General features: G+C 36.9%; 1 protein-coding gene across 3 annotated transcripts; it reads right to left on the reverse strand.

The window, feature by feature from the left end:
* Nucleotides 1–65,716: 65,716 nt before the first annotated feature.
* On the reverse strand, nucleotides 65,717–121,156 carry HGF (hepatocyte growth factor). Of its 3 annotated transcripts, none has more exons than XM_063155618.1 (18): nucleotides 120,915–121,156; nucleotides 108,954–109,119; nucleotides 104,173–104,285; nucleotides 103,442–103,556; nucleotides 99,616–99,743; nucleotides 97,661–97,781; nucleotides 92,725–92,843; nucleotides 83,963–84,137; nucleotides 82,394–82,521; nucleotides 80,893–80,995; nucleotides 79,100–79,239; nucleotides 77,044–77,082; nucleotides 76,484–76,580; nucleotides 73,754–73,828; nucleotides 73,014–73,160; nucleotides 72,223–72,329; nucleotides 70,201–70,346; nucleotides 65,717–68,092 (listed from the first exon to the last, which is right to left on the reverse strand). In XM_063155618.1, the coding sequence occupies exons 1-18, from the start codon at nucleotides 120,988–120,990 to the stop codon at nucleotides 67,922–67,924; spliced, it is 2,166 nt and encodes a 721-aa protein (XP_063011688.1). In that variant the 5' UTR covers nucleotides 120,991–121,156; the 3' UTR covers nucleotides 65,717–67,921. The 3 variants fall into 3 exon arrangements, with proteins under 3 accessions (XP_063011688.1, XP_063011687.1, XP_063011689.1); XM_063155617.1 differs by having other exon boundaries at nucleotides 99,616–99,758; XM_063155619.1 differs by lacking the exon at nucleotides 65,717–68,092 and having other exon boundaries at nucleotides 70,266–70,346; nucleotides 72,159–72,329; nucleotides 99,616–99,758.
* Between the last annotated feature and the right edge of the window lie 23,023 nt (nucleotides 121,157–144,179).

Raw genomic sequence — 144,179 nt, forward strand, 5'->3', positions numbered from 1 at the left:
ACAAGTCTTTGTTTTGCTGAGCTCACCAGAGGGAAGTAAACATCTGGAAGCCTCAAACTAAAGCAAACATTTATGATGGTGAATCATAACTCAGCAAGCAAAGAAGAGCATAAAATAAATTCTAGTCTTCATTCTGCCATCTTTGTTATTTTTAAGGAGTAAACTTTTAATTGAAATAAGAAGATCAGAGACTTTTAGCAAGAGATGCAAGTTAGGAATATATAAACATCTCCAGATAGTGGAACCTACTAGTTCCACTATTAAGAACTATACTGGCAGAGGTTTCTGTCATTCCTAATGATTTCTATAAGTACACATCAGCATTGCTGTACAGTCACATTATCAGTCACACATTCCACTCCATAGCAGCTTTTTGTGGTTTTAGGGTATTTGTATTTTATTTTCCAGACAAATCTGCTCTGTGCCCAAGACAGTGACACCACATTTCTACAGCTCTGTGATTCAAACACGGACTGGATCTTGTTAGAGGATGGTGTTATAAACTGAAACATGCAGGACAATAAGCACTGCTTTGGTAGTGATTTGCAAATGCCATTGTGCAACCACAGTCTATTAATATTATTAGTTAAGTGAACAAGATTGAAGAGAGATGAGAGAAGAGAAGAGAATACCCACAATAATTTAAATGATCAGAAGCAGTGATAAAAAGAGAGCTTCATACAACTCATCTTTTTCTTTCACTTCTGCAGGACTCTTATCTGACTCTCCATTGCAGGATATATTTTATTTAATGTAGATATTTGCAGGTCAGCTTCTTCTCCAAGTTTCTTCAACAATCTAACATTTCTAGGTAGTTGCGTGCTTAGAACTTTATTTCCTTTTTGAAAACCCTAGAAATGTATCCATTCATTCCATGGATAGGATTTTTTTTTTAAAAAATCAAGTCTTTCAATATATATCTCTAAAGCAATTTTTCTCTGTCAGTCTACAGACCCTATCTTCTTTGAAGTTTAGATTTGCAGTAGATTCAAAGCATTCCCAGAGTGCTAAGAAAGATTTTATAAGGCAATACCATGAGGACATATTAAATATGGGTCTGGAGAGGAGAGAGGGAGGAGCAGAAGAGCTGGTAATGAATATGAGCCCCTTTTTTAGAAAAAAAAATTCTCATTTTTTATTGTATAATTTCTTACTTTGGGCAAATGGGACAGAAATGGAAGGAGTCAAACCAGCAGGTTGAATGCTTATATGAGCTAAGAAATGCTTTGTGCCTATAGCACCTCAGCACTTTCAGGATGAAAGAATTAGAGCCTCCATGTGGAGCCAGTAATTATCAATACATCTTGTACACAGGAATTAAACTAGATAAAAGACAGGTGAGCACCAAGGCAGGAACACTGAATGGAAATGTTTACCCTGTAAGATAAGAAAAAATTAAATACAGAATGTATTTACAGAAAAAATTAAAATTTTTTCTGTAAATTACAGAATGCATATATGGTATACATTCTGTAAATTACAGAATGTATAATGTATTTAATTTTTTCTGTAAAAAATTACAGAAAAAATTAAATACATTATATTTAAGAGTATTCTTGTTTAATAGTATATGGAAATATTAAGCTAAAGGGAAGTAGCTTACAGCAGCAGGAAGTTTCACTTCAAAACTCAGTAAATGGCAAAAAAGGTTTTCCTTTATGGAATTAAACCAAACAAATCATAAGCAGCAATCAAAAGTAAGAAGAGTGTTAACTATTTAAGCACAAAGCTTAATTTGTTGCATATCAAATAAATTGGTACTTGTGCTTAATTTTATGGGGTGAAGCCTCTGTTATAGTTATTTAAATTTTAAAAAAGATGTATAAGCAATACTGAACCATCAAAAATCATAAAAGATTCAGATTAGAATGAACTGGCCTTCATGAACAGTTTCACTGCAATTTTGCCAGGGACTCTCCTTGTCCTTACAGATATGAGCAATACATTTTCTTTTTCTGTTTCCATAGGCTTAAAAAACAAACCTTCTGCACCACCCACCTGTGGACCCTCATGGTCTGCTCTTTACAGCTCACAAGCCATTATTTTGCCTTTAGCATCCTTCACCAATGGAAATCAAACCAAATCAAGCTTTGGACTTCCCAATTCCAGCCCTGCGTGATCCTTCTACACTCCTTATGGGCAGACCCTCCCTGCTTCTGCCCTCTCCACATTTTCTTTTTGCCTTTCCTCTGTCATCCTCCATTCAGCCAAGCTGGCATCCTGCTGTTCTTCACAGGGGGTTTCTCGTAAATAAACAGTTCTATATTACAATAGACTGTTTTTCACAGCCTTCAGTCACAGGGGCAGATACTGACATCAGTTAAGCCGCTTAAATCCACCGAGTTGAGTGAAGGTACTCAGCTTGTGCCAGCTCCAAATCTGGGTCATTCACAGAGTTTTAATCAATTACCATTTACAGTGTGAAATTATGTTGTTCATGAAATAGTGTGCAAAATGTATTTAAAATGTTTTTCATACAGTACTTTGGTATAAGAGTTGATACACTGAAGCATCAAAGTAAGAATACAGGGTTCTGTGAAATACATGACTGCATTTTGCAATATATTCCCTAGGCTTCATTTTTGTGTGTGTGTTAGAGCATTTATTAGAATTATTTATTAGCATAAAAATTAGAATTAATTATAAGAATTGTTATTTCTATTTTAGTTTGGAAATAAATTTTTAGTTTGTTTTATAGTCATGGTATAAAAATCTATAAATCTACAAATCTATACATGGTATATAAATATATCCTTAACATGTATACATGTGATACATCCTTGTTTGTAGTGTGTCTGCATATTTCTGCAGGCACAGATATGAAATGATCTCCTCTGAATCCTCAAAAAATGGAAGATATTTACATATCCTCCACAAAACTTTTTCAGTCCATGGCATAATATCATATTACTGCACTTGTGGTTTTCACACACATAGTTCTCCATTTGAACAAAACAATAATGGTCTGCAGAATTTTGCAATAGTAAAATTAAGTATTCAATGGCATATAATGGATCTTTATGTGTGAGAAAAAAATCAGTGTCTCTCCCTATTATGTTGCTCTATAGCTAAAAAATTTGTTTCTGTTCCTTAACAAAACCATGGAAATACAGAACTTGAGGAGATCATATTCATACTCACCATGTCTAATTGCAATGTTGCACTGTACTAGTTCTACTTCTGTAAAAGATTTAAAATTATTATTATTATTATCCACCTATTAGTTGACATCAGAAGGTTGATTGTGTTGACAGCAAAGATGGCCGTGTCTGATGGAATCAGATTTATTAAAAATACTCCAATCTACACCTTCAGCTGTGAGAGATGACTGAGAATCATTTTTGATTTCCAGTGTAATTATTATTATTTCTATATACCTGGCACCATAAAAAAATAGTATATTTTTTACCGATTTTAATTATTGAGTAGAATTTTTAAAATGGGCTAATTTAACTTTAAAATAACTATAATGTGCAACTTTGAATAAACTTATTTTACCATTTCTTTCTATAATTAGATAATAAGTTTACACTATCAAATGAAGCTGTACAGATTTTTAAAAATGGATATTGTCTGTATATCTGGTTCTATAAAATTTAAAGTTTTCTCAATTTCCACCAGTAGCAGTTCAGCTTATAAAAGCTGGCCACTTCTAATATCCAAATATGAGTCTCCCAAACAGGGAGTCTGTGCAGCTCTTGTCAAGACCATGAAAACACAGGCAGCCTGTTCATTAACAAAAATCTCTTACAAATAACTGTGTCAGTACCTGAAAAACAATGGTATGTTCTCCTTCAGAAGAAAATAATGATGGACATTTGCTTTCAATATTGGGAGCATCATAACAAAAAATAATGTGGAAACCAAGTCAATTTATGACATTAGGATTATGCATATTGGGAGACAGCTCAATGCAAAACATGGGAAAAAATCTGTGGGATCTCAGCACCTCAGGACTGAGGTGCAGAGTGACCGAGACCACCCTTGGGGGGCTCGGGAGTCCTGGAATGTTGCCAGAAGTGTCTGGTGGCTGGACTTTGATCCTGCAAGGGAGACAACACCTGTATGAGGATGGGAGGATTTCACTGGGTGAATGGTGAAGGGATAAGTTAATTAGAGAGTGAAACACAGGGTTTAAGATTTCTGTACAGGGGGGTCTAGAGAAGTAAGATGGAGGAATTGGGGCGTGTCCTGTCCTTCTTCTTCTTCTTCTTGGCCTCCATCTTCTGTGGTGATGTTGGCACTTTGGGATTGGTTACTACTAGAAGTGCACTGATCAATAAGGGTAAAAGGTATTGGGGAAAAATTATAAATATTGTATACGTAACTTCGAGTATAAAGATAAGTGACCGCCCCGGGGGCTCGCAGTGTGCTCATGGCTGGCTGCTGTGCAGACCTCTGTCGGGCCAAGAGAAAATCTTTTAGATAAACAATTAATAAACACCGAGACCGAGAAAAGATCAGAAGTCTCTTCTCGTCCTTTGAAGCGCGGGCTGTCCAAGGCCACCTAAACAGCCGAGAAACAGACAAAAATCTGACAAAAATTGATTGGTCGGCAAATAAAGGAATAGTAACGATAAAAAGAGCAATGATAGCAATAATTTTTAAAGTTGCCTTTGCACCTTCTCGGCAGCCCTGAGAGGAGAGCAGTTGTTTATCTCCTGCCTGGCCTGCTCCCAGGTGTGCCTTCAGGCATTTCTCTGCACACATCACACCTGCAGCCCTGACAGTGGGGGCTCCGCAGGGAGGGATGGAGCAGGGCAGCCGCGGAGCCTGCTCGGCCTCAGCCGGGGCTGCACAGCCCTCCCTGTGTGGGACACACCATCCCAACGAGAGTAACGCCGCCAGAGCTTCGGCAGCTCCACCTTAACACTGCAGCCTCTCAGCCTGCACTCCTCGTCACAAAAAAAAAAGGACCCCAAAGTGCCCTAAATTCTTTAACAACCGCCCTGTGTCCAGATCCGTCTAGCTCGTTTAAATCAAAGCAATCCCCACTTAGAAATACGCCACGCTAAACTAACTAAGGGATGCTTTGCTCCTTATAAAAATTAAAAGTACATTCCCATTATTAATAATCTGCAAAAAGGTATATCAGCAATTTCCATGTTCACTAGCAGGCGGTACTACAAAATACATTAATAATTTTATTGATCCCTGATGTTTGCCTTTTACTTTTGCTTTTTGGAATATTTGCCTCAATTGTCACAAACTGTCTTCTGTGGCTTGGGGAAATGTGGGTGGGGGTGAGGGTGGGGAAATAATGCCCTTACACATAAGGCACTGTTGGGAGGAATATGGGAGTAGGAAGAATGCAAAATAATTGAGGTAATGACTTGACTCAAAGACAATTAATTTAAACCACGAATTTAAAGAATTCACGATTTTTATAGATGATGCACATGAGAATATTATGCCTAATTTGTGAGTTTTCTTTTCATCTTGCTTCCCCACCAGCATAAGAATTCTTTGGGGTTTCTGGAGTTGTAAGTCAACGGCTGCCACTCTTTAATTTTACAGAAAGGTGCAATGAACAAACCTATTCCCACCTACATTTTTGGAATCAACCTGCTTGGCTTCAGCAATGTCTGAAATTCCAGACAAGATGCAAACTTTGTTTTCCTCTTTAAAGTAAGTGGAGTTAAAGACACTTTTACTATTTAAAAGCCTTGTATTGCAATCATCTGGTACAGCTCATCTGTGAGTAGATGGTGCATGGAAATGTGTATCAGGAAAATGGAACTTTCTACTTTACTGACAGGTTTTAGAGAAAAGTACATTTAGACAAGTTAACAAAGAGGCTCTGGTATGAAATATAAAAGGCTTTTTTGAGGGGGAGAATGAGTTGGTTTTCTTGATTTTTTTTCATAATTAATTTTTTTTCATCATTAATTCATAATTTTCACAATGGGAAAACATTGCATGACCATTTCCACTTTGCACTTAAATATATTTCAGCTGCAAGGTGGGAGAATTTGTATCCTCTAATAATTTCCAAGGCTTGAAATTTACTCTTTTGTTTGTAATGGGATCCTTCCATCAGATACATAAATCATCAGTGTGTGCTTGAACTGCATCAAAAGTGTCTGAATTGCAATTTAAATCTTTAGACTAGATTTATAGCAATAATTAAATCAAATTAATTTGTTTTTCAGGCCCTTAGTTCTAGCAGATTATTGTGAATAGAATTTGTACTGGACTTTGAGCTGGGTTAAATACTGATATTTGAAAAACAATTGGAAGAGTCTCCTCCTTCCATCTAAGTTTTATCAGCCGTGACTGTAGAATGATCCTACTCCTATTTGAATTTCTGTTCTGTGAAACTGAAATGCTTTCACCTCTAATACACACAGTCAGGTCCTTTCTTCTACAAAGACAGATATGCACATGCTTTATTTTGCACAAATGTGCTTAAATGTGCATCATTAGAATCATCTGGACTATTTAAACACCATAACTTTAGAAAAACATATCATTCTTTGCTGGGCTGTGGCTTAACCATATACATAAGTCTGTAATTCATCACAGCTTTATAAAGTTCCACTTTAATAGAGTTGCCTGTAACACTTAAAATATAAAAAGAGACAGAAAGCAAAGAAAGGAAAATCCTTCAGACTTAAGCAGATGCTTGGCAGGGGCAAGTTGCAGCAAACTCTTGAAGTCTGGCAAAATTATAATAGGATGACAAAAGTTCCCAAACTTTCAAGTATTTGCCAATGTTAAATGGATTTTCCTGCTGTCATAATGATAATTAGTAGGTGGAATAGGTCACCAAAAATCAGTAAGATTTATATTATATTATTATTTCCCCACTTCCACAGTTACAGAAACACATTTTTTATTAATGATAATGCTTTTAATTTAATTGACTATTTTGGAGTGAGTGCAAAAGTTATGGACACTTAGGAAATAATCAGTTTGTAATTCCATATGCTTAATATTAAAGTGCCTCACATTGGTACTCTGGTAGATGTCACTTCACAGTGAATTAAAATTGCTTTAGACCTCAAGAATCAAAGAAGAATTGAAAATTATTCAGCTATATAGTCACACTCACGGATATAATTAAAGGTCTGTCAGCACTTTCATTACATAAAGCCATTTTTAAGCAGTTGGCCATGACATTTTGCTTAAAGTTGGAAATGGGCTGTGAATTTCCTGGCTGGAAGTGAAGCTTTGTTTCTTATGAATGTAATTAGAATCAGATTATTTTCCTGTGTTTCTTACCCATGACAAAGGGGTTAAAGATTATTGTCTGTTTTTTATGTTCCTCACACACATTCAAAATAGCTCTGCACTTCAATTAAGCACCTTGCAGATAATGAGGCTCCATCAATATATAGGCAAATAAAACTCATCCAGGGCACAGGCTAGATCACTGACCCACTGACATGCACTGTTTAATGTGCAGCCCTGGAAGGGGTTTCTCCCACCTCAGCTGAGGCTTTCCCAATGTTCAAAAGCCAAAACTACTTTTTGTTAAGGTAGTTTTGATGTAGCCATGCACTTTTGGAGGTTTGGGGGAAAGATTTAGATGCCTGTGATGTGAACTATGACAAGACATTTGGCCTTAGGGCCAGAGAAGAACCATTTTGTTTGCATTTTTGTAGATATAAAGTAGATAAGCTGTTTTATTCACCAGTGTGGACATATCTTTAAAATACTTTTCAGAGACACACTGGGCCAAGGTGTTTCCAATTTGGCACATTCTCACCATGCTGGCTGGTACCTGCAAGTCTAGGACCAATTTAGATACCAATTTGGTTTGATCTTAATTATAAATAATAAAGAATCAATTTCCATGGAAGGTTTAAAACACAGAATAAAATTGCAGGATATATCCAAAATGCATGATTATTCAGGCGGAGTGTCAAGAGAATCAAAGTCTGACATTATGACAGGATTATTTGAAGTGGGACAGTTCACAGATATGCTGCTTAATTGACTGCTGTGAGCTCTGGAGGTCAAAGTCAAGATGGATATATGCACAGTCACTGCCAAGGAATCCATTGAAAGGAAAGTGCTTGCTCATTCCCAAGAGAAATCACAAGATTATTGAAGAGGTTAAAAGAGCTCAGCATGCCCATCCTCCATCCAGACAAATCTTTCTCAGTGTATGGAGTATTTCCATCATTTCTCTCATCACCTTGAATTGCATCCCAAGTGGATCACTACTTGTTCTCCTGACTGAAAGATAAGAAGTACTGACTCTATTTATTTATGTGAAAGTGTCATCACAAATCAGGAAGTATGACTGAAAAGTTTTAATTTCATTAGAAGTCAGAGCAATTTTTTAATCATAAAACTCACAAAGAATTAAATCTTTGGTGAGAAGGTTACCATAGCCTGTTCCATCTCTACAGCTGGTTGAGAAGGTAACCAGGAGTTCTCTGAGAGAAACTGTGTTGGGAAGGTCAACAAAAAAATCTTAAATAAGACATTCCAAAAGCTATCAACAGCATAAGATTTGTCAATGTTTTAAACATATGCACAGCAATATGTTTACTTTTTTACTTTTACTTTTACTTTTACACTTTTACCAAGAAAATAATAATACTAATATGATCCTACCAGTTTACCTAAGATGGAAGGAAATTATCTGCTTGCACTGAGAATGAATTTCTGTAAATGAATTCAGTTTCTGAAGAAGGTAAAGTCCAGATATAAAAGTATCACTATTACTATCAGAAAAAAGAACAACAAAAACCAAAAAATCTCAAACAAAACAAAAAAACCACCCCAAAACAAACAACAATAACAAAGCACAAACCAACAGAAACAAACCAAAGAAAAATAATTGTACATTCTCCTTCAGAAGAAAATAATGATGGACATTTGCTTTCAATATTGGGAGCATCATAACAAAAAATAATCTAACAACAAAATGCCAAACTAAAAAGAAAGAAATCAACAGAAAGAAAAAACCCACATGCTCAAGGATCCCTGGAAATGGAGTCCTTCCAGAGTTTCTTTACACTCAAGGCTTTTGATAGGTATTAGGACTGAGGAGGACTGAGTAAGAACTAGCTGGATAACAAAATGTTTTGCCTTCAAAAAGACCACCTCAAGCTGCACCTACCCTTTCTGAGCAGTGGTGATGGCCTGGAGGAGCCAGCAGCAGGGCTCAAAAGTAAAATTCTCCATTGTGGGATGCTTTGCCAGTGACACTAAGTAGACAATTAAAGAAATATGAAGATTTGGCTTAAGACTGTCACTTCAAGTTACTGGAAACCTCAGATCAAGTGAATTATGAGTTCCATCTGCTGTGATTGATTTGCAGTGAGCTGCAAGGAAATAAAATCTTTCAGTTTTATGCAGATAAACCATTTCTTGCTTTTTTCTCAATGCTCACAAAAATGCTTAATGCAAAATGTGGTGATCATCTTTGACTGACATTTCAATTCACTGTGCAGTGACACAACATAGGAGATTTCTGAAATGGAAGGGGAAGATTATTGTCTACATCCTTTGAAATAAAAGGAACTTCTGCAGTGAGAAGATGCATTCTGTGGCTCTCACTGCCTCACAGGGCTGAAGTCCTCTGGTGAGGAGCAGCAAGGTCATCATAGCTCAGGGTGACTGTGGCCTAATGGTACCTCAGTGAAAGGTATTTTGAAAATAAAAATAAACAATTAGATAAACCAGAAAGGACATTATGAAAAGTTTACGTGAGGTATCTTGTACAGAGCCAAAAAAGAAAGTAGAACACTCGGCTCAAGGAACAATTGAAATGGGAACAGAGATATCTTGCCATTTTTGAATTCCTTGAGATGCATTTCTGGAAATAGAAAAAAAAGTTACAAAGTACATCTGAGATCTGGTCCTGGGAGTAATTAGGTGTGAAGGATCCATGCAAACTGGCCTTTAGATTTTAGAAACAAACTGACACTGGAGGAAGCTTAGGCATAGCATGGCTTCACCTCCACATGGCCCAACACTCCCAGAAAACTTCCCAACTGAGAGAGTCCAAGCAGGCTGATACTGCTGGAAACAATTTCATTTCTTCCTTTACTCTAAAAAGGAGTTAGCAAAGAGCTGTTCTGCACATGGGCAGCTATTTTGAGTTCACATCGTTGTGCTCATTGAGGACCAGAAGAGAAAGGAGAAGAAAAAAGTACACAAAAGACATCATAATGTTAGTTGAATTTTATATTCAATCTTTCTGTATAAATGCATGCATTTTCACAAAAAAGAACATTATTGACTCCAGGAACTGCTCTTGGTTTTTTCGAATTTACACTTGGAAGTTTAAACTGATGGGGGTTTTAGAGCACAGTCTCAACCAGCATGTACTAGTCAATAGAAGTAACGTATGGACTAAGGAATAATTTATTTCTCCATTTAGGTTATTATGAGGCTAACACTTTCATGAATTTATGATGGATTTTTAGGCCCCATCCACAGTGACTTTGAGGGTCATACGTGCACTGTCACTGTACTGTGAAAGAACTTCTTTTAAAGTGTGCAAATTTTGATCCTGAAACAAATGGTTTGAATCCTTCCTTTGGGAACATATATTTTTATTACTTCACCAGTTCTAATATTCTAAGAATATTAAACAGTACTTAAATAATTGATTTTATAACACAGTTTATAGATAATAAACTTTCAGTCTCTTGGAAATGTTTATCTCATGAAACAGCTCAGTAAAATGAAAAGGCATGTTTTGACTCTGTTACATATTCCCCCTGTGAGATTGCACAATGTTTTCCTTTTAAGTCTCTGTAAAATTATCCCAGGTATGGTATAATGAATACTACCATCTGAAAGAAAATGAAACTTCAGCTTAAGCTTCATGATGGTGTATTCCAAAATAAATGTTGTATTGCATATTCTTTCTTAAAATAAAGTAGGTCAAGCTACTATAAAAGTAATACCCCTTTATTACTGTAGATAACCAATGACTGTCTTCCCCACTCCTTAGCCAGTTCAAAGCTATTTTCTTATTTTTAGGCCAACTGGCTGATTGGCAAGAAAACCACACAGCTGCAAGGCCTGCTGTTTTCAGCTTAAACTCTGAGTGTTCAGCTCTTCTGAAAATCAGGTCAGATAGCTGAGGAAGAGTCTGGGCTGCTATCAGTTCCCTACCTTCCTGGTTTGCACTGTGGTAAAGAAAAACTCAGACTGGCCGATTGAAGAAGTCTCTTCTGGTTTTCAATTTTTTACAATTACTGCTAACAGGTAGTTATGTTTCAGTTTCATTTTGTTTTGTTCTTTTTTTCAAAATACAAAGACACAACTGACTTTTTTCAAGGTGGAAATAAGTGTAAATAAAAACAGCATTCTGACTTAATACTCTGGTTTACATTTTTCTGGTTCATGTAATTGATATTGACCCTGAGGTCATTATTATTGCAAACAACTGGTCAGAATGACTCTGTCAGAACATCTTTGAGTAAGGGAAGATTGTTCTGCTTGAACTGAAAATTCTTCATTTTCTTGATTTTTTTTTTTTTTTTTTTTTTTTTTGTGAAAAAGATATTTCTGAAACAAAGTGTTTTCACTTGGAAAATGGGAAAATTGATTTTTTTTTCATTTGTTTCTTGGAGTACTTTACTTGATTAGGCAGACAGAAGTACAGGGGAAAAAAATAGAAGTATAGACATGAAAAGTTTCTCACAGTCTGCAAATTTATCCAAAAGCAAAACAAACCATGCAGAATTTTCAGTCAGAAAATCTAATATTTTTCAGGAAACACAAAATTTTGCAAAGCAGAAATTATAAATTCCAGCTGTTCTGCTCAAGTTCCAAACTTTTCCCAGCTCACGAGCTAAGTGTTTTATTGAGTTACCATCCAGTTTTCTGCCCCTCTAGTTCTTATTTCAAAATTCTGCTTTCATTAAAAATACAACATTATTGTGCAGATGCACAGCATTACAGGAGACACCTTGTTGTATTTATCTTCAAAGTATGCTAAGAGGGGGGGATTTATATTAGAAAAAGTCTGTATAATTTCTCTTTAAACCTGTCTACTTTTTGAAAACTGGATACTTCTTGTCTAGCTAAGTTAGAAAAGTTGCTCAAAAACTTGAAGGAATAACAGACTGGTTAACTCTGTGTATGGGGCTATTCCATTTAGTTTGAAGAAATATAGTAAATAAGGTCTTTATACTGAGCTACCTACCAAGAAAAAGCTGCAGTCATTGTGGTTAAATTGCAGGTCACACACACTCAGGTTTGGATTTGCAATGAATGTGTTCATTTTCCTAGTCCAGGTTTTCCATACCCTAAAAATAAATTGGAATAAGTAGAGCATTATCCACTTGAGATCTACTCTTCTGTTTTGTGTTGTAAGCAACATTATTTACCACAATGCAGCACAACACATTAGCTCTGATTAGATAATTCACTTTTTCTTCAGAAATTGCTCTCCATGTTAAATGCATACACATACAATCTTTAGAGCATTTTCATAATGCAGTTTTTGTATGGGATTCTAATCTCTGTTGTATAAGTGAAATTCCAGATATAGATCTACATCTGCATGTTTGCCTGAGCTAATCAGAAGAGAAAATAATTCTATTTTTTACTAGTCTTAACAGCTTGAAAAGCACCCCTTTAAAACCAGATAGCATCTTAGACCATGAAACAAAAGGGGAGGTTGTTGAAGGCAAAATAATAGGTCCAAAAGAGTGTTTTTGAGGCAGTCATTGAAAATAACATTGAGATTATATTTCATCTGTCTATTGGAAAGAACCCCTCAGGCACTAGGAAAACCAGACTTTATCATTTGATTTTCACTCCTGAACTCCAGAATCATGATCAGCACTTAAAATGTCACCTCTAATAATTTTTAACTTCTGTATTAGTGTTTAATTATGAATAAGTCTTCATATTTTTAAATATTCTTGGCCTATGTAGTGATAGGTTGAACTTGACTGACCTGTTTCTTATTGATTCATTTTTGTTGCCTGTCCCAGTCCTGACCATCTGATCTGCTTTATTCACTCCTGAGATTGGCCTTATTAGCACTGCTTGCAGCTCTGCTATGCATATCACTGGCCAGCACATTGGAATTAATTATGTTTTTCTGAAGAAGAAATGGGACAAGAAACTAGGCCAATTATTCACTGTTAACCAACAGAAAACATTCACACTAGTGGTCCCAAATGTTCCCAGCGCCTCTGTTTAAAATTAATCCATCAGAAAATCACAGAGAGGATGCTCAAGACCCCCCTCCAATTATTTAAAATCATGTCATTAAATCAGACAAATGCTGGCACTGCAGCTCAGCAGGCGTTAATTTAACCCATATGCTTTGGGTCTGTTCCTACATCCTTTTGTCTTAGCCAGAATTTATGAAAGAGTTATTTTTTTTCCCCTATAAAATAAAATTGTGTTATAAGATCATCAAATAATTTTAAGCCCAATGGGTTCTAAATAGAAGCTGGATAAATATGAAAAAAACTTTAGCTCAGCAAAACACATAATGACTTCTTGGAGACAAATATTATAGAAAGGAAGATCCACAAAAAGTGCCAAAAATCTGAAGATTGGAATCCAAGCGTGGAAGTCCAGCCACCATGGAATTATGTTCTATAATGAAAATAATCAAGATATATTCCTACAGATATATGAAAATATTCTGAAATACCCTAGTAAAAATTTTTAATTTGTACTTCCGTCTCAGGCTCATAATCACCTTACTTGTTTTTCTGCTGTTCTTTCTTTCCTTTTTTCATTCTGTTTTTTTCTTCATTTTTTCACGCTTTGTCACTTTTTTAATATCTTCACATATTTCTCTTCTGTTTATCTCTCAGATTATTTCTCATTCTTTCCCATGTTTAGTTACTTTCCTTTAAAATCTGTGTGTGAAAAAAGGACAAAAAAAAGCTTAACATCATTTGGATTTGGTTAAAATGATATTGTTATTATTCATTATAGGTAGCCTATACATCAGCTTTTCATACTGTGCTCATTGCAAAATAAATGGTGATTTAATTATATTTATTTGTACATGATTTATAAGGGAAACTGTGATTTTTGGTATTTGAAAAGTCACAATAATGGTTAAAAAGCACTAAAATTCTGTATTTACTACAACACCAATTAGGAGAAGAAGAAGAAATGAGCTTTTCCAATGTAGGAGAAGAAGAAGAAATGTGCTTTTCCAATGTAGTCACAGCAGTGTCACCACTCCACTGGCATTTACTGTGTGAGTAAGTGTGTTTCAGTGCAGTAATTCCAAGAGATTATGAGGGAAGCACTTACCTGAATTGGGAAAAAAAAAAAATTCTCGTTATTTATTTCTTTCATTGATGTTGTGATTTTGCCAGTTTATCATATAAAAATTTGATATGTGTATCTTTTTGGTTTTGTGTCGGTCACAGCAACTTACCATCTGGAAATGCTAAAAGTGCATAAAAGAAATAGGATTTATATGCAGAAACAATAACTCCTTCAAACTTTCTTCAATCTGGGCTATGCTTTTGAATACAAGTTGCCCTTTTCAACTGTCATTTGCTTTTTGTTTTTGTAACTGGTCATCACCATGAAACTAGTCTATAAATCCCTGAACACTTCTGTGTATAAAAGAGTGCTTCAATTGATTAAAGAATAGCCCTTTTCACAGGAAACTCAAGGGATGCAGGCAGTTCAGACTGAAATATTTTCTTTCATTTTTGTAAGCATATTGGGAATTGCTAGGAACTTTTATTCAAGAAAAATCAAAATGCACTATTACCAAAGCAACCTCATGCCTTGGACTTTGCAATTTTCTATGAATCTGACATTCTTATCAGTGCCATACAACTGAAAACGACCGTGAACTTGATAAATCTTGGTTACAAAATAGGATGTTTGGGTTCAGAATCTTCCTGCCACAAGGCGAAGTTCCTTCAGGCACAGACTTTGGAATCTCATCTGAGGATGGTCTGTTGAGCTGAAAGGGTTTTGAAGCTCTTGCAGCCTATTTGCCAGCAGAGTTCTTGAAGCCTTAACTGGCAAAATCTCCCCCTGCTGCCTTTTCAAACTGTGAGGTGATCATCAATCTCCTCTTACCCTGATCAGTCATGCCCTTGCTGGCGGACACACAGGCACAAAAGGCAATGGCAGAGGAAACTGCACTTAAATGAAGTAATTGATCTGTGTTTGCAGCCATTTCCATAGGAAATTCCCAGGGGTGAACTGGCTGAACCAACAGCACGAGAAGCTGAGGGATGGAGGCTTTACAGAAGTGGCAGGGGCAGCAGAGGAAACTTCACAGGAGTGGAAACTTGGGGGCTAAAAGGGCACAGCCTGTGTGAGTGACACGTGCTGGTGGGTGGATGGATGGATTTGCAGAGTTCCCAGGAAACATCAGCCAGAGCAGAGAACACCTTTGACTGGAGATCTGCAGCAATGTTTGTTTAATGATTCTTTTTTTCCCTCCACTTTGACTCACAGATGAACAGGATGTTTGGTGTGATCTTCCCAAGGTATTGGCTCGACAAGATGTGTTCCTGCTCAGTTTTTCTGCTCGATTATCCAAGTGTGGTATGACTAAAAGAGCTGTGAAGTCAGGAGTCTCTGCATACGGACCAGCACTGAAATTGTCCCTAAGCCAGTCCTGCTGTGATAACTTGAAAGTTACAGATTGCTTTCAAGAGAAGATGCTAGAAAAACAAATAATCCAGATCTCAGTCAGGACAGCTCTAAACTGCTATCAGATGCCCATTTTCCTTCACAAACTCAGGGAACATGTATGTCTAAAGAATTCCCCTGCATAGCTGATTCCCCAGGGTAGAAATGAAAAATAAAAAATGCACTGAACATTTTGTTTCTGTTAGTTAAATCATGACTGAATTGTGCATATCTACCAGAGTAATTAATGTTGAAGCCAGAAGAACCCATACAAGCCAGAATAGCAAAGCCATATGATAATTTATACAGTTTTTCTGAAAATATTTACATTTTCCCCCTCTTTTGCCCCCTCCCCTCGGAGCAGCTGTAAACCATTCTTTCATTCCCTTCCTGTGCCTAGTGAGATGCAGGAGGTAAAGCATCCTCAGCTCTGCCTCAGGGGACACATGGCAAGACACACTTGTGTGACAGGCATATGCTGGCATGCGTGCCTCCATGAAGATTAGTATTTATTATCTAGTCAAAAAAGCTCCTTTTAGAGATTAGGCACCCAAAAAATGAGATTAATGCAATAAATAGGTTATACACCTCACAGTTGTCTATTTTACTCCACTGAATATAAATAAGAATTATTAGGCTCAAAACTAAATATCTTATTATCATAAATTCAGTGACATGTTTCCAAGCATGTGTTTTCTTCTCCATGTCTGTGTTGCATTCCCCAAGATACTTTGGGTTATTTTGTTCTTGCCACAGTGAGGAGCTTCTGGTAGACAATAAATAATCATTCTAGTACTTCAGGTTCTTGACAGAATCTGATTTTAGAGGTGGTGTTAAATGTGTAATGGCTCAGTTTGAATCCCAATGAAATCAACAGAAATTCGCCCAAGTATATGCACTGGAATTGTATTTTAAATTTGTTATTCTAAGCTGTTATTTTTCCAAAAAATCTCTTCTCAATTTCAGTTTTAAGGAGCTGGTAGTGAAAAATGCATTTTAGTGTACAGTTTTGGACTGAGAACATGCTTCTATAAATATCAAATTCTCTTACTTGTTAACAGCTTAGCTGCAAAGTAAATTTCATATGTAAGACGAAGCTGTGGAAATTGTAGAAGTGAATTCTTTCTGAAGACTTGCCACTCCTATTGTCCAATTGTCTTCCCCTCTCCACAGGACTTTTATTGCTCAAAATACCTTAAAGCAAAATCAATAGAAAGTAATAGGAAGAGTTTAACAAAGAGACCATCTTTTTGGAATAAACATTGTTTACAGATCATTTTGTAGTCTTACTTTATGGTTGGTTTCATAACTCAAAGCTGGTTCAGAGGTTTTATAAATCATTCACTATCTGGATTCACTAAAAAGAATGTAGTTGTTTTAGCTAAAGAATGCATGAGAGAAAAATTAAAAACAAAATAGTTAAATGGGCAACATGATCTTTTTTCTTATGCCTTTTGAAAAAGTACTTTTAAAAATAACACACTGTGAGCTAATATTAATCATATGAGGAGTGATCACGTAAACAAAGCCTATCTAGTGATCTAGTTCCAAGCTTCAGAAGGACTGTGAATACTGTTAAATTTTCATTTTTATACATCCAAACCATTTTTATAATGTAACATTTATTTTTGATAATTCTCAGAACTATAAATCAGTTCACTTTACAGCCCTGTAGTCTTAGGATTTACGAATGCAGCACAAAATCTGTTTCCTATTTGTATCCTCCACTGTTTGGAATTACATGCTAGCTGAAGAAAATCTGCCCTTATACAAATGTGATAACACAAAAATATATGAAAGTGTCCTTGCTTAGGTATGACTAGTCAGGCTCAGCTGGGCCGATCTGGTGTGCTGTGTTACCTGAACTATATAATGATAAATAAAGTTCTTGGCTCACAAGAAGAGAAATGTTATAACAAAATACATGAGCCATGTACTTTATTCTGTTTCTGTTTTGTGCCTGTAATTCATTGTAAGACACAAAGGCTGAGGATCAAGTGTCCCAAATTTAACATAAATTTGTATCACCTTAATTCCCAGTGAGTTCCCAGTCTGGACACAATTTCTCTTATGGTGTAAATCCCTTTCTTTGGTTCAGACCGAAATTCTACTGTGCACCTAAGCTACTGTTTTCCAAAGGGAGCTCCTATGCATTCATAAAGGATTTCTCATATCAAAAAATAAAAGCATTAATCAAAAAATTCTCAGCATCCTGTAGTTGAATGCAAAGAAGCTTTCTGCTTTTTAAATACAGCACAGAAACACACAGTAAATGTACTATTTGCATCACTACAAAAATGCCTCCAAATAGAAATGGGCCTAAATTATTAAAGAGCTTCTTTTTTATCCTAATAATCTTTAAAAATATATAATTTGGAAGAAAATGTGTGTAATTTATTTAGACTTTGACAGAACTAGGTATCTAGAGCTTTACAGACAATCAACATGTTTCTGCAACCACTGAGCTCCTTTACAAATATATGTGATCTTTTACATTCTGAAAATTTCAGTCCATGAACAAAGAAGCTGCCAAATAACATCAACAGTCTCTTAGGTATCTGGCCAAGGTAATGTAGGGAAGACAAATTAATCTATGAAGAAAGTGACATACAAGAGAATGCAAGTCTCTTCATTTTACAGTCTCTTTTCCTATGGGAGTTCATAGGAAAAAATCCAGTGTGGTTACTTGAGACTTCTTTCAATAACATTTCAAGAACATACCTTTAGACTTAGACATATCAACCATCCTCCTGCTGTGAGCCAAAGCAGTTTCACAAGAGCAGTGTGAGCTCTGCTGCTCAGCCCTGGCGGACAAGGCCAAGGGAAGAAAGATGGGAACACACAACATCCAAAAGAAAACTCTCCCGGGTCAGGGTTATTTTCCTGTTTTGATGTTAGGAGAACACTGATACCAGCCAGGGATGTTGGCAGAATTTCCCAGGTGTTGACTGTACAGTGACTTCTGTAGGACAGTTTCATGTGCCTACAGAAGTCCTGCTGAAGTCCAAGAATTGCAATCAAACACAAATTTTTCCAATCAAGGCATCTTAATGGCAAAGACAATGTAAACAAAAAAAAAATGCGTATTTTTCAGAAAAGTTAAAATCATAGACATTTTAATTCATCTAATTACATATATAATTAGCTAAAAATGCATTCTCAAAGCACTCTTTACCTCTTGAAACATATGTGTTACTGTGTTCCATGCTAAATGAATGCCCTAATACTTACATTTAAATGACATTCCTCTTCAATAATCCATCTGCTCAAATAAGCCTTCGATCAGTGGATCTCAGTTCAGTCTGTCAGATCAAAACAGCTCCATCATCTTTGCAGGGATACTCCCCTTGCTGTTTTCCTCAAGGATTTAGATGGATTTCTGTTTATCTTTGGCTTTCCTCATGGAAAAGGTGGGAAAAGGTCATTCCTAGGCCATTCCTAGCCTACATAATGTGTCACATGTCCAGGAGTCCCTTCTAGAGAAGGTTCATCTCACATCAGTTTAACAACTTTTCCAGGAATTTTCAATGAGAAATCATAAAAAGGTGCATCTCTGTTGATGATGTAGGACATTTTATTCAGCAGGCTTTATAATTTATTTCAAGAGTTTCTTCAGGATATGGATCTCTTGTAAGAACTGTATAGACAGCTACTGAAATAGTACATATTTTAGGAATTAACACTGATGTGTTTAGGCCATAAAATAAAAATAAGAAAAATCACTTGGACAGAATAAAGTTTTACCAATTTTTCAAATTGTCAGATTTTATTTAAATATGAGCATGCGTTACATTAAAGTTGTCAGCACTGGCTAACTATAGTTCTTAGACAAAAGATAACATTAGTTGATTTCAACAAAGTTAACTTTTTTTTAAAAAAAGACATTGAATTTAATTAACTTCAAGCAGAAAAATTAATAATCACCCGTGCAGAGTTGCGTATTTTTGTCTGACAAAGGCCACATGATTTTTAAAATGTATCAAGAACCACTTAAGAGGCTGAGGTAAAAAGCTGGTGTTGTTCTGATTTGTATTCATTCCTGAGGTGCAGCCTTTCACTGGAATTATTTCACCTTAATGTCTCTCAGAACACAAAGACAGGAACAATAAAGGAATGAGGAGCTGGAATGGAGTTTTCAGTTGCCTATTGTACACTAGGAAATGGTTCTTTGCACACCCTTTTCTGGTTAGATAAAAGTGCATTTCTTCTGAAGACTCATCCTATATTCAGTTTTTTCCAATTATCCTTTAGATATTAATTGCTGTAGAAATTTTCCTACTGACTATCATGGTAAACTTCTTTGTTATAGTTTTTTTTCCCTGTCATTTACCATGTGTTAGTAGCCTTTTTTCTTGTCCTAGCCTGTACTCTATAGTTGAGACTGTTTTTTTGCCCTGGGACACCTGGCACACTATTATTCTGATCCACTGGCTTAAGTGCTGTTTAATATCAGGTGTTCATTAATTTTTCATTAATAAATAAACCTTCTGCCTGCCTAGCTAGATACCCAGCAGTGAAAGAGTTAGCTGAAAGTGTGCATGAAAAAACACCACATTTACCAAATGCCAAAGACAACGTGAACTGTGCAGATAAACCAGAGAGTGCCTATAGGAAGGGTTTGCATAGCATACTTGTTTTTTGCGCCCTAGAAATACTCTCCAAGCCAAATCCACATTGGCTGCTACAGAAGGTTGGCTTAATAGCTAAAAAGAGCGTCCAGGGCACTTGTTCAAACATATCCAGTACCCCTGGCTCCCAGCACAGCCTGCAGCAGAGGGAGCCAGGCTGTGTTTTGAAAAGCAGCTGTGAACGGAGGGGTTATGCAAAAGGCATGTGCTCTGACTCTCCTCTTGGCAGGGGTGATTTCCAGATCCTCAGTTCCTCTGCACCCCACCTAAACAGATTCAAGCTACTGCAAATTTATGTGACTGGACCTAATTTTTCTCAAGGCGCTGGCTGAACAGTCATGATGAAAGAGGGTAGGCATAGTAATATCAGCTTTCATTGTTTTGTTGCCATACATGCTATAGGATCTGCTCTTGGCTTGCCATATCCACCATTGACTGTGTCTACAGCATAGGCTTATTAAAAGGTTATATTTTATAAATTTTATCATCCTTGTTCAGACACTTCCAATTTTGTCACACCTATTTTCTACCAAATGTACTTTGAAGTTCAATGCTAACTCGTCTGCTGGCATAGGAAAGCTTACTTTACATTCACATTAGTCAGAAGTATCATTGGTTTGTGGAAGACATATTTCAATCCTCTCTCAGTTTTAGGGGTATGGGGTTGACTTTGGGCTTCTCAACACTGTTGAAAACAGGCTAAAGAAGCACAGCTGGATATTTGGAGTGTCTTTGTTTGCTTGTTTGTTTCATGCTTTTCTCCTTTTTTAAGAAAGGAAAATGAGCCCACCATTGATTGCTACTATCCACCATTGAAGCCCGCCATTGATTGCTACTAGCATGGCAACAATTTTAACTGTTATAAAAGACAACCTAACATTATTTATTCATTACTTATTTTAGAAATAAAATACTAGCATTGGTTTAAAATACCGTATGGAAAAAATACATCTCAGAATGTGGCTTGTAAAGAGAAGATTTAAATACAGAAATAAAACAATAGGCTTTTAGCTGTAGTCTAGTTAAAATCCAGCAAAACTGCTGAGACTAAAAGTAAAATTTATCAATAATGTTTATATGGAAAGAGAAATTTCAAGGATTGATAATGAATGTAGCAGGTCCTTGTGTTGCACAACCCAGCTTGACAACAAAGGCTCTTTCACAGTGGAGAAATTTGCAGATAGTCTGTAGTCAATGTTGCTGCTTTATATAATTTCCAGGCTCTAAGCTGGAAACTTAACTATTCTTCTTCAAAGGTTCTAGTTAGGGAGTGTTTTGTGGTGGAAATAGCCAGGGGCTATCATCCATTAATGTGTTTTTTGAAATATTTGTGAGCATAAACCCCAAACATATTCACATTACTGCCAATGTTCTCTTTGGTGAGCCTTGGTAGCATACAAGTACAAAAACAGGTGAGCAGATAAAAACAGTAGTATGAATCTCCCTTCAGTACCAAATAGTTTTTTAATGAAGTCCTTAACTGAAATCTATCTTATTAAAGCAGTAAATAATCCTCAGAACTCAAGAAATACACATTTAAAACTGAGAATGTGCTGAAAAATAATATTTTTTATCCTTGATCCAAAATCAAGATAATAATGATCCAAGGTTTCAGGATCGCAGAACTAAAAACTAAAATGCTACAGAATCTGGGATAAAAATCGAATTTATTTTGAAGATACAAAACACTGTAGTAAAATAAGATCTGAACTGGCAGAAGATTTCCAGACCAAAGGGAACATGTGAGAAGTGACGTAAGAAGCGTGAATAGCTGGATTGAAAACATATAGGATGAACAGCAGCTTATAACACTGCTTCAGAAACAGTGGAAGACATCTGGGTTTCAAAAAATCATGATGAAGAAAGGAGATAAATCTAAAATTTGATCAGAGGAGATGATATTTCAGCAACTTTCTAGGGTGGTTCCACAGCCAGAGCTCCTCCTCATATTGTTCTAATTCTGCTGATTTTCAGCAACAATAAACACCTGCCAAAATCAACCTGAAATCTATTTTGGATACAAAATATAAGATTCCCAACAGAGTTAAAAGAACAATCCCAAAAATATGCTTTTAAAATTTCAAGAACCATGATATTTTGGATTCTATCCATATGAAATGCTGGTCTTTTTCAAATATGTGAGAGCATTTACTGGTATTAAAAAGCTCTGGGAATTGTCACTGTCACGAAGGAGATTAGTGTCTTGTGCTCTCCTTATGGTATTTTCAACTTCTGAACCAGCCTGTGACTAAATTTCTATAATGAAAAACGTTTGCAGTACTGATGCTGACCTCATTTGTCTCTTAAATGCTAAATGAACTTTACCCTCATGAATCTAAAAATTTTTCTGTAGAAACAAAAATCTGATATGTAGGAATGGAAAATATTGGACTTACTAGCATCCAAGTAAAATACTGTGGAAGAGAAAATGAACAGGTGATAATATTATTTGCCTCTCTCTTGCCTTTTCTTTTAATCTTGTTAGATTCCTTCCAGCTGATTTATTTTCAGTTACATTCATAGAACACAAAGGAACAGTCTTCCCCAGGCTTTATTTACTTACTTTTGTAACTAGATAACTGAGAATTGTATGAGGTGGCATGAGGTGGCTTTAAACTTTAAATAATCTCTATTCTACATACTCTGCAGTTCTTAATCGCCATTATCAAAAAAACCCTACAATTCAGCATTCAAGACATTGAGGAAGGAAGAATAAATTCCTTAGAAGAATGAATTTATTCTAAGTGACATGAGTGGGCACAGTGGGCACAAAGAGAAGTGTAGGATGTGTTGCCTGAATTTCAGCAATCACTTTTTTACTGGGTGGGTGTCTCAGCACTGGCAGAGGTTGCCCAGGGCAGTTGTGGAGTCTTCCTTAGAAATATTCAAAAGCCTCCTGGACTTGGACAACCATTGCTAGGAGGTCCTGCTTGAGCAGGGAGGTTGGACAAAGTGACCTTCAGAGGTCTCTTCCAAACTCAACTATTCTGTGATTCTGCATCATTCTGAGGATATTGTGGCTATGGGTACTCTCAGAACAAATTTCTTTCTCTCCATTTCCACAGTACTTCCAAAAGAGTGGATAACTAATTGCATACAACATAATGAAAAGCTAAATTTCTGAAACTTAAGAGTTAAATTTCTCCCTTCATCATTTATCTGTCACCATTTTCAATATCATCAGTTCCACTGGAAAGCCTTTAGATGTAGTAAAAACTGGATAATTCTCATTAATATCTCTCTTGGCTGTAAACCAAAACCAAAACCTGGTTTAGTTTGGCTTGTTTTTCAAATTGTTCATAGGTAGTACAGTAAAATATGAACCATGCAGAAACATTTGTATCTGTCTCTTGTTTCAAATTCCTCTGAAGCTATGTTTTGAAAAATGTTTCAGAAGTTCAGTCCAAGAGGAAAGTATTTTTCAATATTCTGGTACTTATTTTAACCTTTTGCATTGGAAATCCTTTCAAATTTGACCTGGACAGATTTTACAACTGGCCAATGCCTAAGTCTAACATTTGTCTGCCTGTTTTTAACATGAAAACTTCGATTATAAACTTAGTCACTGGTGAATTTTGGCTAATGATAGCCAGCCTCACTGTATTTTTAATTTTCCAAAGAAAAGGTTTTCATTTTATGCCAATCCAAATTTACCCTTATCTAAACCTTTAAAAGAATGAACAAAAGGCTTCTTTTCCATTCAATTTTGTTTTAACTGGTTTTCATCTATCAAATTCTGTCCTGAACTCTATCCATGATAATGGGAGTTATTGACATGGTTTTCCACTGACACATGGACTATTCTAAAAAGAAACTTAATCTATACAATAACACAAACAATCTGAAGCTACTTTAACATAAATAAGTAATCCAGAAAAAGAATTAATTTATCTCAGTTTCTAAGTAGTTTTTTCCAATCCTGATGCCAGTGGAGGAGGATGTGTTTCATTATAATGAGCACTAATTGACAAAATTTTCTGACCATTCTCAAAGACAAGTCAAAATCTGGCTGCTCATGGAGTCTGAAGTTTTTCCTGTGCAGGGGAAAGGTTCCCCTGGCTTAGTTTTGAGATGTGGTAGCAGAAAGTGAGTGGGATATTTTACACTATAATTGTGTATTAATACTTCATTAGAGTTACAGATACTGCAGAATCAGCCTGAACCAAAGCCGATGACCAGATTTTCACTTCTGTTCCTTCCTCATCTTCAGTAGCACACTCCTGGCCAGTGTTTGCATGCCAAGGGAAACCCAGCTGTACTAGCTCCTAAATTTTAATTCAATATTGTCCTGTGACTGACTGAAAGCATGACAAGATGCATTCTCAGGACAGGGCCCTGAGAGTCCCTTGAAAGGATGTGATATATGGCTCTGACAAAAGGCAGGCAGGGTGACAAAAAGCAGGCAGGGTTTTTTCTTCTCTCAGAAAACCCCTGTCATTCGTATTTCACCAGTTACAGAGAAAAGGGTTTGGGAGAAAAAGCATCACCAGTAACATGCTCCTTCAATAAATTTAGAATCAGTTATAACTGGTGTTTTCAGCAAACTAGAAAATATTTATTGTGAATTGTTCTCTTTGCCCATGAAGCAATAAATCTTTCAAGTCATTAGTTCGTATCTTTTTAATACAGTTTCAGAAGTGAATGTGTTGCCATTTGTAATGACACTAGCACCTGAAAAAAAGCATAGATAAACATGCTCATGTAATTTGTATTCTTTTTTCAAGATATGAGACATGATTTTCCTTTGAAATAGTATTCTCAAGGTTTTCCCATGCATGCCTGATATTTTGACAGTTCATATTTACAAATGCAACTTCTGTGGAATGTAATTAAACAGAATAAGGCATAAGATCACTGTAATAATGAATGGAAGAATTTTGGGGCACAAATGGAAGGTAAGTTTTTTTCTTTCAGTGAAAGAGTTACATGCTGTTATTTTGAATTAATGACAAATGACATAGCGTATCATGGGTTATTCTGGATCAAATTATAATTATGAAGTGTCATTTTAACCTATCTCAGAACTCCAAGTTTTAAGAAAGTGAAAATTCATAAAGTCAAGGGTTTATAGAACAATGGCTCATTAAAAGGACTTCTTTCTACTGCTGTCTGTTCTGTTTAAATATATATAAATAGTTTCCTATATTGAACTGCATTGTGGTGGAATAGAAACATGTTTTATTTGATCATGCTTGTGGAATGTCTTTTGTAAAAGAAACTATTTTGGAAGCTACATCTATGGAATGAACACTGATTTCAAATCTGTCTCTGTCCAGTGAAATGCTAATCAGAAATGTGCTTAAGTGATTGAGCAGAAAGAAAATTGGGAAATCACTCAAGTCAGTGATAAATTCTTGCAGGTTTCCAACATCTTGGTAAGATATTTTTACTGCCAGCAACAATAGGATCATAGGTTTGGCTTACTTCTGTGGCAACAGGTTTGATCTTAGCAAGATTCACTGAGCTAGTGATAAATACAAGTTCAGCTGAGACCTTAGAAGACAAGATAAACAGAGACTGGAGCAAGTGAGCACCTTTCCAAAGGCAGAGAAAATTAATGATATCTTTGCAACATAACAAGTGAACTGGTCTTTGCTGTTAGAAGTTCTTCCCTATAGCATTACTTGAGTCTCTTTGCTGAACATCTGATTTAGGCACAGACTCCCAAAGCAGACCAAACAGCTTCGTCATCTTAAGATATAAACACCTCAAATTTCTGTTTGTTTTCTTTTGTTGGGTTTTTTTTGTTTGTTTGGTTGGTTTCTGTTTGTTTGTTTGTTTGTTTTTCTGAGAGAAGTTACGCTGTGGAACTGGGGTACTAGAAGGGAATATTCATAAACCTCAGTAGAAGGGGTGCAATTCTGTCCCTTCTAGCCTCAAATGTGCAAACACACTTTGTCACCCCTTTTCACATTATCCAGCATGGTGGAAAGGAGAAAAACTACCTCCAGCCACCAGAGCTAGACTTACCAAAAGTTTTGGTCCTGTTCTTCTTAGTGACTATTCTAAATCCCCTTATTGTTAATCCCTTTTTAATGTTCCACTTTTTCTATAGTTTCTCCTGGTACATAAGACAGCAGTCTTGATTGCAATTTTCACCATAAGGTTTCAATTTTCACAGGAAAGCACATGAGAAAGTATATTTCCAATTTGATTTATGCAGAGCAGTTCTGTCTGCTATCGCAATCAGAAAATTAATAAAGTGTTTAATTAATAATTAATGGAGTTTGTATTTTCTAGCAAACTCATTCAGCACTTTATGACTAGGGAAGAAGTTCTGATGTTCATGTCCTCTATTTTTTCCTCTGGTTCAGCTAAAAGAAGTTAAATTCCAAAAGCAAATGACTACCTAACCTCTGTCCGTAAAAGTGAAGACATACACCAGGAATTTGCAGCAGAAAGTGAACAAACTGACGCTGGTGTGCTGATGTCTCCAAGACAAGATTTTTTTATTCATTCTCAGAATATCTACACTTTCATAAACAAGATCAGTGATATGTTCTGGGCCTTGTTGCCACGGATCTAAAGCACTTGGACAAAATGAAACACATTGGGCCAGGTCCTTAGCAGAGTTTCAAGGAAACAAAACAACTTGGGCCAAATCAACATGTACTAATTCTTTTGGATGTTTTTAAACATAACTTACGGTTTTTTTTTTGGACAGATAGAAATTCTCTGCCTTCAAAGTGCAGCTAAATGATCCTATTATTATCAGGAGAACAGGAAAAAAAGAGTTTCAAAACTGTATTCAAACCTTTTCCTGAATGAGGCACAGGAACAACTCAATGAGAACTTACATTTTCTCCTGCTTCCTTTATATGAAATTGCTTAGAAACAGAGCACGCTTGAAACAAACACTTCAGTAAGCTTCTTGAAATTAACTAAAGCCAGACTTTTATTTTTTTTTTTTTTTGCTAAGGAGCTGCAAACACTTAGGTCATATTACAGTTGATAGCAGTTTGTTTTGTTTGTCTGCCATAGCTGCAGATGACAGAGATCCAAGAGCCATTGACTTGAACAGGCTTTGGATTGACTGTGGGGAAAGGATTTCCACTGTAGATAGGAATGCTCAAAGCATAATCATTTAAGGCTCAAGTTTCAGAAAAAAAATATTTCAGCCTCTGTCTTTCTTTCTCTCCTGCACATGTACACATTTGCTTAGGATCAAATTCTCTCTCTTTTGTTCATATTAGATAACCATAAAACCACCAAAGCCATTCAAAGAGCAAGGTGTAATATAGTGTGAATAAAGCTTTAAATGCTTGCCTGGAGGTGGGAATTTCCCCTCCAGGCCTTGTTGAAAAGCTGTCAGGCATGCTCTCAAAGGAGGTCAGCAGATTACTGCTCCTTTTTACGTACAGCATTGTCATCAAAAAACCCACTTGCACTAACATCATATTAATGATTGCAGCCAGTTATTCCATGGCTGGAGACTGCCAGGGCTGGTGCTGCACTTTCTTTGCCAGGGAGAGACAGCTTAGCCTCAGGCTGGCTGTGCCTTTCCAGACTATAACTCACAGGTGCAGAGTGACTGCTCCAGACAGCACTCACCAACACATGCACGTCTCAGGCTTCCTCGGAACAGCTGAAAACAGGATTAATTCGGTTACCAGGAAAAGAGGACCAAGGCAGAGCGGCCAAGTCGCTTGCTGCTATCATTTATTTTAAACTTTCAAAAGAAAAGAAATAATTTAGGAGGGCCAGGGGTGCATGAGAGAAGGAGAGTGATGGGGAGGGAGAGAAGAAAAAGGAGAAAGAAAAGGGAGCTCTGACTCAGTCAGTGAATCACTTTTTTTTTCCCTCTGAACAAAAGTTCAGGCTTATCATGAACAACTCAAGATCTTCTGAACTGATAACCCAAGTATACCAAGGGGACAAACAGTAATCTTTAGTTTAATCTTTTCCTTTTTTTTCCTGTGATAATGCAAACAGGTAATAGCCATGGGTTTCATTAAATCCACAAATTTCTGTATTAACCAGATAGTAATGTACCAAGATAGTACATAAATTAACTTGGAATGGCAAAAAAAAAAAAAAAAAAAAAAAAAAAAAAAAAAGAAGACATTACATATTTTTTTGCAAACAAAAATATGAAATTTCATGCTGAACACAAATTCTGTAATTTCAGAATTACTTTATGTAGCACAGAAACTGAAGACACACCAAGGAAATTAAGTCCTTGCAAGGTGACTTGGTGCAGCCGACAGGACTTGTTATGGATTCTGGACACTTAGGTTCTCTTCCTGGCTCTGTCATCTGCTTGTTGGATTAATATGGACAGCCCCCTTCTGTTTCTGCCAGTTTCCTAAATCCCTTTACAACGGATGGCATTACACGAGACAGGTTTCCCTCAATACTTTAAAATATCCATACCCTAAGAATCAGTAGATAAAACGGATGTTGTTGTTGGTCTTTCCAAAACCCAGCAGATTTTAAACAAGGGCAGATTTCCCTGCAGGGGCACTGACACAGGCCTGTGAAACACAGCAGGGAAACATCTGACATCTGCGGCATTTGAAGTTGAAAATCAAAATATCAAGCTTGTGGCAATCATCAGTTAAAAAGCCATAGAGTTTTAGTTTATAGAATTGAAATCATGTCTGCAAATTTTAGCTAGGACCTCAACTCAGCATCAAGCTAATTTTTTCAAGTCTGAACTTAATTCACTCATCAACTAATGATAATTATTCTCTCATTAGGTAATGGTACCAATTTAAATAAAGTTTAGAGTGGGAACAGGTCAACATTTCACAGTTTACATACTGCCATTCATAGACCTTTTCCATCATTTCAGACAGCTAATATTTCTTTTTATTCAGAAATCTTTATGAAAACTTCTTATGAAATATAATTCCCCATAGCCCTTCTTCTTAATTTCTAATTTTAATAAATATATGTCACAACATATACTCCCATTCTTATCACTTCTCTCTGTAAAATAAAGAGAATTAACCGACTTAACTTTAAATAACTTTTGTTCTTATTCTAGACATTATTTTGTGAAATTGAACACAGTTTGAACTCAAGGCTACCTAATTAAAAAATGGTGTTCTATTGTATCCTGGTGATACTTATATTGCAAAGACACATGATTTCAGTACTATGGACTACATATGAATTAAACATCTGTCTAGTATTTATTATAACATCAATGCAAAAAAAAAAAAAAAACTATTAGAGCATCAAATTATCATGTTACAAAGCTGTGAGGTTCATCCTGACTCTGGGGACATTCAGATATTAGACTGATGCAATACTTGCTCTTGGCCAAGTAAACTCTGTGCTCTTTCCTTTGTTTCATTATGTATAAATATGTACATGCATTGTTTATAGATTGTGTATACTAAGCAAGGCCAGGTCTGATGCACAGCTGTGAAATTAATCATGTTCTACGTACAGGGGATTGCAGGGAAAATTGTTTTGTATCAGTACTCTGACTCTTCACAGTGTTTCTTTTTTGTGTGGTAAATATTTAAGGCCAGGCAGTGCAACTGGTGAATTAAATCTATGATTATATAACAGGCTCAAAGAACAGAAGATTAAAAAGTAAAAGAAAAAAAAAAAAAAGAGCACAGTAACATAAAACATATTGAAACATAAACATACAGCATTCACAGCATAAATCAACAGCTTAATGTATTAACTATTTGGCATAAGAAAGACATTTACCCTTTTAACTATTTCCTCAGCAATTTCCTTCTATGATGCAAATAGCAGTGTACAACAATGTAAAGTTGGCAGTCCTGCCAGAATATGACATGAAACACGTGACAGGAGCTCAAATGGATAAAGCTCAGTGAGTACCTCTCAAAGTGTGAATCCAGATTTATTTGTAAACAGCTTCTATGCATCATAACAGCAGAAAATGCTTTTTGCTGGTTCATAGCCTGTACTGACACTCTTAGAGTTGTCCCATTGCAGGTCTTCTAAAATTACTTTGACCACGAGCGAGCACAAACCAAAGGGATTAAAATTTGTCTTTCTTTTACAATCAGTGGAATAAAACCTCCAGCATCTGAACATAACCCTCCCCCCCCAAAAAAAAAAAAAAAAAATCAAGAAAAAAAAAAAAACACAAACCCAAGCCAAAAAAGCACACACTAAAACCAGTAAAGTAATATCTGTATCTTTCAAATATGGAACAAATTCTACTTCCACATATGCAGATATGTCATGTGGTGTTATTGAGCAGGAATTCAGCAATCAGCATTGAGAGCAGTTCAAGGGCTGCTTGCACCCCATAGCACCACAGAAAATGCAATGCCACTGGACCTGATGGATTGACATTCCCCTGGAAATAAGTTATGGACTGAGCAGGGTCTCCATTGCACTGGAAATGACAATAGCCAATGAACAAAACTGAGTTCTGCACATCAGCTCTTGATTTTTGCCAAAGGGGCATTGAGAAACCTTTCCAGAGATTTCTCCAAATGTAGAAAGAGTGGATTGCAGAGCTTCTGGCAATTTGTGCAAATTGTGTTCTTTTCTCTGATTTTTCGCCTTTCTACTCAAGAAAGACTTCAGAAGTCCTCTGGGTCAGACAGTGCTATGTGAAATGGAGAAAATTGCTCCACTGACAACTATATTTAAGAAAAGAAAAAACAACAAACTGACAAAAAAACACTTTTCACCTAAACCTTAAAAAGAGTTTCAAGAACTGAACTGTAGTTTCATAGCCTTTCTTGACTGCAGTCTTGAGGTGTGTACCAAAACATTCTTGTGAAAGAATCTCAAAGACAACTGCTGCTTTGACATCTCCTATCAACTGAGGCAGTTTCCAGAGCCTGTCTGAGAGCACAGGACACAGAGCAGGGATCTGCCTACCCCCCACACTTATGGGACACAAGTTTTAGGCACTGCAGTGTTTACTTGAACCAGCCCCTAAGTCTCACCTGAAATCCAAGTACACCAAAGGAAAAAAAAATTATTCACTGAATATTGGTTTCAGAAACTCTAAACATTTTATTGGATACATTTTTTGCGTTAGTTCTCTTTTTAACACCTTTTTTTTTTTTTTTTTTTTTTTTTTTTTTTTTTTTTTTACAGGAAGATCTAGGTTCCTAGTTGCAAAATAGAGTGGAAAATATCTTAAGAAGAAGAGTAAATCATAAACTTTACTGAAATAGTTATAAGTCATTGTTCCTCCTGAAGGCATCAGCCCACATAGGCTCATGTAGGGAACAAGGCATCGTTAAAATTAATATATTTTCATTCCATTATCCATCCCAGTTTCAGGATTTTACTGTTTCAGACTTTTGAATCCAATTTGTACTGAAATGATGATGTGCCATACAAAATAGTAATTGAGACATGCTTATGTTTTTGGATCATGACAGTTAAGTAGGTGAAACCATCCTGTTTTAATTAAAAAGCAACACCCCCTCAACTGTGTTTCTTATGGTTAATGTTTTTTCCCTAATAAAATGCAAAGGATTATTATGAGAAAAACTTATGTCATTTCTTGACAAAGAAGAAATATATTTCCTGTCTACCATGTGTCTAAATACTGCTCACTTTTCTATTTCAACAATACCACTGAGTCAAAAGCAGCTTTTCATAAACCAGGATTTGACCTTTTTGGGTTTCTCCTGAAGAAGATGTTTAGGAAAAATGAGTAATATACTAAGAACAGTTAGTCTGAAGTCACAGTAGAACAAAAGTGGTTTGTCGCAGTCACTTCATGATAAAAGTATTATTTATTTTAATTAACAAAAAGTAAGATGAGCTGCTCAGAATCAGTTTATGTTCCTCATTACACTGGAAATATCCTAACAAAAAGAACTGTCCCGCATCCCACAAGTCAGGCATTCATTACATGTTCTTGATTCACACCTTTAAGTGCCAACTGATATAAAAGACATTATGTCAAGCATTTCTCATAAAAGTTGCAAAAGCTTGTATCCTGAAAGTGCCATTTCTTGGGCTCAGAAAATACGTAATTCTGCTTAGAAGTGCTGATTTCTCAAATGCCTGACTTCACAAATGCCATGGGCATTCATTCAGAAGGACATCTGTCAGAGAAGAAAGAGTTATGTTCTTTTCTTGATGTCTGTCCTTGTGCCAGAGCACATATTCAGAGGCAGGAAACTTGCTTTCAAAGCTTTTTAAAAGGGACCTCTACTACATATTTCCTCTTTCAAGAAGACAGCTTTATCTATCAACCTCTTGCCTGCTCCTCCTTATGGAACTTTTGAAAAGCCTCTGTCTAGTGTCTGAGCAAAGAAACTTCCTTTTACCCATTTATTCTTCTCCTTCCACGCTGTTCACCTAAGAAGACTCTATTCCCAGTATTATTTCTGTGTTTTACATGGTTGCTCCTTGTATAGTGAGCACAAACAACCCTGGAGAAGAAATTAAAATCTGTAAACCCTTGCTGATCTTCAGAATAGAAAATTGTACTCCTTCCTTCGCATTCAATAAATTATTGGAGATTTCCCTGAAAAATAGAATGTTAACCCTTGCAGTAGTGAAAAAACACCAAAGTAACTTTTCGTATTATATGAAACAATACATCAAATATTATTTTGTTAATGACTATTGATGGAATTATAGAATCATTTAGATTTTAAAAGAACCTGAAGATCATAGAATCCAACCATGAGTTTGCCTTAATTAATTTTGAAAAGCATATCATAAAAATCTTTTCAAGATGTGAATCCTAATCTCAAATACTGTCAAACACATGAGCATCTGTAACACAAAATCTCTTTTCCCCTCAAGTACATTATTAACAAATGTCTGCAGGTTCTGCAAGCTGCTCACAGGTGGCAAGGAAATTGTTTTAAAGCTCTGTAACAAAGGCTTAGAGTAAACTTGTACTGCCTACCCAAAGTGACCCTAACAGATCCACAGAAAAGCATCATGGAAGAATAACACAGGGTATTAGAACCAGAGAGCTTTCTTCAATAAATAGGAGATGCTTTCAAGCAAGATGGGTGGAATTAAGCATAAAGTCCATCAAGCATGGAATAATGCAGGCCAAAAATCGCTTTCTTGAATAACTGCAGGAGGGATAAAAGCTGGGACTAAACCTTTTTTCAACATACCAAAAGCAGGAACCTTGCCAGTTTGTCTTCAGGGTTGATAGTTGATATAAAAGATGAAAAAAGATAATTTCTCCAACAAGATGCAGTCTTAGAAGAAATAATAACTGAACTATTGGCATTGGTGTTTGCTATAGAGTAGAGCAGGTAAACTCTGACACTTTATGGCAGAAAAATGCAAGGAAATAAACTGAAGTTTGTTTAGAATAGTTTTAGAGTTCTGATTTTTTTTTCAGTGATAATACTAAGAAATCAAAAGATTTTTCCCTTGAAAACTCAAAATCAGATTATATTTGAGATGGTCAGAATTTCTTGAGTCATCTTGGACACTGGAAGACTGAAGATGCTGAATGAAATGGTGGGTTTTCAAAGCATCTGACAGGAGATATCCAGGAAAATACACATAAGAATTTTTAATTTTTTTTTCTTGGACCGAGTAACTGAATTGCATGATGAACAACATGAATAAATATGATTTAATGGAGAATATTCAGTATGAGTTTAGCTGGGGAAAAGTGTGCTTCACTGTGGAGTGGGAGAAAAAAAAAGAATTTTCAAAGAACATTCAAAGTTCCTAATCAAAGTTCTTACTCTAACAAGGAAGGTTTTCTCACAGACTAATGGCAAGTTAAAAGGTGGGGAACAAATAATGAGAACAAACAATCAGAAATGCTACCATTTTTAATCCATGAAGATCTGCACTTAAATGCATATGGCTGAATATAAATGAAAAGAAAAACAAAAACTGTTGATATTCATCTTTTTTAGACTTTAATGCCAGAAACTGACTTTGGAAAGTCAAATATGCTAGATTATATTGGATGGTTAAAAGGTCAAATAAAAATTAAGTGTTGATAAATATAAAAGAGTCAAAATCTAGTTACTCCTATGTCATTATGGACTTTAAATAAACTGCCCTCAGTGAGGAAAAGGATTTCTGGATCTTTGTTGTTTCTCTAGAATCACCAGTTCAGTGATCATCAACAATCAGAGAATAATTAAATGCTGTTAAAGACACAATAGGAACACTGTAAAACTCAAACACACCTGCTATGCTGCTGAAAGTGCTCCTCACCACTCTCCTCTCCAAAAAATATAGTAAAACTTGAAAAGATATAGAGAGCTATGACAAGGATGATGAGTGCAGAGGAATGTTTTCCACCTGAGAAGTTTTAAATAGTCTAGAACCATTCTCAGGAAAGGAAGAGACCAAGGGTGATTTGACAGGCTGTAAAATCATGAAGAGGCTGAGAAGGTCACTGGAGTATAATAATTTCTGTATTTTACAACACAGGGATGGGGAAAAACTAGGTAGAATTATCAGGCAGTAGGGTTGAAGGAAGCAACTGGAGTCCCTTTTCACACAACACCTCATTATATTGTGGAACTCACTGCCACAGATAATTTCCCATGCCAAAAGTGTAAATGGATTCAGAAACGCATTAAAAAAATTAAGCACTGGAAGATCCATCAAAAACTAATAAACCAGATGATGTGGAGTAATCTTCAGTCTGAGAAAGCCCCTAGAAGAGATGGCTGGAAGCTGCACAGCTGTGCAGTTACCAAAGCATTTGCTGACCACTATCAACAACATGATGTTGGCACACATGAGTTTTAAATCTGACTAAAACCAGATGGTTTTATATTCTTAACTCTTCTCACAGTTCCTAGTGAGTTCCCCTCACCCTGAGCAAAATTCCTGAGGTATATTGCCCCTGAGTTTTGTCTTTAGTGACTGTTTCCATCTGACAGCTTATTTGGGCCCACGTTTTGCACGCGCATGCCTTCATTCATCTTTAATGCTTGGACTACACCCATGAAGAGAAACCAGCGTTCATTTTATGTCAAATCAGTCCAACCAGGACCACATTTCTCCCTCTGGAAAGACATGTCCCTTTCCCTTGATCATATAAGTTTTTAAGTTAGGCATCTTAGTTCCATCATAAAAGGTAGACAGATGTGGATGGCAGAGTAGTTTAAAATTCCCTTGGCTATATTTAAATAAAAAAAAGGAAAGAAAAAGAAAAAAAAAAGAAAGAAAGAAGAGAAAAAGGACAAGAAAGGAAAAAAAAAAAAAAAAGAAAGGGGTAAGAGGAAAGATGAGAAGGTATCTCGAAACAGAGAAGAAATTATGGACACTTAGTTATGAAAGAAGCCAAACCAATGGTTTTTTATTGTTGAAAATTCAACTGGTCAATCATATCAAGATGTAGCACTTTTTAATGATGAACATATTTCCATACATGAAAACTGCAGTCCTTAATGTTATGTTTAACTAATTTTTTCCTGCATCCTCTGTTTCAATATTACAAATAAAATGCTGAAAATTATTTCTTTATTAAACCTTTTCCTTGTCACTGTACTTCAGACAAATGCCATTAGATGGGTGGAAAAATTCACAGTTTATAAAGAACTTAAATTTGAATGCATGACGAGGTTTCTTCCTTTTTTGTTTTTTTTTTGGTATTTTTTAGAGAAGAGCCTAATCATTTTCATATGTGATCAGCCCCAATTTTCCTTTTTTCCCAATTTTCCTGTCCAGACACACCACTGACCTCCTCTTGTACAAGAGCTCAGAAAAACATATGATTTTCTCCATGTATGGATTTTTCAGTGTAAAAGAGATTTCCACTTCATCATAAGGTAGTGTTTTCTAAGAATCTTCTAATTTCAACTCCAATTCATAAGAGAACTGATGATTAGTGCTTTAGAAAATGTTAATTTTCTTCACAAAGAGACCTACGCTTACATCACGGTATTGCTGTCAAAGAATGCAAGAGAGGCATCAGCTTTTGTAGAATGTACTTTTGTACTTCATAGATCATCCAAAAGAACTCACCAAGTTATTAAGTCATTTTTACAGACTGACTATTCCCAATTTACACATGGAGCCTACAGAAGTCTCTGTAGGTGGCTGAAGTCAGGTTCCAAAATCTGTCTCCCATAAAGTAGGCAATATCTTCAATTATTTAACTACTCTAATTTCAAACTGTGGTGAAAAACATTTATCTACACAAAAATTTCCTGATTGTCATAGTCCTTGTGTAATAAGCCTAAATAAAAACTGAAGACAAAGAGGGCAAGATTTCTTTGGTGGTTCTTAACACATTCAAATTACTTATGTTTAAAAATGTTAAAATGCTAACAAACTCCTTCTCTTTTTTTAGTGAGGGAGATTCTGTGAGAGATATTCTGCCTCTACTAGGACAGAGTAAAATAAAATATATGCTTTGATAATAGCCTGCCTGTCTTCTTGCTGAGATGCTATTACTTTGTGTTTGAAACAATTTGAGATTGAGGAAAGGTGTTCCCTTTCAGTACTCAAATTTCATGACACTCTGCTATTTTTTCCCCATCATATGGGAAATCCCACTCAAGGGAGAAGATATATATGACTACAACTTGCAGTTACTTTAAGATGACAAATACCATGATGAAACAGAAGAAATTTCCCATTAAAATAAACCACATGTCAGCTTTCAGCTCAGGTTCAGCTGGCTCCCAACTAAGGAAACATGCCTTAGCTGTAGATCATGGAGTAAAATACATATCTGCTGTACAGAGTGGCCCATAGAGAAACAAACAGAAATATGAGCTAACACTGACTATGAGAATGAGAAGAAAAGCCCTCCAAGAGCAGACAGTCCCATACTTTTACCAGTGCAGCTCTGAAAGAATGAGATGCACACAACTGCTTGCCTTCGGCAATGCTTAATTATTTTATATCAAAATAAGTTGTGGAATTCAAGGCCACACATTCCCAGTGAATGCTGGATCTCATGCTGCTTAAGGTACTCCCTGTCCCTGGATATAAAAAAACCTGAAGAACTGAAAGCTTACTACAAGATCCAGGAAAATATAATGAATTTCCTTTGCCATAGATAACAGATTTCTGAGAACATCTATTTATCAAATAAAACAATAGTAAAAAATAAGTCTGGGGACTAAAGGAAAAACTGGAAATAGTGAAGAAAAAGTACTAGAAAAAAATCCCAGTTACAAGTGATTCACTTTCTCCATTCTCTAATTAGGAAGAATGTGGACAGAAACTTCACGCTTAGTTTTCAGTATAACTCCCTCAAATTCCCACAAAAATCCCCACAAAAAGCAATATTGAAGTGCTTAGTAATTTTTTGATAGATTTTCTTCCCTAGTACTTCATTGCTTCAACAAAAGGCAAAGATTTTCCAAAATGTATATATTGACAAATTTTCTTTGGGCAGAATTTCATGTGTACCAGGAAGAAAGCTGAGAGCCCGAATGCTGTAACTGCTCCTACCTCTCCATTCTTTCTCTCACTCCCCCTTAATCAAACTGCATTCTCAATTTCATAAAACCTGATTTTGTCTTGACTCAGACACAATGATTGCTTTCAGGTCATCCTGCTGTGGTGTAATTCCTTAGATGCACACTGGGGAATAAAGTATTCCAGAAAAAACAGGTGAACTAACTTTCCTCATGTGAGAAAAAAAAAAAAAAAATTCTTAAAGGGCTGACAGGGTTTCAGCCCCGATATTTGAAATGTCCTGGCTCCGTGGTACCTCTTGTCCCTCTTGGACAAAAAGTCAAGATTAATATTTTTCTAAAACATTCATTTCATTGAGTTCAAGCCCTAGTCACGAGTAAATTATGCAGGACTTGCTAGGTCATCAAATGTTCTTTCTCAGCTGAAGTGGTCAAACAGATTAAAGGGAGTTCTGCTGTGAATGGGACCATCACTACCCAGCCACTTCATTGCAGAGGAATAGGGATGGGATGCTGAAGGAACTTTATTCCATATGTGGGGCTTCCATTCAGTTAAAACAAGCACAATACAGTAACAGAGATAGCAGCAATTCTATTTGTGGTCTTCTTTAGAAAAAGGACAAAAACAAGAAAAAAAAAAAAAAAAGATATGATTGCATAGGTAGTTGTATTTCACTGTAAAATTAAAAGCTAAAATAATTTTGGGTAAAATGGAGTTTGAGCAAATGTCAAAATGATATTGCATATTTCATGGATGCACAGGGATTATTCAATACTCACTGTCCTAACTGCAAAGCTGTGCCTGTGAATAGTTTGGTAATGGGGACAAGCGACCATTTTTGTTATGATATCAACTTCACATTTCTTTAAGAGATCCATTTAATAAAACTTTTACTATTTTATCAGTTTTTAGGACAAACATACACTTGCTAGCACTTGCATGTATTTATCTTTGGTTTAAGCCTAAATGTTTATTTAATTTTTGAAACATTGAGTTTATTGCATTTTAAAAGCAGACACATGCAATTACTGTTCTTTTTTGGATCGTGACCTGAGGAATATAAGAGCCAGAATAGATTTAAATATGAAATTGAAAATCAAGATGTTAAAATCATGAGCAATAATGAAACAGAGATTATTATTATTATGCATTTATTCCCTTGTAGAGATCAGCTTCAAAATTGTAGACCTTTCTGAATCCTGAACAGACCATGTGATGGCTCCTCTGCCCAGAGTGATTTTTCCTCTTGGACATTACTGCTCCCTCAAAAAAAAAAAAAAAAAGAAATTAAACTTACTCACAAAGAAAAAAAAAATTATTCTTATAATTTTTGTGTTTAGCCCGTATTATAAAGTGAAAATTTGAAAATTTCTTGCAGTTTATGGGCAATAATGTTCCAGAAGTCTTTAACTGATTTAGTGCTGACTAAAACCTGCTGAATAACGAACATAAAGAACATCTTTTCTTCCACATCTTTCAGCTTTTATTGCATCCCATGATATCTTGAATTTGTCAAATTTTATGTTATTTGGGTTTACCTCTCATAACTGTTTGAAAAATTAATATTTCACATAAATATCCTACCATAATATTTATTTCTTTTCCATGTCCTACAGACAGCAATCCACCTAACTCTCTTTATTCTCTCCCATATAATTTAACTAACTTAGTAGTTACGTAAATGCCTCCTCCCTCCTCTCTGTTTCAGTTTCAAACTACATTGTCTCCCCATAGGTCTAATTCATAACAGGTTTACTAAACCTTGGAGCAATCTGTGCCTGACTTTGAGGATTGCACAGTTTCATACCTGAAGAAGGTCTCCTGTGCTGAATATCCTGTTTATTCAAGCTATCTCAGCTGCTCTGACAAAGGCGTTCCCTCTCAGGAAGATGTCTGTCTCAGTGAGGACATGAAGTCACTAATTAAAAGAATATGAATTTTGTTATTCATTAGTCTATAATTTATTTTTAGCTCAATAATAAAAAGGAGATGTAATGAGTCTAGCAGCTAATACAGTGCTAACACCATGTGGTTAGCACAGTATGGCTGGCGACCAATCACAAAACACTCAGAGTAAATAATTAATGGCATTGAGATTAACTGCTGAACTTAAATTTATTCACAGATATAATGATTACTGGCAATTATAAGTAAAACCAGAAGTGTACAAAAGTTAGCACAAATTATTTAGAAAAGACTATCTTTTCAGTGAACAACCCATCCAGCCTGGGCTGTATGGGAAACTTGGAAGCATAATCATTAAAACTGGAGCTGTATGGCTTCACCTTTTTTGGTATTATATTTCAAAAACCCTTTGTTGAAAGAAATGGCGTGATGGAGACAGAAGTGATGAATGCATTGAAAAATTGCTTCCTGTCATAAATGACTTTATAAACCTACTGGGAAATTTTTCATGTCTACATCTGCTAGATGGTGACTAATGCAGGATAATCAAATTAGAAATCATTCAGCCAGTAGAGACTAGTGACCACACCAAGGTCCAGTGACTAAAGCGAGATTAGAAGTTGATATGTGTAAATCACAACTGATTCTAATCAGAAGCAGATGCCTGATTTCAGACAGGTCTTCATGGACAAGATGTCAGAAAAGATTAGGAATAATTGAGTAGATGGAGACAATGAAATGCAGACTCCATTATTGTACAAACAATTGGCAGAACTCTATGCAAGTGGGTAGGAATGCATAGCTTAAATGTGGTGTCCACAGAGAATTTATATTAAAAGAATAATTACTTTCTTCCTTATTTAAATTAATAATTGCTAGTGTGTACATCACATGCAAACATATTGTGAAAAGGTGAAATAATTGATTAAATTTGACATATGAGATAATATTCTCCACAGTTAGATTTAACATATAGGCATATTAAACATAACATTTGTTATTAATTTATAGGCTTTATGTATGCTTTTGAAAATAGCATGTTTATAGTTATCTTGAAACAAATCTAAACTGTAGGCTGCATTTTAAAATGTTCCTATGAGTGAATCTCAATTAAAATCATAAAATAAGTAAAAAATAAATTTGCTATTGTATTTACTATCTAATTTTTTGCTTGGTATTGTAAATTTTACTGCAACTTAGTGAAGACTTTCTCACATTACTGACATACATCTTTGTTTTTATTTCATATGTCCTATTTAGAATGGGTTTTAATGCCTGATAAAGAAAATAGGAGCTGCATAAAGAGAAGGCATGATTTTTTCTACTTTAATAATTTTAAAAATTTACTGCCATAATTTCAGAGTACTAAATATGATTGTGTGTCTCCACCAGTACACCGAAGAATAAATGCTAAACATATATCACCTCCTCTTACCTTTTCCTAATTCACAGGGGCACAGAGAACTGAATATAATGAGTTATATGTTGTATTATACTGGTTTGAAATCATGAACTGTATCTCATATAAACAATGTTCCCAACTGTACCTGGAAGGAGATGTTCTGCAATAGAAGGATTTCTGGTGCTAACAGAAGATAAAAACACACTCTCTATAAAGCCATGACAGTATTTTACCCATAATTAGCAGATCAGTGAACACTGGGAAAAAGTTTTACTTTCAAATAGCTAATAGATTTTAGAAAAGCAGTTGTGAAAAGCCAGGGCATAGGTAAATTTTACAAAATGAGTTATTTTTATGGTTCTTCAATTTTTAGTTGTTTGCTATTTTTGTTTAGGTGACTTTGATCATTAGCTCCTCAGTATGAATATTCATGTGACTCATTACACATTGTGCTTTTTGATTGGCCAGCTAAGTCTCACATGGCTCCCTCTCCTGTTTAGACAACTGTTTTACAAATTATATTTGCTGGTATTTAATCTTAATTTCCTATGTAAATCCTCCCGTGACTGAGATTTAGACAAACACACACGCAAGCACTTCACTGGCATAAATGTTCTTCAAAGCCAAAGAACAATTCAGACAGTGTAAGAACCAGAGGATGTCAGCAAAAATGTGTCAGAGGCTTTCCTGAAAACTGGATGGGTGAGTAACGTTACTGGGAAGAACTTACACTCTGAACTTACAATGAAGTTGCACCTTTACTATCACTGACTGAAAAGGGCCATCAAATCCACCAATGTCTTTCAGCTAAATGTTCTTTATTGGTTTGCATGGTAGGATTTTTAATATGGGTTTGGGAATCAGACAGAAGTTTGTTTCCACTATCACATTTATAATATGCCTGGACTCCTTGCAGGTAAAAGTGATGACATTTGAGGAACAGTCCTGCACAACTGATAACAATGTCAGTAAGAGCAGATTTTGAATGCTGGCTGCTGTTAGAGCGCATACAGTCGTGTACATTAAACACAGTGTCACTAATCCAGAGATGAAATCACACTCCACTGCAGGAAAATAGGAACTTCAACTCCCCCAGCCATGCACAATCATTTCCTAAAGATCAGGACAAATGTTTGTATTCATCTGTACAATGACTGATAGAATAAGGAAAGAGAAAGGAATTTGTCAAAGTGTATATAAGATATATTTAGAAGGATAAATTCATGACTCAAAGCACATGTACAATTAACATCTAAGTCCTTTTGAGCTTCTGAATGCAAACATCTAGAAGCAGGAGAAATTAGCAAAAGCAGCAAGTATATTACACACACTCAACAGGCAGGATTTTCAAGCAGGAAAAAAATACTCTTTTGTTAATTCTTTGAATCAACAACATATGTTGTTTACTTATTGTTGCATCTTGCAGAAAAAATAAAGTTGGCTTCAGCAAATAATGAGCAGATGAATTTTGAAGAAAGGGGACTGTGTGGCTAGAATTACGAATACCAGACAGTAATGCCATTATACTGTGGGCTTAAGGTTTTTCCACAGCAAAATAAAAGCCTGCCAGGCAGACAAACAAATTAGCTGATGATGGACCTCCCTTCCACAACTAAGCTTTAATCCAAGACAGTCAGTTTAACTAATGAGGAATCCTCCTCTTGTCCTACAATCATAATTTGAAAGTGGTGTGGAACTGATAAACTGAAAAGTCAGTCAAGCTTTTGGCCCTGCTCAGGAGTGTCTCTGACTTCAGCCGGATGAGAATGTGAGGACTCAGCCGTTTGAGGAGGTCTCCAGTGATCTAGCCCCTAGAAAGTCTCAAATAACTTCCTTAGTCATAACAGGCACTTTGGCCTGACTCACAGAACAGGCCAGCATGTAAGTTCAACTCCCACTTAAAATTGTTCGTGGTTTGAGCTCATCTCAGTCTCAACCAGCTTAAACATACGGGTCTAGTCTAAACTAGACATTTTCCAAGATCCCTTAAAACTCTTCCAGAATCTGAATTTTCTCTCTGAACTCTTTAGAATTCTGCTCTGAGACATGTGCCCAGTTTGAGAGAAATATTATAGATTAAATTGGTGGTTATCTCATATTTTGCTCCTTTTGGACTCACAAAACGGGAGATTTCCAGCCTCTGACATCTGCTGACCATCAGTTTCAGAGTATACACAAATTCTCATGTAAGTACAGGGACAAAGTGCTGTCCTTTTTCAACACAAATATTTTGCTATTTGATCATTTGGATGATGGAACATTCAGCAATTTATTTCACTGTCACATGATACAGCCTGAACTCACTTCCTTCACAATTACTATGACTAAGAACTAGTAATGTGCTAAGTAGTGACCTCTTTGGAGAGAGGGCAAAAAAAGAGACAGATTTTCTCCTGTCTTCCAATTTTTAGTTGATCTAGCTTAATTTTCACAAATGGAAATGAGTAAGCCAAGAAGAAAGTGAAGATGTTTTGTCCTGATTTCTGTAGAAATATGTGTGAAAATATATTTTAAATATAATGGAAGTCTAATCATAATTTACAAGCTACTGTAATGGAATAGACAGTGTCACATTAGTACCGACTGAAACAAATGGACAGATTTGTGGATACAAAGTAAATGTTTTGGGGCAGATGTGCTTTTTACTTTGGTTGCCACTGAGTGAAATGTTACTTCCCTTTGTAGCAGCTCTGTGAGAAGCCTTACAGTGTCAAAAAAAAAAAAAAGAAAAAAAAAGAAAAAAAATGAAAATATAAAGAAGTTTCTTTGCCTGCAATATTTAAGTCTCCATTATAAGACATACCACCAAAAAAATCCCCCAAAACAAACAAAAACAAAACAAACAAAAAAATTACCTCCACAAAAACCAACCAAACAACAACCAAAAACCACAAAACTCACCCAAAAACCCCCAACAGAGTGGTTTTTAAAATAAAGACTGTGGAATCAGAATTTTCCTTCCAGATCAGCTTTTGTGTCTTTGGCATCTAGAATTAATGGAATAGAATGAGTCCATGGCTCATTCATTTTGCTCCTGAAGATGTGTTGGATCTTCCCCAAAGAAAGTTCATATCATGTTTGATACTCAGGGAGGAGCACTGGGATAGAGCAATATTCATTTGTTTGTACAAGAGATAAACTGCTGGGATGAATTTCCAGCTCTGCTTTACATGACTTTGTTTCTAATTTCTGAAGATATGATGGTCACCCAATCCATACAGTTCTCCTTCTAATTATACTGAATCAAAGACAAAAGGGCTAGACAAGTGTCTCATGAAAAGGACAATGCTTTTGGTGCTTTTCTTAATAAAAGAAATAGAAATGTAATGAAAAACTTCTGTCATTATTGTCCTCAAGTCTTGTTATGGACTGAAAACATCATGAATCATCAGAACAAAACATACTGGCTCATGTGCTCCCCTCATTTTAAGAGTATAACATCTGAAGTGTTGTATTCTCCCTGAAATATGGAGCTTCCATAACTCCTCTTAGCCTGATGCTTCAGACTCCTTCAAATATTAATTTTTGATTAATTATGACCTGCACTTTTGTTTTCTAATCTATTAGTCAAATTTCTTTGCCTCGCGGTGCTGTTTGGGTATCAAAATTGGTGCAGGTTTTGAGATGTATTGGCAATAAATTTTCCATGAGCAAGAGGTGATGTAGAGGGAGATCTAGGTTGTGCCCTATTATCAAAATGAAGAAGAGGAAGTTAATAAAATGGCAGGACAGAGTAATAAGGGAGGAATGAGTTTTTCTTTGCTGCATTGGTGGACAGAGTCAGCACAACAGAGGGGACAATGTTCTAGAGAGCCCACATGGCCCCAGTGTGCCATCAGGATGACAGCAGGTGTCCCACTCTCCTGGAAAGAGGGAGGATGTTTTGGCTTATCACTTTAGTCTGCAACACCATCCAAAATCCTTGTGGAAGAATTAGGTGATATGTGCATTTCTCTTTCTACTTGTAGCACACTCACTTTTGATCCAGCCCTGCCTTTATACATTTTCCTATGACAATATGAAGCATGAAACAATATTTAGCTCCAGTTGCACCCACTGTTACTTCTCTAGCAGAAAAACCTTTCCTTGAACCATTGATGTTGGTTCATGGTGCCTAAATTTCCATAGAGCTGTGCTCTCTGAATCAGAGCACTGCAGAAATAGTTCTGGAATCTCATCTTTTGGCCTTTCCAATCCACTGTTCTGATTTCAGAAGAGTATTAATTAGGAGAACATATCTCCCAAACAAAGAAACCATTTAGAGTATTTTGATAGGATGTTTCAACAGAACAATTTTATTAGCAATAAACCATGAAGCCAAACCTGACTTTGCTTATGAGTTTAAAAGCTCTTTAAGACCTAAAAAATCATCTCAGCATCTTCTTGCATTGGTCAGTCTTAAAAACTGGACTTCCTGGTATTCAGCTTGTGAAACCTCAAGACTGCTCATCAGTTTCTGTGATGACAATTAGTAACACATTATTATAGTGAATGGCCACAATCTGTATCATGTTATCAGAGCAAATGGCCATAAGAAGTAACCATATAAATTTAGTCAGGCATTGCTACCTTTACACTTGGATTTTTCAACTCTAACCCCTCTTATACTGAAATTCTACAAGATTTTATGGATAATTTTAATATACTATTATGAGATGATCAGGACCCTCTCCCCAAATAGAAAATATTTATCAGCAAGGCATACTGAATATTTATTGTACGATCAGTTTTGTTACTAAATTAAGTAAAAATTAGTAAATAGCAAAAGTTAAAAGAGAATTATATGGTGGGCTCATTATGAATTGAGAGGAGGTAATCATTTAATATGCTATTTAATAATTTTCAGGAAAGTTGTATTCCCTTCCAGTATGCTCCAGAGGCACTACTTGCCCTTTAGTACTCAATGGATTTCTAGGTAGTATAAAGTGGATCAATTATGACAATAAAACAAAAATGTAGTGCAGATTTGTAATATTTTTTTAAATAAAACACCTACCCCCAAATCGAAAAGTATTTCAAATGTCAGAACAACATAGCTGTTGAAAAAATTCCTTCAAGATGTTTCAGACAAAGGCAATAGGAAATATCTGATGATGCCAAAAGATAAAATTTTTCTCCAACAATCGCAGGGATAAGTGTTTTGAATGACTGAAGGAGGGGAGGGTCTTAAGAGACAAAGATTAAAAGGTTGGTGCAGAGAGATCACAATAGTCAAAACCTGAGAAGATGATTTTGGTCTAGAATTCTCTAAAGAGCACAAGATAAACTGCAAACAAAAGAGCTTGTACTAAAAAGCAGCAAAAATATTAATAATAAATTCCTCTTTTTCAACATATATGCTTTCTTTCTGCTTATCTGGTTTTATTCAGAAAAATAAATATTTTTATTACTTTTTGATCCACTGGCCTCAGAGTTCTGAAGACGCCTGTAGATGCTGTACCCTGCTGTGTACAAATTAAGTAAATACATAAACCCAGTCAGCTTAAATCTGTCAAAAATGCTTCTAGAAACAGGCTATGCATGCAAGGACAGCAGATGGAAAAAGCTTTCAATTGTGATGAAATAATCTACTCCCAAATCATTCAATCCAGTCAGTTCTGCAGAATCATTTTTCATAAGACGCTTCAACATGGACTCATTCTACAAAGTAGTTTAGAAATGAATTAATTATTGTGGGTTTAAATGACCCTTTATAAAATGCAGATTTTTCCTTTCACATACACACATGACATCTACAGGCATCCTCTGTTCTGCTGAAACTCTGCCATTCTTACAGGCATCAGGAGTTGGCTCTTGTTGGAGGACAGATACAAATGTTTATTGTCCTCTAGACGGATAGAACATGACAAATTTTCCTTTGACCTGCCTTGGGGCATAGAAGACTTCAGTTCTCATCTTTAAAGGGCGTAATGCAAAAGTCTTGATCTGAAACAAATTGGAATTATTACAATAACTTTCTAATTACGCGGTGACGTGTATTGAGCCTTCTAGAGCAGAGAAGGTCAGAGTCCAGCAGAGGTTAAGGCCCACACCTCGCTGCATGGTCTGCCAGCGCCCCTGGGCGTTGTAAGGCCTCAGGCTGTGCTGGCTGCGGACTGGATCGCTGTTAACGATGAGAAGGAAGGAGCTGGACACTCGCTGGGGGCTAAACAGGTTTATTGGAAAGCCCACGAGATCCCAGCGAATGACCAAGCACAAAGGGCGCTTAAAGGTTTTAAAGGGAAGGGGTGGACCCGGGAGGGGTTTACAGAAGACCAATGAGGGGAGAAGAGGGGATGAACTTGAGGGACGTCGAGTTACTTGAGCGTGTCCAGAGGAGAGCAACGAAACTAATAAGGGGCTTGGAACACAAGCCATATGAAGAGCGACTGAGGGAGCTGGGGTTGTTCAGCCTGGAGAAAAGGAGACTAAGGGGTGACCTCATCACTCTCTACAACTTCCTGAAGGGTGGCTGTAGTGAGCTGGGGGTCGGCCTCTTTCTCCGGGCGACAACGGGTAGAACAAGAGGACACAGTCTCAAGTTGCGTCAAGCTAGATGTAAGTTAGAAGTAAGAAGGAAATACTTCACAGAAAGAGTGGTCAGAAACTGGAATCATTTACCCAGTGAGGTGGTAGAGGCATCATCCCTTGAAGAATTCAAAAAAAGACTGGATGTGGCACTTGCTGCCATGATCTAGTTGAACAGTTAGAACATCGGCTGGACTAGATGATCTTATAGGTCTCTTCCAGTCTTGAAAATTCTGTGAAATTCTGTGAAACTTAACACAAATGACATAGTGGACAGCCCAATAGGTACAAGGTATGGGAGGGTCCCCGGGACCACAGCCAACCACAATGCCCAAAGAGGAGAAGCTTCTGGAATACTAGGTGGAGTGGGGGGGTGATTGACTTGGCCCAGGGAGGAGAAAAAGCATACATATAAGGGCAAAAAGGGGAGGAGGAATTATATAACCTAACAGATTGACAATAGAACTGGCAGGGCTGTGGTGGGAAAACTGAGGGGGGCAGAACCATTTTACACAAAATGGGGGGGAGCAGATACATAAAATGGGGGAGGAATTAAATGAACTTAATGAACACACTACAACATAATTATATATGGCCTGAAATAAACCTCAATGTCAGTCCAGTTCAGGAAAATCTAATGAGGTCTGATGTTTACACCTATTTCTTGGCTCCAAACCAAATTAATGTTCTCATGAAATCTGATTGGCTATGGCAGGATCAAAATACCTGGCATTATAATGATACAAACGCTGAAAAGAAAGTTTTATAACTCAGTATTGTAATCCGTAATTATGTTAAAGGTCTATCTGAATTGACTGTCTTTTTTTACCCTTAACAATTTTTACCCAAATTTCAGAAATTTGGTTTCAGTCCCTTGCCAGTCTTGAAACACAAGGATGTCTTACTTCATTGGCAAATGGAGAATTGAGCAACAGGGTCAAATAAGCAATTTCTTTATGTTAGGGAAAATATAAAGTCCAGACAGCTCAGTTGTGCTCAATCATTTCTACTCATCATTTGCACCTAACTAACAATAATTGCTGCATCAGCCAACAAAAAAATTCTGATGAGAAAGGATAGAAGAAGCAGTTCTCAGATTGATCACCAGTACTACTTCTGATGAGTTGGCAGCCTTTTAAATACCACCTAAAGCTAAGTTTTAGCATCCAGTTTATGATCAACCGCATCAAAACTCTGTCTAAAATGTTCTAGAAAAACCTAGAAAGTTTTATGTTGTAATTGAAGTCAATTTTGACAAAGAGAAGATACCTGCATGTGGATTAGGTACATTTCCTAAGCTCATTGGCTGCTCCAGGCCAGTGCCTGCACAGTGACTCAGGTCAGCAGAACATGGGCTCGGGGAGGAAAACACTGTTGGGCTATAGGGTTATATCCTGAGCAGATCCTGGAACCCTGCACATATGAAATCTTAATAATTTTGCAGATTGGGAGATTTCAATTTCTGCTCAGAGGAAAGCAGTAGAATGCATCCCAAGTGAATGAAGTAGATGTTATTTTACTGTATTCTCAATAGAAAAAAGATAAGCATGTACCGTAGACTGGATTATTCTTTGGTGATACCTAGGTTACAGGGCACACAGCAGACAGTTGATTTCAGTAGCCTAAATTTCCATCTGCAGATCTTAGAAGTGGTTTTTTCCCCTTTAAAACTGATCAAGGAATGCAAGCAGTTACCTTTGTGAAACTCAAATAATCTTTCTTCCCTTTTCTGAGACCAGATATTTCAAACTGGAAAGGTACCAGAGCTTGAAAATGTTAGACTGCCCACTATTTTATAGTATTACACAAGAAATACTTACAGAAGGAATTTGGGTCTTTGGTTCAAGGTCCTTGTCTGGAAGGGAAGTTCACAATTGTGGATCAACCTGCCAAGTCCTGGCATAAGCCATGCCATGTCAAAAATAAGCATATGCATATGGAAATGGGAAAATCTGTCTGGAAATCAACTAAGTCTGAATTCATGCAAAAATATGAAGAAAGGGGTAAAGCTAATCCTCAGTTCTTCATGGGCTGCCAACTCCGTTCTCTCTGTTAGAAGAAATTATTCGGCTTCAAATTCAGAGTGTAATACAGGAGTTCAAATTTCATCTATGTATTGGTGCCTCCACAGAAAGGAACCAGAAGGAAAATTGAACTTCTACATAGTTATGATGACCCACTGGAGGATGTGGGGGGATAAACTGTGTGGAGATTACCTACTATAACCTAAAACCTCTCCTTTGCCAGCCTAACCTTTCCCACTAGATGCTCACCCCTGTCTCATAGCCAATACATAAATTCCAGAAGGGAGTCCTGACATTACCCTGTTGTTGCAAAATCAAGTGTCAGTGTAGACTGGAAGTACCAGCCTGAACAGGGGATGAGTTCCATGACTGTCCAAACTGGTTTTCAAGGGAAAATATGCTATAATCCCAGCAGAGTTGATTGAGAGTTCAGTACAGAAGTTAGTTAATTAGAAAAGCACAGAAACAAAAGAAAAATTAAACAGAACTGAGACTTCTGCAGACAGAAGGGAGGTTTTGAACTGGTGTAAGTATTTACCTCTTGCAAATCATATGTACTGTTGCCACTGTCAGTTGTAGTAGTTTGTCAGTTACAGCTTTGGTCTTGGAGATTTGGTTTTTCATATTATCAGGAGACTGGTTTGGGAAAATAGGTGCATAGTATAGACATTTGAAAAGAATTGGGGGACATAATTCACAACTACAGGAGAATTCATTCTGGACTGAATAGGTCCATACAAAATTCTGACTGCAACCATGTTTCTAAAAAAGTGAGGACACTGAATATATGCTACAAATTTAATTAGTATCTTTTCCTTATGGCAGTATTAACTAAAACACAAATTTAAATTTGCACCAGAAAACTTTATAGAAGCTTGGAAGAAACATAGTACAAAACACGGAAGGAGGCAGAATCATTGTCTTATATAATGCAATGAAATACATTGGTAGTGATTCAGAAGACACGATAGAAGACTGCACTGTCCATGTAATTCCAATATACTTAAGAATAAATAAGAAACAGACAGAATAGAATTTCTCAGTGAGGATAATTTTACTGTTCCAGACATTAAATGGAAATAATAGATCTGTAGAAGCCACAAAACATTTTCATAACTGTGAGTGAAATCTCACTTTTATACTGTTGGAACCAAACCATAGTTTTCCAAACACAGTGATCTCCAGGGATTATTTCTTCCAAGTGACTACTGTGTGTTAGCCAAACAAGATTTCTTCAAACTCTACGTGTGTTATATCACTGCATGTGTGTGTTTGTGCATGTGAGTGTCTGCATGTGTAACTTAGACTTTTTACAATAGTCTCATCTGAAAAAAAAACTCATTAATAGTACCCCAGCCACAGAACATCTTACAAATGAATGGGTATTGTTCCCTTTTGACTAACAGCTGCTTTCAGTTTAAGCAGTTTACTGTAGCTAAAAGCTCTGACAATCCAGATATTTTTTGCTATCAAGGTTTATCTCAACCTGCTAAAGTCTAGATAAGGGATTGCCAGTTTTCCTGCTTCAAAGGAGACAAGAATAATTGGAACTATAAACTGTCCCATTTATCATTCAAATGCACGTTTTTATAGGACCACAGAAAGCATCTGTATCTTTACTAAGACAGGACATGCATTAGACAGGTTTAAAGTGAGACTGCTCAATGCAGCAGATCACTTGTCTGACATTTACAGATGTAAATGTGCACACACTTATTTCAGGAGAGGAGGAAATAGCACATGCTTAATCAGAAGATTATTTCACAGAGTGAGGTACTCACCCTGAGTGGGTCTTTGCTTTAGCTGAAGCCAAGGGCTCTTAGTCCTTCACCAGAGTAACTCAGTACCTTCCAGGCCCTTTCACATTTTTCAGTACTGTCTCTCTCCCTTGTGCCTTGGCATGAAGACAGTTTTGTACAGCTAGATCCAAGACCAGTGTGATTCTGAAGATTATTATAAACAATATTCTTTGGCCAAGTGTGCCAATTTTTCATTTCCACAGTTCATTAACAAAAAGTGGAAACTACCAAGCCACTAATAGCCCCTGATTTGTATCCGATGTACATATTTAATGGTCAATTTGGTGGAATCTCCACTTCCTTTTTAATAGCTTGCAAATTCATCAAAGAGCGCAAAGTTCAAGTTAAGATTACTCCTACAGACTGCAATTCAAATTTAAAAATTCTACAGTTTTTGCAGAAGAAAAAGTTAAAAACAAATTGATTTGATTCTTTTCTCTTGTGCCCTTTTATTCTAAAATGGCTCCCTGCTGGTTTCCACTGGAACTCTGTTAAGAAGGTTGTCTGATAAGATGCCCATTAGTTTCCCCTGTAAAAGATATTTTAGTGCTATCATAAAAGAGGAGTTTGGCTAACAAATCACTGTGAGAGAAGTGTATGGAGCTCCTAACAAATCCAGAGTTCTCTGTCAAGATTTTTTCCATTTAAATGCTCTCTCTTTCTACAAGAGATGGGGTTTGCAGGACGTATGAGTAGCCTCCAGTAGGCAAAACTACTTGTTGAATGAGAATGAATAAACAAGAACCAGCTGCACAGCTGCTTTGATGATTTCATATATTCATGTTTAGATGAGTTTCCTAAGGAAACAGGAGTACAGAATCATGTATGCACAGTCCCAGCTCCCTCAGCTTCTCCTCCTAGGGCAGGTGCTCCAAGACCTGAAATGTTTTTTGTCTCTCCAGCGTGGGAGGCTGCTGGCCTGCTTGGCTTTGCTGTGCATTGCTGGCTTGTGGGCAACCCCTACCCTTCAGGTGGTCCCCAGATGGACCCCAGACCCATCTGCTGCCCTGTCCTTCTCTAACAACTTTTGAATCCTCTGATCAAACTCCCTTATATAAAAGTCAGGAGTCTCTAAAAAATTATTTTTCAGCACACACAGAGTCTAGACCACCCTCATAACTGTCCCATATTGTTTAGTTAAGCAGATTTGGTGTTGCTACAGAGCAAGATATTTAAGTGTGACACAGCCATAGGAAAGCAAACTTCTTTATTTCCCCTATTAAAAAAAATCATCTTGTTTATTGTTATTGCATGGGCTACAGACATACTGTAGCCACCCTTGATAGGTAGCTCAAGTCTACAATGGAATGACATACAAAAATAGACCCTAAAATCAGTAGGCTCCTGAAAAAGTTTAATAAAACTAGGAAACTGCTCCTAAGTTATTCTACAATTAATATTACAGTAAATAATCTTAATGAGCCCAACCCCCCCACATAACTGTATTTTTCTTACCATAAGATTCTGACAACCTTTTATGAAACTCTGCCTACCTGTCTTTATGTTAGATGTGCTAGATAGCTTTCTAATTATTTTTTAAAATATATATTTTGTTAGCCTCTTAGCTTCTTTATTAGAGGAGTCTATTTTATTTGGTTTTCTTCCTATCATCTTGTATTTGCCTGTGTGAATCTGGTTTGACCGGTTTCTATTCTAGACCCTAAATATTTTAATCATTTATATGTACTTTCCGACCAAGATTTGCAACAGTTTTTGATACTCTAACCTGAGCACTAAACTAGATTTTATTTTTGAAAAGTAATGTAAAAAATGAGGCCCTTCCATTGTTCTACAATTACTTGATACACGGACAAGGCCCTGCGTTTGCCTGGCACTTCATGCATCCAAGAGCTTGGGAGTGGCTTGTTCAAGGATACCAAAAAAATCAGTGCTGAATTTCCTCTCTTCAAAGAGCTGTTTCATGGTAGAGCTGAATGAATTAAAAAACTCATTTAAAGGTCTGGCAATATGAACAACATTGGCATATAGTTTTTCAGCAAGATGAAATATGCATGTGGAAGAATAAGGAAAAAAACCAAGATACTTGCAGTCTAATCCATTTAGCAATCTGTCTCTAATTTTAATGATGTATTTGTCATTTTATTACTCACAAAATGTCATTTATATGAAACTGTCACTACGATATTAGAGAGGAACAGCTTGTGTTAAACTGTGTAACATCCCTGCCAACTTTCAATGTTGGTTGCATTCTACCTCTTTAAAGTTTCCCTTACGCTTTCAATTCAGCTTGGGTATATTACTTCATGCACCAAGGTTTTGTACACAATGGCTGTAAAAATGTGTGCATTTTATCTTGGGGTGAATACAGCCACTGTCATGTTTAGTTACTTCAATAATAAGGAAAACATGATGAAAATTTAATGTGTAAAAATAGCCTAATGTGAAATTAAAATATTAATGTATTTGGAAATATCTATCATAATTTTTAGCATCAATATCAAACTAATATCAAATAGATGGGGTTATAGCCACTTTCAAAGAAAGAATAAAATAAAATTAAAATAAAACAGTGGTAGTATATTTTCTTTTCTCCTAAAGGTGCTTAAATTTTTTTACTTCATGTATGATAATCTCCAGTGTGGAGGAAAGGTAGGTTTATTCTTTTCATATGTATATGTATGTTTATAACAGCAACTGTGATATACAGTTTATTACAGTTAAAAGTAAAAAATTCACACCTAGTCAATAAATCCCAACTTTGTAAATATTTCTTTGGGAAGCATGAAGACACACAAAGGCAAAGCTTGTGTTTCTACACATGTAAGGGATTTAGGGGTCCTTATGTTCAGATGTGACACCTTTGAAAACTGAACCAATTTTCTCTTGTTTCTCACGTTCTGTTCAGAATTTTTGATGTAAGTATCTAGGAATAACAAAAAGACTTATGAATCTTGGAAGGGTGGAACTACCTTTGTTTTCTATAGTGAAATGAAAGCAAATATCTGCCAATTGCCTTTCTATCTCATAAGGACTCAGGAGAAAGCAACAGCCTCTTGTAGAGCATTTTGAAGCATTAATCATAACAGAGATGCAGCAAAGTTGTGTCCTTGTACTCAACAACTGTAAAGGACCAGACCTAAGCATGTTTTGTCTCAAACACTGAGTGTTGCTACAGGAAGTGTGTGATCAGGAGAGGGTCCCACAGAGGTGGGGCAGTGCTGTCCTGATCCAAATTCCTGCTCATAGGGACTGGGGCTGCGTCCACTTCCCCCCACCTCACCCCTTGGAGGAGGACTGGCTGTCAAGGAAGGAACAAAATGTGTGAGAAGTCCAATTTACATAAGAGGCAAGCATAAGGTTAACTATAGAAGGGAGCAGATCAGGCCCCTTCACTTTCTTTTGCTTTCTCTTCTCCCTGGCTCGCTCTCTCTCTGACTTTTTCCTCTTTCTCTTTCTTTTCTCTTGCAATCCCAGCTACAGACCATCCACATGGTGGGGCCAGTGTAGGGGTCATATTCTTGGTTTTCTTCCCTTTTCTTTCCCCTTTTTTGGGGTCATATTCTTGGTTTTCTACGTGGGCAAAGTGCATTTACCATATTCTGCCCCCTGCTCCCTAGTGGGCTTTACCGTGGGAGTGGGGACATTGTGTCAGGGCGTTGTGGGTTTTAGCCAGTGCCCTTGAACACTGGTGTGCTTGTGAGCCAGCAGCTTTTGAGGAGTTTATTGTGGGAGCTGAGAACTTACTGAAGTGTACTTAATTAAGGGCTTGTTTGCCTCCACTCTAGTGGAAGCGTGTTGTAAGGATTTAAGGGCTTGTTAACCAACATCTTTTCATTCTAAATAGTGGGCTGGTTGCTGAGGTTATGGCAACTTTATAGTAAAACATAAGTGTTCCCTGACACGTGTCCAGTGTCTTTGTTCAGCCTGCTGAGGATTCACGGATTCACACAGAACATCTCAACCCTGATCTATGGGTCACAAAACCAACAAAGGAAGTGTTTTTATTGGAATTAGTTAAAATTGTTCCTGAATTAAGATTAAAGGTAAATGTAAAAGGAGAAGATGAGTGCACTCAGGGTCTCAACAGATGTTCAAAGATAAAGTAAATCTTGAAAAGTCAGAGGCAAAGACAAAAACTAAATACAACTCAAATAAATTCTAGTTTAATCACTAAAAGGAATAAAAATTTTAATAGTAATATATAAAATCAATGCATATGTTGATTGCAAAGAACTATTTCAGAACTTGTTCTTCCTCTAGAGAGGAACATGTCCTCAAGTTCTTCCATGAGAATCCTCACTTGCCATTAGCATTTGGCTTTAAGCCACAAGTCTTCTATGCTAATCTCAAAGCAGTTTCCTTGCTTGTAGGAATGTGGAATTGATCTTTATTAAATACCATAGAATAACTTTTTGAACATAATTCAGTTGGCTTTATCAAAAAAATTCATGTGACTGAGCTATTTGTAGTATTTCAAAAATAATTTCTGAGTCTTTTTTAATCATCTTTCCTGCCTTCTGAGGATAGACCTGACTTTAATTTATGGAAAAAAGTTTGGAAAGTCAAGACATGTGATTTGCACATATACAGATATATTGTACTCTCTGATGTAATCATAAAGGGGTGTTGACCCTGCCATTGTGAATGTTTTGGGCTTCATTCTGATCTTAGATGAAGCACATATCAGATACAGTTATCATCATATTATAAATATATCTCTATATTCAATCACATAAATGTCAGGCCTGGTATACAATCTGTCATTTGTAATTCTGAATCCTAAGAGATGTGTCTAGACAAGTAATATAGATGCTGAAGAGATATAAAATCTAAATTCAGCTCCAGAGCACAGGCCGGTTATAGGTGCTCCCCACAGATTCTGAAGTAATTGGATGGAATGTCATTAAAATTCAACCATATTAAAGTGTTCCCTGCATTACCTTTCAACTGCACAAAGACATGAAACAAGGCATCTAAAAAGAAGACTAAACCATGGCACCACATTTTCACTGAAGACACATAAGCTGTGGTTAAGTCAGAAGTAAATTTCAATGTGTTCTCTCCCATATAGCTGCCATCGTTGAGCCTTTGAATGTCATTTCAAGTTTTAGTTTGAAAAGAGAAGAGGAATTAAAAGGAACCATTAACATTTTTAATGTCAGTTTTGGAAGTCTTTTTTTATGTTTATGGTGTTCCTGTCTTAGGCACTGTATAAACAAGTCTCATCCCTAAATGGAGTCTTTGCCCACATTCAGCCAAAGTCACAGTGCTTTATAAATTCACTGGATTATTTGCATCTTCAAAGGCAGGCATTTGTCAGTGGGGCTTAAGTTTGTGCTTGAAGTTAAGCATATGTTTAATTATGGTCCCAAATAAGGACCTAAGTGCTTTGTTACAGCATAATATGTTCATATTCCTATTATGGTGCTAAATAAATTACAGTCTACCTACTCTTACTGATTTTCCATAGATATATTCAGTGTTTAGGAATAATGTCTATGCAAGAGATTCTTCCTCAGCACTTTGAACATTATGACAGAATTTGAATAGCCCAAAAAACCACAGCAAAACTTGTTGATGTGAAATGTGATGGTAACATGTGGAGATTCATTTCTTGCTACAAATATGATGGTTCCTGCTGTGGGTTTTTAAACTTGGGCAAAACCTAAAGTGTTATTTATCTGATGGAACTATCTTACATGCTATAAACTGATTGATTTCCCTCATGCAACTACCCTAAAAAGAGTTATGTTAAGATTCACATCAAAGATACCCTGTTAGGGTAAATATCCATAGTTAGAAAAAAAAAATCCATTTGATTCTTGCCATCTTCCAGCTATTAAAGCTTTACCCAACTAGCAGGCTCTAGGAAAAACATCTTAATTTTTTATTTATCTTCATGGTTTGACAGACTGCACTGAATCTGCCCAGACAGAAAAATTAATCAAATGAAATATCTGTGACAAGATTTGCCATCTGGTTTTGACTGCTACATGGCAGTAAAAGTTCTGCAAATACATTAATTGAAGACATTTATGGCAGCTCTACATCATAAGAGCCATGTAACAATGATAAAATCCACTGCTGAGTCTGACCTTGGAATATTTAATACTATTTTTATTCTTCACATCGTCATGAAACTGTTTTTTACAAAGATTTAACTGTAGATATCACATTATTATCAGATTGGTAGTAGCCTCCATCCTATGATTCAATTAATTTATCATCCATTACAAGAAGTCCAGAATTGTTTTGAGAGAAAACTTTTAAGATCATCAAGCCTTAAGCAAGGTGACAGAACCAGATCCATTATATTTCATGTTATTTATTTCAATGCAATAAAAATAACTTTTGGAGGGAAAACCAAACCTAGTGAGTCATATTCTAAATGTCTTGTCCTTCTTTGCTGATGCAGTTTTGTACCACATGACAGGCATGAAATCTCTTTCCAAAAAAATTCTACAAAATTATGGTTCTGAATAATGCGTAGTTTTGGGCAAGATCCTTTAGGCTATAAGGTGAAATGTTAGGTACCTAAAGATCTTTTTAGTTCCTATAATCTGTGAAATGTTTTCTTTTCCTCAGAGCTCATATTTTATTTGTTTTGAATGCGAGACAAAACATTAGGAAAGGCCTGGAGGGAAGTCTAGCACACAAGTGACTAGTAACAGCCTAATCTCCTTTTACTATTGGAGGAAAATATGTTTTGGTTTCTTTCTTCTTAGTCAAGTAAACAGATAAATATATTTCCCCTGGCTTCCATTACAGCAAGTTGGCAGTTACAGAAGAATCCTTTCAGTTTTGATTTCCTGTCAGCTTTACTAACAAATGACCACAGAGTACAGTATTCCCTTGGTGTGGTTTTTATAGACTCTGTGCCTTAAAAGAAGCATTTTTGAATGAAATTGCTATATGTTCTCACTTGGAGGGCTTGGTTTGTTTTCTGCATGAGTACATTTCTTCTTTTAATGATTGTGTGAAATTGGGAAAATGATAGGAAGGATGTGGCCTGAAAAAGAACATTTTAAAAAAAACAACTTTTCTTCCCTTGATCTTCATCTTCTGAGCTGGATTCAAAAGACTGGCTAAATTCAGATTCAGACATAAACCAGTTCAGGCCACTTATTCAGTTTGCCCATAGCAAACAGAAAAACCAAACCAAACCAAACCAGCTCCATGTGCAAAGAGCTGATCTCAGGGAAGTCAGTGGTGTGCTGCTGGGTTTTTTTTCAGCAGAACTTGCTGAATTTTTTTTCCCTCGAAGTTGAATTTCTCCTCTTAGATTTATCTTTCAAAGAAAGAGACCTGAAAACAATACAGCTCATGAGTTGTGGTCAGAAGCTATGGGGTTCCCAAGCTCCTCAGTGGCCACTCCTATGGGCTGGGACCTAAAATTATTGTGCTGCTTTCTCTCACCTAAAGCTCCCGGAGGGTAGCCCCTAACCTTTGCATTTGTCTCTGCAGAATGTCTCTGTTTCACACCAGGCATCCATTCACTGTTCATGTGCAGGCAGACGCGCATCTTGAAGAGCAATCAAAAGCCTTCTGTGTGAGCAACACTCTTTTCTAACAATTCTTCTCTTTTCCAAAGTGAGTTTTCTTTGTCTACTCTCACACACCACAGTTGTTGTTACAGACATGGTCTCTGGAGAGGCAAATGTAGAAATGCCACTCTGCTCCGTGCCTTTCCTGTATTTTGCTCTCCAAGACAAGTTTTCTCAAGTGTCCCTGGGTCAGGATTTTGCAGAGGGAAAATGTCCTGCAGGGAGTGCAGAGGGAAAATGTGCTGCTGCTGAGTTGGCATCTAGGGACACAGATAGCGGCGTGGGGCAGGGAAAGGGGGAGAGACACAAAGTGACTTCATCACTTCCACCCTTACAGAGAAGATAATGAGCAAAGGACTTTCCAAACAGAGAAAGTGAAGTGTATTCAGACAGCAAAGGAGGCCGAAAAAACTGCCAAGAGAGGATTGAAGAGAACTTTCCAAAAAGCTGTCCTTAGCAGACCATAAATCTCACCCAGAAGACAGTTCAAACACAACACTTCCACCAGCCCTACTCTTCCCTGTTTATTTTCTTCCTGTCAGCGTTAGAATAGAATAATAAAGTACCAGACAAACAAACAAGGCAAACAAGAAAATAAGCAAGGAAACCCAGTAGAGAAGAAAAAGAATCGGTGACCTTGTCTGTCAGCAGTGCTGAGAAGTTCCTTGGATCACTCTTTGCAGCAGCCTGTGCAAACACCCCTGCTTCAATCCAAGAAAGGAATTCAAAAACTCTTCTTGAGTGTCTGAAATAACCATTCAGAGGAATATGGCCATCCCAAGACTATATTTAAATATTTAACAGGGATGCACATCCAGGGGTTTTGCTTTGTGCTCAAGCGAGGTGTTTCCCTGTAAGCTTTGTCTGTCCAAGATAGCATCAGCTTCACCAATTCCTTCCTGCATTTAGTGGAAATTGCTTTAAAGGTAAGAAGTATTTTACTCTCTTAAAAAATTTGACAGGGAAATGGGAAGAAAAGTTCACCCTCCACAGGGTAATTTAGGAAAGATAAGAAACTCTGCTGCCAATTTTGAAAGGCAATGTGCAATACATACCCAAACAGGCAGGGAAATACCTCTTTGGAGGAAGCCACACAGAGAGTGAGCCTGGGGAGGTGTAGCAAGCATGCTGGAGGAAAAACAAATGGATTTCAGTTGGAAACCAGCCTGGTCTCTGTCAAACATACCAATAAAACTGACATGTTCCTGCAGACTGAGTTGGTAAGATCTGCATGTCGTGATGGGAAAAAGTACCGATAAGAAAATTTAGCAGCATTCACGCAAAGGCCAGTTAAAGAAAACTGAAAAGCCTTTTATTTTTTTTCTTTTATTTTCCAACCATATGTATAAACCAGGCAGGAAGGTAGGACTTAAAAAAACTTACAAAGAAAGCCAGAGGAATTAATGCTCAGGGATTAGTGCTAGGGAGTTATATGAATCAAAAAGTTGTTAACACTAAGTAACATCAGAGGGGATTAAAAAACACAATGCTTGCAAATACAGCCTGGTGTTCCTGCTTAAATAAAAAATAAAATAAAGTGAGAAGCCAGCCTGACAAAATAGGACTTTAGAAAAGACTCCTAACTAAATTAATTAAGATAACTGCCCAGAAAGAGCTCTGGTAAGGAAGCAGGTTTCTACAGGAAGAATATTCACTTTTAAGGCAGCTTTAAAATTAAGGCCAGCCTCTGGTGATATCGACCATAAATTAAAGTGGAATAAAAGGAAAAAGAAACCATCTAGAAGGATCTCCAAAGGCCCATGCACTCTTTCAATTAACAGTGTAAATACAGGTGGTTAGCACTAATTCCCTAAAGCATTTGAGCATCTTAAGGGCCAAGGCTGAACTTTTTTAACTTCTATATATAATATTGTAGCTTTCACTTGCAGGCTACAGTTATACCAATGTATAAAAACTAGATCACAGATGGCTGAAAATTAGCCAAGTCTACTTTGTCTGCTTCCAGAACAATAAAAAGCAATCCTAGAGCTTGTACATTGTGCCAGGAAGAATAGATACACATGTGTCTCTGCACACATGGGCACGCACACACATCCACAAAGACACATGCAAACATGCAATCACTACAGACCTGAATGGATTGGTTTGCATCCAGCTAATCCAGAGCATGGCCAAAGGATAAGAGGTATATAAGATTTTATTCCAGCTCAGGCTTACGCTGCAAATGTTTGTCATCACAAATGTGCCAAATCAGGATATCAAAAATTCATATCTGTGGCTGGCACTATAAAGCTTCTCCATGTTATTCTTGGTTAGTTTGAAAGTGAGATAAGTTGTCCTGGTAGGACGACCTCTCTTTGCACGCTGTTTTATTCCTGTGCCAAGGCACTTGAGTTATCACAGCACTGGGACAAGGAAAACCCCAGGTTAAAATCCTTTTCCTGAAGTCTGTGTGTAGATTGTGAATTTATTAATTCTAGATTAATAAAGATACCACTGTGAAGACATTTATGTGCATTTGGGTGGGTGTGATGTGCACTTGTTTCTGCGTCCACGTGTAATTTGTGTGCTTGGGGTGCTCAGCCACACCAGACCTCTGGCAATGTATGCATGGTTTGGTATGGATGGCTGTGAGCACCTCCCCGGGCTTTGCTGATGTGGGAAGTGTAGAAGCCATCTAGCCCACAAGAATATTCCTTTCCATGAGTTAATATACTTGATGGCAAGTTGGGAACATCAGGGCATAGCTGAAGGCTGGGCTGCAATGAGTTTTCACTTCCTAAAGGTATTTTAAGGACTTTTTCTGAATATATGTAACAGAAAAAAAAATTGAGGCCATGTGTGGACTTAACCAACAGAAATATAGGTTACAAAGAATTGAAGGAAAAGGCAATAATTTGGACTCATCTGTCTTGTGAGGATGCACAGAAATGGAAAGCAGGACTTTCAAGTGAACACTTAATGCAAATCTTCCACAACTTACACTGCTATGAACAGAAAATTTTCAGTGATTTCATTTTAAAAAATTTAAAATAAACAATTAAAAAATTAAATTTAAAAAATTGGAGAAGGAGTTCTGTGATGGCAGTTTTGTAAGTGCTCTGTGAAGTGAGAGCCCTGTTAAACACAAGGCTGAACAGCAGATGGCATATTTACGCCCAAGACACGAGACTGTTGTTGACATGGTTTGAAACAGCAATGTTGATGTAAATGCATATTTGCTCATTGTGTGTATAATGCTGACATTAATCCTCAAGAAAAGAAAACCATCTGGATTTTTTTTAGTCAGTATTATATGAACTGAATTAAATACTATAAAGTCATATTTTGCTGAAGGCAAAACTTCTCTCTGTCAAAGAGAAGGACTATACCCTTATTTGTATTTTATACTAGCCTCATTTAATCTAGTGCATACCTCTAATGTTGTCTTTCTTGCCTTATTTTTGATAAATTTTTATGAATTGCACTGTCTTCTACACAATATTTCTTCCAGTAGAATGCATTAAATACTCCAGTTGAGGTCAGCACTAGCTTCAACAGATAAAATGTGAGATATCTCAAGTAAATGACATCTCTTGGACTCTGAAGTGGTACATTTATTTGCTCTGGTGGGGAGTTTTTCCCTAAAGAGTTTATTATTTTTTGTATAAAAGCTAAATTAATAGCAAGTGCATTCATCATGGGTTTTAAGATTGTTGTTGTTGTTCCTCTTCTTCTTAATAATTTATAATGATAAAATTATTGTTGCTATTATTATTTAATGAACAATATCTGAATAGTAAGCAAATTAACCAATTCTCATCTTCAGTCAGACTCTGAGCAAATTTGATAGTCTGAAGTTGAACTTTGATGCTCAGCATTGAAATAAAATGTAGATTTTCTCCCTCTGATACTCACTAAGAGTCTGGAACACGTCCTGAGCACTTCTTCAAGACAGGATCTGAAACAATGTCAAGACAAAGTCTGAGGGGTTTAGAAGGAAGATTTGGGACATATCTATTAGCTCTAGATTGGGCTAAATAATGTTTTAAAATAGTGTTTTGACAGTGATTTCAATGCAAGTAGGATCAGGACTTTGGACATAGAAGCACAACTTGTCCTGTATCTTCTGTGACCATATGGAGAAGTCATTGCATCTTCCCAAGTGTTCTCAACAAAGTGAAGTAGATTTAACTATTAAGCTATTCTACTGCAGCTTTTGACACCATACACCCTATGTTATAAAAACTGAGACAACATGAAAAAAAGAATCTTTTTTATTTTAGGGCTTATTTTGTTATTAACCTTTTTATGGTCTGCCTTTTCCCTCCCAGCTGTTTTCTTTCCTATTTATTGCACGTGGGTTTTATTGGAACGTAGCTGTCCAGAACTCGGTGCTTTTGAAGGCAGAGTAGATACAGAGCTGAGCCCTGCTAAATGGCCTGCTCTGTTTACATGAGGCTTGTTAAATAACACAGAGCAGAACACAAGCAGTGAGCACCAACGTGGGCTTCCATCATTGATCATCTGCAGATTACAGTGTTCCTGCAGCTACAAAAGATAAAGCCACCACAGAATGTAATATGAAGGCAATATCCTATTATTTTTGTGGTGCAAATTTCTGTACAAGCAGTTAATTCTCACGGTTCCCAGAAGACACACAGGTCACCTGAACATACTGAAAGCTGAATGTAAAACTGTAGCAAAGTATTGTTTTGACATGTGGAATATTTACAGATTTTTTATAGCTTTTGAGGCACTCCTGCATGGTGGAAATTATTGAAAGCTTCCCAGTGCTTTCAGGAGTTCCTGATAAAATCCATTGATTTTATGGATTGATTAGAAAACTCCCTCTTTGAAAAAACACACACACAAAAAAGTGATGTTTGCCATGGAAAACTCAGAATCTGACTTCAAACACTCTGCATATGAGTCTATTTGAAAAATGAATCACTGTGGATATAGCTGGAGCAAATATATATTTAAATCATCGAAATCACAGTGCAACCAGAAATGCTTACAACTTTGAAATTTTAGCTGAATAATGACAAAGAAGTGTATTTATTCAAATAAGTAAAATTCCAAGCCTCTCATACTAAAATTTTAATGAACTAAAACTTCAAGGAAAATATTTATGTTTAGCTTGAGAACGTCCTTTCCACTGCAAATATACTCTCACTGTAATATGCTTAGACCATTCTCAATGCAGAAATAATTCAGAAAGGTACTTGGGAACTCTCAACAAGATCACCATGTATTTGGCTCTTTCTTTCATTTTATTTTCAATTCTGCAATTGGACACAAGAGGATCTTTACATCACCAGTCCTCCTTACTTTGCACATTAAAATCCCTCACTGGAATTGGAACTAGGAAACTTGCAGTGGGGTTGTGGCCTTGTTCTTTCAATAAGAAATGTAATGCTAATTAAGTTTTGTTGTTTTTTATAAAATACTTTATTAAGAATAATAAGAGTAAACAAGGTTACAAAAATACCAACTTTATTAACTAATGAACATGTTAATTACAGAAGATTTGTATTACAAGTTATAACCAGAGTGTTCCTTTTTCATTAGGCATTCATCAAGTTGTACTTAATTGGGAGCATTATTCTTCCCTCTTAAATAAAAAAAATTCTTTTATCATACACTGAAGTCCACAGGCAGCTCCCTGAAGTTAGATCCCATGCAAGAAAACACCATACATAAATGCCCAAGGGTATTTTTAAAAAGGAACACCAGAAAACTTTAGGGTGAAAAGCCATGTCAGTTCCTGCCAGCAGCCCCAACATTCAAAAACAGTAATATACCAGTGCACATGAGGGAGGAAAAAAATAATTGGTAAGGAGACAAAGCTAAATAACCAACCTAATAGGCTTCCTACAGTCTCCATGGGGGTCAACTGGTTTACAACCAGCTTTGCAGAAGGATGATGACAAAGCCTCAACTCCTGCTGAGGTTGCCTTGGAGCTGAGAATGTGTACAAGGATCCATGTGGAAAAGCACTGAACAACTCTTAGGCCCTGCTCTTTTGACAATCTCATTCACTGAATTCAAGGGACATTTTGCCTGAGTAGATTTTGACCCCCAGAAAGATATTTGGACCCTCATCTGAAAAGCTCTAACTCAAGTGAGTAGCTCTGTCAAGTACATTGGCATTGCCTGCAGGAAGGGATCGCAGAATGCCTCAGAGAATTTTAATCTTAAATGAGAGAAGAAGATTTCAGCAGTAGCAGCAAAAATCTAGACCAGTACATTCCCAATGAGAGCTACATTTTTCTGAGGGTCATGAGGTTTATGAGAGAAAAAGAGATAGGGGGAAAATGTTTTTAAGGGAAAAATGTTTTCTTTAATAAAATGAAGACGTGTTAGCCAGTTCTAATGCCCAAAGAAAATAGTAATTAAGTTAAACTAACTTCAGTTGCACAAATCACCTCTTAGGTATTCATTCCATAATTTTATATCTGAAAATTACACCTTTCAGAGATCAAGGATTAGTTGCAGCAAAGAGAATGAGAATGAAATTAAATGGAGTTTAAGAATGTCCTTAACAAGAATTTAAGTTCTGTACCCTTTATTCTAATCTGATTAAAATCACATCTATGAAGTAAAATTCAGATCCTAGTGAAGTTAATTAGGGGCTTTTCAGCATTTAGATGGGCACTAGATCAGGTTCCCTTGTTATAACAGACAGAAAAAAAAATATTAGAACAGTGAAAAAATATCTATGGAGTGTCCTTTCTTAAGAGAGTCCTGTAGTTATAACAGTTGCCTGGTACGGTACCATTGGTACCAACAAGAAATATTCACAGGAATAAATGAAGTACAGATTCATTACCACATATCATTATTCTTCTCTTCCCTTGCTCTTCAGGATCTCAGGTGCCCTCCATTCTGAGATTGGGGGAGCAAAAGTACCTGGTAAGCAAGTGCATACAAACTTGTTAAGTTCTGGAGCATCAACTCTGCACAATTTATTTTACTGAGGCACTGCCCAGAACAAACAGGTAAAAATCCTTACACGTTGTCTAAGAAAAAACAGTATTTTTTATCATATATATATGTGTGTGTGTGTGTGTGTGTGTGTGTGTGTGTGAGATATATATATATATATATAAAAATCACAGTCTTCTGCACAGCAGAAGCTTATAAGTAAAATATTTTAGGATTCAAATTTTTTAGATAGACATAACAAAATGCCTGCAAATATAATACAGTGAGCACATGACAGTTCTTCGAACACAAAGAGTGAACATGGAATTGTATATTTTATCCACATTCTACTTGTGGCTGAGAACAAAACTCACTTGGAGTTTTTTAAAAGTCTTTCTTAAAAATGTAATCCTTTCAATAAGATGTGGTCAGTATATACTTAGTACGAATACACTCTTCACCTACATGACAATAATTAAGTGTAAATACAATAGGCTAAATCCTGCCCTCTTTAGGCCTGGTAAGTAAGAGAGGCTAAAGGGAGCATGAAGCCTTCAGAGGTGGCCAGAATAGATTGAGACAGACTGTCTGCATAGCATCCACAACCTTGAATGTGCTGCACAGAGAAGTCACATCTTGTCCAAAGAGATTATTTACATCAGGAGGAACTTCAGAAGCTCTGCTTGCTGAAACACTTTGCCCTATGTGCCAGTAGAATCCGCTGGAAATGTGGCACAAATCTCAGCGAGCCAAGCCTCTTAAGCACGGGCTGAAACTCATCCCAGCTCACCAGATGTAAGCATACTGAGTCCCACTGAAGTCAAAGTGCACTGCTGAAGAAAATTTGGTGAGCCAAGACGAGGCCTGTCTCCCATGACATCTCCCCTGAAGTGGTTGCTTTCTGACAGGGCAGAATTCAACCCTGCATCTTCTGCATGAAATGTCCTTTTGGATGAAATATCCACACCACGGGGTCAGACTTGTGGCTCTGCAGTTACATATGATACACAGACCAAACACTACTGGAAACATTTACAATTTACACAGTCACAAGTGAAGCAACAGTGCTGTTATTTATGCCATTACATGTACAGTAGTAAAACTAACATTGGATATATGTCATATCAATTTTCCAGAAATTAAAGGGTAATCAGTGCCACCTATACCAACATATTTGTACAAAATTTCCAGACATAAAACTAAATGCCTACAGAAGAACAAGCACTTTTCATAGATGATGATTTTGTGTTCCCTTTCCCTATCAGCAAAAAGGAAAATGATTGTCCCATACATAGACTGGAAACAAGCAAATAAACTATTGGTGATGTTGTCCATATTAAATACAAGATCATATGAATCTCTGCAATTGTTTTATTATATTGAAGTGAATTATACAAAAGATAGACTTTTTTCCAAATCTAGTTAAGGTTTTATTAAAGTTCTCATGGCTCTGAAAAACTATTAACGTATAACTTACTTTTCCCAGTCTTAAGTCTCTCAGCCAGGTGCTAGATTCAACTGTTCTTTTTCTTGCTGTAAATGCAGAGTTCCATAAAATAACTAGAACCAACCAAACTTTAAATACTTGTCTGTTTAGAAAGATTTGGGCATATTTGATTTAAATTTCTTTCAATGCCCAAAGTCTTCCAATAGCTACTCAGGATTACTTTTTCAAACTGTATGAGATGCTGTCTTTAGCCTTGCAAATCCACAGCTATTTCTCGGTCAGATTGTAAAGGAATGATCAAGAGTTTGCTAACCAAAATGGGGTTTGAGATATCTGTTAGAGGACCATATATACAGTGAAGGAACCAAGTGCAGAACTAGAGTCTGTAAGCATTGTGTAAAAGAAAGTGGTAGTGACTTCTACGAGAACTCTGCTTATGGCAGGCTTGTCAAAGTCCATCAAAAATGAAAAGATTGCTTTCTAAAGATATTATTTTTTTATAAAGTACTGAAATCTTTGACCTCTTATAAGGGGGAAAGAGAAATATGATCATAAATGCTGTCCTGACAGACGCATATATTTCTCGGTAGGGCTTTTGTTATATATGAAGAGAAATATATGGCTCATAGAAAGAATAAGATGTGTTAAGTAGAACTATAACTTGTTTCTCCTAAGATAATCTGAAGAGCAGCATCAAGGAGGTCATATGATCTATTTCTACAAAACCATTTATCATCCAGTAATGTCTTTGCAAAATTGTTTATCCATTCAAGTATCTTCAGGAGATATGTCACCATACTTGCATATACTGTAAGTCACTCCAACATTTATAAAACAACACTGATAGACAAAAACACCAAAAACACCCATAAATATTAAAAGAAGCTCAAGAAACTTGACGATCAAGTACTTAAAAAATTGTCGTTCTTTACATTACACATTAATTACAGGCTGTCCAGAATCTTTCAGTGGGAGTTGTTGACTTTTTCAGGGTTTTCTGTAGGTCATCATAATCTTGTGAATCCACCGGGAATAATATGAGACCCGAACAAAAATCCCAGGACGATTTCGAATGGCGCATCCACGGCCAGGAACAATGACACCAATTACAATCTTCAGCCTGTTTTGTTCACAAACCAAAGGACCACCATAATCTCGCTGGGAAAAAAATAAACAGCATGAGTGTCACTTCTCAAAATGCTCCAAGACACAGCTCCCACCTGTCTGCTACTGAATGGTTTCTTTTGGGGATGGCAAGATGCACTAAGCAATAGTGTTCTTGCCATAGGACATAAACCAAGTTACAATATCTTTTTTTTCATAACCAGAACTTATGACAAACAATGTCAGAGTTGGCCTCTGACCTTTTGCTCCTTCTGTGCAAATTAAGCTCTGTGATCCATCTTTACATGTCATTCTAATGACTTCAAACCACCAGATTTTATTCACCTCATTCAGCTACCTGCAAGCCTAATATTTTTTATGTGAATATAAACCAGATGAGCTGAATGTGAGTTGACAGATAAACATTTTTGTTATGATGACAGGCTTTGCATCAAACATATTGATAAAGTCAGGATAGTATATTTCTTTCAATCATCTTGCAAGGCCCTAGGATGAGAATCTGTATGTACTAATAGGCAGAAGGAATAAAAAGCATGATAAAAAGGTAATACTTTTTTAAGCACTATTTTGAGACATAACTTGTTAAAATTTTTTTTTTCTTTTTTGTTATTTTGAATGAACGAGACACCTATACAGTAGTTTATGAATTACATGAAAATTTGGAGTGTGACCCACTGAGATCAGAGTTAGATACAATCACACAGATCTGGGACTCGAACACAGATGCTGCAGCTTCTACCAAGGCTAAAGGTAGACTGGACCCTGGAAACTTGCTGCAAAACTAGACAGCAAATTCTTATATCAGACAGTGAATTATTGTTTAAAAAAAGGAAAGCTGACAATTAGCATTGCATTCTCTCTGGATCACCAGAGAAACAACAATGCTTGACCTTTATTTGGTTTGGGATTTTTTCTGACTGACAGCAGACTAGTTCCCACATGAACAATGAACTATGTCAGAGCCATCAGAGCTGCTCATAAAACACTTTCAGGAGTGGAGTTTCACCTGCCAATCTGATTTTGTTCCTCTGCCTGTTCTCTGCTGAGGAAAGTAGCTTCAAAGGAGAACTTAAGGAGCAGGAAACTGCTCAGTGATTAAGACTGATTGCTAATATTAATTCATTCCATTTATTCTTGCAGGGGAAAACAAAGTGCAGGATCCCCAGCAGACTCCCATGCAGATGTTTCATTTATAAGTCTTGACAAGTCTAAGACCTCATTTACAATTAAACATTTTATTTTGAAGAAATACTTTGGAACAAAAAATGATCCCATAGATTATTAATAACAAATGGAAGAGGACTCAGCTTTATGAAGATGACCTCTTTTCTCCATGGTTTGGTGGTACCCTTGGGTGGGGAAAATTTTATTACACAGTTAACATTGGTATTAGGAAATCAACAATCCTATTTCAGATAATAAATACTTTATAATGTTCATGACTTCCCTCCTTCTAGATATCTGCAGTCAGATTTTCCATCAAAAAATATTTATCTTCCTGTAATAAATTATTTACAGCTTTTCTCCTCAGATGTCTTTTCTCCATCATCAAAAGTAGTGCTAGGCAAAACAACTGTACCAACCAACTGTACCAAACTCGATCACTGAAGTGGTTCTCCTGTCCTCATCAATATGTTGCTCAGGCTCAGAAGAGCAAAATGCTCCAGCCTTCTGACTCATAAAAACCTCAGTACATTTCTGGATCTTTCTCCTTCCTCATAACTTTATCACCTCTGTTGAGTACTGACTGTTATGTATTTTGCATGCAATGCCTCATCTAAATAAGGAAGTAAATTTGCTCCAGTCTTTGATTTCTACTCAATCAAAACACGCAGCTATTGCTACCACAGAGCCCACCTTTGTCCTTAGTGTACAGAACACAGGTTTGCCTCAGTCTAGTGAAGGTGTTTTAGTGTATGAGTATATATAAGATTCCTGGAAATCTTTCAATGGTGTGGTAGCACAGCGAAATTGAAGTAATTTCTGCACTCTGACATAAAACAGAAGATTTGTAACACAAATCATTTTCCAACGCAAAAGTTAAGCGCAATGAGAATAAGTTTAAAAACCTCCAGTAATTTATTTTTTTGGGAAAGAAATAGACAGGGTCCTAAAAATGTATTAGGAAATGCAGTATTTACCTCACAAGGCCCAGCACCTACGGTTTCAGCCACAGCACAGATTTCAGACTCATTCACAGTAATCTTTCCTTTGAGATATTGGTTGCATTTCTCGTTTCCCAAAATAAACAGGTTTGCTGCTTGGAGAAGGCCATCATAGTTAACTACTACAATTAAAAAGAAAATAAAATTTTAATTGTATTTTAGGGGAAAGAAAGTATTTCAAGACACAGTCCAGATAAACTTATTCATGTAATTTCAGTTATTGTACTTTCTCTCCAAAACTCACGTTTTTGTCTATCCCCACTGTTATCCTGCTTTTTTATTTCGGATTTCTTTCATTTTCTGAAAATGGGATTTACCAGACATTTGTTTGGTTTTCAAGTCTGTTTAGTTCTCTGAGAATATCTGGATAAGTTTTTTAGTACTAGAATAAAGGGCTTTGTAACTGGGCTTACTCTACAGCTCACCACCAGATTGCCCAGTCATCAAAGAAATCAGAAAAAGAGCCTGAAAATGTTATCACTCCCATCAGTGGAGGGAGGATTCTGCTCCCTGCCTTAAACATGAGTTAATGTGTAACAGTGCCTGCCATGGCCTAGGGAAGGATGTGTGACTTGAAAAATACTGTAGCAGAGTGGAGTTTTTCTCAATCTGTGCTGGCTCAGCTACCCTGAATGACTTTGTGCCTGCAAGGGCAGAGCCACAGCCTTGTGCAATCTCCATTCATCAGTGTGAAGGTCAGGAAGCAGGAGCCCTGTGGAGCTTACTCTTGTTCTACATGTCGAAAGACAAGCCTGTACAAGCTGCAAAGATAAATAAAGGGTCCGGACCTGCCCGTTCTCTGCACAGCCATCAAAAAAAAAAAATGCCAAGCTTGCCCTCCACTGACTTATAATCCTGTTTTCTTAAAAAAAAATGGATGTAACACTTCTTCCTGACCGGGATTCTGTGAGGATTATATAAAGTAGTGCAAAAAATATAGTACAAAGTCCTTGGATGACAGATGTTATGTATTTACTGTATTACATAACTCCACAACATTGCAAATTCCCTATCAGTTCTCTTAAGCTAAGCTTTCCTGTGATGCTGTGCTGTGCTCCAGCCTGATGTCCCTGTCCCCCAGACAGCCAATGCCCCTAGAGGATGGCTAATATGGACATGTTGGGAACATCAAAGGCAGTCATTTGGGAGAGGGCTGGTACAGATTAATTGCCACCCACAAAGAAATGGCAGAGTAGTGGCTACAAGGAAGACAGCCTCAGAATTCCAGCCTAGCTTCTGCTCTGCTTCCAGGACAGTGTGAGTGTATTGCTGCTGCTTACTCAGGGTCTGTGGCAAAACAACATTTGAGCACAGTAAATATTGGAGTAATTATTGTCAACTGGCAGCTATTAACTTTTTATCAACACATAATTAGCCAGATATAGCATTTACTAGACTAAATAAATGTCTGTTCTCCCACATATTTGTATTTTCTTCACACAAAACTGTGTTTAATAAACATTAGAAAGGTTGCAAAGTCAAGTACTCAAAAGTTAGGAAATGCCAGACTTAGGGTTGCCTGTGCATGCCTAGTTCGCTGTTATTGTTATATTAATAAAGTCTTTGATTACATGTTTCTGTATTAGTTTTTCCACATGGCCCTGCTTTGGATTACAGAAAGAGACTACTCAAGTAGATGAACAAAGATTTGTCAAAAAACCCTGTTAACTAACTGTTTCTGCAGAGAAATTTTACTATTTTTTCTTTAACATGTAGATTGGTATTTTTCTCTAATTCACTCCTCGAAATGTTTGAATTATTTTGCCTGTCCCTGAAATAACAACAAATAAGGAGAGACTAGTGGAAAATATTTCATGTTAAATTAAAGTTGGATAAAAGGCTCAAAGATTTACAAAATTAGAAAAAAAAACAACTCTATTTTTTAACAAGAAGTGTTGGACAACCGTGGCATCAGGCCATACCCGCAGCCTCACCTATAATGACAAGAGGAAGTAAGTTGTCAACGTATTCATTTAGTTTTTAAAAATAGTTTCTTACATCCAGTGTATCCCCATCCATAAACACTGCAGCTGGTCTTCTCTGGAATGGTACATCCAGAAATGGGCAAGCGGATTATTTCTACAAAATTTGTCAATATAGCAGGTCTGAAATGAAGAAAAAAGTAAATAGATATAATGGATTTTACTTAACCTTCTGAAATGTGTTTTTAAAATTACATTAAGTCTATTATAGACTACAGCAATTTAAAACTGTGCCAATTCTTTTCCTTTCATTTTCTGTTTCTGAAGAATATGATGGATTCTTCTACCTATTTTTTGTACTACAGCTGCCAACTGTCAAAAAATTCTTGAAATGCTGTCACCACTTTTATGCTATTTAACTTGGGTTTTAATCTTAAAAGTAAGCAGTGATGGCATTTCATTTGGATATATAGGTATATTCATATGGAAAAATTTTGAAAGCTTGTATATACACAAAGATCTCAGCTACAATCTGGTGCTTATTCTATAAATTAAAACCATATCCTAGTCCATGTGGGCACTTAGTGGGTTTTCTTGAAATCTCCCAACAAACCTAAACAAGGTTAACAGGAAGAATAATGTAGGTATGATTGCACAGGAGTGACATCTGTTTTCCGAGCAACATTGATGTACCTGCATTTCTGCATGTATCAAATAAAATTTCTTTCAGTTGGAAGTTCACCCCATGGAGACAGCAACTGTAGTACTGGAGATAGTAGAGCAGTGAACTTGCAAATCTCATTTAGGAAGAATCTCACCCAGCAGAAGAAAGTGAAGAGATGTAAATTCACAATAACAGCTACTAACCTGCTGAGTTTCAGTAAGACCAAATCTGACCCTGCAGGGCCATATACCAACTGGGAGATGTTCCGCACTTGTTTGCGCTTCTCCTCCCCCTTTCCTTTGATATTATGGACTCCAAGCCAGGCTTTGTAGTCTTTCAGATCTTTGTACCTAAATGAGGCAAATTTGGTTATGATTTTGCTGACTGTATAATAAAATAACAGAAAAACTCTGCTTAATATGATTATGCTGGAAGATCTTAACTAATGCTCCTTAGCAGAAATGGCTTCATGCTGCCAACTGCTATTCCAAAATCAACATGCTTGGATGTAAGGTTTTGGCCTGAAGCCATTACATAATTTTATCTTTAACTGTTACTAAAATCTTTTTTTTTTCATAACAGTATCCAAACATTTAAATCCTTGGACAGTATGAACCTTTGAACTTTTTTAGTTTTACCCAAGTTTTCTATTTTATTTTGTCCAGTTAAGCAGAAGCAAGAGATTATTCTCATAAAAAGGTAATTGTCTAACCATGACACTTGGAAAATCTATTTATGCTTCTATGTAAAATAGCCAGGAATATTTAGATTTACAGCAATAATAACAGAAAACAGCAAGGTCCCACAGGCCTTTTATATCAGAAAAGCAGTGTTAAAGCCAAACAGGAGGAAAAACTGCTGCATTCAAGTTGAAGAAGCATCGTGCTGATAAGTTCCCGAAAATAGATGGATTTTCATATTGCAAAGTTCCAGACTACTGTACCGAGAAGGGAAACACTGCCTTGCTGTAAGAACCCACTCTTCTTTTATCAAAGTACCACCACAGATATGCTTATTCCTGGAGGAAAAAATGAAAAGGAAAAAGATTAAAAAAAAATAAATCCCACTAATAGTAGTTTCTACATAATCAAAAAGTTAAAAGAATGTTTTGTTCCCACACATTTGCTGGTGAAAAGTGACAGACTGACAGCATTCAAAAACTTGTCTCTGTCCCTTTGCTCCAAAGTTTCAACACTTACAGTAACATGACTTTGCAGAGCTTTACTCCAATGTGCAAAAAAACAGAAAGAAAGACAAATTCAGTTGCTCAGTCCATTTAGTGGTTTCAAAGCTGAATTTGTAATAAGACACCTAATTTAAAATTTAAAAAATTAAAAAAGGGGGGGGACAATTCTTTGTAACTGATTGAAACTGGATTGAAACTTTCAAGCAAGTCCCCAAACTGCCACCAGATGTAAACAACTTCTGGTCATTATTCATGTAAGTATTATTCAAAGCATTGACCTCAAGGTGCAGAGTTCCTATTTGATTACAAGCCCTAGGAGATTTGTGTCCCCACATACTTCAGTTGGAAACAATCTGCAGTGTATGACATCCTACATGTGATTATAGAAAACCTGAAGCATAATATATCAAGTAAAATTAAAGCAATTAAGCATGACAGTAAAAAAAAAATTACTGTGGAATGTAGATTAATTAGTTTCCTTCTCTGTGCCTCCAAAATCACATTTATTTTCTGTAGCTCTTTGGAAAGTGAATCAGAATTGTCAGCAATTTGGGAAAAGCTTAAAATCTCACAATTTATAAATTCAAATCACACAAATGTTCAAAGCTTTACAAAGAACTACTGGATGGATACCAGACTATATATGAAGTTCACAGACAGCAGGATAACACAGAGCTTTGACTTTTTTTTAATCATATTTTGGTTGAGGAGCAAAATATCTGGTCCAAAAGGCTGGAGTCTTCTAAAATGTAGGTTCTAGCTTATTCTATTATAAAAATATCACAATCAGGAGTATAGATATCTTCTTCCACGTTAAGTTTGCATTATTATTGTTTAATACAGACTTTCATCATCTGTGTTAGAAGATTCATTGGGACACATAGAAAGGTTAATTCTTCACTTAAATATGGGGCAAATTTAGAGCTGGTTCCATGAAGCAGATGAAATCCATTTAAATACACTTAAATACATTTGATTACAGAATCTGAATTGGATATACACAAAAATTTCATGGATAAATTTAAGATTTAGAGATGGGCTTTGTTTACCAAATATGAATTACATCTAAGTTTCCCTGGGCCTTCATCATTCAGTCACAGCAATTCCATTTTGGAGTATACAGTTAGGCTTTCTTGCAGAAAGATCAGATGTCATTAAGACTTTGTTTCAGACAATATTCTATTTGCTTCCTTGGTAACAATACAAAATAAAACTACATTTTTATGCCCACGTGTAATACTTCAAGATAGATTTTGCTGCTGGAGTATTTCAGGAATCCCTTATTCATAAAAGGATCTGCAATCATTTAAGCCCTCATGTTTCATGGAATTTTATTGCATAGCAGAAAATCCAGGTTCAACTACCCTAACAATAGCTATTTCAATTTTAGACACCCAGATGTAATTCTGCCTTGCCTGCCTAAAAGTTCATCAAATATCAAGGCTACTTTGAAAACAGTGCAAAGATTAACTTTTCCAGGGAAAAATCTGGTTATTTGGTCAAGGAATATAGTGATCTTCCTCTAGGAATGTCTTTCTGAACCATCCAATACACTCCTAAAAAGGTTTTGATCTGATGGATCTCATACAATGCCAAGGTTACAGGGATAAGAATACATTTAGAGAATGTATTTTTTCTTTTCCTTTACTTATATTTTTCATTTAATACCTCTTTTACAACATAGTTTTAAATGAGATGATGAATCATAAGCTAATAGAATTGAGCTTCCCTTTAGTCTGGGCCAGCAGACAAAGGATGTTTTTTTTAACTTTTATTTTTCATGATAGAAGAAGCAGGGCTGATGCATGAGATATATCCTGTTATAAATTAATGATTCACACTTCCAGCTGATGAGTTATGAACCAGAGAAAAGAGCATAGGAAACAGCCATTCTGTGTTCTGGCTTTTACACAGCAGCAAAGATCTGCCATAATATAATACATGTGTTATACAAAAGTTGTACATGTCAGGATCTTGTTTTACAGAATGCAAAGGATTTCCTTATAGTTCCAACTTACTTATTTTTTTAATACCAAATAAATTTTAATTCCATGCCATGTCATAGGGGACAGCTTTCTTTGACACAGGGATAAATCCTGAATCCTATGCTTCACAAATAAATGCTTTGCCATCAAAGTGAAAATATTGATCTGAAATTCAGTTCTATCAATCTGAATTCTTCACATGCTGAATGTGAAGCCAGTGTTATGAAAAGGTTTGCAGTAGTTAAATGGAAGAACAGAAGACTATGAATACCTTGCAGGTTCATGTGTATATGTTAGCTATAATGAACATATAAAGCATTTTACCAGCAGAGTGAATACTGCGGCATCACCTGACATCAGAGGAATGCTAATTTTCTGCTTTAACAGAACTTAACTGCAATGTATAAATATTCTTTTATTGTTATTATGGTCAACATTTTCTACAATTCTAAAACAAATATCCTAGTAGTTGCATTGCCCTTCTAATCAAAGTGATATTTACCTGTACGTCAAACTAACCACCCATCCTTCGTTAGTTTGCGTTGGGATTCCATTTACAACTCTCAAATGTTTTGTTGAGGCACAAGGAATGGCAGTATCTGAAAGCAGGTCCAGAGATGACATTTTACTAAAAGCAGTAGGAAACCTGCACAGTTGCACATAAGGACCACAAGAAGGTCAATATTTATTATGTATTAACTTTGCTAGTGAAATATCTTTCTAGGCCATCGAAACTACTTCAGTGAAGCTGAGTAGGTCTATTTAAATATCCATAGGGAATATGAAATACATAAATTTAAATAGATTTTTGAGATTTACATATTTAAAGAGCAAACATTGAAGCTCATTACCAAATCTCACTACTGGCAAGACATGACAGTGAGAACAGATAAAGAAATATAACAAAGCTATTCCCCATTTTTCTCTTGTAAAATTAATTTTGCTCAGTTTGTATGGTGGGTTTTTTATAGCTTTACTAATCTTTACTTGGTTTCCCACTTGGAAAGAAATGTCTAGATTTAGAGGATAGTCATGCACTGCACAGTTCATACACAAACTTACCATCTACGGTGGTTGTAGTAGGAGTTGTATCACCTTCACCTAGACAGACACACAAGATAGCCATAATACAAAATTAAAATACATTTAAAAATTTACTACATTTCAACAGCAAATGACATATTGTTAAGTTTAATGGTTCACAAAGTTTTAAACTTCAATGATTTCTTCAGTACACTGCAAAAGCAGTATTCAGTAACGCTTAACAAGGGGGCAGAATTTCATTCCGACAGAATGAAATAAGAAAGGAACATTTTGGAGCAGGGATGTCAAGCATTTTTCTTCTTGGCTGAATCCTGGAGACATCAGGCTGCCTATCATGTTCAATTTACATGTTTCATTCAAACAAGCAAATGCTGAAAAATGAAGTTATCACTTTTATATAAGCTTTTAGGAACTATAGAAGTCATGTGATTAAATCCAAAGAAAACTGAAAGAAATTTTCAATTCCTTAAAAAACTTTGAAAGACATTTTAGGTTCCCATCAGCTACTCTTACTCTTATCAAAACATGATCCCCAAAATCTGGTTCAGTACGTCCATATAGTCCAATTAAAAAATAGTTACAACAAGTTTGCTTAAACTTGTTTCTAAATATTTACCTTCAGTGACACGGACAGAGTGACCCAGCATTATGAACTAGAGGTACAGGGGTAGCTGCTGAAAACTTGCCCAAGAAAAATTTAAACAGTCTCAACCAGACAGATTTCCATCATTAAGAAAATATATGTGTGAATATATAGATACACCACACAAACAGAGGTATATTCATATATACAGATGCTGTTATATCCATAGTGAAATTTCGATGTGCATGTATACACATATGCACAAATGTGTGTGTATAGATGTATGCATAGGTGTGCACACATACATATTTTCTATGTATAACTGTATGTATGTGCATATATATTTATACAGTACTGTAATACTAGTCCATATGAGTTACAATTATTAAACTGGCATATTCCCACTCTGGTGTTTGCAGAAATGTATTACTCACCAGTTCTGGGTGCCCTAAAAATGTTTGCTGAGAGTACATCTTAGGAATTCATAGATCCAAATAATGAACTCAGAATGAGTGAATAAAAAGCATATTTCTTCAGCTATTCTTCATTTATATTGACACAAATAACCTTTTTCACAGTTTTGTTTACACTTCACATAGATGCCAAAATATCACCTGAGACTTCAAATACCACTTTTTAGAGCTGCTGGAGTTCAGGCTGTGAGGAAATGCAGTAGATTGCCTCTAGGAATGAGTGTAACATTATCCTTAACCTCTGGAGATCACAGACATGCATTCAAAAGCCTGATTTACCATTTAAGTGCTCTCCCAGGACATACTGCAGAATAACTTAGAAATAAGAGTTGAAGAGAAAGATTTTGAACATAAATGTGAATTGCACATTTTTCAGCATAAAACTATCTTTTTCTACTTGTCATCAGTTTATTGCTGAATTCCCTAGGATTCTTAATTCTGTTTATTTAAGCTATTTAGATTTAAACATTCAACTCTGGAGGCATGGTTTTCCTAATTCTTGCCAGGAGTTAAATCATCCCATAAACATCCAAAAGCAGAATCTAATCTCTATAGCACATACACACTTCAGCATATATATAGTGAGGTATCCTAACATTACAAAGACAGATCACACAAAGAGTCTCTGAAGCCTGTAGCCCAGAAGATAACTCTGCCTGGGTTTCTTGAGGCCACAGCCAGCATTATGACCGCTAGACAATTCTTTGTCTCCGTCCTGCCCTCATTCAATAGCTAGATCTGTTGGAAAATGTTTGACCATCTGTAATAGCCCCTTTGTGCTCCTGCTGCATAAATAAGTCTTGAAATCTCCAAGCTGGTCAAGGAAAAGAACCCCTTGTTCATATATTGCACAAGCAGCTTCTGTCTGCTCCTTCTCAGTCACGCACAATTGATTCTTGATAGAATCACACATTTTTGCAGCCACGAGTGACAATAGGAAGGTGTGCACAGGCCTGTGACACCGTGGCTTCCCTGGGACTGCACAGCTGGCAGTGCCAGCAGCGTGCCAAGTACTCACATCGAGAAATAGGGCAGTAATCCCAGGGCACAAGAGGATCATCTGTGTAACACCAGGGACCGTGAAAATCATCATCTGGATTGCGGCAATAGTTTTTCTTCAGTTTACTAACATCTGGTTCTCTGAATATTTGTATATGCCTACAGGGAAAAAAAAAATTCAAAGTGTTGAAAAGCTTTATACTATAGCCCACATTTTCAAAGGTTAAATGTTGCTTTGCTCCACATTGTATTATTAGCTGATTGAGAAGCCTACAGGTCAGGGTTTAGGGCTGGTTGAAATCAAAGGGAAGATGAGACCCAAATATTTTCTGGATCTGGGTCCAACTTTCCTCTGGTTTTTAAGCACTGTGTCCACGGGAAAGCTGGGAGGCTTCTAGATCTCCTACTGAAGCTAAAATCTCTAGATACCCTCAGGAGGGATCATTATACTGATTAGAAGAGTGCCTGTGATGCCTTCCTCCTTTGGGGAGCACAGGTTCTATCTCCTGCAGGTTAACAGCACAAGGGAGCATAGAATCTACAAAGCTGAATCAAAGGCAAAAGAAAGGCAAACTAAGAAAGCAAGCAAGGAAGAGCAGCAGGCAATGAGAAAGATGAATGGCTCAGACAAACCACAGTGATAGGTCACCTAAGCTGCAAGCCTACGTGAAGCACTGTAGAGGTGAAATTTTGAGGCCAAAATCTGAAGCAGAAGAAGTTTATTTCTGGCTTGTCAGATACAAGGATACAGGCTTCTTTAGTTACAGCTGTACTTCTCCTGCAGTTCATAACCAACCACTCATGCTGCCTCTAGAACAACCATAACCTGAGAAACTGGTAGAGTGAGACAGATAACTCCTCAAAGAACTTCCCAGACGGAAAATGGGTGGGAGTAAGAAAAGAAAGGCTGATCTGTGCTCTATTAGATGAATGCCATTGCATCAAGCAGCCAGTAGGTTTATACTGCCTCAGTTACAGCAAACTAGGACTTATCATGCTTCTCAGACAGCATGAGCTTAAACCTCTGCTTCCCTTCCCTGGGCAGCACACTGGATATGCATCCTCTCTGTCCCCATCTGTGGGAAGAAACACATGTAGTCCAGCTGATGATACCAGACAGGGCCACTGAAGTCTGCCTTTTGCAATTCAGCTTCCCCAAAGGCTGACTTCCTGACCTACACAGTCCTTCCAAAGGACAATGGCTTGTATGCTCACCACTGTGGCTCTACAGCAAGTATCAAAGCTAATATTGTTATATGTAGTCCTGATAGTTCATTTTACTTCAACAAATAAATTAATTTGCCATTTCTACTACTTGAATATGAAGCCAAAGTAATGATAAACTACAGACATTGCAGGGCTTTTTATTGGCATTTGAAGTCAGTGTCACTAGATTGTAGACTAAAGAGTCAATTTCAGGCTGCAAGGGACATTAGGTGGATTCAAGTCCAATCTCCTCCTTGAAGCAGCATGAGCAATGAGATGAGGCTGATGAGACAACAATTTCCTCTTATTTCTGATATCAGCTCATTATAGCAAACTTTCAAGGGTAAAATAGGCCAGTTAACTAAACACTAAGAAACATCTCAAAGCCTGCAATTACTGGTTAGCCTGGAAAAAAGTCATGTTGTGCAATATATTTAAACACAAAGAAAAGGAAAAAAAAAAAAGGTTAGGAAAACAAGGATATTAAAAGCTCCAGGACATAAGGGGCTACTTTAGAATCAATGCAGATGAAAAAGAGTTGCCATCTGGAGGCAGTATTTATTCAGGACTCACTGAACCATCTCTTTCTGTTTCATATGTACACACCTACGTAAGTCTTCAATATTTTTGTCCCATGTGGAGCAAGTTAGCCCAAATCTTGTCTTGGACAGATTCCCCATGTAACTCTTGCCATTGCCACGATAACAATCTGAGAAAAGAAGGATGAGACAAAAAAGTGGAGGGTGATTGTGCAACATTAAGAAGAAAACACTTCCTTTCCATCAGTAATCCACATCACCAAAGACAAGTGTTCTTTTAAGCAAATCCTAGACACTATTAATAAGACAATTGCATAAATCAGATCAGAAGAAAAATGGGAATTAGTTTTCAAATTTACATAGATAATATCCTGTTTGATACCTTCATTCCCAATACAGCAGTATTTTAAATTTTGCCTTACTTACATGAACTTGGAAAATTTCTTTCATAAATAGTTGGTTTATGATTTATTTAGAAGGGCCACAAAGAATATCCTAAAAGTTGTCAGAAGCTAGTTTATACAAAACCAAGAAAAAATGGTCCCCTATTCCTTCTTCCACAAAAGAGTAGGCATTTGGTTTAGCTTTGTGTAGTTTTAAGATATTGGCAACAGTATAGAATTCTAGACTTAAGTACTTCAGCAAAATCAAAAAATCATCATGACTTTAATTTTAATGTAATTCAAAAACTTGCTTGTTCGCTCCAGCAGAAGTCATGTTTAATTCATAAGCTTTTATCACAAGCCTTTTTGAGAGTTTTCAAGAGAATTGTTTAAAATTATCAGTACTATAAAGACATTTTGCATAAAGCACTTAATTTCATATTCATCAGTATTTTTACTTTTTGATAATTGATACTTTACAAGAAACACAGAATGAATGCAAAAGTTTAATCCTTTCTCTGGCATAAGTCTTGCAACTGCAACTTTTTTAAATTTACGTTAACATTGACTAAAATTTGAAGATGAAGACGTTAATGCAGCTTGATGTAGGGTTATAGGTCTGAGGTCTTAGCCTCAGTTTATGCTGAGATTGACATCCATTCAGGATGCAACATCACTCCTTACAGTAATACCAAAACCTCATGGGAAAAACATTTCCCTGAAGACTCAGAATGAACCTCACAGGCAGAAAGGTAAGAACTCAGAGCATCAATCCCTTATAGACCAGGAGATATTTCCAAGAAAATAAAAAGGGGGAAAATTGCTTTTGGTAGCCTGATACGCAATTATAAAAAGACTGTGAACCAAGGAAATCATCTCAGCTGTGGAAAAAGGCCTTTCAAACTAAGAAAGGTAAAGACAGTAGAGCAGATATATAAATAAGCCTTGTCTAAAAATCAGGTCAAATAAAATCTTTGCTGCAGCTTTCCCTGCTGGAATTACAAACAAAGTGAGAAAGGAATCTCATTTACACCACAATGAACCCCGAGAATGCCAATAAATCCAAAGCAGAGTTACATAGGTGTAATACAGACACGGCTTCTCCAATTTTCAAGGCTGTCTACTTGATGTTTGGAACAGTATGGCATTCACTTGAAATCTTGTTATCACCCTTTCCTCTGTTACCTTGTTCATTTGATACATCACACTTAGGAATCTGGGAGCAATAACCAATACGGATGTTTGGGTCAGTGGTAAAGCACCAGGGTGATTCAGATCCATCTGGATTTCGGCAGTAGTTCTCCCTCAAATCCCTGTAAAAATAAATATGTTAGCTCGCAGCAGGGATAACCTAAACCCACCAATGTGGTCTATTGTTTTTTGTCATGAATTAACAAAAATACAGGCTCATTCAGGTCTCTGTGTTACTGATCAGTGTCAAGTGCAAGGAGATGAGATACTTGTAAGAACAGTGTGAAAAAGAAAAAAAATTGTAATAGAAATGTGTTTATGGAAATTAATTTTCAGCAGACACATGTGTTGATGGGATATGAGATTTCATTTGAAGATTAACAATATTTCCATTCCGGATCCTCCATCAAAATTTGCATGCAACTGACATTGGATACACCTGCAATATATTACAAGTGCTTTTAAATACAAACATTACCAAAGTGCTAAAAACTTCCAGTACTTTGAATGGTTCTGCTGAGTTTGGATAAACAGAGTGCTTTAGACTATCAGTAACTCACAAGAAGCTGAATTGTGGAAAATAAAAAAAAGTGTATCTCGAAATTCCATACAGCTGTTACCTTTAAAGTAAAAGTTAGTCACAAGGGAAAACCTTTAAATGTCTTTTGCAGCTTGCATGAAATATTCAAACCTCTTAAATGTAAGTTTTATTTCCCCGTCTCCTGACAGTTGTTGCCATGTTCTGTGCATCTCCATATTTCACTGCATTTTTTACATCTGCAGCACTTGCCGATAACAGACTATTGAAAGAATGGGCCCAGTACTGTAATTCTAACTGATATTTACCCATCAATAAAGATATTTGGTGCAAACTGGGCTGTGGCTCCAATCTGGTCAGCAAGGTTTCCTCTAGGCTTAGTTAAAAAAGGACTGAATGAGCATTACTAAGGTAACTGCCTAAAACTAGCAGATTATTCCCACCTTGGGAGTTTATGAACCATACAGAAAGGTTTGATGACCAGTGGTCAGTCAAGTAAAAGCAGTCCTATTGATCTATCTCTATTTAGTGATGAGACAGAAAAAGGATTTAAAATATGAAAAATTAAAGAAGGGTCTTCAAATATTATGGGTGTTAATTATTACAAAGAAGATTACATTCAGGTAATATTTAGGACATATTAAATTAAAGTCAGCAATCAAACTCTGAAGGAGTTTTTAGTTCCATGAAAAAAAATCCAGTGGTAATGTATCAATGCTGTTGGGATTCAGGTCCCAGCCTGGAACACATCCAGACACTTCACAAACATATTGGTGAATAGATGCTTGAAGGAGAGGTTCATGAAAATCCCTAGGGTTCCACACAAGTTCATCTAGAACTGTTCGTTTGAGATCTCAAGGACTGATTTTCCCAGGCCCAAATGGTTTTGAGCCTCAGCAGGGAGAGTGGAGGCATCAGAACAAGGGGCAGGGACAGAGCTCTGCCCTGATGGCATGAATTGTTAAACATTTTAAACCTCAGCTCTTTTCCCACTGCAGTAATAACAACCACAAGTCTCTACTCACTTGCATTTGAAGTTCTCAGGAGTGATGTTGTGCTGGTGAGGAAACTGGGAGTCCCACCTCTGGCACGGGATCCCGCTCCATATGGTGCTGACGGTGCCGCGGTAGCCCTCGCCCTGTCCCCGGACGCACGCTGTGGTCTCGGCTGCCGCCTCCGTGCTGTTCACCACGCTCTCCTCTGCAGACCCAGACAAGAAGGGCTCTTTCATTCTCTTAAGAATGGCTCAGGATGTCACGTTTGAACTCCACATTATTGATAGAGTCATGGATTGCATGATGCTCGAATCATGGTAATTGCAGTTTTATTGGTGAAATTGCCAATGTGATTAATTTTCTCCTCTTCATACTTACAACATCCACCAAAAATCCAAAATCAAAATAAGTTCCAGACTTAATGCTATTTTATCCACTTGCATGCAAAGAGTCTGCAGTATTTTCTTGTGTGAAACACCTGGCCTATGCTGCACCATTGGAGGTTAGAAGATATTCCTGGTTACTTTTTCAAGTTCAGCGAATATCATTCCCTCAGCTTTAAAAAACTAAGCGGCCACCCACATGTGCACTGTTAAACATGGTAACACATATTTGTAGGATTAAATACAATTGGGTTTCTCAAAAGAATTCCCAGAATATCAGGTCACAGGAAAAAAAAGATGCGGATAAAAAACAGTAATAAAAAACTATAGATACTATTATAAGATAATGTGCTAAATTCTTCTAGAAGGTTGTTTTGGTTTGGTTTGGTTTTTATGCCTCATATGGTTAAAAGAGTGAAAAAAAACCCTAGCTTTTGAAATCAAAGATTAGTATTCTCTACAGAGAGAAAAATGTTTTAAAGACTAACAAATTCATCAGACTCAAGATCTCTTACAGATGTTGATATACTCTGCACTCACCCTGGTGTGGGCTGTCTTGAACTAAATTCAGAAAAACAGTGGTTTTGAAATGACTCATTCACATAACTTAAAAGTCTCTTTTTATTTCTTATGCAATTTTCATAATTGCAAATTAATGGCACAGATATTGCATCAGATATATACAAAGTAGTACAAAAACTAAATACACTGCAGTAGGAGCAATTCTTCTTCAATATCCTCAAAAGTTCCCAATACAATATTTCAAAAGAAACTGCATATCTGTTGGTAATTGCTATGGTTCACAAGACTAATTTTATTTAGATTTAAACATTCATATTATCTTAAAAGTATTAGTTGCCAGCAAAAAATATGTCAATAAGCTTCTTTATTTAGTTTTCTTCAAATGGTCCAGTGAATAGAACAGTATTTGTGTGTTACTCATATTGTAGTTCCCTCCTGGTAACTTGAGCCAGTTCCATGAACTTGGAGAAAATATGGATCTTAAGGAAACCAAATGTCATAACAGATGGTTTTGGCTGATTTGCTGACTGATCTTTGACGTTAAAGATCATTTCCCTGTCAGATGATAACATCAAGTTGTGCAGTTGAATTATACATGTATCCATGCATCCCTTTAGCTCTTCATCTGGTTGATGTTTTCAAGTCAGTGTTTCATGGTCAAATTCATTTCCTGTCCCTTCTTCCCAAGGCAAATGTTGTCCTGTTTCAACGGGGTTTTGAGTTCCAAGCTCATTCCAAAGTCAAAAGGATATGGCACTGCAAGTATCACAAGGACGTTTCTGCAGGCTGACAAATTCACTCTTTATAGGGGAACTCATCAAACACTCGTGCAGCTAGGAACTTTATATTTAGTCTTTAAACATCACTTTTTAAATAATAAGACTACAAAAAGATGAATTCATACAACTTATAGTAATAAATAGCTGTAATATTTTTGTTTTCCATTATAAGTAATATATGAAAACAAATGAAGGTAATGAAGTTATATTCTAAAATAGCTTCTAAGCTGATTAGAGTGAACATTGCTATGCAACATCCAAATACATATTAGTCTTTTTCAAATATACACACTCTTTTTATACAAATGAAAGAGATCTGGGGAAAGACCTCAAGGGGCAGGGGTAGAAGAATTCCCTAAGATGATAAATTTCAGCATATACCCTGGCTTCATAATATTTCCAAACTAAATTAATAAATTAAAATTTCATAACTCTAGCAAAAAGTCTTCTTAAGTAATAATGTGCAAAAAATCAATCAAATATAAGCTGTTGCAAAGACCTTATCTATACACAAAAAGTTACTTTTTCAACTGCAATTAACTGTATAGGGCATCTACTGTGTACTCAGTCATGCTAAAGGAAAAGTAATTAGGTTGGTGTTTATATATTATGTGGGCTTGTTATTTTTTTTAAATCAGATGCCTGAAATGAAATAAGTGATGCATCAGTTGATTTAATCAAGGCCATAGTAATTTTGTAGAGCATTCCTTCTTGTACATCTGCACATACACAGTTAATTGTTGAACCTTACATTATGTGTCTGGACAGTGGCCTCTACCTGTAGATCAGATTTTACAACTTGGCCATGTCAAAATATACAATGTAAAGGCATCAGAAGAACTTAACTTTCACATATTTGCACAGCCAAGCCACTTCTGGAAAGACTTGCACTATAATGACTAAGAGAAAATTGTTTCAAAATCTGTAACATGATTATCTGCTATTACTTGTAGCAGCTCTCAATAAGAATTCTAGTAATGAGAGAGATCAGTAAAATATTCTTATTTTAACTAATAAACCAGTTTGATTGTTCCAAAAGGTCCACAGAGCCCTCCCCAAATTCTTCTTCCTGCACCATCTGCATATACTACAAATGTCTCATTTTTAAACATGAAAAATGAGACTCCAAAATATTTCCAAAATTAAATTCTGATATTCTGAGGGCTTGTGCCCTCAGAACCAATTCCCGTTCTAGCTATTGAGTCTCACAGAAAGCTCAAAACTTACCAACAAAGGCTTGAGAAATCCTTCATTCATCTGCCGATTCCACAAACAGGCATGATGGGAACAGTCTCCCTATTCCTGTTAATGAAAGTTGGGCTGGGTGTGCACAGGAACAGGCAAGAGCTTGAGGAGCAGTGCCTGCATCACCAGAGACTGCAGATTATGCAGCACTTGCCAAACTAAGAACTGCCCAGGCTGTCCAAGCCTACAACTTACATACTCATCTCCATTCAGTACTGGTCTTGTTGTTGAGGCTAACTACTCATCACCCACATACCAAATTAACTAAATTTAATAACTCTGAGCATGAACATCACATGTGCATTGGTGAAAGAGCCCTTAGACCACACTCACCAGTTCTCTTACAGGCAAAATCAAGATCAAGATCAAAATCTATAAAATTGAGTTCCCATCCTTACCCCAGTAAATCATCTAAAATATAAATTAAGATCTGAAAATCCAAGGGAGTGTTCCAATGAGGAAGACAATATGAATTTAGCTAGATTAATTTAAAATCAGCAAGCAATTCTTACTTTGAAGTACTTACTAATATTTCACAATGGAAGTTCCCAGGATTTTTTGCTTTAGTTCAAATTTCTTTAGTTCTGAACCGAGATTAAAAGTACTGTTAAAGAAAGATCACACAAAATTCCACCTTATAAAAGACTACTATTTATAATTTATGGATTTAGTGGCACTTCTTACTCCTGTAGGAAAGTTCATTATGAAGGGAAGAATTTGGTAGTTAGCAGTATTTTGCTGCTTTTGAACTTTGTGGGTTTTTGTTTTCTTTTTTTAAATTCTGGATGACTAAGATTAAACATGTTACTCAGACAGCCACATGAGGGGATTTCCCATTAGCAGTATTTCTGTCTTCACATGTTCACTCCAAAGTCCCCAACCAAAGGGCAATAATGCAAAGATGTCCTTTTTTTTCCAGAAAACCCTCTTTTTTTGATACTTCAAAATACATAACTTTATGAATATGGCCCAGCTCATGCATTCATAGAATCTTAAAAGGATGAATTATCATCCAGACCCTTATGTGTAAAGCCACAGATAGTCCTCTCAGTTCTGGTTCTCACAGCAACGCCAGCATGAGGGAATCAGCAGGGGCCTTGAGTCATTCCACAGCTGAAGTAACCAGCTAGACACTGTTTCACACTTTAATCCCACTGACCCAGAAGAAAATCCTGCACAAATTTTAGGTGAATGGTGAGAATCACACTGACTCAAAAGAAGGTAGAGATTTTGCTAGAGAATACATGATCTTTCATGACAATACAACCTACGTATTTGTGGAAAAAGACACAGTTGGAAAAGAAAAAAGAAGCAGAGTCCTAAATTTTATCATGAGGAAAATACCTGTTCTTGCTTATATTCAGGCAATGTCTCTTCTACAGCGTCAGTCAACAGAAGGAAAATGTGCTCTGATTTGTAGCAAAACAATTTAGAATGTGGATTCTAAACGTGATCCATGCAATCCTGGAAATGTTATTAAGAAAGCTGAGTGGCATTTTGAAGCTTCTCATGCTCAGTTACATGCTCAGTTTTCTTCAATGTACCATGGCATAGTACAAGAATGGAAGAAAAACCCAACTGGTTTTCAGTGTTTTGCTTTTTTTTTTTGGAAAAGCATGTGAGAATGTGAAGAAAACAATTATAGCCAAGCTTAAGAATCACAGAACTGAAGGACTCATTGTCACCTATAACCTTTGCACGTACAATTCATTTGTCTGTGAGCACAGAGAGATCTTTCCAGGCTGTTCCAGTGTCTAAATACTGAATTTAACTGCTTTAAATTCAAACAGTTTATATTAAAATCTATTAAAAAAAAAAGTCTCCTCACATTTAGAGTTCCTAAATTTCACTTTCAAATTATCACAGAAATGATGGAAAGTATTTGAGAAGGATTCTTTTAGAGGCAATATGGATTAAGCTGTTGCATGAACAGTGAACACTGGACCTATTCTTTGTCTCCTTGTAAAGCATGATGGAAGGTAACACTTTCTAACCTCTAAATATCAGTCTCTTTTCCCTGCCTCTTTCTACAAACTTCTTTATCTTACACAAATATTAAATTTAAATGAGTCTAACTTTTATTTGTTTACATACAATGATTCAGCAAATAACTCTTTAATCAGAACTGCGCATTCAAATGGACAGTTGAAATCTCTGTTTCTAAAGAATGACTAATTTAATATTAGTGGGGTTTTGCCTTCCCAAAAGCCGTAGGCACACTGCAACAGTTCATTTTTAAATCTAGAGTCTCAATTTTGGTGTTTCATTACTTGTTCTTTCCCATTCAGCTGAGATCTTTGTTGGATTTTCTCAAAGCTTTTCAAGCTCTGGTCACCCCTGACTACTGTCAGTGACTACTGGCGGCAAAGGCTGAATCCACAGTAAAGGCATCTGGGCTGGCTTGACATCAGGTAGGCATCAATGAAACACTGTCCTTAACACAGTAATTCAGGTGGGCATCAATGAAACACTGTCCTTAACACAGTAATTCCAAAAGCTCTGCAGTTCTCAAATGACTGATATATGTAGCTTCCTTTATGAGTCTCAGCACCTCTCTAAAGCTAGTCCATAGAGGAGCTGCTACCCGTTAGGGCTTTAAAAAAATCAGTATTAGTTCCCTACTCCTGTCTTCCCTGTAGTCGATGTTCTCATTTATGCCAAAAAAACAGTCATTTTCCTTTTTCATGTTTGCTGGCATTGCTTCCATTTCTTCATTTCGTCCTACACTTCTTCATTGCTGTTAGTTGTCCTTTTATCCTCTCTTCTAACTAAAAATTGTCTCAAGCCAAAACCACAGACACATATGTGAGCAACTTCAAACCAGTCCTGGGGTCCCCAAAGTCTTAATCCAAATCCAGTTTTTGCAGCTTGAGCCATCTCTAATTCCTAATTGCTCCTGTCATCTTTTTCTCACAGCCCTGGCTGTAAGCCACAATGTTTTATACTGCATTCTGTGCTTGGAAGTAAAATTACAATGCCCTCTCTCTCTTCAGTCTTAAAACCATATTTATTTTCTAAACGCTTCCTTCCACCAACTTTTTTGCTGAAAATTTTGTATATGAGCTGTTGTCAGCATTTTGGCTATAAAGCACACTAGCACTCACGGCATGTAGCAAAAAGCCACAAGCAGCATGCTGCCTTGTGGTCACTCCCCAAAGAGAGGACACCTACATTTTTGTATATGGTCCAAGGACTTGGATTTGCAAAGCATTTTTCCTAATTAGTATTTCTTGTAAATTAAATAAACAGTCCTCAGCATAGGAATTAAAAACCTGTGTGAGAATCCAAACCACAAAGCTATAAAGACCTATAACTCATGATGTTCTCTTTTTAGTGTTCTGAGATTGCAAACAGCCCCAGCATCAGAAACACAGAGCAGCCACCGAAACCCAGAATAGCCAAGTGTTTTGGGCTCCCTGCTAGGAGGTGGGAAAACAGTTTTTTTATGAGCCTCAAGAAAGACAGAAAACTGAAATAATTTCTTTTAGTATTCTGGCCATCAAGATGGTGATTTAACAGTAGCATCAGCAATAAATTCCCTCAGTGGGTTATAAAGGAAAGCGTTGAGCACCATTGCATCTTACATAGAGGGCAATGTCATATGCCTGTGAGAAAAAATCCTTTGAAAATATCTGCTGGATTAAGCTTTCATGACCCTTACTTTTAAACTTTTTTCTCATAGAGATTGCACTAATAAGTTCAAAAGAGATAGAGTGTTCTGCAGGGGAAATGCAGTTTTACATGTGAAATTTCCACTGATTTTAGTAGAGTTTCTTACTGAAGGAAAGAATTTCTAGTTCCTTCAGTGAACTTTTGCCTAGAAATGAGACAAAAGGCTTTCATCACAATATGAAAGTCATTACACTGTGTTTTGGAGTTGTTTTTAATTTCATGTTGATCTTTACCTTTTCTTCAGGGCTCTGCTATGACTTGGTAGACAAAGGTGATAATCCAGTAGTTTTCAGGAGATTTCCCACCTAACTATGTTATAAGGCTGAGGCCAGACTGTAGATACTGGAAGTTTCATGAGGCGAAAGCTTACGTGACCAACAAAGCCAGATGTGAATCCTCAGAACACTGACACATCAGCTCAGGAAATGCCAAAGGATAAAGGTTTATAAAAGTTGCATTTGTGAAACAGTCAGCTGTAACTTAGGAATATTTTTTTTCATAATAGTAACAGGGGAAAAGAACAGTTCTAGTACGCTACACATGATTCATATGTTATCTAATAATTGGAGGAGTGTAGGAAGCACAGTTTAGTTTAAAAAAACAAACCACAAACCAAAACAAAACCCAAACCAACACAGGCCAAAAATCCAAAGCAGCAGCTCTTTACTTAATGGAGAAACTAAAAAATTGAAAGATGATTCAGTTGCGCAGATAAGCAATGTGTTCACAAAGGAGATAGTCTGAGCTTTCCCCTCTATCAAAGATTATCAGTAAGCCTAGATACAAAGATATTAATTTCACAGGTAAGATGTTCAAATGGATGTGACTTAATGGGTGCCTGACCCAAAACAAGCAGCAATCCTACCAAGTTTCTTCTGTCTCTGGAGAACCAGTATCAAAGTATCAAAATAACTTTGCCTTTTTTACAGTGAAATATTTTTGATAATTTAACTACCTTATACTGGAATTACAATGACATGAGATAGAGCAAGTTAAATTACTCTACATCAGGTGGTACAGAATATTCTTACTCAACCCTTGGATTTCAAAAATGGACAAATTTGGTCGAGCAGACTGAATCTCCCAGACATTGGAACTGGCCTAAGCTGTGAAGAGCCAAGGAGAGAAAATTCTGAATTATTGGTGATTCAGGCAGAAAACATGTTATATTTTTTTTAATAAGAATTCTAAGTGAAAGTGGAGAATCCCTCTTCAGGCAGCAATGGCACACAGATAGTTTCATGTCAGGGCTATTACCTTTTCCCTGCCACCCATCCCAATATTTAAAGCAAGTCTCAGTAAAACTGATTCTGCCATCTGTCTTAGCCCCAGTATTACCATGAAAGTATAGAAAAATTGCTTTGCTCAAGTTTTTAAGGAATGACCAAGAGTTCTGCCTCCCTTGTTGTCCCTTTACTTTTCATTTAAGACATCTAAGTATCAGTAAAATAGAGCTTTCAGAGCTGTCAGAAAAGTTAAGATGATCTGAGCTTTGTAGACATAACATGCTGTAGTAAGCTCCAAAATGCAGAACAAGAGCATGTCACAGTGAGCATCCAACAACTGTATGCCTCAATGTCACTTTGATTCAATTCCTTGTCTCTAAAGTATGGTTAACAAATGCCACCATCTTGTAACCGATAAATGAAAAGAAATTCATTGCCTGTGGACTGCTTTGATATAAAGTGCTGAATATCACAGAGAGACACATGCGGAAATTAATAACTCTATCTTCAGCACAAGAGTGAATAATGTGCATGTCCCAAGGCCTAGAACTGCAAAGCAGTAAAAAGTTGTTAGCAGAGGACACTGAGGAGGGATTATGTGTGTGCACCAAATGATATTTGATACTCTCAAATGATAACACAAATGTCCAACATGGCCAAACTGATACTGTACATGAGATCCTCATGATTTTGTAGCCTCAATTTTTTAGTTCTTGATTTTCATACATTTTAATGCAATTTACAGTACATAAGACATACATATTCCACTGGTAAGTAACACACAACTCTTCTTTCCTTCTGTCCAGATTGAATATAAAGTGTTTATAGGAGACCCTTTTTGAAAGCTGTGTTTTAAAAGCCAGTGAAGGGCAATGAATGAACTAGCGGTGGTCCTACGCTGCTTGAAATATCAGTGTCCAGATTTTGGAAAGGAAAAGGAAGTAATAAATTTTGCTTGAACTCACCACACGTTTTAATTGCACAGAACTCCCAGGGGGTGTTAGGGTCAAGAGTGTAGCACCACGGTCTCAGCTTGCCATCAGGATTGCGGCAGTAATTATCATCAAAGCCCTTGTCAGGATATCTGCAAACCACAACGAGAAACGCGTCAGGGAAGTCTTCCTGGCAACACTGCGCTGCCTTCTGCAAGGTACTTAAAGGACACACTCAGCAGAGGCAAACAAGAACTGGTTCCTATTAACCTCGGGTCTGATCCTGTAGGATGGATGCAAATACAATTCTAACGCTGTTAAAAAGTTAATAACATATAAACACTTTCCAAATCTGCAGCAGAGTCAGACCTCCACTGAGGGGACTCCCTGCTGGGCTAATGCACAGGGTACCGGATAGGCAAACTCCACTAATTGCTAAACTCTTGCTCTTGTGTCTGTCAACCCATGACCAGACACTTAAGCCACTCTTTTCTTTTTAAAACAGACCAATTAAATGTGGATTATCTAAATACTGCCTGCCATGCTGGACTCATTAAGAAAACAGGTTCTTCAGTGCAACAGCCCTGGGTTCAAACTGGAAGATATTTTGAGCAGCTTTGCTATTAATGATAACTCCATTTTTGTAACAGAGCTTATTTTTGGTCATGCCCTCATTTCAAGCATTAGGAGAAAGAAGGAGAAAAATAAGTAAATAAATTCAGTCTCACTTTATCTCATTAAGACTTGACAATATTGTGCTATATTTAAATGCTTCCACATTCCTACAGCATTACTGATTATCCAGACAGATATCCAAGGTATGTAGGGTTTTTTTGTATAAATACATGGTACTAACATCTGTAAACTTGAAGGAGATAAATGCATCAGGTTGGGTTTTTTTTTTTCTCTAGAGAATACAAATTGTCATGGCCTTCCAGTTTTATTGAAACGTGCTTGCAAAAGAAACAAAAAGTAGATTTGCCTCTGAGGAAAGCCTGAAAAGTATGTAAGAGAGCAATAAAGTTAACTACTTGGGAACCTGAATCCATTTACAACTGCAAGCAGATGTGCTTCACACAAGCAGATGAAAATATGATTTACAAGTGCATGTTTTTGCTAGGATGCTTTTTCTGTCAAATGATCATGCTAATTTTGACTCATTTGCAACTTGATCTCCCATTTCTTAGGAAAAGTCAGGTTCCTTCAACTATACAAGGGACAAGGATAAGGTTTAAGTAGAATTCAAAATAAAGAAAACAAAAATGACAACAAAACCACCAAGGAGAAACCTCACCAAACTGGTAATTCAATGGTAGTCAAGAAGATGGTAGTAATTTCAGATCTAACAGCAGTACCCTATTCCCTATTAGGTGTAAAAAAATCTGTAAAGAACAAGTTATGTCCAAGGATTTCCCAAATAAATAATTAATGGGCTAATAATACAGATGAAAATTATATGGGTTTGGCCTCCCAGTAGATGCAGTGATGAGCTTTGATGCTGGTGGAACATGTTCCATGTCAAATGATATGGAAAGTGCATGTTACCACCCAAGAACCAAGGTGAGTCCAGGAATGGCAAAGTATCCGCAGTCACAGCTCACAAAAAGCATTTCAAACAGCTCTTGATGCAAAGAACCCATGTTCTAGTATACAAATATCTTTCTTTGCACTGAATGCTCCATTCTTCCTAATATTATATGGCCTATTCCTACAGTATATCAAATAAAGGTTATTTACTAATTAAAACTTAGGCAGAGATGTTCTTCCAGGATCAAGCCGTGAGTGTCTTCATGGGATGGTGTGGTGCCTGTGAGCCAAATTTTTTCACTGACTAGATCTACTTGTCCATTTCTAGAGCAAAACTAGACTTCCCAATCAATGGTTCTTACCTCAATATTAAGGGAAGCTTCTATCTTCCTTCATACCCAGCAAGCAACAACTCCTATAAAAAAGGCCAACTAATGCCTTTAAGAAACGAATATTAGCAATAACTTAAATAACAGGGCTTCAAAGTGTTCCACATAATTCAACAGTGAGGCTATGCAGGATTCCCTCAGAGCTGTCTCTCTGCTGTACACACTCCTCCTTCCCCAGTATATTTGGGCACAGACCCCTTTCTTAGACCTAAGAAAGAGCCTGAGGTGTGAGAGACCTTCTAGAACTCTACATATTTCTGTTTTTTTCCCCTTAAAACAGTAATAGCTGTACTTCACTGCCAGAACTGAAATGAAGCATCAAGACACATATCTGGTGTCAAAATCAAGACTTTCTCTCAGTTTCTTGAGAAAAGGGAGGAGAGTATTAGCCAAAGAGATAAAATTTATTCTTTTTAAAGACACAGATGCTGATCTCTAGCTCTTCTGGAAATAAAATGAAACTTAGTATTTAAAGCTCTTCACCAATATTTCTTGTCCCCTTTTGTTGTTGTTTGGTTGGTTGGTTTTTTGTTTGCTTTTCTTTTTGTTTGTTTTTTTTGGGGTTTGTTTTGTTTTATTTTTAAGACATGTAGGACTGGAAACTTGATTTTTTTCTTAAGTAAATTTTCATACAAGAGATATTAATTAGTGTAAATTATTAGCATCAGGGTACTAATAAAGTGATGTCTGCAGTTATTCACCTCCTATGATACACTTCAACCCTACTTTCCTCCATATAGTAGATATTTTCACAGGATATTTGAGCAGAAAAGGACAAAAAAGTTTTCCCCTCATGATGCTCTATGCCTAAGACATTATCCTCAGTGGTCTTCCTTCCATTCTGAGGAGAATACAAGAGAAGTGGAGTTTCAGAATATAATTCTGCATCCACTAAAAGCTGGAAATGGGCCATACAGGAACTGTTTGGGAGAATTCCTTCTGCTTGCTTCAATCTCATCTCAGCAGAGAGTAAACATCTTCAGTAACTGACCTCTGAGGGGACTAAATGTGTAACAATTCATGGAGGTGACAGAAAAGAGAGTTGTATTTACCCTGAGGAAAAGCACTGTCCAACAGCATGCAGACCTGTGCATTTGGAAACATTACCATCTTTACCAATTTTCTTCATCATTGTAACTGATGAATCCATAAATGAAAATAGGTTTAAATCTGTCCAGATAATCCTTCCTGGTTTACAGGTTATTTACATTACACCTGGATGATATATTCTAAGTGTCTCTAGAGACTGGCATATTTTAATGGGTCATTTGTTCCAGACCTTTTCTCTTATTTTCAATTTATACAACTATGAAAAAAAACCCACCAAAAACCCAGCAAACCAAAACCTTCAGCATTTTAAAAATGTGGTATAATTAAAGTATAATTGCTGCTACTTTTAGTGACCATTCATAGAGCTAATTAACATCAGTGTATCAGAAATATGCTGGACTACATTACTCTTCTGAAAGCCCACTGAAGTCAGTTCAATCTGGACGGGTTGCTTTTTGATTAAAAAAAACCAAAAGCACTTTATTACTGTCTGAAAACTTTCAAGAAGATGTGTTCAGAAGAAATTATTTCAAAGAGGAATACGATTGTTCGTAAGACTGTGGTTAGTCTGAAAAGTCATTTTGCAAAACAATCAGAAATTAATGGAAAAAAAGAAATTTCCTCCTGACACTAAAATTATTATTGTTTGTACCCATGAGTTCTATAAATGTTTCACTCCAAAGGACCAAAACTGTTTCTGTGACTTATTCTAGAATACACAGTAAGTGCATGGTAGAACTCAGAAACAGATTATCTTCAGTCCTGCTCTGCTAATACAAAATATTTATTGTGGCAGAACAATGGGATAGACTGCTATTATTCATGAAACAGATCATCCAAGCCAAGGGAAAAAAGAGATTATACCACATAAGCTCCAAAACTCCAGATCCTCAATGTTTTGTTGAATAATCAGGCTTTCTAAAACCCACCAGTACCCATATCTTTTAGAACAAAAATAATGCTTTATTTGGTGAAACACTTTAACATTTAAAAAGATACTTTCAGTGGAAGGTCTTAATGATTCTGATGTTGTTGATTCTTGGAGTCTTTGTCTGGCAGTTTAAGTTTATTCAAAACAATATATAAATTGAATTAATCCAAAATCCAGAATAAAACTAAAATGAAACTGTAGCCCAGTTTGAGATGAACAGAGACCCCCTCCTGTGTGGCCTAACCCCTTCCCAGCCTCTCCCTCCCACAATACTTTCAGAAGTGTGTATTATAGATGACCCTTTGTAGTTGGATGAATTTGGCCCTGTAGGACAAACGCTAACAGGGATGAAATTTGTCTTGTTATTTCTGACTCAGCTTTTGGCACTGTGAATCAGTGCCTAAATTAAAAAGAAAAAAAAAAAAAAAAAGAAAACAAGTCTAATAAAGAAATCCATGTTCATAAAATGCTAAACAGAATGATTAAATCCTTTCCCAGGGTGAATAAACAGATGTAATGGTCAAACAGTTCAGTCAAGCAAATTGGATACTTAAATGTGATTATTATGGAAGGTCACCTACAGCTTTAAAGCTCTTCTATATTGCAAAAGGGAGGATATTGTTATTTGACAATATTGGAAGTTTACATTCATCAATTGTGTTAAGAGATCTAACAAAAATTTATTACTTTAAATCATTATTTATTATGTGATTAAGGTATTTAAGCTGACTGCAGCTGCATACCAACACATACAGAAATATTCAGAAATTATTTATTTACTGTCAATGAACTAGGGAGGAATTTTTTGATCAATTAAAGAAGTAGCAGCATTAGCACACTAGTCAGGCACAGGATGCAACCAGAACTGCACAAAACAGCCTCTACTCTCCATCCTGCATCTCCATTGTGTCAGTAGCCAGCCTACACCAGGGGCCATGAGCCCAAGCATCTAAAACTGGTGAACTCCATAAATTTCAGTTGAGCTAATGCTAGTTTTGCTCAGCTGGTTCCAGAATGTGTGTAATTTTCAAATTATGACCACATGGTCTTGCTTGGGGGTAGGAGAGGTTACCTCTCTGGACGAAATTTGTGCTTGTGTGGTCTCTGAAGATCCCAGCGCTGACACTCCTTGCCTGTCTCGGTGTGATCCATTGGCCCCCTGTAACTCTCTCCATTGCAGGTCATGCATTCAACTAGGAAAAAAAAATGGACACTAGTCATTTACTACACTAATGCTTACATCATAAAAAAAAAAAAAAAAAAAAAAAAAAAACAAAACAAAAAAAAACAAACCCCAAAAACCTAAAAAAAAACCCCAACCCCCCCCCAAAAAAATAACCCCACCAAATTAAAACCAGACCACCCCCCTAAAAAAAACCAAAAAACAAAACCACAAAAAACTACAACCAAAACCAAAGAAATCAACATAAAAAAACCCAATGCGTCATTGCTTTTATATAATGATATCAACCTAAAGAGGTACTAAAAAAGTATATCTTTCTGTTGGGTTGGTATGTGTAATACCCTTGGGAATATATTTTTATCTTTTAATGTTAATACAGATGCTTAAATTTTATATCACTTTCTAGGACACTTCCAGTTTTGAAGCAGGTAGAGGGGACCTACTAGAGGCATTCATGCTCCTACCATTCTTTTACTAAACCTACAGTTAGTAAGAGAGACACATAGCTACGGAAGAAGTATTTTTTAAAGGTGATATTACCTAATTAGCACCAGTTTTTTTCCTAAATCACTCTAAGTCACAGTATAATTGCAGTACAAGTTTAAGTGCAGAATATTGGTGAAATCCCAACTTCAGTGCAGTAAAGTATGTCTCTTTATATATCCAGCACTTCCAGCTATGTATGATACTGTATCTTTTTGAAGATTATGGTTTTTGGCAGCTTAAACTAAGATACATTTTCAGTGTGGGAAAGAGGATAGGGTGCATGGAGGGAGAGTGGTCAAAAGTTACCAAAGGAATTTGAAAGCATTGTTGAACGAAATTTAGAATGAAAGGTCTGAAAATATTAAAAAAAAAATCACCAGAATTTACTGTAGACAAACTTCTCACGTACTCCCTAATTACAGTAATTGTAAGGGAGGATCATTTAGAAAATACTATTTTAAGGAATTGCAGATATCACAAACCATCAGCTACCAAAGTCCTCATCCTAAATTGAGCTCCAGGTCAAATATCCCATTTGCAGTTCACATAAGTTTATCTTTAAATGATAGATTTTTAGCAAATTCTCAAGCTCTGCGTAAATTATTCTATTCCTCCTTCTCTTTCTTTCTCCCATCCAGTCTCCCTCTCTCCCCTCCCTCTCCTCTTCCTTTCCTAAGGACAGCACAGCTATTGCATGTAACACATTAGCAGGAAAATTAAAGGCATCCTATCTTGAAAAATTAAGTAAGTTGATTGACTGGAACTGAATTGGCTGATTAGCAAGATATAAGAGCTTAATTTGGAGGTTAACAGAACTTAAAAGTCAACAAATGCAATGGTGCATATAAAGTGTCTTTCAAATTCTCTGACTTGAAAGTCAAATGGGGTTGGATTTGCTAAGAGTTATACTTATTTACAGTATTTATTCAAAAAGCAAAATGCATGCTTATCTTAAGCTTTCATCTTGTAATCCAGTATCTATATTTTCATTGAAAAGAAGATGAAAAGCTGATTTTACCATGGAATGGCACTAGATGATTTTATCACTTAGTAATACTGAAATTGTAATGGATTCACTATAGACTAGACCAGATAAAAAAAAAAAAGGATCACATTTGTGTGATCAGCACAACTTCATTGTTCAAGCTCCTCCATAACCTGAAAAAAAGGTGCTGAGCCTGAAACCTTCCAGCACACTGGAATTCCACAAGATCTCCTCTTCCTCTAACAACTTCTTTTTTTGCTATGTGAGTTACTCTCACTGAGAAATCACCCATTCTTTCTCTAAAGGCTGTGAGCAAGTGACTGCTGAGAGCTCTGAGCAGAGGCAGCTTTCTGCAGGAGCTGTGCTGGGTTACCTTCTGAGCACAGGGGGATGTCACAGACTTCGTGGCGCGTCTCTGGGCTGGTGGTGAAGCACCACGGGCCCCCCTCTTCCCCTCGGGGGTTCCGGCAGTAGTTTTCCCTCAGGTCTTTTCCCCGATAGCTCGAAGGCAAAAAGCTAGTTTTAAAATGACAATCATTACAGTATAAGAGCATGCAAAGGTTGGGGTTGATCATACTATTTTTACAAACAGTTAGAAACAATCACATCTCTGCTTCCTTCTCCCTCCACCCTGTCTAAGCAAATGCACACACCCAAATATCTGTCCGTACACAAATACACATCTTCAGTCGGGATTACTCAACCTAAATGGCCTAAATCTGGGACAATTTGTCTAGCCCATAGCGTGCTCAAGAGAGTTTTACTCCCATCCCTCAGCTGTCCAGAGACAGCTATCTAGGGCAGAGCCAGAGGCAGTCACACACTCCCTGCCAGACTGCACTGTGCTCTCCTTCAGGAGCTCTGGGTGCACAGGGGCAGATTGGGTCTGTAACCACGAGGGCTGTCTGTCCTGTGCATGTTGGCATGTACAACAGGTCCAGCTGGGCTCAGAGCTCACCTACAATGTGAAACCCACAAGTAGAGAAACCTCTTTGCATCCCTGGTCAGGCAGCAGCAAGAACTGATCAGCAGCATGCAAGTGTGACCAAGTCTGTGCTACACCTCACTGAGAGGCTTTCACTGCCTGAAACCAGGGACTGCTTTGTATTTCAGCACAAGAGATTTCCCCAGATGCCATTTTAGCTGTTCTTAGCTAAAAAATGTTCATGTTCATTTAGCATGTTCCTTCATGCTCTGCCACACTGTTGCACCTTAGGGTCTGCTACTTACAGACCCACTCATAATTGCATTGTGTGTGTTCAGACATTTAACAAAACTCCAGCTGACTTAACATGTCCAGGATCAAGGTGTTTTCTTCTCAGGTATCTGTGAAGGTATGTGCTTACATCTAGAGAAACCATGCCATATACTGTGACACACACACACTTCATATAATATAGTAATGCACCTTTTATTCTAGAAGTATCTAATATTTTATTTGGAGTGTTTTGGGAGAGAGAATTAGGAAGAAAATTTTGGCATGACATTTTATTCAAGTTTTATTCCCATTAATGAAATACTTGAACTCACTGATGTGAAAAATACCACTTTTAATTACATTGAAGTTCTAGTCAATGCAGTATGGAAACATCATATAAAGATGCTATTTTATTTTTGGTGCTTGAATAGATTAATTTTTATGTCATTCCTGCTGTCTATAAAAATGGTGCTTCTTTTTTCTCCTCTGTATTCTAATAATGAAAGTATCTTAAACTTTTTTAATTAAAGACTCTTAGGTGAACATTTTTGATGAGACATTCACACCTGCGTATGGGTTAAAGTGGTATGTCAGTGCCTATTAGACTATTCTATTTAACTTTTCTGCTCATTAGAAAATATAGGGGAAAGGCATCTCAAATTACATCAGATATACTGTAAGAGCATTAAAAAAAAAGAAAAAGTCTAAATTATTAGCACTAGGGATGCAAGATGGGTCAGATATATAAATGGTTTCAACAGGTACTGAAGCAAAGATCTTGAGAGAGGAAAAGATGAGTTGCAGTAAAGATCTACCCAGAAATGGAAGAAAGGACCACTCCTAAAACTGATGATTTAGTTCATCTCCATTAGGTAAGGAAAGAAAATAAAAAAAGCCAAAAACTGAAGCCAGTAGGAGTAATGGTAAAAACAGATTCAACCACACAAAAGCCATGGAAACTAGCCAAAAGTTTACAAAGCATTGGTCTGCTCTTTGACCATTTTTCTTTTAGACCTTTATACATTGGACTTTTCAATTTAAAACTCTCTTAGAGTCTTAAATTTGTACTAGGATGGAGATGTCAATAATAGAAAGCAGAGTTTTGCTGGGAATCTCTGATGGAATACAAATAAAAATATGACTTGCTAGATTGAAGCAAAATTTTAAAGTTTCAAGATGTTTCCATTCTTCCTAGAAATATAATTCAAAATCATTAAAATAAATTTTACCTTTAAATATGAAAAAGGAATTTATTTTCCAATGGCACTTTGTGATAATCAACTGTTGAGAAAAACCAACCTACAAGGCTAAGCCTTTTGTACTAATAAGTTCCAAACACATCACTACTGTCTGCTTCTTTCCACCTCCCTCATGTCTCTGATGATGAAATCATATTTTCTGATGTTGAAAAACAAAATTAGCATGCAGCCACCTCATTTATCCGGTGACCTTTTAAAAATTAAACCCATTGCACAAGGCAGGAGAACAGTCACTCTCATAAAATTCATCATAGAAGAGTGTCTGTCCAAATGCAATGGACACAACTGTGAATGTGATAAAACTGTGTATGCTGGGTATTAAAATGCAATTTAGTGATAATATGTGCTATCTAGACACTTTCCTTTCTCTTATTATATAAAGGCACATGTATATTATGTAGAATAAATGCTCATTTTTGCTTAGGTTATAATGATTAAGAATTCTGTCACTTCTGAAATATGAAGATACCTAATTCAAGGTGCTGAGTCTCAAGAAGTCATTGCTGTGGGATCTGGTGGTATTTATGGTTTGCTCCCAGTTAAGAACAGGTCTGGTCCCAAACTGAGGAGCAGACACTGCTGTCTATACTGCAAGAGCCAAGTCCAGTAAGTCTAAGCCTGAGGCTCAGCTTTGTAACACATCATAAGAGGACAGAATTCAACTATCCTTTGCCTTTTAATGTTGTTCCAAGATATCCTCTTGCACACTGGATTGATTTGGTCAGGACAGGACTGAGCAGTGCACAGCCCAGTTCCTCAGCAGCCATCTCCAGTTTGCCTCCTCCTAAACAAGCTGCTGACCCTGGGAGTCTGGAGCAAAAGGCAGCAATGTGGATAGCAAACTTACGGGTGAAAGGGCATTTTGGTCTTGTCTCTTAAAGTTTTATTATCTACATGGTTAAAGCCAGTACAAAAGAGTTTAAAGAGGACTGGTTCAAGAGTACACCAGTACTTTGTAGTCCTTTAACTGGTTTCCGGGAACATTTGTTGGGGATGAGTCTGTTTTTACCATTACTCTTACTGGCTTCAGGTTTTGGCTTTCTTCTCTTTTTCCTTAGCCAACAGAGTTCAACTGGATTTACTCTCAAGGTGTAAGTCTGGCCTCAGTTTCTCACTGTACCAGATCCTACTCTGAAAAGATAAGTCCTGTACATGCTCCCCCAGTGTTTAGCTTGTATAATCTGAAGGGAAGGATTTGAAAAGCCTCTTCAGTCCTTTCCATGGATTTTTGCCTGGCCTAAGTGCTTCATAGAGTTTAACATATTTCAAAAATAACAGAGAATTGACAGTAACTATGCAAAATATACTAACAATACACTAAGCAAATAGGTGATCTCCTATCCCCTGCTTCCTAATTAAGTGGTTTTCAAAATTGCTTATTCCTTGGGAGTTGATTAGTAGACAGTGATGAACTTCCAGACCCTGGGCTGAAATAATGCAGATGTTTTGTTTCTGCCAGTAGCTAAGAGATCAAAAGGATATAAACAGCTTAAGGAAAAAAAAAAAAAAAAACAACACCGGAAAAAAAGAGATACAGACACACAGGTTGGCATTAGGAGAGAACTTTTTGGAGAAAGTCCAAGATAGGGATTCTCTGGGATCTGGAGAATGGCATCTCTTGGAGAAAGGCAAGAATATACCTAGGAGATTTTGTTTTCTAAGGTTAGTTTTCCCATAAATTCTTATGCTTTATGGAAGCTGTCTGGGCACTATTCCCATTGTCTCTGCTCCTGAACTCTTACCTGTGCTCATGGGGGATCATTGAATTCCACGCCTGACACTGGATACCACTTTTGGTAACAGATATTGTTCCTTTATAGTCTGCTCCTTTTCCAATGATACAATTTCTGACATAATCTATTGAAATAAGAGAAGAAAATGAGGGATTTGGTTTATGTATGAAAAACTAAAGCTCATCTTCTACTTTCACATAAAATAATATAATTATTACCATTTACCTTCCTAAATCTTAAAAATACTGTTTATTTGTTGACATAGATGCCTATCTTTTTTTTTTTTTTTTTTTTTTTCCCCAAATATTGATCACTATCTGACCACCAAAAAATTCTGGAAAAGTTTCCAATGTATCTGATGGAAAAAACCTCCATGTCTGAGGACTTTTGTATTTTACTCATTAGTACAGAAGAGCAGTATTAACTAATAAATGGTAACTCATACCAGCTCATACTGAGCTGCTCAGTAGCAAACTGAAGTAGAAAACTGAAACTAGTATGTATGACAGTAGGAAAATATGTAGATTTGAAAACTGGTACCAACAGCAAGTATATAGACAAGTTTGCATGACAGCAAACTCAGGATATGTGTAAATAAAACTGTAGGACGCAGCTTTCAAAATGCATGAAAGCATCCATGCCTAGGACGTTCCTACAACCAAAAAATCACTGACTGACCTCAGGGATTTTTTTTTCCCCTCCCTAGCTGGGAAAACAAAATCAGTAAATAAATCAGTTACCCTTCTTTTCGTACAGATCAAACGCATGGTCTTGCTTCTTTCTCACACCATTTGTCAAGCTGTTGAAGGATAACCAATGGCACCGTTTTGTAACTCTGTCATAAGCAAAGGCCCTGCAAAGAAAATCTGGATGAGAAAAAAATCTCTGTGTGGTTTATAATAATGACACATGGCCTGCCAAGGAGCATGCAATGACATCAGATTTATTTTTACTGGGAAAGTCAGAGAAACAGTCCAAATTACTATTTAAACCCACAACTGTGCTGACAAGAGCAAAGAAACAAAGCAATTAAATTGATGTGGTCATTACATTAAATACCAGTTTGGTTGTCACCCTAATCTAAGTGTTCCCTTGTCATTAAAGATCTTTATTTTAAAACTTAGATAAATGTGACTGAGACAGCATTTGTGTCCTCAATTACGCTGCTCCCTGGGAAAAAAACCAAAACTGTGAAGATTCAAACATTATCTTTGCTGTCCTTACAATATGCCTCTGAAATAGTTAAAGTATCTCACACTGATGGATTGAGGAAAATTCAACACAAGGAATCTGTTTCTTGCCTAGAACAACAGAGCTGTTTAAAAACAAGATTATTTTTATTTGTATTTTTATTTAACAAATAAACTGTGATAGTGTACCTAGAATTTTTCTTGCTCACTTTTGTTTTCTTTTTTTTTTTTTCTCTTTATCAAACTGCTTTCCAGGAGTGAATACAATATGTGCCGAATTGACTAGATATGGGGGAGGGCAAGAAAGACAAACAAAACCACAGAGTAAAAACACTTTATTTCAATACTTGAAATTAAAAATGCTGACCGTTTTCTCCTAAAACAGTTTTGAAAGGATAGTCTTTAACTAGAGGTAAAATATTTCAAAGGATATTAAAACCACAATTAACCGCCTTGGAGGGGGCAACTTTTTTCCTTAATTTTTCATTTGAACAAAATAAAAAATAACTGACATTATTTCCTCTAGTCTACCATAAAATCTACATTTTTGTCACTCATCCCATACCTTCTGAGATATTTTATTCTGATCTGAGAAGGCATTTTAACACTACTTGATAATATCCAAGAGTCACACAGATTTCTTACACTTCATCCATACTTTGGCTATGCCATATTCTTCAGCACTGCATCCTTCAACAAAAAGTTCCTTGATCTTCATTTAATTCACCATACCAGCTTTCTGTGTGAGATCTTGCTGGCTTCAGTTGAAAATGCTACAAGGTCCTATCCAATCTCCCCAGTCTTCTCTCATTCAAACATCTTCTTCATTATCGTTTCCATCACCAAACAGATTTTTCATCCAACTGCTCTCTCTACTCTGTTGACTCCAAATGTTTCCAACCTGCTAACCTTCATCCCTCTGCCCTTGCGCAGCCTTCTGTTCTCTTCTGGCTGATTCTCAAACTCGAGCATATCCAAGTGCCTCTAACTCCATCACTCACAAAAATATCCTTGACCTTTCCTGCCTTTCCAATTACATTCTCGTTTCCGCTCCTCCCTCCTAAAGAGGGAATGCAGAATGCACTGTTTACAAACTATTCTTCCAGTTTTTGCCTTTCAGTTGCCGTTTGGTTTCTTTCCAGTTTGGCTTCAACCAGTTCTGCACATAAAAGTTTGCAACAGTCTTTTCTTGGACCCAAATCTGGAGGGTTTTTATACCTCCAAAGTCAACATATTTGAGCGAATTCTTGGACTTTCTTCTACTGATACTGCCGATCACAACAATTTTTTTTTGGTTTCTCTTTGTGCTGAAGTAGTCTGTAGATTTTCTTGCAGGTGCTGAAATTCTGTTGCCTATACTGAAATCCCTTCCTGGGTAAATACAGACACTCCAAGCAGATAACCAGATAACAAAGGACAAGACAGTGACAACTTTGCAGCTAAGGAATGGACACACCTGCAAAAATCACCTGTATAGTAAATAAAAGAGTAACTGTAGTGATTTTTTTCATCCATAGGGCTTAGGTTTCATCCATAGGGCATAGGTTTTGGGAAAAACCTGAAGGATGACTGTAGGAAAACAGAGGGATCTTCACTGCTAAGGTGGTGAAACAAAGGAATAGAACAGTTCAGCAGCAGCTTGAGAAAACTGATAGGGAAGGCAGAAAAAGAGGCTCAGAGATTTATGAAGTCAAAAACACAGTATAAGTGAATCTCAGGAGTTCTTTGATGGAGGATTTTAGGAATAATGTTATGAAAAAGAAACAAGTCTAGATAAGGATCTTGTAACTCAGCTGGAAATGAACAATATCTGTATAAGCATGACAGCAAAGGGAATAGAGTAAGTATCTGTTCTCAAAAGTTACATATATTAGTTTCAACAAAAAGTGTTAGAGTTAAAATCATCGAGGATTAATGATTAAACAATAAAATACTCAAAATTTACTTACATGTGACACAGAAACTTATAAAGAAGAAATGGCAAGTTGTCTTAATTTCTCCCCTCCTCCAGAAAATAAGGAGTACCTGAACCTTTACAAGACTGTAGGGCCTGAAATCTGCTACTTTTACCACTTTCTGGCAAAAAAGAAACTTAACACTGTTCCTGCTTGTGTACCTCACAGTGCACAGACACAGATGTTGTTGCTCCCAATACTACTGTCCCAATTATGTTACAAAGCAATTCCATTTTTAATTCTTACATAAAGCTTACACACAGAAAATAAAACATCAGTGCTGTGACCCAAGTGATGGAGAACTGCTGTAGACGTGGAGTATAAGAATCAAGCCATGAAAATGTCAATAAACATAGGAAGTTTCAAGTCTCATATTTCAAGCATTTAAAATGTCATTTTGTGTTACTTCTTATTTTAGAATGCTCCCACAGCAGGCAGGAAGCTAATTGGTTTTCATTTAAGTTGGCAACAAATTTCACCTTGTAATAACCATGTACTGGTATGAAGTTAAAGACTGGGATCCTAGAAATAAAGGGGAAACATTAGTAAACACTGGATCCTTTAAAAGGGAACACATGCAAAATGTGTGTTTACAGTAGCGTCAAAGAACAGTTCACACTGCAAAAGGATCCATATGGGGCCAAAAGGGAAACCACAAGAATGTTCTGAAATCCCTGTAAAGAAAATCCCATGCACTCTGTGCATAATGGTAGCACAGGCAAGACCTCATCACCTACATCTCTTCTGCTAAAGCAGGTTTTTAGCACCTTCCCTGCTAAAAGCCCAGCAGGGAAAGCAGGAATTCAGAGAGTAAGTCATCAGGATCTGCAATTCTTCTCCAGACTCAGTGTAACGTAATTGCATGACAGATTGCCATTCTGTTATCTGCGAGCAGGGCTTTTCCAAGCTGTACTCTCAAAGTCCTTCATGTCTCCTTTATGTTGTTCCATTGATTCATTAAGGGAGAAATTGCCCCCTGAGATATCCATCAGACACTTTGTAAAAAAAAAAAAACTACAAAACATGAGAACATTTTAAAAATTCTGAGAGACTCTAAATTAATTGTATTATAAAAGAGACTAGACACATATATTAACTTGCTCTTTATTTTCAGAACACAAAAGATAGCATCTGGAGCAACTACAAGTGGCTTGAGACAGTTTTCCTAAACTGATGCTAGAATATAAAATTGTTGTTTTCTTGGAGTTATTCAGAATTTGCTTTATACTGTGATACTTAATTTTGTAATACTTCTTGCTGCTGCTCATCAGAACTCAAGGATGTCTTGCTGTATTGAATACAACCTGATCCTTTTGGCAATGACATCAGTGGAAGCCCTGCCAATAGGGCCTCCAGGTGTACCAGGTGAAAAGTGTTAGTGCCTGGAAAATATTTTCTATCTGAAAAAAGTTATCTCTGCTCATTATTTACACATATAAACAGAGTACAGAATGATACAAATGAGATCTTGCAACAATGGTATTACAGGTTTACTGGAGGATTTAATCACAGTTGAGAACCTTCTCTGCCAAGGAAGAATATTTGTTGTCTTATTTCATCTAGCTTCCATTGTGCCAATTGTCAAAATTGTTTTATATTTCAAGTTCAGGCTCACGTTTAGCCCAGTACTCACCAGTACAGAAGTCATCCACTCTCTCCAAGATCTTCTGCAATGCCTTTCATTGACTGCTAAAGGTCTAGACTAAGAGAGGCCAGGGGGATCATGTAGGTCTAATATGTCAGAAAAATGATATTGATTTGTTCCAAAAAATAGTGGAGAGTGTGTAAAAGGCAGACAAGTGATCAGCTGCATGATATGTTTCTAAAAGACAGCAGATGCTGAAGGATAGCAATCCACAGCCCAGGTTTGATCCCATTGTATCAGATTCACAGTACTTGCCAGTGAACTTCTGCTGGGCATGTATCTGGGCTCCATGTGTGAGGGTCTCATTGATTTCAGCAGGAGTAATGTGCAAAGAATGAAGACAGAATATGGTCTGAAGTGGTGCTGAAACACTGCAGCTGTGATGTGTGACAATAAACACTTTATAAGAAACCTGAAAATCTCAGAAATGTTCACCTAATGCTACATTGCAGCCCAAGTGATCAGCATCTTAACATGAGTACATTTTGTCAGCTATGTTATGGAAAAGATTACTGATTGGACAAGCTAAGAAGACAGACAACTCAGATAAAGCCTCAGACTGACACTCTCTGGACAGGTAGAGCAAGGTCACTGAAATCAAAAATCACAATCTTTAGGTTGTTCTCAGTACAAGCTACCATTGATGACAATCACAGAGAGATCTTTGATCAAAGCCTGTTATACCTGTTTCCTTAGGGAAAAAAAACAAACAAAAGAGATACATAACTTACTTGCAAGTGAAGGAAAGGCCCTTGTTCCTGCTGCATCTCTTTGCACATTGCTCTGTGGTATTTAACAACTTCGTTTTTACTTCCAGTGTTTTGTTTACTTTAATGAGCATCAACTCTCCTGTTTTTTTGAAGTCATGAAGAGGATTTCTCTTTTTGCCTTTGCCCTCTAAAAAAAGAAACAAAGAATAAGAAGAAAAAAACCACAAAAAATATTCTTAAGAAGAATGCTGAGATTAAGGATGGCATTAGATACGGATAATATTTTCTAGGAATTATCTTCAGAACCTAAAGCATAGAGAATCTCACAAAAATAGGGTATAAGTATATACTGCAGAAGAATTGATTATTTTAGACAATGACTTCTATTTTAAAAACCAAAATAGTAGGAAATATAGCAAAACCAGTTTCAAATAAAATTTGCACAATGCTGTAAAAGGGTAAAAGGAAAAGTTCTCATGCTTTGTAAATTTTTTTCAGAACCTGCAAAATATGCCCAATAATTACCTGAGATCTTGTAAATATTTCCATGAGAAGCTCAAGTGAAAAAGAACATCACTTGCTGAATGCAAAAAGCAGTTCTTAAAACAATACACTTATCACAAATTGTGAAAAAAAATGGATTCTGGAAGTAACACAAAATAATCATCTAACTGCTCCAGTGAAGTCTCAGTGTGAGTGTTGTGTCCACTATAAGTGTGACTGATGTAGAGTCGTAGCTCACAGAAAAGATTATAAGGTCAGACAGAGGCCATAGCATGGAAATAGTCTGTAGTGTTGCAAAGATTCCTGCAAAAATGAACACAATGATCTCGTTTCCATGTCTCTATTGAAAAGCCCAGAGTCAGAGGTATCGAATGGAGGGAGGAAGATTGGCTAAAGATGTTTGGCTAAAGTGCAAGTGGAAAGGTCTTTGATATCTGCAAGAAAATTCCAGAATTTTCCCAATATTTATTTATATTTTTGCTTTACATTCCATGAAAACCAGTCTACCAGTGAAGGCTATTCCATTGTCTCTGAAGACAGATGAGCACATCTGGAGATAACCGTCCCTATTCTGTCAGATGAGTAACATAGAGAGAATAAATTGCCCTGTGGATCTATTTCTCCTATTTCACTCAGTGATCCCAGATGATCTTTTTGGAATAGATGGCTTATCCACGTAAGGTTAGGTGAATAAATTCCTCCTTAGTTTACAGAGTAGATAATATTATTTTCCGTAACTTCTTCCCATGTAACTGTATTCACAGCTGTCCTTTCATTTTTCTCTACAGACTCTGCAACAATAATAGAACACAAATGCTCCGGTTCAATTTATTAAATTTCACCAGAGGTTATCCAATAGACAAAACCTCAGCCCAGTGCTCTGAACAGATCCTCATGCACATGCAGAGTGCACTTAGGCCAGTAAAGTTTTGCTTGGTGCACTCTGCAGAAGCCCAGAATAAATGCAAATAGCAATAGCTGAGGCTCTGGAGGAGTTACTGCCAGCCCCATGTACTGGAAACCCAAAGAGACCTTAGGAGTGTTCCATTTGCAGAACTTCCATCCTGATCACTGAGTTCACATTTGCACTGGATTCAGCTAAATCACACCTCTCAGTGGTGAGTTATCCCTAAAACATCTAGAACTATCACAAAGACATCTACATTAGACCTCATCAATCTTCAGCTTTTAAAAAAAGAAGAAAAACAAAGGAGCAAAATAACTCTGCTATAATATTCCTATAAAATAATCTTTCCCTCATCCTCCTTTCATTTTGAACTGATGAAAGTAAACCATGCCACTCCGCAGCATCTAACAACTCACAGTTTTAATCCCAGTCACAGAAAAGTTAAGAAAATAGCTGATTTATCTTTAAATATAACTATTATTATCATATGAAGATGCTTTTGATCAAAAAATCCAATGCTAATAATTTTGGTGTTGTGTTAGTGACTCCTATCAGCTCTCTTAAGCATTTTCAGCCTTCTATATGTGCAGTGCACATGCACCCAAAATGAATCACTGCTTAGAGAAATGTTATGGTAATGTTCTCATCTTAAGGATCCTGAACCTGTTACTGGAAATGGTTGTGTCTACATTGAAGCTGCTTTTTTTTTTTTGTTTGTTTGTTTTGTTATACCTGTGATAGAAACAAAGTGCTTCAAAAAGAATTGCATTTACCCCTTAAGTCAACCACAGAAAAACAAATCTTCCATAAAGCTTTTGTGGTGCATTTCTCAATCTATTATCTTCCAAGACATACTTGTTAGTTTTTATGTTGTCTCAGCCAAGACTTTTATGTCAAGTGGTGGTAAGAATCTGTAGAGGAATATCAAAAAGTGTTTTCTTTCAGTTCCTGATACTAACATTTCCCATCTACTGATAAGTGTCATTATCTTAATTCCCAAGATAACAGCTTCTTAAAATCACCAGCCAGCATGCAAGAATATGATTTAAACAATCAAGAAATTCTGTTCTGCCTGAAAAATATGGTGCAGAGTTCTGCTTTTTCTTTTTGTCCTTCTTTTCCTAGCAGTTGTCCAAAGAGGATTATGGGTTTGATCTTGCATTTAGCAATTCATAACAGCCTGAATTAGTTTAGCTTTCAAACAACAACATTCTATGTCTTGCCTATAATCCAAGAGGCAAAGGGCCAAGTGCATCTGTGGTGTGACTGTTAGAAACATCAGAATAATGCAAAGCACTACTTTAACAATTCTCCTAACAAAATATATGAAAACATTATTCTTTTTGTGTCAAATTAGGTGCCTTTATTAATAAAAAGTTAACTCAAACAGTGTCTTAGGCATGCCCCACATTAAAGGTTAGTATGCAGTATGCAAACAATGCAACTAATTGGTGATTGCCATTCATTTCAATTTTTTTAACTTTGATTAATCAAGATTTCTTCTCATTTTGTGGGCCATGTCCTCTGATGTTTTCTGTAGTTTCATATCACATTACCAGGGAAGTCTGACATTCCACTGAAATTTGAAAATATTAGCAGCTGATTCAAACACAAAGGAATTCAGTCAAATATGAACCAACATTTTTTTCTTCAACAGAAACAACCACTAACTAAAAATATTTCTCCAGTCAACTTAAAAAAATCTTAAAATGGTGAGGATGGTGCCTTTTTCTGTTTCTTAACATGAAGTTGAACAGAAAAGAGATAAGCTCAGTCAGTGCCCAAGGAAATTGGAAATGACACATCTGCTCTAGTAGGATGCAGCACTGGACAAGTGCTCCATAACCTCATATGGGATTTCCAGTCTCCCTGCTGGTGTTCCCATTTTCATAAAAGACTTTAAATATTTACTTAAGAGGTACCTCACAGGGAAAGACATTTACCTTGGAGCTACAAGAACTCACCTTTCAGTTCCCTTACTAAGATTTTCAAATGAAGTTTCTGAACAGTCTTCTCAGATAAGAATCATTGACTGAGACTGCTATGGGGCACCTGGAGGAAAGATTTCCAACAATACCTTTTCTTGGAGCAGTTCCAGTCCATGCCAAATAGTCTCAATAATCAGAGATAAAGAAAACTGGCATTCTACAGCATTTTTGTAAGAAAACTCACCAGCAAGGTCCAGTGCCTGTGTTCCAGAACCTGCTTCACTGTAATTTTAATTATATTTATACAAAACAGAACCAGTAACATAGAGAACTGTGAGCAATGGAGGCCACAGTATGCAATGGCAAGGAAAGAAAGTTTCTTGATTAACAAGAGAAACTGGTTTGAATCAGCAAAGGTGTTTGTGTTTTGGTGTCTCTTTCTCTCCAGGTATTCTGTAATCACTGGGCTGACAGAAAAATGTCAGCAGTATAGCTTTTTCCCTTCTGGCCATGTGTCCCACACCAAAAAAGGGCTCTGGTTTCCCAAAGCACCACATCACTCAGTTCTGTAACCACTTGATTATGTTCTGTATCTCAAATTCCAATTTACACCTTGCAGAACAAAACTGTTCTGATACTAAGTTATATGAGAGTATAGAAATTCAGTAGTTCCAGGTTTTTTAGAGTTCAAACACCTAAGCAACTCACATTTTACACCCTCAGGTCTTAGTATGATCACAAAAAGTATTTGGTTTTGCATTATCTATGTAGTAGTAAAAAACCTGCTACAGCAAATACAATACCACTTTTATGGTAATCAAAATAGCACACAGGGTGTCATGAGGCCCAAAGATCATCTTTGTTCATTACAATGAGATCAAAACATTACTTGTGTTACTTTTTTTTACAAAGAGATTACTTGAATTTATCTGCTTCATGGGTAATCCCTTTCTCCTTCCTCCACCACTCCAGCTTTTTCTAATAAAGATGTACATTTTAGGCTGCAAAGTTATGGTATTACAGAGCACAACTGGAGCATACTGGCTGCTTCCCCTGGAAAATTTTCTACTTCTATGGACATGTTGCAGGCTCTAGAAATCTTTTATTAAATATCAGTTATGATGCACTCAGCATGTCAGCTCCAGGGTTTCCAAATTTCCCTCTAGTCCATGCAAAAGTTGGTACTTTCTTAAAGAAACACACCTTGAAGTTTCCTGATTATGTAAGAAAACTTATTCCTCTTGTTTCTTTTTAATTTTACATCCCACTTTGTTATACACAACAAAACCATCCAAACTTAACAACAGGTTTTCCAAATGGGAAGATAAATACATTTAAATTAATGTTTATGTTTTAATTGAGGTTCTTAATGAAAACTTGGTTCTTTGTGATTGAGTTTTATTTCCCTTTTCTGTTTATTTAGACTTGCAGAACTTGAGCATTTTAATATTTATTTGCTTTTTTGAGCTAAACTTTCAACTGTGCGGGGACCTTTTATAACTTCCAGTTTTTAAGAAATATGAACACTCACCTAAAAGCATCACTTTGTTTGTCAGATGTTGGAAATAAACTAAATATATGGGAAAATAAATGAAGATAATTAAGATACCTGAATTTCTTAGACTAGCAGATGCTGTCAGAGAACTGCAGGAATCAACTGCAGTCCTTCCAAATGGAGAATGAAAGATAAAACAACATGACATGAGGAGAAATATTTAAAAGAGGGAAATTATCCACATGCTGTGCAGGAAGCATAGAGATGCTGATGATTCAAAATATATTCCAGTGAAGAAAAATGGTCATATAAAGTGACACAATTACTTTAGAAATATAAAACAGACATAGGCGCTGTTTTTAGTATCAACTAGAATATTAGATCTCTGTTTAATATTTTGCATCATGTTTGTAATGAAATTAAGCCACTTGACCTTGAGAAGTTAACAGATGGACTAATTAGAGATTGACTTATTTATGTTATAATTGATAACCAGGTCAGAATGCTAAAATGAGATTAGTTATTAATTTAATTTTGTAAATAATCATCACTGCAAGATAAAGAAAACTGGATTTTCCCAATGAGCTAGGAAAAAAATTATGAGAGAGGAATATCATGTGATTTAAAACTTGGGCACAGGGTGGGGGGAAATCAGAAATCTACCATCATATCAAAGATCTTTAATTAAAAAAAAAATCCTCAACTTTAAACACACCTGAAATAAATGTAGGAAAGCACAGTTCAATACAGTAAACATATCAAACATTTTTTCAGGGGACAGTATAATGGACAAAAAATGCATGGTAACTTATATCCATAAGTTTCTGAATGGGAAAAAAAAATGCAAAGCAAAAATCTGCAAAACAATGTATTATCACAGTGTCAGATATATCAAAGCAGAATGCTTATCCCAGTGTAAACATTGACAATTTAATAAGAAAATTAAAAACAAAGTATGTTTATGTACATAAAACAGAATTTGGCAGAACTTGTGTAACAAAAAAAAAATCAGTGAGTGGGGTTTGAAAAAAAGCAACAGTTCTCATGGGTTGAACCAGTATGCAAATACAGTGAGGTGTTTAACTTGTCTATAAAATATGATAGAAAGGATAGTTTTAATAAAGTTTTTCCAAGACAATGCTTCTTAAATGATATAAAACATTGGGGTAAACTGTATTCTGGTGTGTTCCTCAGTATGATAGTTTAAATATACTGTCTTCATCAAGAAAGAAAGAAAAACAAACAAACCCAATCTTCACCAGATGGTGAAAGTAGATGTTACTAAATGCTTTTGGATACAACATGCTTAAGTTAACAGTGTGGTCACAGAAATAAAAGAAAGGATGTTAAAGATGAATGTTAATCCTAACATCATAAATAGGGTCATCACAGGATTGCAATCTGTGCAAACCATTCAAAAGCACTTCTTCAATAAATACATTCAAGGCAATTTTGTCTCAAACCAAGTCATAACAAAATCACTCTGACAAAAAGAATTAGTGCTCAACACTTTTAACTTACTTTCATTTACTTTGACTTTTCCTTCTGCCTGTTTCAGTATCAGAAATATCCAGATTCCTGGCTAGAATGCAAAAAGTGAACACCTTTTCCAAATGACTTCTCATTTGAGGGAAAAGGGAAAAAAAAGGAAGAAAGGCAGACCAACATAATGAGAAACTGGAGCAATCTGAGCTGTGCACAAGAAAACAACTTTGTAGATTGGATAGGCTTAAAATGCCAGATTAAGTTTAATGCAGTTATTTATGTAAGACAATAATTTGGCGTAAAAGAAGTTTACCAAGCATACCCAGAAAATCTGCAGTCAGCTGTATAGATGGAAAGTCACCAAAATAAAAGCAGCTGTCCAAGGAGGCATCTCTAGCTTGTCAAAACTAAAATGTTTCTCAGAAGTACCTGGAGGATGATGTGAATATTTTAACTTCTGACATTTATTTTCTTGGCACAAGAGCCTTATGGGGAAAAAAACCACACAATTTTTAGAAAGTAGTTTGAAATATATATAACTATCCATACAATATCTATATATAATAGATAATGGTTTCCGTATTTCTACATTGGCTCTCAGTCTAGTTGTCGAGCAGATTCAGGAAATGCAAAAAGATATTTCTTTTTGGCTTTACATTGCAACTCACACCACACACCCACACCCCCTTATTAGCAACTGCAAAGACTGCCAGGTAACTGGGAACCCAACTTCATGTTCATGCTAAGTCCTGCCTTTGGAATCCACTCCTATGGTGAGCATGGAAACTCAAGGAGCTAAGGGTAATGCTAACGACTGACAGTGTGTTCTTAAATTGGATGGTAGCTGCAAATGGACAGATCTTTTCCTTCCAAGAAAAGGTTATCTGCTCAGCAGGATGCTGGGACCCACTGGCAGTAACAAATGTGCAGCAGTTTGTACTCTGACTTACTGTATCTAACCTCTGGCTAAATGACTGAGAGGATTTTCCCTGGTAAGATTTGCTCTCTTACACATTGTGCATATGTATTAAATCCCCACCAGTTTCCACTGCATTCCACAATCTTTACAAGCACTTGGTGTCTCCTTTGAGGCACCCAGCATGTTGTGGGACTGGGACACCCTATGATGGTGTCCCAGTCAACTGGAATTCTGGGCATGCAGCAAGGGGTAAGGAGAAAAGCACAAGCAGGCAGGGCAGGGACTGGGCAAAACAAAGAATGCCAGATGGCTCAGAGCAGCAAAGCAGCCCCTGTGAGGAGTGATGAGAGCCTTGCTTCGTGTTGTATACATGAAAATAGTGCTGCTGGCCAAGGCAGCGAGTCATAGGAGAAGCTGGAGCTGAGGGGGGACAGAGGGAGCAGCCAGTCCCAGCTGGGCCAGCAGCACCGAGCACTGCCAGGCACGGCTGGGCTCACCAGACAGCACATGGGTGGAGGCCCACGAGCCACTGAAAACTACAGCTACATTTTGCCAACACGTTTGACTAATCTGGAGCATGTTCCCAGCTCTGCTTCTCCACAGTGCTGCTTTGCATGGAGGTACTAACCACATTCGGGAACAGCTCTAAACCCTCTGGGCACTGCCACAAAAGCTGACAGGAGAAGATGGGGTAACAGTGAGCATGTCCTCACCCCTTCTTCCCAGGGTTTTTAGCTGCTATACTTTCCCCACAGCGAGGTTCAAATGTTGCCTGCATTATGGCAGTTGTCCTACTATCCTTGCTTCCCAAGTAAGCACGGAGAGCAATCCTTTCTCACCTCCATGATCAATCCATTCTCACCTCTGTGCTGCCTTCCAGTCCCTGCCATTCCACCCCTTCTTAATGCTGATAGGGAGAAAGTGAAATTCCATACTCATCCAGTACAAGTAATTGCAAACATCCAGGGCAATGCTTTTTTGTTCCACATCGTGCTTTTACTCAAAAAGAGGCCCAGTTATCCTGGTTTTAAACCTCCTTGGAAAAGTCTGAAATGCTTAAGTGGCAAACTAATGTTCAGCATAAAGATCCAAAAGGGAGATATTCTGCTCTCTGAGGGAGACTGCACATTTCCCTTCCAACCCTGGCCTCAGCTGAAGTATTACAATAATGACAGATGAGCTCCTCCAATAAGAGGCTTTCCTTTCCTTGACTTCAGTGGTCAGTTTTCCAGAGTTTTATGCAACATTTTAATCTCATGTCTTTCAACTCTATATTCTCCTGCTATGTTGGTTATGAAAATGGCATTAATAGAAACAGAAAATCTGTTAAGCAGGGTAAGAGCTGTATTACATGTGAGAGCAAAACAAGCAGCCCCTGGCACTGAGTACCAAAAGGATTCCATTAAACAGAAGGAATACACTCTTCCAACTGGCACAGTATCATTTCACTTTGTTGACAGTATATAGTATAATGATTATCTACAGCTGGGATGGGAAAGTATAAATCACATTAATTTTTAAAAATATACTTAGCTATGCAGACCACAGGAATACACAACATTCAAAAATTGATTATGGCTATGGGATTTGATTTTTTTTTCTTTAAGTGATAATATATATAGGAACTAAGAGCAACTCCCACATCTTCATTAGCAACTTCTTCAGATCATCCAAACTACAGAATGTGCTTTAAATAAATTTGAATAAACACACTTGGCTGACAGTCTTCTCACAGAAAAATGTATCTTTAATTTAAATAAATCTTTAACATTCACTCTTTTGCAACATGCCAATCTACTTGTTGCTTTGATTAAAGAGTCATTTTTAGTTTCACTAAATGAACATTATTAAAGAGGTTCTTCCCAAGAATACTGAATAATAAGAGCATTTGATCAAGAAAGAAAACTCCTTGATGAAGTTATTAGCTACAGATTAATTTCTCTGTGCAAGTGACAGAGACTTACAGGATATTGATAATGACTAGGCAAGCAGTCTGTAGGAACCATGCACATTTATCTCTCATCAATCACAGTCTTATCTTTTATATATTAAAAAGGAACTCAGAAAGTGATAGCATAGACAGCTTGCTGACATTTAAATTTCTTGTGTTTTCTTCACCCTCCTTTTTCTTTACCCCTTAATATAACCCAACTGCATTAGTCAGCAACTTCTGTTACACAGGACATTGTCTTTGCATAGAACTTAGGGCATGAGATTACAAACCCAGAATATTCATTCACAGAAGAAACTAAATTCACCCTTATGTACATTTGAAATCAGATTTGACAGAACAGCACTAGAAGTATGGATGCGCATTAAAAAAAGACTTCTTGTGTTTTAATTCTATTTTCATCATTTAGCTTGTTTTTCATATCCAAAAATAATCATATATAGGCAAATCCTAATCTTTCCTAAATACATCCCAGTAAAAAGGATCCAACATCCCAAACAAAGACAATATATATGTTTACAAGGCAATCATTTACAGAAATTGACCAGAAATTTGTATTTTCCTAAAGAAGTAGCACAACTTTCCCTTGCCTACATGTAAATATACAGACATTCTTTTTGAAGATCGTGTGCTTTCAAAAACAAGGCAAGCAATATGGCAGTGTGTGCTAAGAGTCATCTTTCTTGTCAATAAGGCAAACAACAGGATTAATTAATATTAAGGAAGATGGGAGAGGAAAATTAAGAAAGGCAGGGCTATCAAGATACTGTCACCACGAGAGCAGGTCAGAAAACAAGTCCTACTCTAAAAACTATGAAGTTTTGGAAATCTGATTTTTCTTCTCATCCAGGTGAACCATTCACCCCCAAACTGGAGAGGCCATTGGTTAAGGCACCACACTATTCATCAGCCCAGTACTGATACAGGCAGTGCAGAAGGTGTCTCTCAGTCTCCCTCACAAAATATTAAGTAGATCCAACATTCATTGAAGTTGGTAAACCACAGACCAGCACTAAGAGCCTACAGTCAGAAACAACAAGGACTTTCACTCAAGAAAAGCACCCTGACTTACCAGGAAAACAAAGCATGACCTAGCTTATTATGAGCTTGACTGTGGACTGGTTGAGTACTTTTGGCCCAAGGAATAAAGTGTGTGTGTGATTGTGTCTGCAGTGTTTATTTTGCTCTTTTTTTTTTTCTTAATTAGCCCATCAGTTGATGAGCTTCTGTCACAGGTGAGGGTTTCTCAACAGCAGGTTACCACTATTGGCAATTACAAGCTATTGGCAACGTCTCCTGCTGCCTATTTCTCTGCCATTTGATTTGAAGGAAACAAACCCAGGAAAGTTTCTCTTTAACAGGAATTATTTTTGTGAAAAGTTTTGATGTATCAGCATTTTCCAGTCAAAGAAACCCAAAACATTTTCTCAGAAAATTCCTAACCAGCTCTAGTCATCACTTTTCAGAGAAGCTGCACGTCCAAAAACTGGAAATTCCCATGTACAGGGAAAAGGAGTTCAGAAAAGTATAGTATCATAGTGTCTGTATCTCTGTGTCACCTGCTAAAGAATGCCTGTGAAAACAATATCCTCAGTGAGCAGACTGAGCACAGAAGCTGTAATGAGATTGTTCAGCATCCTACAGAACCACATTCTTCCTTGCAGGGGGAAAACAACAGGTTTTACTGCACGTGATGCTGCCAGTCTGTTTTTGACTTGCCCACTCAGATCACAAAATATTCCACTTTGAAATTCCATTTCAAAGTATTTATTCTTTAACTAGAAAGCAGTTATGACTTGGAAGGCATGAGCATGCCATACTGCGCCTGATGCCCTCAGATATTGCCCCAGAACCCGCTGCCACAGTTCCCTGCCCTTGCTTTGCCTGCTCCTGGCAGATTCTTTCCCTGAATTGTGCCTGTCCTTTGTTTCTGTCTGTGCAAAGGTCTGACCCTAACAATGTTGCAGGAAGGAAGGAAAGGTTTGTAGAAACCTTTACAAACTTTTTTCCTTAAACGTCTTCCCAGAGGGCCAATAGAAAGCACAGAGTTGGCTCTTCAGATAATCAGTCCAGGGGGGACACTTCAGGAAAGAAATTCAGCTAAAGAGCATCCAGCACTTGATTACTTATTGTTCGTTCCTTGCCCCCCCCTCCATCTCCCGGATTTCAGCGGGAACATCTAATGAAATTACAAGTATTTCAGTCTGGAAATAGCACGTTCATGCTGCTGAACTTCAGCAAGGACATTCCCGTTCAGCAATGCACTATCCCATGCTTTGGGTATTCCTTGTCAACTTCTGTTATTTAACATTTATTCTACCACTGGAAATTAAGGATACACGGTCCCATCCTGATAACGGCAGGGAGCACCTCTGGGCAAGGATGCGATTTGCCTTCCCCTCTCTCCCGCTTTCCAGCTCTGCCAGTCCTGAGCGAGCCCCGCGCCCGCTCCCGCACGGTGCAGGCGCTGGGAGCGGCGGCCCCTCCGCAGCCCCGGGCCGGGACCTGCCTCCCTCAGGGCTGCGCGCCTCGTCCCGGCCGGCTCCGCTCGGCTCCGCGGCGCTGCCAGCCCGCCCGGACACGCAGGGCGAGGCTCTGCCAGCCCCACCTGCGGGCTCAGACCTGCGGGCTGCGGGCTCAGACCTGCGGGCTCAGACCTGCGGGCTCAGAGCTGAGGGCAGCGCCCGGCGCGCCGCCCCAGCGCCCTCCCCGCCGCGGCGGAGCGGGGGACAGGGGCCGTGCTGCGGCTGCGGGGCGGCCGGGGGTCGCTAGCGAAGTGATAGAAGAACTGACCTGCCGCGGGGATGGCGGTGGGCAGCAGCAGCAGCTGGTGGAGCAGCAAGGCTGGCAGGAGGTGGGTGGCCCGCATGGTGCTGGCGGCCCCCCCGGCGGCTGGCGGGGAGGAGAAGGGGAGATGGCTCCTCGGAGGGACCCCGTGCACCGCCGGTCACTCGAGGAGGCAGAGTGAGCCGAGCTTTTTATTGCGATGATCTAAGTTTGTTGTGTGATTAACTGGAAAGATCTGGGTCCCAACTCCCTCTTACGGTAAGAAACTGTTTAACAACATCCCCTCTCTGCCTCTTCTTCTCCTCCCCTCCTCAGGAGCTGCCTCCCTTCCCTCCCACCCCTCAACCAGCCCGGGGAGAGGGCTTCCCCCGCCTCATCCCTCCCTCCTTCCCCCCCTCTTCCCCCGCCTCTCTCCATCCCTCTGAAGCTCGGGAGGAGCAGCCGGGCCGGGCCAGGTCCCTCAGCTCTGGCCCCGGGGCTGGTGGCTCCTGCGGCAGGGTTCCCTCGCCGTCCCCATTGCCATCTCACCTGCAGCCAGAACACACCTCTCCTCCCTGTCCCTCCACAGCGTCCCGCTTTCTGCACCTGCCCCTTGGCCTCATCGCCGGACAGCGCCTCCATCCATTGCCATTTCACTGGGATTCTCCCACCACACGGACAATTTCACTGTAAGGAAACACCTTTCCTCTGACCTGCGCATGGCCGCCCCCAGCCACCAGCCTGGCCTTTGCATCACCCTCTCTGGCCATCTGACAAATGCCACTTCCTCAAAATTGTGGCAGCTCTGGGGAATTTAAAGGTCAAGTATCAGCTGCTGGCGCTGCTCCACAGAGACGATCTTCAGTCCAAAGCGATGCCTGACCTTCCTTCTGTTGCAGGCAAAGTCATTGTAATTTTTCTCTTGCACTTCATTTTAACCTCATGGAAGCAATGACATTGGGTTTTGTTTAAAGTCATGAGACCGGCCTTCGTGACACGCAAGTGTTCAAAAATAAACACTTGAGGAAAAGTTTTGCTGTAATTTAAACTGTTCCTTTCTCCCATGCATCCACCTACCATCTAGGGCAGGAGTGTGTGACAACAGCGGAAACTGTTTCCCTCCATTTTCCACGAAAAATCAGAGACCCACATGTGGCCCCGTGCCATGTGAGACAGAAAAATGTCCAGGCTCCTTCCCAGCCTGGACTCCTTTGCCCATATTGATGATTAGAGTGAAACAGGTATTAAAAAAATAGATTTTTTCCCAATTCACAATTAATTTTTGATCAAGTATTTCCAACATATATGAGTGGGACTTTTTACCCAGTTACCTTTGCTCAGTGGCAAAAGTTAAAATTTCCATTTAGGAATTACTACCTTACTAAATGAAAGTAAGGTGACAAAAGCAAGTTGAAAGACAGTCTGTTAAGAAAATATTTTGAACATTTGGTATTACAGGAAAAACACATTTGTGTGGAAAAAATGCTTTCTGTTTCCGAATGAGCATTATTTCTAGGTGTTTTAGTTGATTTTTTTTTGCTGTCCTCGTTTTTCTCCTAAGAGTAAATGTTAGTTTATAGGAATTTCTTGGAGATGTACTACCTGAGAAACAGAGAACATATATTCCACTGGCCAACAACCTTGTATGGAATCCTTGTCCAGTGCAACTGATAAAACATGGATTTATCAGTTTTTATTTTCTGTTTTACTCCCTGCCAAAGATAGACATAAGTATAAACAAAAAGCAACAAAAATAATCATATCACCATTCTGAGCCCAAAATAGCCACATTCTGCTAACCAGATGTATTTGACTTTTGGCCCATGCATGTGTTGAGTGACATTTTTTGCAGAGGGCAGAATCATGCACCATTAAAGTCAAGTAGAGTGTTTTACCACTGACTACTCTGAGGAGAATATTTGGCCTGTATTCATATCCCTCCTAAATTTTAGGAAGATTGCTGTTGTGTCTCTTAAGGTCTGGAGTGCTCCTTAATGGAGGAAATATTCTGCTGTATGGAATCCTATTATTAATACATAACCTTGCGGATTATTCATGATGTGTCTCAGTTCTTTAAGAAAGCTGAAGTGCTGGTCATGAGCTTCTTTAGCTGCAGATATTGTGCTGGGCAGGTGTAACTCCATAGTCCTGCTTCTCCATTTGTCCAGTTTTGGGGAGCTGCTTGAGGATGCCTCTGCCTTTTACAGAGGCCATTGTATATCTCCCCTCAGAGGAAGTCAGGACACAAGGACTAGAGGGCCAGGGACAGCAGGTACATTAGGAAAGGAAGGATCCTTGTGGTGGTCTGACAAACCATGACAATCCTACAGATTCTGTATTCAGATGTTCTTTTTGTAGGCAGTCAAGACTGAGATTTGCATCTGGATCTGTGAAAGGAAAATTCTTTATGGTGCCACATCATATGCTGCAAAATGTAGCCTGAGCCTTTTTCTGCATCTTCATGCCCCATCTGTTTTGCAGTGGAAGCATATTATTTTATCAATTCAATCAAATTTTATCTTGAAATGAGTTTTCAATATGAAGGAAAGCTGCAAAAATTTCATTTCCATGAAATAAATTGTCAGAAAGAATTCTGTGTTCTGTTTCAGCCTACACATAGACTAACTAAAAATTAAAATACAACATTCAGAAGTTGTAGGTTTTATGCAAGAATATTGTTTTCTGACCATTTGAGGGCACGTTTTTGGACCTATAAATCCTTTCCCTATTTCTGTATTTGGGGCTTATCTGAGAGTGGGGATTTTTGGGTTGTTGGGTTTTTTGGTTAGATTTTTTTTTCTAATTTTTTTGGCAGCTCTGCAAACTTGCTCTGATAACCTGGCTTTCAAATCAGTGCAGCTCTGTATTAGGAAAGTAACATAACATTTCTGTAAAAGTTATCTTAAAAGAAAAGAGTTACTTGCACACTTTACCAAAGATGTATTTGCTCTGGACTGCCTACATGAGTGAAAAATTTCAAAAAACTTTATTTTGGTTGGAAAAGTAAGCAGACATGACCAAACACATGGAAACTGCTATTTTTATATTCTATTTTCTGACCATAACCACAGTTGAATCTGTTTTTCAGATGTAACTTGTTGTTCAGAAATGCTAGATATTCACAGTTTGGGCAGGAATCCTTACATGTATACAAAATAATATTAAGTCACCATTAGCTTCAAAGAAAACTTTTCTAAATGAAAAGTTTTGATGTGAAGCAACACTTTTGCTCAAAATATTTGCTTTTTACTTCTTGATTTATCTGGTATAGGTATCACTGTGGTAAAGTCCTACTGGAGAATAAGCCAAATAAAACAAGTAAGTGCTTGCAGTAATTACTGTTAAACACAGAGTTAATCAATGAAAAAGTCTCAGACTGCCTGAAGAGTTTAAACTGAACAATTGTGCTTCACGTTTCAAGAAGTACTAAGCTTTATTGTCGTTTTTTATGACCTGACCTTGAGATTAGGAGCAGAAGAGATTAGATTGTGGTATGGACCACAAGGTTTGGCACTGCCAGGTAAGGCAGAGTTTAGGCAGAGTTACAGCACATGACAGGTGTCAGCACTCGCTGAGGCACCTCAGCCAGAGCCCAGGCTCTGGAGTTTTCCAAGATATTACACATGCCTCCTTGTGCAGAAAGAGAAGGGGAAATAAGGCATGAGAGCTGGGAGGAGGAGCAGGATGAAGTGGATAACAAGATCCACACACGGGAATTATTGGGTAGTTGAAAGCAAAGGCTCTGACACTTCACAGTCTACAGCTCTAGATGGAGTCCACAGGACTTTGCATGTCATCATACCAAGTGTTGCAGATCTGACCTGCTTGTCCCAGAGGGCAGATTGACCACCCCAGCCCAGTGTGCGGAGCCCTGGGCAGTGGAGATGCTTCTGTGGCACCTCACATGAGCCTTGGTGCTGATCCCACCAGGGAAACTTGAGGATGAAAACGAGCTCCAGAGTGACTTGGCTGGGCTGGGTTCCACCCATTTTAATTCACGTGTGTTCATAATATTCAATCATAGATAATTCACAATTCTTCCTGCACCCAGAGCCCCAGGTGTTCAGGTCTGGCTGCTAAACCCGAGGCAGGTAATCCAGCATTCATCCCTGCAGTCAGTTAAAAGCATAAATCCTTTATGGTTTTCCTGTGTGGGACATATGGTAATTGCTTTTCTTATATTTGCTGAATGCTAACTAGGGGGAGTTCAGATGGATAACAGAACAATTTTTAAGTTCTAGTGTGAAAGTCATTTAAGTCATTTATGGAATGGTACCCAAGGGCAGGAGATGACTGTGCAGCCCATCAGAACTTACTTTTTCTAATATTTGGGAAAAGGAAAAGGAAAAGGAAAAGGAAAAGGAAAAAGAAAAGGAAAAGGAAAAGGAAAAGGAAAAGGAAAAGGAAAAGGAAAAGGAAAAGGAAAAGGAGAGGAGAGGAGAGGAGAGGAGAGGAGAGGAGAGGAGAGGAGAGGAGAGGAGAGGAGAGGAGAGGAGAGGAGAGGAGAGGAGAGGAGAGGAGAGGAGAGGAGAGGAGAGGAAAGGAAAGGAAAGGAAAGGAAAGGAAAGGAAAGGAAAGGAAAGGAAAGGAAAGGAAAGGAAAGGAAAGGTGCAATAACACATACAACACATTGTTATTAATGTGTAAAATTTTATCTGATTGAAATTTAGATATTTCCACACCTAAATGTTTCATCTGCATGGAGATGTACATGCAAAATTATTATTTTCATTAAAATTGCTAGTAATATTCATTTGAGCTTTTGTGGGATGTGCTGTGCTGTGGTTATGTGGATTTTGAAACACCAAAAATCCCTCAGTCAACTGAAAAGAATTTGTTCCTCGTGTATAATTAAAGTTTAGGTATATGGATGAAGAATGCTAAACTTTCGGTTTATATTTGTATTTTTCCTCTGCTAATAATGTCTGCAGTGCCAAGAAAGTCTGCAAAGAATAAACCACTGGTGGACTGGTAAATAAATTCTAATGTACTTTGTATTACTCAAGGCCTAATTTGAAGTGCAAACCCCTCACAGTAGCTTTTTATTTATTTTTTATTTTGTACAAGAATGTAAGAAAAAATGAACCTCTCTGTGACCTTGGTCTGCTAGAATTAAGTTGTGGTACTGGCCTTTGGAAAAAAAAAACAGAAGCTGAATATGTTTGATATGAAGCAACAGTTGGAGAAGCCCTTAATTTACATGCCATAGTTAAAGTTATTTCTCTGAAGATGTGATTTTTGGTTCAGAAAGTCTTCATTGTTCTGCATATTTAGGTAAAGTACAAAGCTTAACCACAGTCAAGGAAATCTAGATTTGGTTTTGTACTTTTTTTCTTTATTGTGGAAAAACTTGAAAAGATCCACCTAAAGTATTTAACTAACCACTGAGAAAATTTCCTAGTCTTTAGAATTCATTGTCTTTAGAATTATCTGTCTTTTAAATCAATTAATGATTTTAGTGTCTGAGGTGAGGTGTGTGTACATGTCACTTGGACAGTATCTTAAAGCTTCCTTTTATGTGTACAAACAAGTCACCCCTCCTCTTGCATTCTTTGAAGTCAGTGAAAACCAAGAGTGTGCTTAAGTAAAACCACTGAACGTCCCTGGCTGATTTTTTTTTTCATTTACCTGGTTTAATCATAAAACCTAGGATAGTTTTTCCAAGATCCTTTTATGTTAGATCCCCTGGAGAATAATTTTTGCATTACCTAGACCATTTTCTATTTTCAGTAATTGCTTTTATTTCAAAAAGATAATAAAATTTTGATGGATTTCATATCAGGACATAGTTTTTACATTTATATATATATATATATATTATATATATATATATATATATATGTATATATACATACATACATACATACACACACACACATATATATATATGCAATAAAAAGTCCAAACAAACCACAATTATTCCAGGAAAATTGTGACAAAAGCAATACAGACATGTTAATGCAGGTCCATGTATTGGTTTCTTCAACTTAAATGTGTGCTTTTAAATTAATAAAAGTTTTCTACAGGGTCTCTGTAGCATACATTTTATCCCTAGAAGAGGTAAAATGGTGGCAAAAAGCAAAGGCACTTTATCTTCCAATATGATACTTCTGGTAAAAAAAAAGTTTTTCTCAGATCAGCTGAGAAAACACTACCAAAACTGATGCTGAGAGATCAGATATAATAAAAAAGGTAACAAACAGTGGTTTAAAAAAATGAGATATTGCTATAAAAATACTATTAATATATCTGAGACTGGTATAAATTTTAAGAAGTGCTCGCAATAAATTTAGAGTACCAAAGAATGAAATTAAACTGGTCTTTGACTGTAGATTGTACACTGTGGAATAACTTGAGCAATTCAAAAATCCAGAGACAAAAGCCTTAGCTCTTTGAATTCCAGAGACTGAAGGACTTCCAGAACTTGCCTGTCAAGAGTAAATTCTCTAGGATTTCATATCAAAGAGGAGAATTTCTACCTAGGGTGTTGTTAAAGGTTTCAGAAAGAAGCCTTCATGGAGGAGATTCATCAGTTTCCTAGCAGTCTCTCAGACATGAGGCCATATTAATGACAGCTCAGAAAAAAAAACACAAACAAAAAAGAACTCATGGTTCATGGCCATAAAATACTGATCTTTCCTGGTTTAAGTTTTGTAAGCCCTGAGAGAGAAAGCTTGCCAAGATATCAGAAAAGATGTTATCAAAGGAGAAATCTCAGCTTGACTTCTTTTAAAGAACAAGCTTCGGGTCCTTTATTGGAATCAGTCTCCTTGTTTGGGATAGGAGCTTTGTAATGCAGCTACTGGAAAATAGTCAAGTAGGGGAAGGGACATGTGGCTGCAGAATCAGGACAGGAACTCTCAAAGGAAGACCAGAACAAACTGATAAATTTTTCTGCTGTGTCATTTCTTTATATCTTAAAGAAAAACCTTTCATCTGCCCACTTTTCTCCCCTAGGCTCTTAGCAGAGGTATTGCAGTTCTGGTAGTGAAATGATGCTGATAACAGTGTGATTGCTCCACCTCTGCTATGCCAATGAAATAAAATATTCACTTCTTCAGGCTACTTTTAGTATTCTATACCTCAAAGCTATGCACAGTGTTTTCTACAAAGTACCCAATCCCCACATTTCCTAGAGAAAAAATGTTGGCCAAGCTTTTTTGTATAGGTGAAATTTGAACATGGATGATTTAAACTTCACTGCACATTAAACAATGACTGAGGATATTCTTACCTTAGTATATTCTTCTGCTGAGGTTTTTACTACCAATTTATGCAACAAAAATAAGACTGAAGCAGAATTTGGGTATCTTTTGGCTGAAGCTACAATTCTAAAGCTGTGTGAAGCTTTGCTGAACTTCACTGTAGTTTTGATCCCATTCTTTACATGAAAAATTAAACTTATAAAATAAAAAGGTTTTTAATTGGGAACACTACTGCTAAGCAGACTGGTAGGATGGTCTATTCCAATGTTTTTTGTCATATTATTAAAAAGGATTTTCTTATTCATAAAATGAGATTTATATAATAACATAAACAACAACAACAACAAAAAAAAAAAGAAAAAAAAACCACATTGCACCAGTGGGATAGAAAAAACTATGGAAAAGTTGTTTGTTTTTTTCTCTGCTGAATACTGTTGTGCTGTGCCCTAAACTAAAACACATTATTTCTGACTTTTTGTTATTACTGGAAGTTTTTTGAAGTCTTTCTTACAGCAGTCATATACAGATTAATACTCACTGTATCTCTTAACTCCCCAGATCAGTAACACTGGGTTTTAGTTTAAGAATTTGCAGATTGGGTTGAGGGACAAGTTCAAATAGACAAGAAATTTTATCTGACATTAATCAATGAAGGTTGTCTAGGGAAAAGTATAAAAACCAGAACAAGTTTTTAGAGTGTTTTCCCAACTTGCCAACATTTGATGGTCATCCAACTTTCAGTGCTATGAAATTAATTTTCTTCCAAGTGATTAATGTCTTTTTTCTGTCTCTGTGCAGAGATGTTTCCCATGTAAACAGCTAAGCAAAAATATTAGCTAAATCAGATAGGAAAAGGACTTTCAAATATACAGTTTTGTGAGTTTCTTTTTTTCTTCTGGTAAAAAATAGCTTTTTTCATATGCTATAGAAAAATGAATATTCAGAGGTGCAATATTGTTACTTTTTCTTAAGAAGATAAGAAGCCAAACCAAACCCTAATAACCCTGCTGTCCTTAACTTGTTTTTCATGTGAACCCTTGAATAAACAATTCATGTAAACCCTTGAATAAACAATTTTTAATAAGGAAGTAGAGCCATCAATACAGCAAATATGCAGATTTGCATACCACGTATCTGATTTACAATTTTTTTGCCATTCCTCTGTATTTCTTCATTTATTCCCAGGAGATAAACCAATGTGCTTTCAATTCATATACTCAAGAGCAATGGCAAAACTCTGTATTTTTCCTGAGATTATTTTATACACATGTCCTTCAGTTATGGAAATACTTCAGATAAACCACTGATAATGTGCCTTGAGCACCCACAGGAAGTACAGGGATATGTCACTCAGCCTGAGATGAACAACTTATAAATTATTTTTCTTATAACTGCTCTAAAGAAAAAAAAAATCTGGTATTTGTTTCCCAAGATTAAAATAGCCAACACACTATTGACATTTAATCTGTATTTTATGACAGGAATGTTTGATAAAGTCCTATTGTAAAGACTGAATGGGTATAGAAACCTGTCTCTGTGTCTGGAAATAATTTTCCAGTTTTTGACAGGAGGCATAGTTAACCGAAATGTTGAATGCTGTATATCATATTTTTAAATAACTTTGAGTGCTAATTACTGTGGTAAACCACTTATATGCCTCATTGACAGAAGATACTGACAGTGGATATAGAATTTTATATTCTTTCTTTCTTTCTTTCTTTCTTTCTTTCTTTCTTTCTTTCTTTCTTCTTCTTTCTTTCTTTCTTTCTTTCTTTCTTTCTTCTTTCTTTCTTTCTTTCTTTCTTTCTTTCTCCTTCTTCCTTCCTTCCTTCCTTCCTTCCTTCCTTCCTTCCTTCCTTCCTTCCTTCCTTCCTTCCTTCCTTCCTTCCTTCCTTCCTTCCTTCCTTCCTTCCTTCCTTCCTTCCTTCCTTCCTTCCTTCCTTCCTTCCTTCCTTCCTTCCTTCCTTCCTTCCTTCCTTCCTTCCTTCCTTCCTTCCTTCCTTCCTTCCTTCCTCTTCCTTTTCCCTTTCCCTTTCCCTTTCCCTTTCCCTTTCCCTTTCCCCTTTTCCCTTTCCCTTTCCCTTTCCCCTTCCTTTCCTTTCCTTTCCTTTCCTTTCCTTTCCTTTCTTCCTTTCCTTTCCTTTCCTTTCCTTTCCTTTCCTTTCCTTTCCTTTCCTTTCCTTTCCTTTCCTTTCTTTCCTTTCCTTTCCTTTCCTTTCCTTTCCTTTCTTTCCTTTCTTTCCTTTCCTTTCCTTTCCTTTCCTTTCCTTTCCTTTCCTTTCCTTTCCTTTCCTTTCCTTTCCTTTCCTTCCTTTCCTTTCCTTTCCTTTCCTTTCCTTTCCTTTCCTTTCCTTTCCTTTCCTTTCCTCCTTTTCTCTTCCACTTCTTGTTCCTCTTCCTCTCTTTCTTTCTCTCTTTTTCCTTTTCTCTTCTTCATCACAATCTCCTTTGAATTTTTTCCCTACCTTTCTGTTTCCCTTTCCTCCTCTCTTTTTCACTTTCTCTCTTCTAAAACTTTAAGAAAACTCCACAGTCTTCCTGTATGTTGTCAATTTAAAAATACAGTTATGTGGGATAACTTTTTATGAAATTAATTTTGCCTCATGAAACAAAGACTAGAAGAGAATTTTACAAGATGAAAAATTAACAAAGAATCATGCCTCTGAGGGCAAAATTTGGTGGCTAAATCCCAGAGAGCAGGCATTTTAGGTGGCATACTGAGGCATGCTGCCTGCCATCCTGTCCATGGCCATCTTTCGTGAATTTGCTGATACCAGATCTGCTGAAATGCAGTTACAGTTGAACCAAAGATACTTCTCTGTGGTAGAATTTCAACTAAACTTTTAAAGATGTAGAAGGCTACAAGAGCTTGAAATGTTCTGTCACCTCAGTGTATCCACCTGATACAGATAGAATATCAGCACTGTAAACAGCAGACTGTCCAAAGATGGAGCTTAACAGCAGGGATCAGCTTTTCTTCTGCTCACAAAGATCACATCTGAATAACATTACCTAGCTGTTGTTCTGGGTGACCCATTTTTAAAGAGGTAACAAAATATGGTCATAAATTTGGTTATCCTTGGTTATCTCCCAGTCATATTTATGGGACTACAAAAGGTTTAGACACTTTCTCAAAAAAACTTTCTTGGGTCTAGGTATATGGGACTATTTTTATAAAACAGAGGAGGTACTTCAAAGGGTGTTGACTCCAAAATAACTTACAAACTATTGATAAAAAACGTATAGAGTTTAATTCTGAGTCAATACTCTCACAAAAATAAAAAGGATAAAATAGAAATATCTGCCTTGTAAAATCAAGTCTGATGAATAGCTAGGTTTTGTGATGGAATTCAAAGAAGAGAATGTCAAAAATGGAAAAATCCACATTCCAACTGAAAATCATAGGTTGTCTGGCCAGCTAAAATTCCAGTGAAATAGCACTCATGGTGAAACAAGTGTTCAGTCAAATATGACATGGCTGCAACAGGAAGGAAAACAATTTTTCAGTGGTGCAATCACACTGTTAAGCCAAGACTGATCACATACTTGAGTAACAAGACAATGACAAATCTCTGCAGCCAAGCAGGAACAGCAACTACAGCAAAAGGACAAACCTTTTTGCTTATTCATTTTATTAAATAGGTAATAGAGTGCAAATATTCTGTTTTAAATAAGAGTCACTGCGTCATATCCAAATGGATTAGGTCAGTGAGAAAAAAGTATAATTAGCAATAGTCTGTAAAAAAGTGTTCCACTTAGCATGTCTAAATAATAAATGCAGATGTACCATCTGTGTTTGGTATGAAGGTTGCCTACCCACAAATCCATTTTAAAAGACATTTTTATATATACACCAGGGAACCAGAACTGAAAATAGGAAACATAAGAAAACTTTCAGATATATTCTAGACTCCAAGAAGCCTAAAAAATGCTACTAGAAAAGAGGCAAATCATTATATCTATGATTGTCTCTTACATAGGTGGGAAAATATGTGCTTCTGCTGTCACACTGTATTTTACCATGCTGCCACCCCACATTTCCTACATATTTCTGCCTTTAAGTCCTCCAGCCTTACCAAAGGAAGCCCATTTTCCAGGTGCACATCTCCTCCTGAGAACACTCCTGTTTGTCCCTAAGCTGCCTTCAGGTATTTGTCACATCCACAGCAGCAGCTGTGCTGTGGAAACAGCACACACACCATTTTGCCATGTACCCATGGCATACACACATTGACAAACAAGCAGTAAAATACATAAGGACTCCCTACTAAAGGATATTTTTTTCCAATGGAAATGCCTCTCACTTGCACATGGTTTTTAATTTTGGGTTGTATTCATTTCATCTAATGCTAGGTTTGGCATTTAAATCTGAGGTAATCACTTAGGTTTCATTGTAGCATTGCTAGAAGTGAAAAGCATTTGGTGTCACAATCAATCAACCATCACAGAATAAATTTCAGGGCAATTTTCAGATTGCCCTCAAAGTATTCTGGAAGTATTTGCTTCCTCTTAGTCAAAATGTCTTCAACTTAAATCTTTTTAGCTGAAATTTGCCCATTGATTTTGATTGCAAGAAGATAAATAAGTTAACAAGAAAAATTTATAAGAATTAAGGAAATATATGCCATGAAAAAAAAAATAAGTTAAGGGAAGAATTTTTTTTTTTTGCTTTAATGCACTAGAAGTGAATCAGAAAACCATTCTGAAACCAGTGGAAGAACATGAAAACTCCGGTTCATATGTTTGTGATTCAATACAGAATCAATAGGAATTTTTAAGAAATTAAGTAGAATTAATAAAAATCAATAGTAATTTGTAAAAATTATCTACAAAATTAAAAAATAAAAATAATTCATATGATGATAAAAAGTCATTCCTTGTGTAGCTAAGGTTCTAATTAGATAAGTCATGAGTCAAGAGCTCAAGAGGTCAATGAACCAGTGTTCTGTTCATGAGGACAGCATCCCAAAGTTATACAATAATCCACAAATACACACTACCTAATTTTTATTTATGTATTATCTCTGATGTTCTGTGATTTGTGTTGTTAGTGTAGGAATCTATATAGGAACATGTGAACATAATGTGTAGATCCGGATATGCATTATGTCCACGAAGAAATTTCTTAATCTCATTCATTTTAGTTACTGGTTCCAACAATTCTAACCCATAACAACCAGAAGGTGTTGTGAGGCTCTCTTCATTCATTAAAAGCATGAAATCTGCTGTGACAGATTTGCATGAGCAGTGCTAGAAGTCTATAACTAAAATTATGTGCTTGTAGGATTATAACCCACACAAAGGGTTTTATTATTTCTATTTGCATAAACTTTTGCATAGACTTAAACCCATAGTTTATTTAACTGGGAAATTCCATGTCAACGTTCTTAAGTATTAAAACTGATAATGGTTCCTGCACTATTATAACTTACACTCATCATCTTCATATTCTTGATTAAATTATCATATCTCTTGATAGTAGTCCATATTTAGAAGATACAAAAAGACAGTGTTTCTTACTTCCTTAGAGACAGAATTTCACTCAGACAATTTGTCTTATTTTACTAATATTAAAACAAATTTCTTTCCTGCTTTTCCACTACCTTTTTTTTTCCTCATATTACTTTGTAAGTTTTGTTTTTAGGACTTTGTGTTTTGCTGGGTTTTAAGTCTCACGTAGGAGAAGAACTTTCTAGGAAAAAGAAAAAAAAGAAAACTGGGACACAAAATAAACACTTCTCAGCTGAACCACCCTCAGCAGACCAGCAAACTCCTCCCATAAACATTGTGATATATGACTGTACATGAAAATCAGATGGGCATGAGGAAGTGATTCATTTGCCAAATGCAGTTTTGATCCATATGGCAAACAGCTGCTGCTCAGATGAGAAAACTTCTGAGAAGCTAATTTGTTAAATGCAAACAGAGGATCTTGCAGTCAAAGGTAAATACATCATAGCACCTTGCAGCTTTTATTTGCTCCCATCACCACTGATAATGCATAGTCTCCTGTGACATGCTTTTTCTTTTTTGAGACTAACCTGCAGGGCAGGCAGCAAATACTCAACACACAGGATCTGAGTGCGTGCCATGGCTGAAACATGCAATAAATAGGAAAACACTTCCTTGAAGTCAGCAAATTACCACAGATGTTTTCGGGAATTGTGAGAATCCTGATCTTAGACAGAAGACCACTCACGAAATATATGTTTTGGGTTTGTGGTGTTACCACTGCCACTCAGCCCTTATCTATTTCTGCCTCAGTTTATCTAGGGGAAAACCTGCCAATTTATTTTATTATGAACAGTTGCAAGGGCTGTTAAAAATCCCACCTTCAACAACTGAGAATACCTATGTGAGCTGAGGTCCATGCTGTTTCGCTGCCTGCAGCTTTTGTAGCAAACCCTAAATTGTTTTCTGAGTCTATAGCAATGTTTTCAAACCTCTTAAGCAGTGCTTCCTTTCCTTGGACCAGCATGTCATTCCACAGCTCTGCCTCATGGAGGGCCTGGCTGACATGGCTAGGATCAAATTAATTTAATAAGGGGGGTGCTGAGGCAGGAGGCTTTGAGTTCTGCACTGAGATACCTTCCTGACATCTGAAACCACAAATCCAAGCCAGTGAGTTTCATCTCTGGTCTCAGGACTTGAGTGTCCTCAACATCACAGATTTATGCTATATCTTCCTTGTGTAACTTATATAAGCATATATAGAGAGATAGCTTCTGCAGAGATTGGATTTACATAGCAACAGGTTGTCAGGAATATGATTTGAAAACAGCAACTACCCTGATTAGTATATGTTTCTCTCACTTTTTGCTTGTGACAATATTTGATGTGCAATTTTTCTCATCAATTTAAGATCACTTAGAGAGTTCATCCCTTTCATTATAAAATTCAATATTGGCATATGCTTTTTTTGCCACAGATGTGATGCAGATATCTGAATTTTAAGAAGTCATAGACTGGATAAAAAAGATATTTCCTGCCAAATTCTCTTTGGAATACATCCATATGTATCCATGAAGGAGGGAGAAAACAGTAAGACTGAAGCCAAAAGGTTAGCTATAAGGTTTTCCAGTCTGGGCAAGACAATATCTGAGAAAATGGCTGTGTATTCTTATATGGGTATGTCAGTAATTGCTGTTCATTTTCCTTTTGGTACTTTTTTTAAAAAAAAGATAAGGCAAGAGGATAAGATTAATTGTGATTAATTTTCATGTACCTATTTGTCAAGAATATTTAAAAGTCAAGTTAGATACCTATTTAGTTTTGCTTACAATTCTACTTCACAAATTGTTTGAATACATTCCTTTATCTTTCATTTTTCAACCAGATATAAATCTGAAGACTTTTAACCTTACAGTGCAATATAATTTTGAAGAGGTTAAACTCAAAAGTGTTTGTAATTTTTGTCTGCTTTGAGACAATATTTTTCCATATCTTTTCCTATTATGACTTTCTTAATTATATTTTTGTTTCTTTCAGCCTGTTTTAGTTTTGCTTTGCAAATAATGAAACACTTGCTTCATCATTTCAATTAACATCCATTCCATGTTAGGTACAAATCATATTCCCTTCTTTCCTTTGCTCCTATGCAGAAAATAACACCCAGGAAATTGGATCGGATCAGAGCAGTCATTCAGCCTTGCTCCCTAATCTGAATTACCAGGAATTGATTTTTATTCATATTACATTCACATCTACAGTTCAGTTTAGACAAAACCTGTAAGAGTTCTGTATTTTTTGTAAAGTCTTTTCATCCTTCTAAATATTAGTGCTCCCTTAGAGTTTCTAAGTTGGGGTCAATGACTTCAAATCAGTTTTTATCTTTCCCTCTTCCTGTTGCTAATAGAGAGCAGCAATAGCTCTCTGTCCTTCACCAGAAAAAAAAGGATTGGGTTTTTTCAAGCAATGTTCATAAAGCCTTAATTTAAGTACCTGATATTTCTCTGCTTCTGTATTTATGGCTGTTGAACTGTATAATATTTTTCTGAGATCCACATGTAAGTCTGGGCACGTTGTACTGTTGGATTTTGTTATATTCCTAACACATTAGGGCTCTAAGCCATCACTCGTTCACTGACAATGTTTGTATTTAACCTGCTTCATGTTAAGAGTTCTCCTGAGACTATCTCAGGAGTTCCAGACACACAGCAGCCTCACTTCTGCCAGATACTCAAATATCTGGGCTAGAAGGGGCTGTGATATGCTCCAGGTAGGTCATCATTGCAAACAATTAAGGAATGAGGACCTTTGGTAGTTAAAAAGTATAAAGTGACACTTAGTCTAGCTACACACAAAATATTCTAACTATTAAAAAGCTCTATGGAAACGTGTCTGCTTGGTATTCTGTAACCACTAATTAGAAATACTGAGCAACATTAGTTCCGAAGATTTATGGTGTCTCTAGCCTGACAGTTACCTTCACCACAATCTATTGTTATCTTACGTTCACAAATCCATAATTTAATGGTAGTAAAATAAAAAGCTTCCTATCTGACACGATATCACAATGCTCTTTGGATATATGCACTATCTGGAAAATCAATGCAATATTTTCTGTTGGCACGCCATGATTAACTTTGATAAACTCATTGTGTATTATGTCATTTTTTGTTTATTGTAAAATCTTCAATTACACTTTCCCCAGGTGTTCCATATTACAAAGGTTAAACAATTGTTCCTCAGCCACCCAAGATCTCATTTTTCTTCCTTTAAATACAAATTTTGTGTTTTTTTGCTACATTTTGAGTATATTTTTTTGAAGGTCTCAAATGATTCTTTCCAGCACTCCCAAATTCAGCGTATCACTTCACAACACATGAACACAGAAACTGCCCAAAGACCTGCTGATGGAGAGACAAGAATTTTCAGAGGTGAATTAGAGAATCTGAACTTTTTTTAGAGAGAATTTTTTCCCCAATGATTTTAAAGGAGTGTAGGAAAACCAGGCTTCTGATTATTCTGTTTGTCTTTACACTGAGGAACAAATATTTGGAAACAAATGCCCCTCTCTGCCCCTGGCAATCCCCCTGCCACGGTGCAGGGTGTCATTCCAGCCCCTGGAGCTGTCAGTGCCTGCCCAGAGAGGCCAGAGGACACATCTCCAGCACTGCTACAACGTGTGCACAGCCCCTGTGAGCTGGTGTGCCAGCCTGGCCTCACCACAGCCCTGTCCACGTGGCCCAGACCAGTTATCCTGCTTAGCCCTGGATCTAATCCCCTCCTCCTGGCCAAAGTCCCAACATGACCACGGCTTCTTCTTGTCTCCAAGGAGGTGCCTGAAGCCTGAGGCTGGGAGTGCCTCAGGTGATCCCTGGCCCATCCATCTCCTTGTTCCAGCAGCTGCTCAGTTAAATGTTGGGGTCTGGTGCCACATTAGGTTGTCTCTTATCTTGATCCCTCACTGAACAGGAGCCAAACTTCCACATTTTAGACATTTTTAGAAGAGCCTTCTGCTCACCTGTTTTATTTTCCTTTATAAACCAAACTAGGCTTAGCTTTTCAAAATTTTCACTTTGTTCCTGAACTTTTTGACCTTTAAAGTAAAACTTCTCTAAATGATTGCTTGTTTTCCCATTCCAGATAAACTCCCTGTTTACTGCTAATATCCTTTTTATGAGATGGCTGTTTATCCACTTAGGCCTTTAAAAAGCATTCTTAAAAGTTATTTTCTCTCTGTGCGAGATGTGAATCCCAGATAATTTTTGTATGTTTGACTTAGATAAATTCCAGTTGTGTTCCTTGATGAAGTTTTTGAGCTGTTTGGTCCAGCTAACTTCATTAATTAATTTTCTTAATTGTCAAAGTTTGTACTTTGGAAACAAAAACAAAAACAAATCCTTAGCTCCTGGCCCATCATGCTGAAGTCATTTAGAGGGGAATGAGCCCGGGATGGTAAATACTTCCCCCTGTTTGCACAATGTATTTGCAAAGTGATTTATACTAGTCCAGTCAAAATGCAAGCACTTCTGTTGATATTGAGTTTAATTGGGCACAGTAATGACTAAAGGCTTTTAAAGGTCACTGCATCCAGATGTTCAGCTATTAGTCACCATCACCCAACAAACTTTCTAAATAAAGATAAATAAAGATAAAATAATGAAACACTGCAACCTTCAACTAAATTAGTGTCTAGGAATGGTAGGATTATATACTTCTGCTTTCTGGTCAGCTCTGTTCAGTTCCCTCAGAACACAAAACTTAACCAAAAATATTTTTTTCCTTATAAGGAACAATCTTTGCTTTATTTAGGCAAGTAGGCGTTACTTTCATGAGTAATGCAGTTATAGTTTGAAACTTGCAGAGCTTACAATTCTGACAATTAACCCTTCTTTCAGTGACTCCTTGATGCTTCCACAGTCCAGTTTAGGTACTAATATTGAAAGCTGGGATTTTTAGGTTTCAAAAGTTCATAATTAATCCTAATGGAATGAAAGTTCATATTCATTCCTTTGGTTAATTAATAGCTAATGTATTAATATTTTAAAATAAATTTTTACAGAGGTTGACTAAATAATTACTGGCAAGGAGTTTTTATAAACTGATGGACTCTGATAAAATGTCATACTCTTACATCATATGTTCATATTTTAATCTCAAATAATTTTCCCAGTTTTTTTCTACTTTCTCCCTAAAGATGCACATGGACCTTTTAGATTTCCATAAGCTCTAGAAATTTCAACTTATTTTATTTGTCAGGTTTTGAATGATCACAGAGAAATTTTAATCACTTAGAAAGTATTGCAGGATTTAATATTTGGGGAACTCAAAAAATTCCATTACAGTTGTTTTAATTTTATGAGAGTTTAAAATGAAATTTTTTAAAATGTTAGTTCTCAGCCTCCTTTTGTAGACATAAGTTGGTGAAAATTATTCATTTAGACTGAATGGAAACCTAAGTAGGAGCTGAAGCTGCTGCTGAACAACCATTCATCATTGAATTCTGTACAAATGCTTTTCATATGTAATTAGAATTCACACAATCAAATATTATGAGAAGGCAACATTTCATAGATTTTTTTTTTGCTTATCATATCAGAACTTACAGAAATGCTATGAGAAACCTGTAATTTAATCAGACATATAACATGGAACATTCCTACACTGAAGGGGGAAAGCAATGCTATTGAATCTTCCTTTCAATCCGTTTTTACCATGTTTCATCCAAAGGCTGTGCTCCTTATTTATCAGCACTCTGCTTCCCCCAGTGAGATAAACAGCATTCTTTAAAAGATATATTGCCAGAATTTACAGTAGAATTCATTTGCTGAAGTGATAAATTTAGAGCTAAGACAGAATACAGTCTCATTTAATCTGAGAACATTGTCACAATTTATGTAATGGGCTGCTCTAAAGGTTAACAAGAAAACATCCTATCTCTTTTTTCAAATGTCAGCCAAATATTTTATAGATTTCTCTCCATCCTTTCTTGTAGCCCCTTTAGTTAAATTAGCACAGCTGTCTAAGGGATCAGATTTAAGGCTTTTCAATGTTCCCTTGATCTGAGAGTAGATGCCTCAGGAGCATTGCCAGGCAAAAGGTAAAGTGGTCAAGTGAAGCACATTATTTTCTGAGCATATTTTCTAAGAACATTGTAAGAACAGGAACAGAATTGATAGGTGGGTAGGTAGGGACACACTCTCTATGAAGAGACTTTTAAAATCCTGGAAACAAGTTTACAGAGTCCAAAAGCAGATCCAGGTGAAATACACTGGGTAAATGCTCTCCTTTATTTATAGAAATAGCTAGTTGTATTTTGGTTGGTTAAAAACTCAGCAAAAAAAAAAAATTAACCGGATGACTAAAATTCGACATAGATATTGAATGGCAATGAGTATAATTTACAAAAGAAGTGTTTGTGACTTTGGGGAGCTCAGATGAAAATTTGACCTCTGGGCACACAGCAAGGAACCATTCTCTTGTTATTTTACCTTTGCTGGCTGTAGAAGGAAAACTTTCTAAAATTACTCTTGTTCTGTAAAATGCAATCCAGTGTGGTGCTTTGGGCATGATGATCAAAGGTTGTCTGTCTTCTGGTGCCTCCACAAATGAGACCCTCTGGCCATAGACAGCTTCACCAATCCATTGAAAACAACCAACCACTGAAATAAGGGAGGACAAATTTTCTTTCCTTGAGCTTATTTCCCATAAAAACTAGCTGTACTCTAAATAGGCTGTGTGGCTCAAGGAACAAATCTGAGTAGGAAATAAGGCTTCTTGACTGTCTGGCCTCTAGTGCTAATGCACCAAGTGAAATTAAATAAAGCTTATATGAGTACTGCTGACACCACCTCTTCCAGGTGGAAAGGTAATCTGTCCTCAAATATTTGACCTTTAAACAGAAGAGCAGCAGCATAAGTTTCAAAGAAAATATAATCCTCATCCTACCCCCCAAAGAAGAGATGGAGTATTTCTCAACACCTTTTTCCATGCAAAGAGCCTCAACACATGGACCAACAATGTTCTTGGTTCAGCCCTAGTCCTGAAAGGGAGCACTCAGGGAGTCATCACATAAAAACCTTTCTGTACCTAGTCTTCCTATGGAAAACAAGTCAACATAGATGCGACGTGTACATGTACATATTCAAAACAAAGAGATGTATTTTCTATGTTGTCATGGCTAATCCTTGTTTGGTGAACACATACTAGCATGTGGAAGGACTGGAACAAATAAATAAGTCATTCAGTCTTTGAACTGACAGACCATAACATTTTTTAATATGTCACAGATATAGACCAGAAGACTCCTTAAGATTTTACATAGGACTTTGTAGGATCTAAGGTTTACTCATCAATTTTCACCTGATCAGAGCAATTCAAGGACCAAGAGATTGTCAATATATTAAAAAATATACACTCTTTAGTGTTTCAGTTTTTATTTTGTAATACTGTCCCTGTTGAATCATCTGTAAGGATTTCATCTTTAAGGATGACAACCAGTAAAAGTATTTTTCTAAATCCTTGATATAGGCACAGAAATGTTTTATATTTATACAACATAAGAACTTTATGAATATGAAATTATCATACTGAGTCAATGGGAAGAAATCAATATCATAGAGTTAGAGCAGAAACACAAGGCATCTTAGAGGTACATACTGAAGCACCTACTACAGATAAAGCAGTTAAAAGTGTTATTCTACAGTACTGCTGTTGGCATGAGTCAAAATAAATGGAACCTACTTTACTAGGAATTGTCATCAGTTTCCCATTTGTGCTGTAAAATTAGCAACTCCAGCATTGTTGGGAATAGGGAGGAGAAGGCACACTACAGTTTAAAGTTTTCTGAGTTTTAAAAATGTTTTTTCAAACACTTGGTGTTTTACTACATTAGTTCAAGCATTGTGAAACATCCCATCCACCCTTGTAATTAAGCTACTGTTTATTTGTTTTTATGGATTTTAAATTAAAACCATGATTTTTCCTACCTAAAGGGAAGCCAGGGTTGAGCAAACATCAAGAAAATCATAAAAGAGAAACTTCTGTATGATGTTGCTTGTTTTTTCCTATAAAATATAAAGGGTGAAATCCAAGCCTATTGAAGTCATTGGGAGATTTGTAATTGGCTTTGAAAGGCCAAGATTTCACCCTTAAGAAACAAGGCTAAATTTTCCAAAAGTAGTCTCTGATTTGGAGTGCTTGTATGTGCCTGCTTGATCCTTTGGCTGTGCTGAGTTTTAATGCTGTAGAACTCAGACTTGCTGATGCTCAGCACTTCTAAAATAGGCTCTCACTTGTCTTAATTTGGATGCTTAAATCATCACTACAGCAGGAATTAAAAGCTGCCTTTGGAAATCTTTAGCCTACTTCTTTAAAACAAGGTTCAAAAAAACGTACTGTGCATATCAGAAACTTTGTTATTGCTATTAAAGTCAGCTGTGCGGACAAATTGAGAGCAGAAGTGAAAATTGGCAAGAGATATGATCATGCAAATAGCAGTTTTTCAGTGTTGCCCTGCTTTTTGTAACCCTGTTTCACTGGACATGTTGAAAAAGGGGGAACAGCTAGTGGGATATTTCCATCAAATTCTATTAAGAGATAAGAAGAGTCTGAAACTAAAGAAAACAGAAGTGACATATTTACAGCCATTGCAATAGAGAGGTAGAGAGGATGGATTTGTTTAAAGGGCACATTTAAATTTGGCAGTTTCATATTGTTTAAACAGTTTTCTCATCATAACCTGGTTGATTTTCTCCTTCCTGAGCTCATATGCATACCATGTTGCCATCAATCATTATCACCTATAAGGAGAATCATATGCAATTGGAAATTAAAAATGCTTAGACACTGTGGGTTGAATTTTTGAAGGTGTTCCACAAGCGATATATAATTATCTTTGCTTTGCTGTCTCTAGCAGGTGTTATGAATTTTTCTTATATTTCCTCCTTCGCTATAAATGCAGGGCACAGCAGATGAGAAAAAGGGAGAATTTTTAAAGAAGGAACAAAAGAGAAAGAAAGTTCACAATTTTCTGACTTCTTACTGGGATAGATTTAAATGAAGAAATTTGGCATGTCTCCATATCACTGGAAGCAGAAAAGATCCAGGACTGCTCAACTATCTTTTTCTTCTGCTGGCAGGATGGAGTGTTTGGAAATCAAGACATAGCCAATGTTGGTCATTGTTATTTTGCACTGTGTGAAATATCTACCCATGAGGATGAAACATACTTGACTTCAAATCCAACTCCTTCCTTTTTGCTACGTGAAAAAAGACACAGGCCACATACTGGGATAGGTATGATAATGACCAGGATATTTGTAGGGCACCAGATCCATGGGAAAACAAGGATTTATGTGGTTAGCATAACTTTTGATTCCTTCCCTCATGCAACTAAGATGTAAGTGCAAGTCTAGAGAAAAGCTTAAACTCATATCTTCAGCGCCTTAGCAGATGGAACTACTAACTTTCCTACCCAGTCTTTACTACATTCCTATTCTGCACCCCAAATGCAAAGAAAGGGTGTTTCTGGTAAATGAAATTAGATAAATTGCTGGCATTTCAGATACAGAATAGTTCTAGGAGAAAAAAATATACATGTTGTGGATGGCCTGACTTGATGAGTGATTCTTCTCATGTATTTTTTTAGTAGACCAGAAGTATTGTTCTGGAAAAGCAAACAACAATATGCCTAAGCTGATGTCTCTTTTCTTTTCTGAAACACACTGAAAAAAGTAATTAGGTTCAAAATTATTTCAGTTAAGATGTTGACTGTTAATTTTATCTTAATAAAACATTCTCTTGAATATATAATTTCTAGTCTCAAAGTATAAGTGTTCTTAGTTCTGAAAGGCAAGATTTTATTGACTAGCATGAAAATGCATACACATATACTTTTTATCCCACGTTAAAAATTGCCAGATCTTTTGTATTTTTTACAAGAAGGTCAGACCAAGAAATACTGGTGGTTAAAATTTTCAACATGACATGGAATTAGTAGAGGCTGCACTGCAATGTACAGTCTTGCTCCAGACAAAACCAGATAGATGCCTTGAAAATTTCCTGATGAGCACTGTTGGGGCTCATGTTCTTGTTTGTATGTTTGTTTCTTTGTTTGTTTGGGTTTTTGTTTTAATTGACTTGTTTAGGGCATTATTATTTCTCCAGTTTGTTTCACACAGTATTAAATGTACTTGCAAAGAACAAAATTAATCTGGGAGATAATAAAACAGTGTCTTTTCAGTAGACTTTTAAGCAAAGAAAGTAAATCTTACTATTAGTTCTGAATTCATTCATCACTAATATTTGTATTTCAGGAATATAGAAGATATAAAGACCCTGTGAAGACACTACTAAAACTTTTTGTTGCACAATATCCATTTTTACACAATATAATGAATAAAAACCAGTTTGAAATGTCCTTATCTTACAATTCTTTTATATCTTTTGCATATTACTGGAATTTCCAAAAGTAAATTCTAACTTATTTTCCCCTGAAAATGAAGAGATATTTTTGGCTCTTTTTAATTGAAAAATGCTTTCCAGTGTGCACTACCGGAATATGTAGACCTTGTGTCTAATCTGAAAAGTCATAATCTTTCCAGTCAAATGCATGCAGCTACAGAGTGCTCTTGTGCTTAAG

The sequence above is a fragment of the Melospiza melodia genome, chromosome 4 (genome assembly GCF_035770615.1).
Source record: "Melospiza melodia melodia isolate bMelMel2 chromosome 4, bMelMel2.pri, whole genome shotgun sequence".
NCBI classification, from domain to species: domain Eukaryota; kingdom Metazoa; phylum Chordata; class Aves; order Passeriformes; family Passerellidae; genus Melospiza; species Melospiza melodia.

Coding starts and splice junctions, on each gene's coding strand:
- HGF (XM_063155617.1), bottom strand. CDS start 120,990: ATGCGGGCCACCCACCTCCTGCCAGCCTTGCTGCTCCACCAGCTGCTG. Junction 84,138..92,724: donor CTGTGCAATTAAAACGTGTG/GTGAGTTCAAGC, acceptor CTGGGTCTGCAG/AGGAGAGCGTGGTGAACAGC. Junction 73,161..73,753: donor AGGCAGTGTTTCCCTTCTCG/GTACAGTAGTCT, acceptor TGCCTCATTTAG/GTACAAAGATCTGAAAGACT.